Genomic DNA, 133,826 nt, shown 5'->3' with positions numbered 1-133,826 from the left:
TCTATTGGTCAATGGTGCCCCCCCTCGTGCATGCACGCACACGTGCAAGCACGCAAGCATGCGCACGTGCACGCACACACATACACACACACACACACACACACACACTATGGGTGTGTGTGTATGTGCTTAAATTATCACCAAAGTCATAAACCAGAGCTCCAAATATCACAGTAAACGGTTGTGGACAAACAGAGACATGGAAACCCTTCTAGGCTCATTTACACCTTCAATGAAAAGCTGCAAACACACAATCTTCATTGTCCACAATTTGACTTACACTCACAAGTACACACACGTGCTGACATTTGAGTAAATATGTGTAACGTCAGAAAGGGTCTGCTTATCGGGCGTCAAGCAGCCCGGAGGCTGACCCTTCTGAGTGAAGGTGAAACAATGAGACAAAATATATCAAACTTGAGATTCTTACATGTGTAATGAATGTGCTTAGACTATGTAATATATTGAAACTCCTGAAAACGCTCTTTTTGACTGGGGATATGATTCTCTCAGTTTTTTCTTTTAGGATTCAAGACTCTGAATGAGGAAAAAAAAAAGACTAAAGGTCATTTTCAGCTCCGCATGTTTGCATAACTGGATGTAGCTATTAAGCAGAGGGTTAAAGGAACATGTAAACTTTCAGGCAAATTTGCTCATTGTCCCCAGAGCCAGACAAGATAGATACCCTTCTCTCCTGTGTGTGTATTAAAGGGGCTAGCACCAATTGCTAGTCAGTTTAGTGCAATGAATGGTAGTGGATGGGCAGCTTAGGATACCTCCATCTTCCAAGACTCCTCCTTAAACCTCATCTTCTCTTACAAAGTCTGCCCTGATTAGCAGTAGCATTCACCCTTATTTCAACATCTGTCAGTGGGCATTAGAAACGTCCTTGGCTAAACAGTAGGTTGGTCATGGAGCAGAACAGAATTCATCGCGCATTTTTAAGATGGCCAGATTTCACAACAGGCATTTTAATTGTTAAAATGTTGTAGAGAATCCAAATGGGCCAAGGTAGGCTATTTGATGGACTCACACTTGTGATGTTAGTCACAAGGCAATTTTTCAGTTATTTGTGCCAAACGAGTCAAAAGAACACAGCAGGTTTCTTTCTACTTCAAAATCTAATGATTTACGCTTCGAAAGGCACTGAAACACACCTGCACTTTCTTGGCAGATAGAGTCGCTTTGGGTGCTGGTTTGGTGCTCTTGGATGCCGAGACTTTAAGCACATATAATATAATTCCCTTGTCGAACATGCACATACTCAGAGTGAATAGGGGTCTAGTCACCCATCTGGAACTGAAGATAACCCTCTCTATCCTCCAGTGTGTGTTTGGGTGAATGTGTGTATAACTACGCCTTCCATGACCCCATTTGCTCTCTCCGTCTTTTCACTCTGTGTGCTGATGTTGACTGAGGACAAACTGTGCTGCTGAGCACTGGACTTTAACTGTGCAGAAATGTGTGTGTGTGTGTGTGTGTGTGTGTGTGTGTGTTTCCGTATGTGTACTCAGGGATAGCTATGGGAAAGGATTATGACAGCTTTAGACAGGCTTTGTTTAATAAGCAGCGCAACGGCTGCGCCGGATGGGAAACTACCCAACTCCACACACACACGCACACACACACACACACACACACACACACACACACACACACACACACACACACCCTTACCCTTACCCTCACCTAAAAAAACAACATGAGCACAGTAAAGACACCAATGGGGTAAAAAAGCCTGGACCCCTCTCTTTTTGTTATGATGGAAGCTTGGCCATGGCTAATTGAACTATATTCTGTGAGTGTTTTTGCATGTGTGCATGTTCGGGGTCTGTTCCAGGGAGTGGGGTCCCTGGCTCTGGTAATTGGGACTGATGGAGCTGAAAGCGAGGGATGAACCAGGGGATAAAGGGTGGATAAAGGAAAGGATGGAACTGTGCACATTGCCTAAGGAGCTCTGTACTGATTGGCTCAGAGTGACCACTCATACGTGTATACATGTGTGCGTGTGTGCCTGCATGTGTGCGTGTGTGTGTGCGCGTGTGTATGTGTGCGCGCGCGCGCGTGTGTGTGTGTGTATGTGTGTGTGTGTGCTTGTATTTCTGCAGATGTGAACAGCTTAGTGATTTTCTCAGCGGACCAATTAGATGAAGGGAGTTTGGTCCTCAGGTGTGAAAGCCTCCTTCTGCTAATAGGAGCTTGATTAGTGGGTGTGTTAACCAGTGTGTGTGTGTGTATGTATGTGTGTGTTTGTTCTCATGCTCTGTGTAAGATTAAGTTTAGCTTTCAATGGATTTTCAATATTTGTGTGGGTGTATCTGCCAGACTTTAGACACTGAGCTGATGCAAATGTAGCCTCAGCAGCACACACTGAATCACATCCTTCTATTTAATACATGCAAATGGATTCTTACTGTCTTCATCAGAGTAGGGATTTTGCCATCAGAGCCTTGTTTTTCAACGAGGTCAGCAGGATCAGATGGTGGAGCTTTTGGAGCTTAAGGTCGAGGATAACTTAAACTACTATTTCTTACGACAGCATCCATAGGCTGCATGTTAGAACAAACAGCAGAGATGATGATAGTGGACGAGGGTGAGAGGGAGAGAGGGGATGAGAATGATAACAATGGGGAGTAAGAGGAGAGAGTTGAGGCCTGGTTCTCCACACCACTCCCGGGGAGCCTAAATGCCTCCTCATCAGTAAACAGTGAATAATTCATCTAGTTACCATAGAGAGTAGACTCACGTGCATGTGCTCACACACACACACACACACACACACACACACACACACACACACACACACACACACACACACACACACACACACACACACACTGCAAACATCATATTCATGTCACAGACGGGCCATTTTTACAGCTCCCAGCCGGGTCCAGTGCCGACTTGTATTATTCACTAGCTTCTGAACTCTGCAGGACCCTTCACTATTTGACTGTCTGCATGTGTGTGTGTGTGTGTGTGTGTGTGTAGCCATTTGTGTATTTGTGTGAATGTCTCTGTGTGTATTTGTGGCAATTTTCTACATCTGCAAGGATGAAAAGAAGGTTACAGCAGAGGCACGCAACATTCACACATGCGCAAACACACACACACACACACACACACACACACACACACACAAAAGGCACAGCAAGAGTTTACTTCCATATCCCGGGAACATAGAAAGTTCATCATTTCTGAGCACACCCATACACACTCATACACACAGAAACACATCTCTTGTGAAATCGCCGTCAGTCACACACAGAGCACAGAGGCAGGCTGGCAGGTGTGATTCCTCACAGACCAGCTTGTGTCTTTATTTCAAACAATAAATGGATATCTTAGAGGAATACTGCTGTGCACTGCAGAATGAAAGACCAATATCTTACTTCATCTCCATAACTCCAGCCTGTGAATTATTATTATGCTAATGTTGTAGCAGAGCCACAGCTACTGTATGCACAGAGGTGCCAGCTTCACTTTTTATAAACTGAGAGCAAAACACAGCGTAACCCAATAAGTGCCAGAATAATCAATGGTAAACTGTTTACAAAGGCGGCTTATGTTGCTGTGCACTCACACAATCAAAATTAAGCGGACTGTGACATGCTAATGTGGTACATGAGTGGGAAATGAGACTTGTCTCCCGGTCATTTTCTGCAACATGTTTGTGTGTGTGTGTGTGTGTGTGTGTGTGTGTGTGTGTGTGTGTGTGTGTGTGTGTGTGTGTGTGTGTGTGTGTGTGTTGTTTAGGATGTGTCTGACTGTGACCTCTAACCCAGAATGTTATGGACACCTGTCTTGTCACGCAAAATCCAAGACCCTCCCTTTCAGCGCAAGCCTGATTTATTAGACCCCAAGGGCTCCCTCTCTTTCCTTTCTGTCTGTCTTTCTGTCTCTCTTTCCTTCTTCCTCCCTGGCACACACTCTCATTCGTATGTACACACACTGCAGAGTCTGTCACAGAGGCCCTGAGGGGAGGACATCAAACAAAGGAAAAACCTTTCACACTTTATTGTCTTTTGCCACAGAGAGCTCATATCTTTTCTCTGGCTCTGTCTCACCTCATTTTTATACTTCTCTCACCTCTCCCAAATCTTCGTTCCCGTTTTCCTCGGCTACATCTCTACTTACATCTATATTTTATAAATTCTGTCACTTTGACAAGGAACTTTGAATGTGCCAACTTGTCAAAAACAAAGAGAGCATGGAGGGAAACGGAGGAGATTGCAGCTGAGACATGTTCGAGATGGACAGCTGTCTGAAATACAAAAAGCAGTCTCCCACATCAGTGAGAGATTTGGTGGGAAGCCTATTTGTGCAGGACTAACCCCCCCAAAACACATCTGCAACATGAAGGTTCACGTTGACGTTGTACTTGTTGCTGTGTCCTATTTGTTCGTATCCAGATAATTTCCACAAACTCATGGGAACATTTTTCCCACAGGTGAACAGAATATTTAGCGTGAGGGACCAAAACTGCCAATTTAGAAATTCATAATTCACTGTGATGAGAACTGACATGCTGTTAAAAAGTATCTTCTGTCATTTTATTCTGTATATATTTGCTTTTTTAAAAAAATTAAAAATTTCCCTTTTGTCTTACTTTCCCATTTATCTATTTATTCATTTTTCTATTTTCCTTTCGTGCAAATATGTATTTAATTCAAGTTTATTAAAAGTATTTCTCAATTTATTTCAAAATGTATTCATTTCTGTTCCCTTTGTTTTTCCCCATCGTTATTTATTTCTCTATTTTCTAATTAAATTTGCATTTCATTATACATTTAATCTTAATTATGCAAATAAGAGGCCAGTCATTCAAATGTGTTATGGTGTCAACTTGCGTGTGAATAAACATACCTCGGTCCCAAGCCAGCAGGTGGCCAGGACAGGAAAAATATAGAGGAAATGAAACAAAGGTAAATAAATACAGTTTCAAATAAAAGCTGGAAGATAAATATATGTCCAATTTAACCATTAATCATTACATTTATTAATGTTTCCTTTCAAAATTACATTCTTTTATTTCACCATTTTGTGTAAATATGGCAGTGTCAGTCCTCCACATTTAAATGCTCCCTTCTGAAAAGTGTGTGTTCGGATGCAGTTTTTCCCAAGCTGCTTCACTGAAGCTGAACCTCCAGGGAGGTTCTTCCTATCCTGCAGAATATCTTTCAGACATGTCCTGGAGCTAAACTTGCATTAGCATTTTCACGTTTTTTGTTTTTTTTTAAGTTTCTACATGAGGGATTGTTTAAAGTATTTCGGTAAAATTAATAATTTATGGGCAGGGATGTAGGGAGAAGCCAGTTGTTCTGAGAGAAGTCATATTAACCGAGAAAAACAACATGAACACACGTGAAATAATAATGCTTTTTTTTAAAGAAGCTGTTTTTGCAAGAAAAACTGCTCGTCGTAAGTTTGTTTTCAACAGTTAGCTGAATCTTTATTATCTAATCTTTTGAAGGATCCAGTGTGTTAAACAAATCTCTTATTGTTGTCCCATTTTTAGCTGCGATGTCATAAACTTTTGATTAGAAACAGCTGAAAGACATGAAAAAGTTTTCAGATGGATATTTTCAACTTTTTGGCTCAACACACTGAAAAAGGCAGGGAAGTATCAGCTTGAATCAGGCCTCTTATTAAACTTTTATAAATATCATACTGAGCTGTCAGCTCATCTATTATCTTACCGATGATATATCCTGTCCCAGGTGAAAAGTATATGGTAAGACTATTATTTTAATTGAATACGCTTGATGAGTGTGTGATTCAAGGTCTTGTGTACAAGTGTGTACAAGCCAAAAGCAACTTTACCGAAAAATCAATGCAAAAACTTCATAGCTTACTGATGGACTCATATACTCTGACCAGATGAGAGGTGAGCTGAAGGAGTGGTCTCACACACACACGCACACGCACGCACACGCACACACACACACACACACACACACACACACACACACACACACACACACACACACACACACACACTCTGACACACACATTTAATGGGACTTGGGTAGAGGTCAAAACAAATGGCTGGGAGCAGCCGTCATCTAAGGTAACTGCTTCCCTGTGGACTTGCTGCCCTTTTGCAGCCTGCAGAATTTCTCCAGAAGCAGACCCTCTCAGTGTCATTATTTTCATCTTCTACGCAGGAGACGGAGCGCTTCAGGAAGTAAATGGCTTGACACAGCTGGCATGTTCTGGTCAGAGTTGGGGATTGGCTAATCAATACCATAGAGGGAGATCAATCCTGCTGCTTCTCTGAGTGGTTTTCACACTGTGTGTATGTTATGTGTGTGTGTGTGTCATTTCCCCGGTGATCCTAGCCGTTATAAAACCTAATGGGAGACCTCCTGGCGGCTGCTGCTCAGACCCACATTCAGCCTGAACACTAAGATTGCCAAACAATCTGATATGTGTCCTTGTGTGTTGTGCATATACAAGTGTGGGGGAATGTGTGAATGAATGTGCGTGCATGTGCGAGTGCACACGTATGTGTGTGTGTGTGTGTGTGTGTGTGTGTGTGTGTGTGTGTGTGTGTGTGTGTGAGTGTGTGTGTATGTGCTGTAGGAATTGTACCCAGGTGCACTGCCTGGAGGTTGGTGGGGTGAGAGGAGGCGTGTGTGTAATTGCATGTGTGTGTGTGTGTGTGTGTGTGTGTGTGTGTGTTTTCTTGTACTTGCTACATATTGAGGACTAGAATACGTATTTAGCGAGGACATTTTTGGAAAGTGAGGACATTTCAGCCGGTCCTCACATCTTCAAAGGGCCGTTTGAAGGTCAAGACTTGGTTTTAGGGTCGAGGTTAGAATCAGGTTCAGGTTAGGTTTAGGGTCAAGGTTAGGGTCAGGCAGTCAGTTGAGATGGTTAGGTTTAGGGTGAGGGGCTAGGGAATGTATTACATCGATGAAAGTCCTCACAAAGATATAAGAACAAGGGTGTGTGTGTGTGTGTGTGTGTGTGTGTGTGTGTGTGTGTGTGTGTGTGTGTGTGTGTATAAGTGTGTGTGCGTGTATTTGAGAGAGAGTGTAAGTGAAAGGATGACAGGGTGCATCAGGAGGATTCCTTTCCCTAAATCCCAGTACAAGAAATAAGGTCAAATTCAAAATATGGAGAAAAAAAAGGGAAGACAGAAAAAAGAGCTGGAAGATATTTTTATGCAAATTGTGATCATCCACTGTATAAGAAATTCAGAACTTGAACAATGAATTGAATGACAGAAAAAAAAAAATGTGATGAATGACAATGGACCCACAGATATAACATGCTATTGTCCTTAACCTTTAAAAATGTGTGCTTGTTATAACTTTTACAATCTAAATCAGAACTATAGAGGCAGAGATGGTAATGAGGTACTCGGAGAATAAGACAAAGAGTAGAGGACACACCTGCTTCTGCTCAGTTATTCTGTTTAGCCCCCTGATGATTGGGTGTGTGTGGTTGTGAATACGAGCCTGTAAAATAATCAGAGTACACTCACGCATGCACACACACACACACACACACACACACACACACACACACACACACACACACACACACACACACACACACACACTCACACACATACACAACACAGAGCGCAAACATGTGCAGACACAATGGTGTCTGAATATTTCCCCACACTCAGGCCTTGAGGAAAGCAGGATAAATCATGTGTGCAAATATTTGGTTCTCAGCCTGAGGTTCCACCTGAATAAGCCATCAGTTGGAACTATGGATGTTGTGTTTTGTGTACTTGGTTTTATTTCATAAAATGTCATACATGTAGCACTCTGCAGCTTTCCAAAAAAAACCTGATGGGGACACAAAAAAAAAAAGAGTGCGTGCTGTTAGTGTTTCCTCATGTTGTGTCAGCTAGAATAAATAATGAGAAGCAGTGCAGGGAACATGGCAGCTACATGAATCAAAACTGTAGTCATCTTGCTCAGTGTGCTGTTCACCCCAGCAGTTTAGCTCTCATTTGGCCCAGATTTTATTGTGTTGCAAATCTGTCTTAATTAATTATACATCCTTAATGTCATGTTGCGCCAACGCATTATGCTGATAAATGATCAATCACTGATGCTAATTTCTTTGGGCTATTTTTTTTTTTTAAATAAAGGTAATAAATGAGAAAATTAGACATGAAAATTACGCCATTTGAACTTTGGTCACCGGGGAACTCCAGCCATGTGCTACTTTCGTGAAACTCAACTGCTTTCATCTCTGGTGACATAAACACGGAATAATTATTCTAATCCAACAGATAATCAAAGTAGAGTTTTCTCTGTGCCATGAATTTATCATCTAAGCGTTTGATATGTTTGTTTGTTGGCTCGTCTGTAAGCAGGATAACTCACAATGCTGGGGTTGGATTTCGTTTAAATTTGGTAGGAAGATAGAATTTAGATTGGGGGAGAAAATGATTGGAAATCTGAAATGATATGATTCCTGATACAGATCTGACAACATCATTACGGCTGTATAATGATTTGAAGAAAAATAGATAACAGACTGTCCCACAAGATTCTCACTGGCTGAATATCAGACTAAACTGTTTGATTTCATTCCAATCTCCCCATAATCTTCTATCTCCAATTGCATCTCCAAGCCTGCAAATATAAATTTTTCATACATTGATTTATTTATTTTCATCTCAAGTGGGACATTGGCCTGCATTAATTTTTGCTCATTCATATGAAGCTTTAGCAGCCAGACTGTTGCCATTGCACCCCACCCTTCATCCGGCCTTGGTGGGTCCGTTCTGTGGGGTGTCTGTGTCCAGTGATGTGAATTGGCATGATGTTTAAAAATGGATCTGCCTAAATTATTCAGTCTATTATTTTAGTGTCAGCAATTGGTGATGATGTCTGGTTGTCACGGAAACATAGTCTCATGATCTCAGGCCCACAGCTGAGTCCCTTCTAGATAGACTGAGATAGAGAGAAAGAGAGAGAGAGAGAGAGAGAGAGAGAATGGGTGCACTTCACAAGGTGGATCATTTCCACAGGAAATAAAGTGAAATAAACACAGTCACTATTATGTGTCAAAAAAAGCATCTTTTTCCTCAAAAGAGAGACAGAGGGAGACTATTTTTATGTGGCCACTGGATGTAGGACATTATTCAGGTCCTCAAACACAATATAAAATATAATGAATTCTATAGTGTCAGTAGAGCAGAGAGGAAATACAATACATGTCTGGAGCTGATGAATACATACAAGTGTCTCTCAGTGTCTCTTTCAAACACACTCTAACACATAAAGGATGAGTCCCAGGCTTTGTCGGTCCGGCTTTATGGATCTCCAGTGAGACATGAACACATGGAACAGTCATCAAGCTTCCAGCTGCTGGAATGGACTTTCTCTCCATCTCCCAGTGAAATCCTCTCTGCAACATGAGGCTGCATCTGGAGGCTCTCTCATTGGACACTCCCATTCATTGACAGTAAGCTCTCCATGCAAATATATATGCCTACAAGCCTATTTCTGTGTGTGTGTGTGTGTGTGTGTGTGTGTGTGTGTGTGTGTGTGTGCATATGTGTGTGCGTGCGTGTGCTTGTACCTTTGTGTGTGTACAGTAAACATTTTGTTGTGAGCCACCGGCCTGCTTAGCCATGGAAAGGGCTGCAGGAACAGCAGGGGAATCAGAGCGATTCCCTCTTCCACCTAAAAGCCCAGAGCCCAAACAAACACAAACACACACACACACACACACACACACACACACACACACACACACACTCACACACACACGTATGTGCCAAGACAAAACATGCATGTGCATGCAATCACAGACACACACTCCCACAAAGGACTCTTCCACTTGATTGCATCATGCATTTCAGTTCATTTCATCACCTGTAATTTTTCATCCTGGGCTTTTCACCTTAAACAAGCAACTGTAATATATTCCTTGATAAAGTCTCCTGCATACATATTGTTCCTTCTTCTGGTAGCATATGCTACCCACTGTTTTAATTCATTTTACAGTCACATGGAAGCATTTTAGCCTATTTAAACATTCTGTACTGATTCTTTGCTCCACAAGCAGGCACTCATAAATATATATTGCTGTCAGTTTTCCAGTTAAAACAAAACAGGTCCAAACGGAGGTTATGACTCTTCTGCTTGGTTTCTTTTAATGGTGTTATACAGTTTTAAGTGTGGAAGCTGAGCTGCTGTGTTTACAGTCTCAAAAACACACTCAAATTAAACCTAAATCAAACCGAGTTCTTTCCTTCGCAAAATGAATATTTCAGTCATCATTTGAGCTTCTGTGTGCCACCAAACGCAGGACTTAATGCCAGTCAGGATATGTTAATTCAACAGCTATAACAGCTATTTAGAGACACGCAGCCTGCTGTCTGCACAGTGAGACTCCCAATCCCACTGTCTCTTTTATCCCTACCTGTCAGCAGATGAGAGCTTCATGCACCTGCAGCAAGCTGCGTTCATGTGTGTACGTTTGTGTGCTCACTGTGAAGCTTGCTGTGCAAGCATATTCACAGCCAACATTTATGACAAGCCTAATGAATCTCCAGAGAGCCGCTACCTGCCAGCTTTCTCTTGTTCTGTCTTGTCGTCATTGTTCTCTCACTCTGTTTTCTTTCCTCTTGTTGTTTTCTTTCCTCCTGCACCCCCCCCCCCCCGATGTCCTAAACCGACGCTGCTTCTCAGAGCATTGTTGAGTTTTGCCCCCATCATCTGACAAGCCTCCTTTGCTCCAGGTACTTGGCTTACATATCCCCAATGACCCCTGAGAATGAAGGGAGTCAGAGACATTGCTGAAATTGAAGGTAGGACAGTCACGAGTTTTTCTCACACGGCCTGATGTATTGTTGCTCCAACTTCTGCTGTGTTTGAGTGGGAACCTTCTTCCTGAGAGGGGCCATTAATTATACCAACCCATGCCGTATTAGTCATGCCTGAGCTCAGCTTGTCTATCCAAAATCCATTACCTATGCCTGAGGAGGCCTTGTTAGTTCACAATTGAGTACTAATTACACAACATTATGATACATAGGCCTCATCTTGCTGTAATCACAGTAATTAGAGAAGTAACGTCTATCTACATGAGCAGGGAGGCATAAGAACCACCGCTGTGGAGAACAAAAGATTCAAATCCAGCCAGTTGAGCATCCTTAAATGCCCTTCAAAATAAGCATTGTGCATGCGTACGAATGTACGCATGTGTACACGCACATGTCAAAAAGTTATGACGGCATCAGTGATCTGTTGCCTTGCATGAACCAAGGGGGAGTGGGCACACAGAGCATGAGTAATGAAACGCTTCACACTCATTTGGCTTTTGCACTTCAAATGAGATTGGCACGGTGCAGCGTCTAAAACACAACCATTAGATCTATAATGACTCCGCAGCCAACTCCCTGTGGACACACACGCACGCACAAACACACACACACACACACACACACACACACACACACACACACACACACACACACACACACACACACACACACACACACACACACACACACCCTACCAGCCCCCCAAATAGTCTATGTATTATGCATTCCACCCATCTGCCATTCTGTGAGCACTCTATCCCTAGGGGAGGGAAGGGGACTGGGAGGGGGAATGGAAGGGAGGGAGGCTCTCACAGCTGGATATAGAAGAGACAGGCTCTAAACTCTCTCTCTCTCTCTCTCTCTCTCGCTCTCCCTCTCTCTCTCTCTCTCTCCCCCTCTTTCACCATCTGTATATCTGTCAGGTTGTGGGGCTGCTGGAATGCGAGGGGCTCACCTGTGTTCATGGACTTCCTCCTCACAGACAAGTGTGAGCATATGGCTACTGAGTATGATTTATAGATGCCTGTACCTGTTCTGTGTGTACTGAGGTGTTTGTGTGTACCTGTTCTGTGTGTACTGAGGTGTTTGTGTGTACCACTGAAGGATGTGGCAGGTCCAGCAGGACATGAGAGCTGACCATCTGTAGCTGCAGCACTCAAAATATCTATGAAGCTTCATCTTGTGTGTGTGTGTGTGTGTGTGTGTGTGTGTGTGTTTGTGTGTGTGTGTGCGTGCATGAATACAGAGTGCATCAACAAAGAGTTTGAGGGAGGGAAGGGTATGAAGAAAAGACTGAGAGATGTTTGTATGTGTCGTGATCAAAGTAGATGTGAAAAACCTCTTAAAAACTAGATGAACAATTAGTATCAGTGCTGCTTTCATGATCATCAATGTACAAGTTCAAAATGCACCACACTCAAAAACAGTGTGTACCTAAACAGGTGCCAATGCTTGTCGCTGCAGGTACTCATTTCAAAGAAAATTATTTACCTTCACTTCACTTGCTATCCTTTCAATCATCAAAATGTGCATCTTTTGTATCTTGAACCAACCAATTGACCAATACTGTGCTTTTGTGGTAAAAATATGTAACATTCAGTGTTTCAAGATTTGATCAAAAGTGTACCTGTAAGCACACAACTGTTCTTGTCTCATACTTTTGTTTTTTTGGTAGATGTTGGGAAACATAGAAGGGGGAAAAAAATGGTAAAATCACAAGACATCTGCACATTAAACTTAATGCTTGTTGCGCAAGCTGGAGGCCAGAGAGGAACCGTTTAATAGCACATCTTTGTCTCACAACTGCCAAACATTCACCCTGACCCAAACCAAACTGCAACCCCATGATCCTCATCTGGCTATTACTCTTCAGCTGTTTCCGTCTTACTGCTCTGTGTATGTGTGTGTTTGTTGGTGCATTGCCCAGTTGAAACAGAAGCTTCCTTGTCACAGTGCTGTCTGATGCAGCTGTGAGTTTTCAGATGTTTTCACACAAAGGATGGAATGATGGGGGAAATGTGGAGGGTTAAGTCACAGATGATGAAAGAAAAAAAAACTGTGAATATATGAAATGTTTGTGTTTATTTTAGTGGTGTTTCACACATGGATGGTTTCCCTATTTATGTCACTTCAATACCAGTCTGTCTTTTTTTCCTCCATCGTGATAACTTGTCAAGCTGAAACAGGAATGTATCCCCAAGGATCTTAGATGACAGGTGTGTTACATTCCATAAATGTTCCTTATGTTTTAAGTTTTAATGAATTTGTTCAGTTTCATGCAATTAAAAGACTAACAACTGCAACAAAATACTCTCTCGAGGAATTAAACGGAATGAAAACATTACTTTCTGAGAAAGATTTGTTGCAACTCGAAGTAAAACACAAACCATAGAAGCCAGGAGCTTCATCAGTCGTGAATGCAGAGCATAGAAGTGCCCTGGAGGTGTTGGAAGGGGAACAGCAAGAGAAGGTGATTCAGGGTGAAAGTCAGCTGTAAGAGGGGAGAGAATGAGTGAAAACATGTGTCAGTTTTACTGCCAGGAAGACCTGGGTGAACCAGATCACACTGACAGCCTTCCACTGCATGAGGATTGCCAGGGAAGCGTCTTCTGCCCCTTTTACGCTAACACACACACACACAAACATCTTCCCTTTTCTTCTCTGGGTAAGAATACAGGCTGTGTTGATTCAAATGTCTCCTCTGGAGTCACAAGCATTTATTGTCCTTAGCTCCTGTCGAAAGTATGAAAAATAACCCTGTGGACAAATTATTTTTCAACCGTTTACCAGTGCAGTGCAATGACGTGTTGCCTGCACACGAACACCGCAAACACAACTGGCATCTGCCCAGCATAAGGCTGTTTTTATCCAGTCAACAGGCTACACACAAAAAGTTTTATGGTAGTTTGTCTACTGACTGATGAGTCTCGGAGATGCACACACTGACAGGAGCACCAACCTGGGGATCCGGAGACTTTCACCAGTCTGCGCTGTGCCAAGATGCTCACCATTGAGTGGCCTGTTATCAACAGTTTTTGTGCTTCCATCTTGTTGGAAAGTGGTCATCGTGGCCAGAAGGATGGTTTGAGTGGTAGTTTGCACAAGGTAGCTTTTAGCTTAGCTTGTAGCCCTTTTCGCTTCCCCCATGTGTCGGTGGATGCTAACATAATAACGTGATTTCCTAAGTAAATGAAACATTTTTACCCCAAGTTAATCTGATTTACCAGACCACGGTTTCAGTTTGCATCACTCTCCTCGTCTGCTCTTTGTGTGCTGCCATTTTCAAAGTCATAGTGTAACACAGTATGTTTGTACATTTGACCACTATCATACCCTTAAGAGGACACGGAAGCTGACAGAAGTTCTGTTCACACACTGCTGCTGATATTGAGTGAAGAGAGTTCCAATTAATTCACCTCTTGAAATAGGATTGTTGACTCACTGATTAATGTGGAAGCACTAGAAAGTTAATTTCCTCTAAAAAATATTTGAATTCAGTGGAAGTAGCATTACGTGAAAATGCAGTACCTGCGTAAATGTATTTAGCGGCTGTAAAAACACCATCAGCAGCAAGAGAGGGGAAGGAAGAGAGGTGAAAAGAGGCAAAGACAGCAGAGACATTTAGAGATAGAGAAAAGAAGACACAATCACACCGAAATCTCCTCAACTATCATGTCATGATGCTGTTGTATTTTAGTTATACATCATCGTAAATTCACAAACTGGTATTGAGTGGAAAGAGGGAAATAAAAGCAATAATCTCCCTCTCAGGCGAGCGTTGGAGGAATCCTCTCCCGCTGATCTGAAATCTGATGACACTACAATTTGCGTCAGCATTTTAAAAGATAAACTGACCCGTAGATAAGTGCTCTCTCTTTCCCACTCTGACGCTTTTTTGCATAGAGGCACCTGAAACCTGCTGTCCCTCTTTCCTCTTTGCAACAGTGGGAGACTGTGCAGACACAGGAGGTCTGATAAGGCCAACTCAGGTCAAACACAACATGAGTTTGGCTGGAGAGACAAACAGATACCAAACAGTATCATAAGACTGTGTTTCAACTCAGATTACCAGAGGCTGTGATAGCGGGATTTTATCGTCTGTGTTATCGTCTCGCATCAGGAAAATAAAGACACACACCTGCAGTAGCCCCTTACCTTTACCACCCAGCTATGAGTCAGGAAGTGGGGATGACGTGTGTGTGTGTGTGTGTGTGTGTGTGTGTGTTTGTGTGTGTGTGTGTGTGTGAGTGAGTGAGTGAGCTGTAGTGACTGACACTGAATATTGTGTGTATGCAGTGAGCGAATGTAACAATTACATCTACTGGCAGCATATAAATTGGAATTAGCTAATACAGTCAGTTATAATATTTTTTTGACTGAATGTTAAAAGATAACAAAACTCAAAATATACATCATCTTACATTTTCATGGTTTCATTATTATTTTTAGATCATATATTTCTGTCCAGATAGGAAAGGATTCATTACAACTTCGTACTTCAAACCACAAATTCTGACATGTTTGCTGCAATGCAAACTCTCAGCTCTTACACACACACACACACACACACACACAGTTGTATGGAACAGCAAGAGCTGTGTGTTGAATGACGGCCTGTTTGGGTGAAGAGGGGTGGCGAGAGGTAGAAGTGGAGAAGGGAGGCAGAGGTGTGGAGGTGAAGACAGGCTGGACGTTCACAAACAGACAGTCTTTGTGCCTGGAGCACAGTGTGTGAACGCCTGTCTAACTATGCAGAGCAGCTGTGTGTGTGTGTGTGTGTGTGTGTGTGTGTGTGTGTGTGTGTGTGTGTGTGTACCTGGTATTCCTCATGTTGTGAGGACATAAATCTCTTCACAGTCATATTGTGGAGACTGATGATTTATGTCTCTTGAGTGTCCCCCACGAAATAAATCATTTTATGGTGAAGTGTGTGTGTCTGTATGTGTGTTCTCATTTAACTAACTTTGCGCGCTATGAAAACCTGGTATACTTGAGGGGTGTAAAAATTTGAACCCCACAGTTTCAGAGAGATGTTTAAGGTTCAAGATTTAGTTTTAGGGTTTGTGGTTAGAATTAAGTTTTGATTCAAGATTAGAGTTTGTCATTTAGTTGAGGAGGTTAATTCAGGGAAGGGGCGTGCAGGATGGAGATTCATATGTTGATCATTTTCCATGGGTGCTTTTTTATGCATTCATTGATAGGTATCATTAAAAGAATAGGTTGATGGTCATATGCAAACGAAAATTTGAGTGAACTTTGTCAATTTTGTTAAAACATGTGGGTTTTGCCTTTTTCAAGAAGCCGAAATGTGAATTTACTGCAGGCCTGTTGCGTTGTATTATGCTCAATACTTAACCTGTCAGTGGTTTTAAAGCTGTGGCTGATCAGTACATGTTAGTACCTCAAAAGTGACATAAGTGTGTGTGTGTGTGTGTGTGTGTGTGTGTGTGTGTGGGTGTGTGTGGGTGTGTGTGTGTGTGTTCCCTCTGCTCCCAGATCTCAGCTGTGTTGTAATTGATTAAATGAATTAGTATGAAACAAAGAATGAATAGGGTCATATGTTATCTTGGTTTGTGTGAGTGTGTTTCTAGGTGGTTGTGTGATTAGACTGAAATATGAAATTAGTCATGATGAATAGAACCATATGCACAAATGTAATTGAATTACCCACTGTGTGTCGGGAATGTTAGCATGAATGACGTGTTGTGAGTGTGTTTCATCCTGCAGCGGGGTGGCAGGCTGACAGGTCGGGCAGAGAGGCTGTCTACCTGTCAAAACACTGCACTAATATTCTGTGTTCACCTGCACAACTTTAGTGCTCCAGAGTTTCCACGTCTGTACTGCCAAAAGATGTTTCCAAAGTTGATGCTGATGGATTACTGTGATGGCGAAGTTGTTCAAAATGATGTCAAATAAAACTCCATTAAAGGAAGACGCTACGTTTTGGGGGGAATTAGTCCATTAGATAACTTTCTCTCATCTCTGAATGCATTATGGCATTCCAAACACTCACTGGATGACTCACTTGTCAGCTTAGCTACAATGACCGCTCGCGCAGTTGGGCAGTTGAGAATGCCGTCTCAAAAGTCATCAAATACACTTTTCTCAACCTTTATTCTATTGATGCAAGCAAAGAGTGTTTTGGAGAAAAGAATATTATACAACTTTTGAGACGACCGTCTCTTATAAATTGCTACTTTTAACGCTAAGCTAACAAGGATTCAGCCGTCCGTGGGACATCTAGAGCTGGCTTGTCTGACACTAAAAATGATAGCCAATAATTTTTCCCAAAAGTTGGTTGTGTATGGAGTACAGACTAGGGAGTAAAGTTCGCACTGAAGAACTTATCATCTCAATAATGATGAACAGTGGTGGAGATGTATTTGTGGTGGAATTAGGGGTCATATGTATATAGCCTTTGTTTGATACTCAGAAGAAAATTACCAGGAAATGAATAGAGTGATGTTCCCTGGGGCTGCACTGCTTCCCCCCGGGTGCTCCACCCTCCTCCTTCTGATCAAAAACATGCAAGTTGGGTTAATTGGAGACTGCAAGTATAAACCATCTGACATCTTATTCACCAATGCACAATCATGCAGACTTCCTCACTGTAAGATCAGAGGCTCCTTGAAAACACAGGAAGTCAATATAATCTAATATCAGATCCTGTTTTAGTTGCACACATCATCTCTTCTGGCAACACTTACTGTCAAATCCTCACGAGCTTTAAAGTGACTGCATGTTTGCACGAGAGGCCACAAGCTGAAGTGATGAGTGTACAGATTTGAGTCATTTTAAGGCGAAAATGATACACTCCAAGACCTGCCGACCAGCTCAGTTCACTGCATGACAGTCAGAGAGAGACTCACTTCATATAGACAGTATCTGCACATATTCACTAACAAGTTGAGCAGGATGCACAGTAGGAAGGAGGACAAAAGCCAGACAGTTCCTGCACAACTTCAATCGTCTCTTTTCAGAATATGCATACATATCAATATATCTATGTAGAGTAGAGAGTGTATATATATATAGAGAGAGAGAGAGAGAGAGAGAGAGAGACAGAGAGACAGACAGAAAGAGACTTGATATGGATATAGATATGTATATGCACACAAATTCTTAAAAGTATCTTCAATGGTATGCCTCTGTGCAACCTTTGAAACTTGTCCCTGTACCCTTTATTTGAAAAAATGGAGTTTGGAAGAGTTTCAATTTGCGCATAACGTGCCGAAGGCAAATTTGTCTCCCTGAGTTTCCCTGCGGTTTTGCTCCTTTGACTGTAAAGACGTGTGAAAGCGGTTTGCTGCCTGTACATGCTGTTACATCTGGACTTGTCCGCGTCATAGACATCCTTCTTGAACATCGTGCTCCCCTCTGTTTCTGTGTCGTTTAATGTTTTTTGCTGATAAAGTCAAAGTAGACGCATAAACTTAACTTTGAGAGACCATAGAGGTCGTTTGGGACAAAACCCTCTCCTCCTGAATACTTAGCACTTAATGTTTTCTATTCCACTAAATACGCTATCTTTTTGGTGAGTGGATCAAAGAAGTCCAAGGCCGCATGTAGAATATATAAATTTTAGCAATGAGGAAAAATAGGGAATCATACTGCAACAAAAGCTCTGAGGCTGAACTGAAGGACACCCCTCAGACTTCCGCATTATGTTTGGAGCTTGACCAAATTTTAGATTTTTGTTGGCTACTTCTGATCTCGATATTTTGGAGAAAAAAAATTGACATCCATATTTCAGATGATGTGAGTATTGTGTGTGTGTATTGTCAGCATTTTTCTCATGATATGAATAACTGCTGGTGAACAGAGCACCACAGGGGCCATGTAAGCCAACGAGGCCTTCGTATCAACATGGGCTCCCAAAAACCAATAGGATGTTTAAATTGGTTTTGTTGTTGTTGTTTTTTGGGGGGGATAATTGCAGATAAGCTCTTTGTCAAACAGAGGTTTATGATACTTGTATGTTTTTTCCAGAGAGATAATATGACAGATGATATAACTTGTATCATTTTTGGAAGCACAAAAGCAACTTTTAGATTTCTTTACACTACAAACAAACTGCGCCACAGACGTATGACTTCAGCTACGCTGCAACTGTACACTTCCTCTTTCTTCCTCCACACGTGATGATGGCTCACATCCACAACAACCTCTGTAGTCTAGTTTGAAGAAACTTGTTATCATATGGAAATTGAATACAAGCTTAAAAATTGCGATAGTTACTGATGTATCTTATACTGTACAATACAACATTCCTGTGCCACACTACTACTATAAAACTGCATATATAATACATATTTTTCATACAAAATGATATATTTGAAAAAAAATCATATCAGCACACATGTATGTAGATACCAATATATCTGGGTATGGCTGATATCTGTCTGACCAAGTAATGTATTGCTCCAAAATCAATAATTTTTCATTAAATATGCTTCCATCCAGGCTGCACGGTGGTGCAGTGGTCAGCGCTGTCGCCTCACAGCAAGAAGGTTCTGGGTTTGAGTCCCGGCTCCGGCGCGGGATCTTTCTGTATGAGTCTGCATGTTCTCCCTGTTCCTGTGTGGGTTCTCTCTGGTACTCCAGCTTCCTCCCACAGTCCAAAGACATCAAGAGGGGACGAGGCTGATTGATACTCTAAATTGACCGTAGGTATATTATAATAATATATATAAGTATAGAAAGATCTGGGAACCTTCTAACCGCCGCACCACTCTGCCGTAAATATGTTTCTAATTCTTTTATCAAAATGCAAAAAAAGAACCCCCCCCCCAAAAAAAACACATGAAAACCTTTAATTTCCATGTAAACAGAACTGAGAACAGCACTTATTTCTGAAGGAAAAGCAACAAAATACAAGAATGATCCCACCTAAGAATGATCCCACAAAATATGAGGTTAAAAGCTCTGCTTGCTTTAACAACTCTTATCTTTCATAAGTTTCATCTTCCATCATCTAGTCTCACAGTGGGACCACCCAGTAATTCAATAACATCCTATCAACCTTTTACAACTTTGACCTTTGTCCTCTTCATTTTTACCTCCACCGAGGAGACAATGTTTTCACTGCTGCTTGACTGTTTGCAGAATTTAAAAAAAAATAATCCTGAGAACAGTTTTCATGAAACTTGGTGGAGGGATGAACCCAGAGCAAGGAAGAATCCATGCTAGTACAAGGCAGACCTTTTTCATCAATTTCTTGAGAAATAGTTCATGGAACTCCAATCCCAAGTGTAGTTTATGTAGGCTGCCATAGGTGTTGCCAGATCCTGTGAGAGAAACCATCAATCCGCTCTGCCACAGACGCACTACAACCAGAATCTCTTTCTCTACTGTTTTGAGCCAAAATAGTTTAAACCACGATAACTATCTAAAAAAAAAAAAAAAATGAGGGATAAAAAAATTGAAAGGAGTAGCGTGTACTGAAATTATTACAATTCATCAGTACCAATATGATGAACAAGACAATCATGAGGTGCAGATATTTCAAACTAACACATTGACACACACTCGTATTACAGTGAGATCTGAAAATGAGCAATTCATTCAATTTGAATTTCATCTCAGTTTGTGTGAGTGTGTATGTGGGAGGGGGTTAAAGTTTATTATAATGTAATTGGATTTATGAGACAGGTGTATTAAGTCAAAGCTCAAATGAGCAACCGACACTGAATAACACACACAACCTGTCATATTTCTAAGACTTCCCAAAAGCCCCAAGTGGCTCATAATGATCAGACTTGGCAACCCAGCCTCCACTCTCCCCCTGTGTGTAGTCATAGTAGGCGGGTTTTCCGTCCGCAGGGTTTGGTTGAGTCTCTATTGATTTATTGGAGGGGCCGAGAAGGAGGAGGAGAAAGTGAAAGGAGTGGGAGGAGTGGAGGAGAAACCCCGGTCGGCTGAGGCAGAGTAGGCAGAGAGAGATGAGGTTGTACGTGTTAGGGAGAAGAGAGTGGAGTAATCAGAACCAGGAGAAAGTCGGGACGGTGGAAGGAGCGCACTTGAATCACGTGGGGAGTAGATTTCTCCGAGGAAAAAGTGAAAGTGTCGTCGCAAGGACTTGTGCTTATTGGCCCACTTTGTTTCTTCCTCTCTTTGGCTCTCCACCACCTCCGCCCTGCATACCGCCGAGCAGCTGTGTTTTAATGCCCCTGCGCACCCAAGGAGGAGAGGAAGGAGAGAAGAGTGAGGAAGAAGAGGAATGAACTGAAGAAGTGAGGAGGAGGCCTGGACACCACCCCTCCTTGCCCTCTGGAGGTCTGTCCACTCTCCCCTCCTGGCCCTGCATGGACGGGGATGGGGAGAGCCGGATGCTGTTGCTGCGGGGCTGAGCGCCTCGCCTCCCCGTCTCTGGTGCGCCGCTTCCGGCCACTGCTGCTGCTGATCATCGCTCTGTGCTGCGGTGCCCACATAGGTAACAAACTCCACTGCAACGACCTGTGTGGTCTCGGAAATAATCTCCACGAATTAGCGGTTTTACGCACTTTGTTATCAATTTAACGGTAATCTGTGCGCTGCTCTGCAACTGCAAAGTAGCAGCTCTCTCCAGTCGATTGCGCATGGAAGTGTGTAACACACAGTTTACTAGTTATTAAACATATGTAATCAGCGTGTAGCCATTTCTTGTGTTGGGCCCACTCCTGCCTGACAATGGCTCTCTTTTCAGCGGCAGTGCAGCAGTCAGAGCACGGATCGAGTTTCTCCTCCTCTCTCCTGGGCCGTCATTCTCCTGTCTACCCCTTAATGGCTCATGGAGGAGGGGAAGGGAATATGTGAGAGGCTGATACCGCTCCTCATGTGCATATATAACATATTGCAGCTTTTATCAATTTCAGCAAAAAAGATCTATTCATCTCTGTGTGCAAATGTCTCCATAAAAAGTTATCAGGCTGTAAATCTCCTCCTCAGTTTATGTAAAATATCATGCAACTTTGATTTAAACCACACAAGATGAATGCTTCTCTGAGTCTCTAGTGGTATTTCGTAATGTTAGCTGCTGTTTGTTTTTCAAGTATGACTAAAAGCAAAGATCACTGTAAACAAAAAATTAAATATAAGGGGAGCCTGGTCACGGGAAGCCAAAGGTTAATGAGGGATTTTCAAGGAGCACTGACCCTCATGTCACGTCTGCACATACTTTATTTGTGGCTGTCGAGAGATCTAGTTTCCTTTCCCACATTGCTGCTTTGTTTTAATTGCGTGATGCATTTTTATTTGGCACAAAAAAAACCTCAGCATGTTCTCTTTCCGGAAAGTGTTATTTTTTCTGGTGCTGTGTGTGTGTGTGTGTGTGTGTGTGTGTGTGTGTGTGTGTGTGTGTGTGTGTGTGTGTGTACAGGGGGTCTGCTGCTGTGGCGGCTGTCTGTGGAGCGGTCACACCTCCAGTAATTAGTTTAACACAGCTCAGGCAGCAGGACAAAACCACCTCTGCACGCAGCCTGGTGGGAACAGAGAGACCCGCTTCACACTAAAAACCCACTTGGCACCCTCTGCTAAATGTCTCACCTGGAAAGAATGTGTATTATTTAGTGTGTTTAGCCAAACAGAGCATTGATTTGTAACAACTTGTAGCCTACATGTCAGGTTTCTGGATGTGTCTGTTTAGACGGGGTGGCAGGAATGTTGTTCACACTCCTGAGTGTGTAGTCTAGAGTGAGAAAAAGAGGGTGCCCGCTTTTGTGAGCTCCTGTAAAGCTTTGTATCTCCCCGCTCCGAGGGCTGTTTGTGTGATTTGAGCTCCAGAGTGTGAGAGAGTGCACAACAAGGTGATCAATAAGCACTTCACAAGCCTTTCCCTTGGTTGAGAGAGGATCCCAGTAGATCCTTCTCTGATCTCTGGAGATCAAAGTTGAGGCTATCAGACAAGGAGACAAAAGAATCAAAAGCCTGGAGGAATCAGATTGTGGATCTCGACCTCCTAGAGAAGGAGCTCCAAGTGGGAAACGCTGAATGTTACTGGAGGCTGAAATCAAAATAGCGCTGATTGAGGGAAATTATTGGAAAATCTGACAACAAACGAGGGTGGAGACAGAACTGATGAAACAGTGGAGAGGGGATGGGGTGAAAACCAGAGGTTAATATTGTGGTTGGACCTGCAAGACATGGTGTTGGCATTGCTGACGGTTTTATTGTTCCTATATTAGAAAGCCACCCCTGGGGATGAAGCAAGCCAGCCTCTGGATGTGCTGAATGGCCCTCATGCATTAGTCGTCCCCATGAGGAGTTTATCATCGTCTTCATTCCCTTCTTAATAATATTTTCATCTCTCTTCCATATTCATCACTTCTCCTCGCCTTACCACAAATTGCTTATTTATATGCATAGATTGGGTTTTCCTTTGAAAGTACAGCTATGCATTATTAGAGAGGGCACTTGCGGAGACTGCTTCACAAAAGGGAGATCATGGGAAGCCTCGGAAAACATGAAAATCGTGTTTTTAATATTGAGTTGAAGTGTTATTAACCATCACAGGGAATATTTTGCTTTGTTTCTCAGGGAGACAAGAGTGCAAGGGCAGCTGCTGGATCCGGTGTCTTGTTGAGCGAAACCTCAGCAGATACTTGTCATCAGAGAAGAGGTTTTTTAGCCTTTATATAAAATCGGTGGTTTTGAAGTAAGGGTCGACTCCGTCCTCGCTACGTCACCCTGCTTGGGAACGGTGGTGAATGAGTGCTTTTGTGTGTTTCAGAGCAGCTCATGATTCTGATACCCTCCGTAAGAGAATAAACCTACTTTGATTAGATTGGGAGCGGTATTTAGGTGCTGCCTGCAGATAGTGAGCGAAGGAAGGATGTCGGTGCACCAGTCAAAGAGACAATGTATCCTCAGTACTCAGACTGTCTGCACAGTGGTGGCTGGCATGGTAGGCTGCTTATGTGTGTGTGTGTGTGTGTGTGTGTGTGTGTGTGTGTGTGTGTGTGTGTGTCTGTGTCTGTGTCTGTGTGTCTGTGGGTTGGTGTCAGTATTTAACAGGCAGGAGAGAAATTCTAAAGCGCGGTGTGAGCGGGGGTTCGTACCTGCACCCTGATTTCTGAAACTCAGTGCATTACTGCCCCCAAATGGTAGCATCCGACTTCTTCATGCCCCCAGATCAAATTCATGTACAAAGAAGAGCCTGTGAGTGTGTGTTTTTATGTTAGTATATCTAATGTTATTAAGTGATGGTGTGACATTCAAGGAATTTGTTGATTTCCGTTAAAACCATTTCTGATTTTGCTCAGCCATTAGCGGATCATGCCACCATTTGAAGATCAACATGTGTGCGATGAACAGAAGAATAACACAACCAGTGTTCTTTCTCGGATGGCTGTTTAGTGTGTGTGTATGTTTGTGTGCAGCTGCCCATACATGGCGGAGAACCGCTCTCTGGTCTAATCTAATAGGAGCACGCTTTGACTGATGCATTCGGTCTGGTCTGTAATCGCCCTCTTGCTCTAACTCCCTCCCTCTCTCTGATGATCTATCATATAAAAGGCTGATTTGACCTTGTTACACTCAGAAATGTAGCAACAGATAAAACACCAGCGGACATTTCTAAGCAAAGAGTTTCTTTTTGAATGGGAACGGAACAGACTCTTTTTATTTTGGATGTGCTTACTTAATTTGAGCCTGCTGTGATGCTCACCGCTGAAGCTGTAAACAAACATGAACAGTCTTTATGTATCTGAGTTGTAATGTCATGATTTAAAACAAGTCAAATCAAGATTTGCAATAAACAGAAAGAGCCGTTCCGGTACTGGCACGAAACTCTCGCTTGATTTAAATGCTGCTTTCAGGTGCTTGAGGCTTGCTCGGAATTGTCAACGACAGCAAGGCAGAGATGAAAAGACAGAACAAGACATGTATGGATGAAAATAAAGGAGAAAAGCTGCTGATAGCTTAGTCAGAGTAACATTTAAAGATGCGCTGAGACATTTTCAGTTTCAATCCGATTGTAATCCACATTGATTGTAATCCACATCAACTGATCTGGACTCTGATAAGGATGTTGTAGTTGCCATCAGGTTCCATCATGATGCTGTAGTACCACTGAACACGTATTTTTAAAGAGGAGATGCACCAATATGACTTTCTCAGTCCTGATACCGCTTCAGACATCTTGGCTTAGGGTATCGGCTGATACTAAGTAGTACTGGCCTGATACCTAAGCTGTATGCCTCGCTGTCTGCCATATTGTTTCAATCTAACCTGTGAATTAAATCAGCGTTTTGCAAATAGCGTCAGTGTTAGCGACCACTTCTGATATTCCAGATTGGATATCCCATTTCTTGCAATGCTAGCTGGTAACGGCTGCATTTCAAACATCTACGCAACTACTGTTTAGTCAAGAACAAACATTTTTTCATGTGTAGGTCTCATAATGCAGAAGAGTTTGTTTCTGGTATAACTGCAAGATCTCAAACACGAGTCGTCACTCAGCTGAGGCAACATTCACACTTTTGGCGCATAGCCTGTCATGGCTCATAGATACTTTATGGTATATTCTATATACATGCATGTATGAATAATACATTTTCCTCCTTCCTTTGTCTTTTATAGTGTGTTGAGGATTTGTAGTCTAGGTCTCTCTTCTATTCTCCCTGGCAATAAAAGCAGCAATATCTCACTCCTTGTGGAAAAAGAAGTGTTATCTTTTTTCTGCCTCTCTCTGCTCTTCGGTTTACTACACTCCAGGTTTATTACACTCACAAAGCGGCTCTTTTGATTGATCGAAACTTTCAGCCAGCGGCAGACTCTTTTTCCTATTTTATTAAATTGCAACAGGTCCGTAACGTTGTGTGTTAAAGATCAAAGCTACTTCAAAGAGTCCTCTTATTTGTCCTCTGTGTGGACATTAACTCTCCATTCATACCCAGATCCAAATGCATGTTCACATTTATCAGACATGTGATAATCTTACAGGGTGTTATTAGGAGTTCTGCCACCTTTACTACTGTTCTTGTTGTAGCTGAAAGTCTGCTAGCTGAAAGTGTTTCTCCCTCTCTCTCTCTCTCTCTCTCTCTCTCTCTCTCTCTCTCTCTCTTTCACTCTCCTCTAGGTCAGTGCCAGGTAGCTACCCCTCAGTGTCGTATCCAGAAGTGCACCACTGATTTTGTCTCTCTAACCTCCCACCTCACGCCAGCAGTGGATGGCTTCCACGTTGAATTTTGCAAGGCTTTACGAGCGTACTCGGCCTGCACACAGAGGACAGCCAAGTCCTGCAGGGGGAACCTGGTCTTCCACTCTGCCGTTCTGGGTATCTCAGACCTCATGAGCCAGAGGAATTGTTCCAGAGACGGGCCTACTTCCTCAACACACCCCGAGGTTCACCATGAGCCCTGCAACTATCACAGTCGTACCCAACATGCCCACACACACTCTCACACACATGCACACACACACTCACACAGCCACAGCCACTCACAGCCTGGATACCTCTTCTGTGGGCTGTTCGGGGACCCCCACTTGAGGACGTTTAAGGACAGCTTCCAGACTTGTAAGGTGGAGGGGGCGTGGCCTCTCATAGATAATGACTATCTGTCAGTACAGGTCACTAATGTTCCAGTGGTAACAGGCTCCAGTGCCACGGCGACAAACAAGGTGAGGAAAGAACTGTTTGAAGGGGGGAGACAGGCAGAAATTTGTTTTTTGGGGGTGGAATTTTTGATTATGAAGCCTTCGAAGTGAGAACAGCTGCTGTAATTGAGTTTATTTCTGTGTGTGTGTGTGTGTGTGTGTGTGTGTGTGTGTGTGTGTGTGTGTGTGTGTGTGTGTGCTTGAGAGAGAGAGAGAGAGAGAATTTTCTTTAACGACCTCTAAGTTTCTGTACCAAAGGGTAAGAAATCTTATCTCCTCCTCTGGAAAGCATTCCTGCCTTCCCTGCTCCACTTTTCTTTTTTCCCCCTTTCCTCTTTTCCTGTTTCTGGCTCTGTCAGACTCACAGGTGTGAGGCAAACAGCCCGATCTTGTGACTGTCTCTTGTGACTGAAGCAGTGTTGGAAATCTAATGGCTGCACTGACGTCTAATAACATGGAATGAGATGTGTGAAAGAACCTACTGTTTACTTATGTGTGTGTATGCAACTATTTGTGTGTGTGTGTTTGTGTGTGTGTGTGTGTGTTTGTGTGCGCATGTGTCTCATTAGTGGCCCTCAGCAGTAACCAGCTTAAAGCACTGTGTGTGTTATAGGTCCTTAACCCTGCACAACAAAAAAGTGATACACACACACATCGTAAAATGGGCGATGACCCACACAGATGTGGTGTTAAAGAAGCTACGTTGATGTTCCCCCAGATGATCTGCCCTCTCTAGCTCAGTCGATGGCTTTAATTATTAAAACACATACACACCCAAACAAACACTTAGTCAGGCACATGCTAGCAGATGCACACATACACACACACACACACACACACACACACACACACACACACACACACACACACAGATTAAGAAAATTGCATGGTTGCTGCACTGTGGAGCTAAAGGATTGACCTTGTGTCAGAGGTGGGGCAAGTTATTAGTCACAATTATTAAGGACCCCCCCCCCCCCCCCCCACACACACACACACATGCGTGAACACACACTTACAAACACACACACATTAACAACCCGCCGGGTTTAATGGCCTGCCAGGTCTCATTCCTCATGGCTGTCATGTGAACAAAGCAGCTATTCACCGGAACTATGATGCTAGTGCTAACCGTAATGCTCACACCACACCCTGTATCCACCACTGGAGCCCTCTTTGTGTGTGTGTGTGTGTGTGTGTGTGTGTGTGTGTGTGTGTGTGTGTGTGTGTGTGTATGTGTGTATGTATGTGTGTATGTGTGTGTGTGAGATAGACAGTATGTTTGCATAGCTGTGTTAAATTACGACTTGTTAAAAACTCATTTAGTCATTTCTCAAATGTTGTGTGATGAGAGTCAATAGCAAGTGTAATGAATGAGGGTTCATATTTGTGCTTGTGTGTGTGTGTGTGTGTGTGTGTGTGTGTGTGTGTGTGTGTGTGTGTGTGTGTGTGTGCGTGCGTGTGTGAAAGCGTGGTAGCGAGACTCTTTAACTTATCTCTCGAATAAAATGTTAGAAAATAGTGAAAATTGTTCAGAACAATTTCCTGGAGGTAAATGTGTCAAAATTCCAAAAGGTATTCAATTGACTGTGACACCAAAAAGAGGAAAGCAGCACATTTTCATACCAGAGAAGCTAAATCTAAAGAAAGCACTTTCAACCCATGCTACACTGTATGCTCCCCACCAGACAGCAAACACATACACTCAGCTGCTGGCTGGTAAACACAATGCAGCCTTTAACAGCTAAAACCCAGATCGTTTCCTCAGGAGATGAGACTACAGAGACCAAAGTCAGCTAGTAGAGAGGGAATTTTTTTTTATATTGGACACTAACTGAGAGATGCTATTGTTTTATAGGTTTACCATATCAACTTGATGTCAGCATTGTTTTTCCACTGAATGTAAGTGGCCCAAAAATGAGCTAATGCAGCTTTAAAATGTCTCCCTCTCTTACAGATCACCATTATCTTTAAGCCCTATGAGGGCTGCACAGACCAGAGGGTCTACCAGGCTGTGACCGATAACCTCCCTGCTGCCTTCGATGATGGCACAGTCAGCAGTGGAGACCCCATCCACATTTCTGCTGGTGCAGATGGTGCAACAGGGAAGGTCCGGGCTCTGTGGATTTCAGAGCGCAGCCCGGGGCATCATGTTGAGCTGCATGCTGGCTACATTGGCGTTACTGTGATTGTCCGACAGCTGGGTCACTATCTGACCCTGGCGGTGCGGATCCCTGAAGAGCTGGCTCAGGCCTACGATGCCACCCAGGACCTGCAGCTCTGTCTGAACGGCTGCCCCAGAGGAGAGCGCATCGACCAGGGAGGCCACCTGCCCCTGCCTCTGTCTCCACCTGCACTTGGCCTCCAGCTTCAGCACCTGCGTCGGCCCAGCTACTCCTCGCAGATACAATTATCTCCCTATGGTACCACACAGGTTTTCAGTGTGGAGGGGGCAAAGGAGCGCTGCCGGGAGCAGCTTGAGGTCCTGGACATTTACTTCCACTCCTGCGTCTTTGATCTCCTGACCACCGGGGATGCTAACTTTACAGTCGCTGCCTACAGTGCTCAGAAGGACATGGAGAGTCTTCACCCACACCGGGACAGATGGAGGATCTACCCCCGCGGTTCTGCCATCTCCACCTTACACCGTGATTCTCAACCTGTCAAACTCCTGGCTCTGCTCCTGCTGGGTTCACTGAGGGCAGCATTCATGTAAGAGCAGGAGTCCTTTTGCCCGCACAGGTGTTGGCTCGTGTATGTGTGCGTCAGAAAAAGAGGTTTTTGGGTTTGCTGAGCACTGACACTGAGCACAGGTTCCTCTTTCATGTAGAGAGGAACTAGCAAGCTGGACAGTTCCTGCTCTTCTAGTAGAGGAGACAAACCTCCTATACTGGCAACACTGACAGCATCTCACTCCAAGGGTCAACCTGGCAGAATCAGCTTACACAAGCTATCTTCATCTACGCATCGGATGCCAATGACAATGAGATTTATGTTCTTGTGTGGGTGGTATGAGTGTGTCAATATGGATGTACACTCCAGACTGTAGATAGTTTTTTGTGCACAGTGTAATAGCATAGGGTTTGGTTTATTGTGTCATTTGGTGTGGTTTCTCTTTAAATACCTCAAACAGAGGATGTTTGTCTTTAAAGAAGCACTTTATTTTGTATTATTATTTTTTTTTAATTTTTAGTTCAAATCCACATCAGTGTTTCTAACCAAAATATCCAGATAATAAGTTTTGGATCCTGTCAGAGTAACAGTTGCAGGAGCCGCTACATCTGTTAAAATGCATCATTCTTCCTGTAGCTGATTTGACTCAGCTTGTCATTTGAAGTCGGTTAATGTGAGTTGTCGTTTGAATGTATTGTGAATATTAATGACATCAGTACTATTATGTTGCTGTATGACTTTCTTGTTTTTCTTCTGTTTGGATTTTGAGAAATGTGTGTGTGTGTGTGTGTGTTTGTGTTTTGTGTGTGTGTGTGTGTGTGTGTTTGTGTGTGTGTGTGTGTGTGCCTGTCAGTCTTTTTTTTTTTCAACCAGTTGGATGTGTTTTTATTCAATAGGCTGTGAGTTTATGGGCTAAAGTTTGTCACTCACTGTAGACTTTTGTTGGGTTAATTTGAGCCAAAGACTGATTGAGGAAGCTTTGGAAGAGTGTCTTTTTCATTTAGGAAACAAAATCATGACTCACCATCAAGCCAGCACCTTTCCCTTCTCCCTTCTTTTTAAAGTTGCTACTGCAGATTCACACAAGCTGCTCCAAACTTGGATACGTGTAAAATACTGGAGATTAGACAAATCCTTGCTAACTTAAGTGTCCTCAGTGATAATGTTGTAGTGGGAAACAAATGCATTTTGATACCTGGTGGAAATATGTCAACTCTCTCAAGACTATGAGCCTTTATAATATTCTGTGTAATTATTCCTCGTTTGGTTGGCCATAAGCTTAGGTTTTGGTATTGTGTACTCTTACATCATGTGTGAACGTCAGTTTGGTGAAGAGCGCCTGGTCAATGTTGAAACACTTAACTTATTTATGAACGTAGTGACCTGTAGAGGAAGTTAAGCTCCATATTCTTGCCGTTGGAAAATAAAAAAAAAAAAAAAGTCAGCTGTGATTGTACTGCCACCTAGTGGTGTTCTGTTGCTATGTTGTGTGTTATTCAAGGCACTTAAAAACATGGAGGAAAAAAACTGAGTGCAAGTGTTTTATTTTAACAAACAATAAAATCAAAACGGTACAAGTTACTTGTGTTTATGTCATTTCACGTTTAACATGAACAGATGAAGAAATAGAAAATAAAACCGTTTAAATTGACATATTTTTCAAACATTCAAAAATTATGAGTTAAGCAATTGGAGGAATTCAGAGTGAAGTTGAACAAGACTAAATACAAAAACACACACTGGTATAACCATGTGTGTGCTAACCCATCTGCGTGAGGTTAGGTTTTCATCAGATACAAGGTTTTCTTCACACACACACGCACCCACACCCACACACACACACACACACACACACACACACACACACACACACACAGCTTGTGTTCAACTGCCACCGTTGGCAACACCTGGGATAAACAAGAAAAAAAGACGCGCCAAAAGATTCACCACAAAGGAGACCTGCCTGTCTCGTCAACAAAAATCATTAATCCATGAGATTCTGATCTAAAACATGTCATGAGGTTGACAACGAGGGTGGAACAGACTCATCTCCCAGTGTAGAAATCCTCACTTTTCAGACTTCGGATGAGAAAGCCACTCCTTTAAGTTCTCCTCTCTTGATTAGTTTTCTTCTGCATTTCACATGAAATAACAAAGGCTCTTTGTATCCAACAATCTGAAAATTTAAAACAGATTCAACACACAATTCAGCTTCAGAGGATTTGCCACACAGTTAAAGAACAGGGAAATACTCTGAACGATGGCGCTGCAATCCAATGAAGGCACTTACACTTACCACTTTATAACAGCATAAATGGTCATCATAGCGTTAAAGATGACCATCTTCAGGAGGAGCAGCCTCATCACCAGGACAATCATCGTGTCCGTCCACACAGCAACACCTGGACACCAAACCACCAGACCAGCATGAAGAAACCCCCTCCAGGTGGGTTACAGGAAAAGACTGACAAAAACAATTCAGTTTTACCTCCTGTCTCTACAGCTTCATAGCAGCTCTTGTCTTGTTTATCTGAAATTATCATAAAAGTGTTCAAGAATAATCTAAAATGATTCAACTTGGATATGCAATCCTACCTGAGGGGGTGTGGCGTCTCCTGATGACTCTTGGGTGTCGCTGTCGACTCATAGAGCAGCTGTAGGATGGCCAGTTTCTGGTCACTACCGTGACAATGGCCACGGCGCTATGGTCACGGCGCTTCCTGTTTGTAGGAAAGCTGTAGAGAGTGCTGCTGGACATCAGGCCATGATCTGACGGTGACCTCCAGTTGACCTCTAGGTGCCCTCTCCTGAAGTCCCTCACCATACATACGAGCAGAGTCCAACCCAGCCTATCCCCTGACAGGTGGACTGGGGGAGCCAGAGAGGCCAGCATGTCACATTTAACCCCTCCTGGTCCAGGAGGAGGAAGCAGGACCACAACAGGAGGATTTGAAAGGGGAGCAGAGGGAGGCGAAAAGGTCTAGCTGTCTATCTACTGGTGCAAACACAATGACATATAATTGTTGTATTTTAGATATTTATCAACTGATTAACTTGTGAGGGGTTCTAAACATTATCACAGCTCTAATTACTGCATAACTGCATTTTTCTAATTAAAAATTGTAAAAAAAAATTTTACAGCAGAGATCTTTTTATGTTGTAACTTCAGAAGGAACTAGTGTTAATATTAGGTAAGACTGGTGGTGAGTAATAACTCATAGCATATTTGACCAGATTTTAAAGTATTTTGTGAAAAATTAGTAGACTGGAATTTTTTAAAACATATCTTTCTGTTTGCTGCAGAAATATAGATATCCTTGATGCTCATGCTAGAAGTCAGAAAGCAGAAACTTCATGTAACAAATTAATCTCATTCATCATTCTCGCTCATCCCCTTCATCATGTATCCCAAACCCCCCCAAATTGCACTCACCAGTCCATATGTAAATGATGAGAGGACAAAATAGACCCCTGGATGGCTCTGTCATGGCTGCTGAATGCATACAGTGATAGCTGCTTTGTAGGAGGGTATCCAGGTTTGTGTGTGCGTGTGTGTGTTCGTGTGTGTATGTGTGTGTGTGTATGTGTTAAATGGGGGCATGCCTTCTGCTTTGCCAAGTGCATTGCATTATGGGAGTTTGACATGTCTCATTGTTGTGACCTTAAAACTAACAATGGACCCTCCTACACCCACAGACATACACAGACACAGACACACACACACACACACACACACACACACACACACACACACTCACACACATGCCCCCTCACACACACATACACAACGTTCACCACTTTTAGTGTATCTATATAGGCGCACATTCAATTGTTGCCTAACATCAGCATTTTGTCCATTGAGAACATACCCGTAGCTTTTGTTCCTACTTACACACGCCACTCCTATTACACATGCTCACACACACACACACACACACACACACACACACATACACACACAGTGAGAGAGGGAGACAGTGTGAGTTCCATCACATACATGTGTCAGTCTGCTTTTTGCTTTTTGAAGAGGGAGATAATTGAAGTCAGGACAGAGACGGGAAAAGTAGACAGTAAATGAAAACACGTCTGCTTACGGCTGTTAGATCTGAGGTGAGAACTTGATTACATCAACACACACACACACACACACACACACACACAAAACTGTGTTACGGTTTGATAAATACTTGTATCAAAAAGGGCTTCACATCAACCATCTAGGTAGAATATTTATTGCACTCAAAGAACTCTTAACATCTGAATCCTCTAACAGCATCTGTTGGAAAATATATTACATAAGACATTCACCAGTGAAGCTGTGTCTGTCTCACATCAGCAGGTTATGTCTCAGCAGAGGGCAGCAGCTTAGAAGAGAAAGTGAAACCCAGCAGTGGCGATTGAAAGAAAGATGAAGCTAAAATGATCGAGGTAAAGCTTTCTGACTCTTGCTGCTATTTTGACTGTTAGTAACATGTCTGGTAAAATGTCTGAATCTTTTGTAGAAGACAGAGCTTAAGTGCAACCTGATTTGAACTGCAGCTCTGCTCCTGCAGCTGTTGTCACTTACAGTTATAGCTGTGTCCTGATCTGGTTTTGTCCGACATTGAAAAACATGTGATTCCATTGTTGCTACAGTACTTTGAGTCTCATCGAAGGTGAAATGCATTATGTACCTGAATAATCTGACCTCTAATCGAAGAATTTAAGTACAATACTGACCCAAACTGTGCAGATGAAACCTTAGAAACATTTTTTACAGACAAATGAAACTAACAACAGTGTACTGCAACATGTGCTGTGTCAGGAAGAGCTGACAGAGAGAGGGTGCTTTGTTGGGCTGACAGCAGAGTTATTTTAAAGGAGGGAGAGCTTTTTATTTACTATGGCTGCAAATTATGAATCTTAATTTACAACAATGAATGTGTAAGATTTCAAACTAGTATCTACAATGCTGGTAAATAACATTCTAGCACAGGTAAACCTCTGGTATGTTTAACTGGAAATGTGTTGCCTGTTTTCTCCCATGTTATCTTTTAGGTTTAAGAAAAAGAGAGAACTTGCCTGGCTTTTTTGATTCAGCTACGTTTGGACAAGCTGCCCCTGCAGGCATCCACTTGATGATTTCCTCGCTCGTTGTGAGCCTGCCATCCAGGTTGGCTGTTTGTTCTGTTTGTGGCTCAAAGACGTTTCCTCTACAATGGTCCTAGTGGGGTTGTTCGTACTGTTTCTGATCCACGCGTCAGTAGTTGGGTCACAGCCAGCATCAAGCTCTCCTCATCCTCCAGGAGAACAATCTCCTTTGGGTACAGACAATCTGTCCTTCCCCTGGAGCCGCATTCGCCTACCGAGGTATTCTCCATATTTGTATTTATTGGGAGAGTCTGATAATGAATAATCACATACATGAGTTTCTTTATGTCTTCCTTCATCTCAGGTACATCATTCCTCTGCACTACCACCTCTTTCTGCATCCCAACCTCACAAGTCTCAGTTTCACTGGCTCAGTGCATATCCAGATTGACGTCCAGAACAACACAAACTGGGTTGTATTACACAGCAAGGGGCTGCACATCTCCAAGGCCACCATACTGGACCAGAACCTCGCTCATCTGTCTGACCAGGTAGTCATGAATACAAAACAGTTATTATTTTAGTGCAGCTTATTTTTCATTGCTAGCAGTAATGAAGCCAACTTCTCTTTGTGTTCTAGGTTCTTCCAGTTCTTCATAACCCTTCACATGAGCAGATAGGCATTTTCTCTCCCAGAGTGCTCAGCAGTGGACAGAAGTACTTCCTGTATATTGAGTTTGGGGCAGAGCTTACAGCGGGCTTCTATGGTTTCTATAAGAGCACGTACAGAACCAGTGCAGGAGAGACCAGGTAGAGATTGTTTCAAAGCATCTCATACAAAGAGTTCTCAAAAACAGTACAGTATTGTCCGTGCAGTATCATCATTTTTTTTTCTTATGCCTCTTCTCAGAATATTAGCCTCAACTCACTTTGAGCCCACGAGTGCTCGGATGGCCTTCCCTTGTTTTGATGAGCCAAGCTTCAAAGCTAACTTCTCGGTTAAGATCAGGAGGAGTTCACAGTTCATTTCTCTGTCAAACATGCCCGTAGTAAGTGTTGTATATATATATATATATATATATATATATAGTGTTGTGTGTGTGTGTGTATATATATATATATATATATATATATATATATATATATATATATATATATATGTATCACTTGTGGAAAAATGGCAGTGCTTAAGTATTTGCATGTTTTAGGTTAAGACAGTTGAAGTGAACGGTGGCCTGCTGGAGGATCAGTTCGCTGCCAGCGTTAAGATGAGCACGTACCTCGTAGCTTTCGTCATCTGTGATTTCAAATCTGTGACTGCACCAACGTCCTCTGGAGTGCAGGTGGGATGTCCTTTTACTCTTCATCCCTCACTGACAATATCACAGTCATAAATGTTTCTGATCCTTCATGTGCTGTTGCATGGTTATAGGTGTCCATCTACGCTGCTCCTGAGAAGTGGCCTCAGACCCACTATGCCCTGGAGGTCGCAGTCAAAATGCTCGACTTCTATGAGGAATATTTCAACATCCGCTATCCTCTACCCAAACAAGGTCAGTGTTTCCCCATAACCAAAACCTCTGAGCTTTTAAATGTTTTCTCTCCACATGTTGTCTGATTTTCATAAGCGGCCTTAAGTATCTGGGATGCCTTTTTCAAGAGCTAATGTGAAGCCTGAGTCCAGCTTCCTGGCTATAAAGAAAAAATAATAACATAGAAGGAAGGAAGGAAGGAAAAAGTGAGGATTCAAGTATGGTTTGATTTACAGTAGATGCATTATGTTTACTCACAGGATACATTTTTAAAACAGATTTGAATTCAGATTTTGGGGGGGGGGGGCTGGAGCCTATCCCAGCAGCCTTTGGGAGAGAGGTCCACCCTGGACGGGTCACCAGTCCATAGCAGGGCCAACACGTAGAGACAACCATTCACACTCACAGTCACACCTACAGTCAATTTAGAGTATCGATCAGCCTCGTCCTCTCTTGATGTCTTTGGACTGTGGGAGGAAGCTGGAGGACCAGAGAGAACCCAGACAGGAACAGGGAGAACATGCAGACTCCACACAGAAAGATCCCGGCTTGCACCCGGAACCTTCATGCTGTGAGGTGACAGAGCTAACCACTGCACCACTGTGCCACCCATCTACTAAACACAATAGCACTATATGTACATCTGACAAGGTGACCATAACCAAACAAAATATTGCAGGATTTTGCTGTGTTAAATGGATCCATCCCATGATTTAATGGATTCTTCCTGGGCCCATACTACACCTTTCCACCAAGTCTGATGAAAAGCAGCCTCATAGTTTTTATGTAATCCGACTGACAGCAAAATAGACCAATAGCATCAAGAACATCACTTTCTTGACGGAGTTATCTATTTCTCCTGTAAGGTTAATGAAAAAAGCAGTAAAACGGAGTGAAACATGGGTGAGGCCACATGTGCTCGTGTGTTCTTTTCCAGCCCCTGGCTGTTATTTCTGATCTGGTTTCTTCTTCTTTCAGATCTGATAGCAATCCCAGATTTCCAGTCCGGAGCAATGGAAAACTGGGGTCTGACCACCTACAGAGAGACCAGCCTTCTTTTTGATCCGCTCACATCCTCCATTTCTGATAAAATGTGGGTTACCATGGTGATCGGTCATGAGCTTGCCCATCAGGTGAGACTGACAGGGCATCTGCACTGTTGAACATGTTTAAGGGTTTGTCTAGTGTCAGTAGCCCACATGCTCATACGGCTGATTGTATTGACCACACAAGTTACAAATCGGTTTCACTTGCAGTGGTTTGGTAACTTGGTGACCATGGAATGGTGGAATGACATCTGGCTGAATGAAGGATTTGCCAGATACATGGAATACATTTCAGTTGAGGCCACCTACCCAGAACTCAAAGTGGTTTGTGCTTTGTTTAATCTAAGAGTTAATAGGAATGGATGGGTATTGGGCCTTTGAGAAATGCTTGATAATTCCTGTTCTGTGTTCCTGCAGGAAGAATATCTATTACACACATGCTTTGCAGCAGTTGGTTATGATTCACTGAATTCTTCTCGGCCAATTTCCTGTCCAGCAGAGAATCCCACTCACATCAGAGAGATGTTTGACACAGTCTCATATGACAAAGTATGTCTTCGGTTTTACTCAGAAGTTGTTGCTGCAAAGCAATCGAATTTTTATGGGTGCAAACTCATTACTTGCAAAATCATTCACCAAAAAAATCATAAACCAGTTCAATCTTAATTTGTATTGCCTGTAGAAAAAGAGAAAAAAATCTGTTCACATTCAAAACACTCCTTTTTTGCAGTATGTTGTCTTGTTGTATTAAAAAAGTCTTTGCTGTCTCCGCCACCAGGGTGCATGTGTCCTGCACATGCTGCGACACTTCTTGTCAAACGATGTGTTCCAGAGAGGGATAGTACGATACCTTCGCAAACACAGCTACAGAAATGCACACAACCAAGACCTGTGGGACAGTCTGGCAAATGTATGAACACACATTAAAGTAATATTCTGTGTGATACATTGAAAATAGTGCAGGGAAAAGAGTGCACAGTGAGGAGGCCGCAACACCCAACTGTGAATGACCAAGTGAACTGAGATGTGCATTGCGATAAGAAGTATTGGAGCTGTCGGCCTTTTAGCAACAAGCTTATATCTTTGCTAAGTATAATTAGATAAAGAACAAAGAGTAATGGTTCCATTTCTATAAATTCGACATTGCATGTTTCTGTAACTTAGACTTGGGGCTTCAGTGGAGGTTGGGACACCCTGAGGGGTCATGTTGAAACAGATGGGGGGTGGGGGCATCACATGATAATCTTGAGGAATCAAGGGTTTTAGAAAATTTTATATATATATAATTTTATTACTATAGTACGCATCAAAAATGCTGCCACATTTTACTGAATTTAAGGGGGTCATTTTACTTTTCCAGACATGCTCAGAAGAGGATTTCACATCAGGAAAGCACTGTTACAGCAGCAGCCAGGCCCACAAGAATTCAGTGAGTCAACGTATGCTGAACATGCCTTCCTAGTTGACTTTAAGCACTTTCATCACTGACCTTGTGTCTGGTTGCCTCTGATTCTTCGACAGTACCTGTTTGCAGGGGAGCACCTGGACTTGACAGTCATGATGAACACTTGGACCCTGCAGAAAGGTGTTCCTCTGGTGACCGTAACTAGAGATGGTACTCATTTGCGACTAAGACAGGACTGGTTCCTAAGGACAGTTCTGCCCTCTGACCCGCTTTGGGCCACACTACAAAAGGGGTGAACGTTCATACACACTGATATCAGCACAGACCTTGATTTAGGCGACTGATTTAACTGTCAGTTTTAGGTTGTGGGTTTAAAAATGAAATAATGTTCGTCTGTTGTGTAGTTATCTTTGGCATATCCCACTGACATACAAGACTGCTGCTTCCAGTGTCGTCCACAGACACCTGATGACGACACACACAGGTAAGTAGGAGGAGACAACGCACTTAATGCACACACGCTTTCTTACATTCAAGCAATGTCCTGATTTTTTTTACTGCACCGTAACCTAAAACATACAGGGTTTCTTATTTGTGTGTTATGTAGACAGTGTGCACATAGGAGAGGCGGTCAGCTGGGTGAAGGTAAACTCAGACATGACGGGCTATTATGTGGTTCACTATGAGAATGGCGGCTGGGATGAGATGGCGAAGCTCCTCAGGGAGAACCACACTGCTCTGAGCTACAAAGATAGGACTCATTTGATACACAACGCCTTTCAACTGGTCACGTAAGGAGATGTTTGTGTCTGTTGTTGGGTCTTTGTGGAATAACTGGGGGTATATTCTCTTCATGTCTGCAGTTACATATATGAAAACATGTTATTTCATTTAATATGATTTTAGCGATACTTGTGTGTCTCTAAAGGGCAGGTTATCTACCGCTCAATGAAGCCTTAGATTTGATTGGTTATCTGCAACTGGAGACACACACAGTGCCTCTCTTGGAGGGACTGGGCTACCTGGAGGCCTTCTACAGATTGGTCAAGAGAAGGGATGACGTTGATCTAGTACACAGCCTGGGGGTAAGGTGACAACTACAACACTTGATTGATATCTAAGCAACTAATGTCAGTATGAATTTGAGTTTGTTTCTCTGTGTGCTTTGTCCAGATGTACATCCTACGCTTTTTCCGTGGTGTCATTGACCAGCAAACATGGAGCGATGAGGGCTCAATGACGGAGCGACGGCTGAGGTCAGAGCTCCTCTCTCTGGCGTGCCACCTGAATGACCCCCCGTGTCTGGACCAGGCGCGTCAATGCTTCAAAGACTGGCTTCTGTCCAATGGATCTGTCAAGTCTGTGCTTCTAGATCACATTTTAAGACATGCTATCAGTCCAACCGCTGCTGATGAGAGTCACATGTACCTGACATGCATGTTTCTGCTTGTTTTTCCACCAGCCTGCCCACTGATGTGGCAGAGACGGTGTATTCATTCGGAGCACAGGATGATCATGGATGGGATTCACTTTTCCACACATACAATACCTCCCTTTTTGCGGCACAAAAAGATAAAATCCTGTTCGCCCTGACCAGCACCAAAGACACCAACAAATTACAAAGGTAAGCTTCTCCTCACAATATTCTTCAGATAAGCAATGCTGCCACCATGTGGCAACAAGGTTGAATTGATTCTGAGTCTTTACTCCAGGTTTGCAGCAATAGCTTTGTTGTTGTGTTTGATATGCATGTTTGTGTTGTAGGCTGTTAGACCTCGGTCTGGAAGGGAAGGTGATACGATCCCAGGACCTGTCTGGTCTCATCCTGACAATGGCCAGAAACCCACACGGACATCACCTCGCCTGGAACTTTGTTAAAAAACACTGGAACACACTCGTTCAAAAGTTAGTATGACAAAATAGAAACAAAGAGATTGAACATGAACTGAAAACTACCCTTTTAAAGCATTACAGTAATATTTTGGTGGCTTTAGGATGTCAGGAAAAGGCAGCTTCAGTTATCAAGCTCGTCTTGTGAGTTGGATGAAAAGGGGTGTGTAAGCCAGTAAACCCTGTCTTTTTGTCGCTTTGAATTAGTCCAATTCCAAGTCTACTAATGTGTGTTTTGATAATATGACAATATTTGGCTCCAAGTTTGAATTCTAAATTGTATACAGGAAGACTTGTTGGTCTTTTGACTTCCCTTCTTCTGTTCTGCAGACTCCAGCTGGGCTCAGTTTGTATTAGAAACATCATCATTGGCACCACAGGCCAGTTTTCATCCCCAGAGGAATTCACTGAAGTAAATACAACTTTCATTATGTTATAAGCTGTTCTGTTTGCCCCAATACATGCACTGAACTTTCAATGTGTCTAATGTACTGACAGATGTCAGCAGTATCACCACAGTTGTTTTAATAGTCCTTTTTTAAAAAATCTGGAAACACATGTTGAAATAAAATATCAAAGATAGGCACCCACAGAATCATACTACCACCAATTACGCTGCATGATGAATGGGAAACAATGACTTTCTAGATCATCTTTGTACATCCTTTATATGATTGAGATGATATCTGCAAATGGTCTTACAGTCACTTGATACCTTGTGAAATACTGCTAATAGCTGCAGTATATCCTGCCAATGGATTCGAACCATTTTAAGAATCTGTCCATCCATCTTCTACCACTTATCCTCCTGTGAATGGTCACGGGGGGGGGGGGGGGGAGGGGCTGGAGCCTATCCCAGTTGCAGGAAGCTGGAGTACCAGAGAGAACCCACACAGGAACAGGCGGAACATGGAGACTCACACTTCACACTGCACCAACAAAAAGAATCCATGATCTTGAAATTAATTCAGAAATTAACCATTTGTTCCTTTTCTTTTGGTCCATAGTTTAATTTCTCTGTTGCATTTGTGTTTGACTCCCCAGGTACAGATGTTCTTTGAGTCCATCAAAGATCAGGCATCTCAGCTGAGAGCTACTCAGGTTGCCCTGGACAATGTACGGAAAAATGTTCTCTGGGTGCAGAGGAACCTAAAGACTCTTAAAAACTGGCTTATTGAGAAAATGAAAGACAGCTGATCTACAGGTGCTGATTGAGATTTTAAAGTAATTATTTCTAACAGCCTAAACAAGCCAGCACCAGTCCATGTGATCTTTATTACTCAAGGGGGCGATCGTGAGTAGTAGTCATAGTGGACTTTACCGGTGTTGCAGAACGTAGAGGAGAATCTCTCTGTGTTCATTGAGTGACAGGAAGACGATGTTCTCTCTATGGAGAAACCCAACTTTAACTCATTTATATATCTCATTCTTTCAGTCGCTAACCAAACCTTGTGACTATAGAGGAGTGTTGACCTGACCTTGTGGCTAATGTGAAGGAAGTTAGCATTTCCTTGTTTCTTCTTTCTTACAATAGAGTGGCACATGAATTAATCCTATAACCCAGAGATTACTTAGCATTGTTGAATGTCCAGTTCCCTCGTCTCAAATCAGTGGGTTATTTATTTATCTAATTATGGATTTTTACGTTCTCTGGCATAAAGTACACAGTTAATACAACATTTCTAAATTTTGAGGGTTATTTTGTGTCTTAAAACAGTAACTACTAACAAATGCAGAATGAGGCTCCAGAGAATGTACCAGACATTAAATGTCACTGCGCCAAACACAGATGCGTAATGCTAGTGGTGTTGATGTTGACATCATCCTCTGTTCATGGCATAGTTCTACCTTTTTATGTCTAACCACTGGGTTTACATTTCAATATCTGAGAGATTACCAAGCAAAAAAAAAGAAGCAACTTTTGTTACCACAGAGTTTATTTTCTGCATTGATCAAAAATCCAATCTAAAAATCCTGTTTGCATCTGCTCGAGGGAACCCATGGTGAGTCAAATTTCTGGGTTTGCAAACAAAAGTAGTCATTCTGGTAATATTCTGCCCCTTGTTGGATGGGATGAGGATGTGGAATATGAAGTGCTGGCTTGTTCTGATCACCAACACATTGTACCTTTAAATTTTGTCCCCTCTTTTGGAAGCTGTAATGTGTGGAAAATCACTGGAGATATAGTTTTTTATGTAAAAAGTGTTGCATAAATTTTCAGCAAACGTTTTTCAAAACCACTTTGTGTTTGGCAATGAGGCTGTGTGTGTGGGTGGGTGTGTGTGAGGAGAGAGAGGGGGAGAGAGCGAGAGAGAGAGAAAGATGATTGACACACAACTATTGCATTGATAGATAATAAACAGGTTAATTGTACCCTGTCACCAGTGTGTCTTTTGTGTTTATTCTGTTTTATTATATTAGGATCTAAAGCAGAATTAAAAAAACAAAACAAAGATATAATGAAAAGAAAATAATAATAATGGTTATAAACAACACATAGGTAAACAAAAGTACCATATCTGATAAGATCATTGACTGGTTAGCTTATATAAAATACCACAGCCATTACTTATGTACTATTAAAGCATAATGCATCAAAATATACTATTATATGACATGATATTAATACATATCTGCAATACTAAAGTAACATCCTCATTTCATCGATCATGTCACCAAATAATGTGAACGTCCAGCTGGTATTAAAACAAACTGGGCTTTGTGTGCAATAATTAATATAGCTGTCTGGGTTGGGATGAAAAAAAATTAGAATAAAAAAATGTACGTTTTTATCATCGTTAGCGTGTGTATGTGTGTGTATCAGACCGTCAAGCCCCGCCCCTTAGAATGATATCCAATCGGATGCCAGGATTGTAGTTCGATGGCGAGGGTTGTCAACAACTGGTCGAAGAGGACAGAAAGTGACATTTGCTCGTTTGTTATTTCCTGGTGCGGCTTTGTATGAGGATTTTAAACGTAGTTTGAGCTTAAAGGGCATTCATCGAAATGTCAGTCAGTCAGTTGGCTACAATTGTAAGAAGTTGGCTAATTTCAAGCTAGCTAGCTAAGACGCGGCTAAACGTCGGTGTTGTGAGGACAGGCTACACATTATTGTGGGCGTCTGGTAGCCTGTGGTGTGGCCCCGGCTGTAAAACCATCACGGCTGTCGAGCTCCGATAAACGTGTTTGAGGTTCCCTTTCAGTCTCGGACGCTAGAAGCTGATTGAGATATCCCACTATGGATCCCTTTGACAGCCACGGTAACGTCACAGGTAAGAGAGGGAGACGGTCGGTGTCATTACTGTAAATTAACAGCATGCTAACCGCAGCAGGCCAGCTAATAACTAACGGGTCATTAGCGCTCAGAGAGTGACATTCACCCGAGGACACATGCTGAGACGGGTATTTTTGACTTCTCACAAGCCAAATGAGAGCTACCTTTCTGTCCTATGAATCACTGGTTTATTTACACAGCTGAGGGCATCTCGGAAACTAACGGCAACTTCGCCGCCGCAGCAGCAGCAGGCTGCCTGTCTGCATTGATATGGTAATTTACAGCCATTCCCTTTAAGATGTGGTGGTGTGGATCAACCGTCTAGTTTTCAGCATTTTAATGTAAATCTATTTAACAAAAGCTCGTCAGATTGAGCATGTCTGACATACAGGCATGTAGCATGGCAGTGTCAGCACAGGTTACAACCCAGTATTCTCAGTTTGCGTTGTCTTGTTGTGGAGAACAGACAGCACATGCTCAGCTGTGGCTACCAGCTTCTGTAAACCCTTGGGGGTCACAGAAAGGCTTCATTGAAACAAACAAGGCCAAATGCACACACAACACAACAAAAAGTGATGAACTGGTATTTCTTTGTTGCAGAGGAAGAAGGCAGTTTCTAATGTAAAAATTGAAATTCCTAGATAAAATTGTCCCCTGGTAGAAGTCTCTAGTGGAAATTCTACTCAAGTAAAACTTGGAATGTTCTTAAAATTGAGTTTACAAAGGTATCAAAGATAAAACTACACATTCTACACGATACCTTTTTATTTTACAAGTGAAAGTTGCGTCTGTTACAGTTGCTGCTCTCATTATGTCCTCTTTAAGTTCACTTCACTTTACTCTACATTGAATTCATCCTTCATCCATTAGTCCCACTAATTAAAACTTGCTCCACTTCCTGTTTCTGTATGAGTGCTTCAGTGATTTTAAATAAACTCACGTCGCATGTCACTTGTGGTCGAAGGTGGTGAGGAAGCTTTTGTGGATACTTGCTTACCTTAAGTCCTGTTTGAACAGCTCCTTACAGCGTTGTGGCTACGCAGAGTCTGAGTATTAAGTAATCATCACAAAATCTACCGGGGTCAAAGTTACATCCTCTAAATGACCCTCTTAATGTGTTTAGCTACATCAGTAATTACAGTTTACTTGTAATCAAAGGGGTATTTGAGATCCTGATTTACATGTGATTGATAAATTCGAATTGTATGAAAATAATAAATATAAATAATATTTTAAAACTTTTGTTTTGTTTTTACATTATACTTTTTTTGAACAAAAACCTTGGCGAAAGGTGAGTTTGGTAACGCACCAGTTACTAAGGTAGGCTTTGTAAATGTTGTCAGTAAACCAGAAGAGCACAGTCAGCAAATGAAATGCTTTGCTTCTCTATTTATATACAAACTTGCCAAAAGTCTGTCGGTCGGTTTTCCCCACATGTTCGATGTGTTTTTTTTTAGACCGTGTTTAGGTGATATGTCTTCTTGTTGACGCCTCTCGGCCAGGTCATCACTGTAAATGAGAATTAGTCCTCAGTTGATTTTATCTTGTTTAACAGTTGTCAAATAAATAGAGTCACATTAGTTACCGCTGTTGTCTGGCTTATTTGAAATTTGTTTCACTGGACAGACTATTGCCTACCTCTTAGCTCCTAGCCTATTAATAGACAATCATGCCACAGTAGCGTGGACCAGACAAGGAGGCTGACGGCCCACACACTCATTTCAGAAACATTGTACAGGACGGACAAGGAGCTAAATCCCCTTCTCATATATCTGGATCCTCGTTTTTCCTCTTGCTCACACCTGTTTAGTGTCTGCTTGCTTTAACAGTGCATATTCCCTAACTTTTTTCCTTCCTTCCTCAAATCCATCACTACTAACTGAGACTGGAAATGAGTTGCTCTGCCCTGTGAAGCATGAATGGAACTTGAGGCAGTAATGGAGACTTGTGTGACGGACAGTGTTTTACTGTGTTCATTATTATCAAATTAGGAAGGTGAACATGTCTGCGATTGTTGCCGATGTGAGGAAGTAGTTGTGGGAGAATTTCAAGGATTTTGTAAGACAAGGCAAAACTCTTGTCATGATGCTGAATGTGCAGGATAGTTTGTGGAAACACACACATCATTAACCTGCAGCAGCATGTGACATGGCCAGATAACACGTTTTCATTGTATTTGCTCTTCGCTAGTATTGACTTTGGTGGTGGTGAAATGAATGAAATAGGAAAGGAAAACCGATGTGTCTCAGATTTCATCTTTACTCCTGAACCATTTCTATGTAGGTCAAACTACCAGGAAATACTGCAGGAGGTTTACCAACAGGAAACTGACGAAACTCTGTCAGTACTTTGTTAAAAAGAGCCCTCGTGTTCTCTTGAACAGCCCTTTGTGTTGAATTAAGGCTTGTTGCTGCTCTACTCCCAGCTCAAACCTGTAACACGAACAAATACTGCATATATGCTAAAACACTGTGCGTCTGCGCATAACCATGAAGATCAATGTTTGGTTATCAGGAATATTGCACACACAATTGACTGATATTTTGAAATGCTCTCAACTCAGACATACAAACTTAAGCGAGCAATAAAAACACAGACATAGCAATAAAGCACATAAATGGCAATAACAAAAAAAAAACTGCCTTTTACAAAAATAAAGCCATTTCCCCAACATGTGTGCTGTCATGCTCAAAATCATTGTGCTTCTTGTGCTGCACTAATTAAGATCTAATCCTCTCTCTCACACATCAGTTTTTTTATAATTGATTTATTCATCCATCCTCCTCCTCCTCCTCTTCTAGAGCGAGCCAACCTACCGAGGAACATGATTGAGAATAGCTTGTTTGAAGAAGAGCCCGATGTTGTGGATTTGGCCAAAGACTCCACGGCTTTTCCGGTATGCTGGTGTCATCTTACAACATACATGTTAGACACTTCTCCATTTCCAGGACAAGCCTATGGTCCTTAAAACCATGCAGACCTGTACTACTGAACATTTCGTACCAGTACTCCATCTGCAAATCTAATTGTTGGAACCCATTTGGAATCATAATTCAGTTTTCAAATTAACATGTTCTTCGTTAGGACTGACAGTTGTGCCTTCGTTTAACTATTTTTAGGTTTTGTCTGTGGTAAAAAATGATCAAACAAAACAAGCTGAGATTCATTTGATGTTCTTCAGATTTATCAGCTTCAACCATCTATTGTGTTTTATGACCATTTTGTGTTTTGAGTAATTCTCAATTCTGTTTCTTCTAATAGTATAAACAGTGCTTCTATCACTTCAGATCCACTATACCTACATTTCTCTGCACCACATTGTCCGCATTCAAATTCTGTTGGTACTCGCATTGCATCATCATGATGCTTTTTTAAGTAATATTGAAATTAGATTCTCCTTTACTTCCCTTATGCTCATGACTTTTTCTTATCAACAACTATAAAAAGACACGTTACACTCTGTTCTGTATGATTCATCTGTCATCTGTGCCGGATGAAGTGTTGCTAGCCTCTGCCCCAAATGTTTGTCATTCTTGGCTCTATTCCTATTGAGTTTGTAAAGGAGTGCAAACTTTCCATTAATTTTCCTTGTGAAGTTAACCTGGCAGATTTGGGGGAATTTTTTCTTTGCATATTTTGGTTTTGCAGAAGTACCCAAGTAAAGTTAGTATGGGGCAGTTTACATGCATATCTACTTATGTAAATACAACATGTTTAAATTTGTTTAAAAGATACACAGGCACACAGGAAGGCTGCGGAAGTTCCTCTTTTATTGGTCTTGATATTACGGCATGAACAAGCTTATTCAGACCGTTAGTCTGCAAGGACAGTTTTGTTTTGTTTTTTTAAACTCATCTAAAACCTCCTGCCGTCATTTGCCCCAAGAATCAAGCCTGACAGTTATGTGCGAGGGGCATTTACTTTTGAATGTTAACATTTATGGCAGATTATGACAAGGTAATTTACAGCAAGTATAAATTACCACCAAATTTCCATTATCTTCCTGTTAATTTCCATATATTCCCCTTAAGTTCCCCTGTGAAATTTTCCAACTTTGAATATTCCTGTCATTTTTCACCCCTAGACCTTAGTATGTTCCCTTGGAAAGCATTTCAGCATCATATGGGACATACTGAACAGCTTACAGAACAGTTATATTCTGTACATGCAGACATTTCCGGCCCTCGACCCAGATGAGGTGGTGTATGAGCCTCGCAGCTCAAGGTTGCTAGTGAGAGGACTGGGAGAGAACGACATGGATGAGGATGAAGAGGACTGCGAGTCTTCAGCCCGTCTGCTGGGGATGTCCTTCATGAACCGCAGCTCTGCTAGCAGATCCAGCTCTTCCCCTTACACCAGACAACCTCCACCCAGGTAGTGCACTTAGAAGGTTATTGTTTGGTATGCTGAGGAGGATGCAGGCAGATTGTCTGTTTTTCCATTGTTATACGATATAGTTGTCGTCTCAAATATAAGCGGCGTATGTAACCGCCGATACACACTAATTTAATTTAAAACCAAGTATCGATGATATAATTAATGATGCATTATCAAGTGCAATCACATCTATGGTTAGTCGAGGGTGAAATTAGTTTTTCCTGAGGGGTGGTTGGTCTGGACCGCAGTGCTACTATAGTAAGGAACATAACATGCTTGTGTAATTGTCTCAGTTTCCTCACCATTACCAGGTGAAGAGGTTCCCAGTAACAAGTTGAAGCCGTATTTCACCCCCCAAAAATTCAGTGTGTTTATTAAGTGCTTGCCACAACAGGTCTTTAATTTTAATGCTCTTTAATCCAATACTATTACTATCTCTCAATTTCATGGTCCTGTATAAAACAACACAAAGTCTCTAGAAGTCGGTGGGAAGGTTAAAAAACATTATTCCAAAAGATTACAGATACTTTCTGAACATTTTTGAGTAAACTTAGTTGATAAGACGGTGCGAAACAATACCACGTTGACCAACAATGTCACGTTGAAGCTTCTGTCTAAACACTTACTTGTTGAGGTAGTGTTCAACTCTTCTCTGCCTCAGATCATGTTCCCGACCCTCAGCTCGTACCATGGTTGTGTGTGTGTTATTCCTGGTGATCGTAGCCTCCATGACCATGGTGCTGTACTTCTTACCTGGCTGCACGTTTACCAAGGTAAGAAAAAAAATAATTTTTGTTTATTTTAGTTGGCTTTTGTGACTGTGTGTAGATGTTATAATATTCCTACACATTAAACTCGCTCCTCTCTTTTGCAGATGGGTTGTCGTAAACCAAACAAGACCTTGCCTTTTGAGCAGGTCTACCCTCTGTCCAGCAACGGGGAAGTTTTTCCTTGGGCACAGTTCCGGCTGCCTCAGAGTATCCGTCCTCTCAGCTACAACCTCACCTTGACCCCTGACTTCAGCAGCATGACTTTCACCGGTCACACTGTTATCAACATGTTTGTGCTTCACAACACCAAGCGCATTGTTCTGCACAGTGATAATCTCAGCATTACCAAAGCTACCTTTAAGGTTAGAAAGCACAAGATTTCAGTTTTAAGCATATTGACAAAGTGGAGAGATGATTAACAGTTCATTCTTCACCTATCTGGTCCTACACAAGTGTGGAGAAAGATGGTATTTTTTTGTGTTTTATGCCCAAACAAAATGTATGGTTTAACATTTGTCTTTGTTTTTTTCATGTTGTCCTCTGACTGTGAAATAAAACTTTCTCTCTTCCAGCTGGGTGACGCGGAGGCCAGAGATGTAACTCTACTTGAGTACAAGCCCAGACAGCAGATAGCTGTTAAGTTCTCTGAGGACCTGGGGGTGGGCCAGTACTGTGTACTGACCCTGGATTACTCTGCTAACCTGTCACACACCTATGATGGTTTCTATAACAGTTCCTACACTGACAGTAATGGAATCAAAAGGTAATAAGCTATGGCTTGTGGTACTTAAGAACCTATAAAATCCTTTATGAGGAGCGTGTCCGTATTCTAGACTAGGCAAAGCAGTGCGGTAAAATTTTGCTCATCTCTCTCCTGTCCCCAGGGTCCTCGCTGCAACCCAGTTTGAGCCACTGTCAGCGAGGAAGGCCTTCCCTTGCTTCGATGAGCCATCTTTCAAAGCCTCTTTTTTGATTAAAATAATCAGAAAACCAGATTTAATGACCCTATCCAACATGCCAAAGGTACTGTGATGTTCATGAATCAGTTTCTGGAGGTCAAACACCCTACAAAGATACCAAGGCATGACTTTAATGTGGTTGACATTTTTTCCACTCTAGCATTGAAGTACTCTCTATAAAAGGGTGGAAATATTTGAGATGCAAAGTTTTGATTTTAAACTTTTAACAAATACAATTTTGATTTAAATTGAATCTAAATTACCGTACATGTGGCATTAATAGTGTCGTGTTTCAGATACAAGTTTTAACAGTTTAAGTTTCTTCTGGAACTGGAAATTAAATAATGATTGAACGGTGAGTGCACACAAGCTTGTGGTTGATCTGTCCTGGTAAGGTTGCCACTCAAAAATACAAAAAAAAAGTCATTTTACATTTATGGATGATAGTCAGTGGGTAGATTAGCATACCTCTGTCAAAGATAATCAAATATTCGCCCTACTGTCTCTGCTGAGTACAGTGATTTGAGGCAAGACCTCAAAAGTGTCATCTTCCAAAGCCTTTTTTTGAGGGCTAGAAGAGCGACTGCTACTAATCATGGCCAACTTTATAAGAGGATGAGGAGAATTCCTTCTTGACAAACTAAGATCCTAAGCCACAGCACAGAGTAGAGGAGGAACAGGTTTAGGAAGCTGAGCGAGCAAGACAGGTTTGCTAACCTTCCCCTCCTTTACCTTTCACTGACATACAGTAAGTAAAGTTGCAGTCTGCTGGTCCCTGTTGGTCCCAACACTTTACTGCACGCACAGAGGAGAGAGGGGTGTCTTATCATCTTGTCTGCCTCTGGGGAGAATGTCAAAAAGCTGGCATGTTAGTTTAAAATCCTAATAATACCCATCCCTAAATAGAGAGATGCTTCTTGTGCAGTACAATATGTTCATTTCCTGACTTCAGAAACTCTCATTCTTGCTCCCACTGTGACCCAGAAGTAATTAAGCTACCATGGCTTAATTAAGAGGGCTGTCCTCCACTGCAGTCTGACAACATGGCAAACCAGCATTTGTCTTTTCACTGTCTGTCTCAGGCTTACACCACAACACTTCCCAATGGGCTCCAGCAGGATGAATTTGAAAGGACCAGTGTCAACATGAGCACCTACTTGGTGGCCTTCATTGTTGGTAACTTTACCCCTATCAGCAGAAATGTATCTGACATCCTGGTAGGTCTGATGCTGACATCTTTTTGCATGTTTACATGTTCACATTTAATATTCAGTGGCGCTGGGACGTCTCAGTTAAAAAGTTTGGATGTGGATATATGTCTGTGTATTGTAGGTGTCTGTGTACTCTATACCAGAGAAGAAGGAGCACACTGACTATGCTCTGGACACAGTGTCCAAACTTCTGGAGTTTTACAATTACTTCTTTGAAATTGACTATCCCCTCAAAAAACTAGGTGAGTGCACAGATGCACACTCTCAAGGTATCCCCTCTGATTCTTCAGCTCCCCTTGAAACAATCCAATATACTCTGTCTCTTGTCAGACCTGATAGCCATCCCAGACTTCCTAGCTGGAGCCATGGAGAACTGGGGTCTGATAACCTTCAGAGAGACCAGCCTGCTGGTGGGAAAACAGTCGTCTCTTCTGGAGAAACAAGTTGTTGCGTCTGTTGTAGCACATGAGCTCGCTCATCAGGTACTTTTGTTTGGGACAGATGCTGAGACTGTGTCAAAATGATCTCCTGGTTATAATCTAACTCTGCTGTGTTCCAGTGGTTTGGAAACTTGGTAACCATGAGCTGGTGGAATGACCTGTGGCTCAATGAAGGCTTTGCCACTTACATGCAGTACATGTCTCTTCAGACAGTTCTGCCCCAGATGGACATAGTAGGTTCATACTATCATCTCCAAATTTATTCTGCACATACTTTGAAGCAGATTAAATCGTGTACTTCCCTGTGTGCCTTGGCAACTCATCGTCTGTGTCTTTGCAGGGTAATTTGTTCCTGGCGGTGCGTTTCAGAGCCTTAGACAAGGATGCACTTAATTCCTCTCATGCTGTGTCGACTGAGGTTGATACACCAGAGCAGGTGGAAGAGATGTTTGACTCTGTCTCCTATGAGAAGGTGCAGTTACTCAGATTATTATATGACAAATTCCTCCATATCCAGCTTATGAGTAGCAGACTCTATTTTTACCTTACTTAGTTGTCACTGCTGCGGTGCCCTTTTACATTTTTTTTTTATTAGTATTTTTTTTACCCTGGCTGATTTGTGCCTTTGTTTTCTAGGGTGCATCCATTCTTCTGATGCTAAATGCCTCCCTGCCAGGGGAGCAACAATTCAGAAAGGGTATTATTCAATACCTAAAACAGTTCAGTGGATTAAACACAGACACTGATGACCTCTGGAACAGCCTCACACAGGTAAGTGCTTTTCTGCCTGTCTTCGTTTGATATGTACTGTATACAAGGTGGTTTGTAGATGAAACAGGCTTTTGGTTGACTTATTGATCAAACATCCAATGTTTTGGGGTGGAATCATGGCGAACCATCTTGGGATATAGCTGAAAAACAATGAACCATGCCTTTGACTGCATGGCTTTGTCTGCCTGTCCTCAGGTTGAGGTCTCTAATCAGCACCAAAATGTGTCTGAGATGATGAGCTCATGGACGTCACAGAAAGGCTTCCCATTGATCACTGTAAGCCGCAAGGGAGATCAGGTGACCTTCACACAGGAGCACTTCCTGCTTGCAGCTGACAATGCCACACACACTTCCAGGTGGGCTACATCAAATGCTGTCATACACACTTACAGAAACACACTACGATCAAAGACTAACTGTCTTTTTGTCTGCAGCTTGTGGAATATTCCAGTGACATACGTCAATGACAGCTGCAGCTCAGCCCCTGAATGCAAACAAGTTTTCACTCTGAAGACAAAGACAGGTAACACACAACAAATTAACATGCTACTTTATCCATGTAATTCAAACCATAATTTAGTGAGAATTTGTGTGTGTTTTCAGGAACTCTGAAGGTGCCAGAAAGTGTGAAGTGGCTGAAGTTGAACTATAGAAACTTTGGCTTCTATATCGTTCACTACGGAGATGATGGCTGGGCTACTCTCATAGAAGCCTTGACCAGCAATGTCAACGTTCTCACTCATGAGGATCGTGCCTCACTTATACACAACATCTTTGCTCTCTCCAGGCAGGTTGAATACTTCCTTTAACAACAGCACAACCTTAAACACTAGTGATTTCAGTCGCACTCAGTGAAAGAAATATTTGTCTTCATTCTCTGTGTGTCTTGCATTTGTCATCCTCTCCTGTGTTGCTAACAGACGGGGCCATGTGACCTTCCGCCAAGTCCTTAACCTTCTAAAATACATGTCTAATGAAACGGAGACAGCCCCTGTGACGGAGGCTTTGTTACAGCTCAACAGTATCTACCAGCTACTCAGCAAAAGACAAGAGCAGGGACTCGTTACTCGCATGAGGGTACAAACATACACATTCTCACACACACGCCTCCACTCCAGAGATTTAGACTGGAACACATTGTGTAGAAGTGTAAATGCACTGATTCTGATCCTCACTTGTATTCAAATGTTTCCTGAAATGAATGAACTTACGTAAGTCGCTAGATCAGGAAGAAAATGTGCTGTAATACTTTTTATGTCCTTAACTAAACCACCTTAAATGTTTCTATCAGTAAAACCTAATCATTTATAAACACACGTTAACTCACGTCACTCCAAGTATCTAGTTTGGGTTTGGGACATGTGGGGGTGAATCTGTTGTTGATACAAGCTCACATAGTTACATCTTTCTCCACAAATATTTTTTCAACCTGGTGTATTCTTTATTTACTAAAATATTTGTTATGTTTGACAGAATTATATTCTACTCCATTTTGGTCCTCTGATGGACAAGCAAACATGGGGTGAGGAGGAGAGTGTGTCTAAACAGGAGCTGCGCTCAGCCCTCCTGGAGACAGCTTGTGGATTGGAGGGGGAAAAATGTGTTCAGCAAGCCAAAGCCCTGTTTAAGCAGTACGTGGAATCCAATGGGACCTACCGGTACGTTCAACACACAAGAAATGTGTTATTGAAAAAAAAACCAAAACATTTATTTCTCGATTAGATGGGAATGGTCTTTGAGTATGGACCGAATATTTATTGAATGTGTTTGTGAGATAAAAATTGTAGAATGTAAACTGAAATTTGTCGCAGGTGAAACCTACTATAATGTGATGTTGATGTGTCTGCGTAGGATCCCAGGGGATCTGCAGCGACTTGTATTCTCTGTGGCTGCTCAGTCTAATGAGGACTGGGAGTCTTTGCTCACCATGTACGTGTATGTCACCTACGATGCGGAGAAGCGAAAAATGCTACAGGGCCTAGCATCGACTCAAGACACCCGGAGGATAGTATGGTAAGAACGTGTGTGTTGGAGGATCCTACTGGCTAAGGTCAATATGTTTTCTTCCCTGCTCTACATTTGTTTAAATACGTAATTTGATCAAGCAGACTTTAAAAGAAATCAATCACAGGTCAGTCGGTCACTCTCCGTCTACTCATCTAAAATCACTCCATAGCAACATCACAGTTGAGGCAAGTCTACAAAATAATGTTCAGAGTGACAGAATGACCTGCATTTCAAAACTAGACAGCACTCAGCAAGTTGACTCCTTCGCCATGGTGAATGAGGCCAAATCATTTTGTCCACTAGATGGTGTTACAGAAAACTACAATGTCGTTACACATCACATGAAGACAATGCAGTGATTTTGATTTTGACATGTTACATCATGCTGACTTCCTGTAACCACTTGGTAGGGCAGTGACTAGAATTCTGTGTGTCGGTGTCATCAAACTGGTGAAGTTTGGAAAAGATCTGACCATGTGGTCATGGAGTGGAGACACAGCGCTTTCCTGTTCCATAGTGAAATTGGCCACTTAGCCACGGTGAAACTGTTAAATCAAGAAGTCTTCAAAGTAACACATCAAAAAGTTCTTTAGGTTTTTCTGACCAAATCTGACATCCCGGTAGGAGGAGTACATCAATGTACAGGAAAAACATACTTTCCTATGTCCTTTCCCCACTAGGTGGAGCTATGAATAATCTGTCCCAAAACTTAAAGAGTTCCTCCTTACACCCCTCCATCAGGTCATGAAAATCCACCTCATAGTGTCTGCACAATCCTTCTGACAGACAAACTGAAAAGATCGCCTCCTTGGTGGTGTTAAAACTGGCAGCCGACCCAAACAAGAGGAGGAATGCAGTAATGTAGGACTGTGGATCAACGTTGTGTTTATGCATTCAACAGTGGATTCGTCATGTTCTCTCTTCTCTAGGATCCTGAAGACGGGTCTGAGGGGGGATATCATCCAGACGCAGGAGTTGCCTTTGGTCATCAACACTGTGTGTAAAGGCTTCGCTGGGTACTTGTTTGCTTGGGACTTTATACAAGAGAACTGGAACCAGCTCATAGAGAAGTAAGTGGTCCCTGTTCACTAAGGGTATGTAACCTAGCAATATCTCAAATACTGGCCTAAAATGAAAAGAGGAAACAAAAGTTAATCCGTGTTACTGGGTTTTTCCTGCAGGTTCCCTGTAGGTTCCTTTGCCATCCAAAGCATCATCAAGTCTGCCACCTCTCATTTCTCCACACAGACGCACCTCGATCAAGTATGGTTTCCATACCACAGTGTATTTGAAGCGCCAACTGGTATTTCAGGCCTTGATAGTTTTTGTGTCTTTTGTGCAGGTGCAGGGTTTCTTCTCCGGTCTGAAGGAGCGCGGCTCTCAGATGCGAAGTGTGCAGGAAGCTTTGGAGACCATCAGACTCAACCAGCGCTGGATTGAGAGGAACCTTGCCTCACTTCAAAAATGGCTCTAACCCAGTCACTCCATCCAACCCCCCAACCCCCAACCCCACTAAAGTTGTCCCGGCAGCTGGGGTTCGTCGTCACGACAACGGCAAACTTTGCACTATTGTAGGAATGTGTCTCCTCCCTCCCCTCACCAAGGAGAACAAATCCAAGCCACAGATTGTACTCGAGCTGGGTGGTCAGGGTGTTTGATTTTCCGAGATTGTCCCTGTGAGACGTAGCTGCTAGCTCAGGGTGGCTCTGGTTTTGGGTCTGGCAGGGTCGTGTCAGATGCAAACTCCTCACACTTGACGCTGTTGACCACACTGTTGACCTTGTAAAACCCACGCAAGAGTAGACAATCATGCTTTCAGAGAGCAGAGCTTTACTGACACTCCTTTGACTCAGCCTTCTCCCAGGCATCTTGACTCAATGTGCTATTTTATTGCCACTAAAAGAACAAATATGGAGAATGTCAACATTTTACTACCAGTAAGGACTTTTTCTGTACTATGGGATGTTCATGCTGCTGTCAGGAATTCCTCAGCGATGAGATGTTGATGTTAGCGGTACTTGAGAGATGGACTAGAATTAAACTTTTCCTGCATCGCTATCTTTTTTGCAAAATCAGCACAGAAATAATAGCAGCCTGTTATTGTGTGTTCATGCGACCTGGAGCATTTACCATGTCAGTAACTGACTACAAGACAGTCGGTGTGAGACTGGCGATGGCTTTAAATACCAAACTTCAGTTGAATGTACTGAAAACCTGCCTACTGTGTGCAGTTGATGGCGTTCTGCGCGCCAGTGCTGGTTTCAAGCTATCAGTGTGTCTTAGGAGAGAGTGAGCTGAGCACACTGGAGCCAAATGTTACTTATTTTTCATTCTGTCATTATTTCTCTGGTAGTCACAAGCCCAAATAGGTCAGCTCTGATCAGGCAAGTTTTATTTTGAACCATTTCCGCCTGATGTGTGGCCGCTGCGTCACACTTATGGGTTTGCAAATGTGTAATTATAATGTAAATATGTTCAACTTTATGTTTTACAGCTTTGGATGTATTATTATGACCTTTAAAACTTGCTGTATGTTGTGTATATAGCTTGTAAAGAAGAAGAGTATACAATGAACTGATCAAGATTCTTGGTCAAATACTTTTTACTGTATTTCTTGACTTACACAGGGAGGTCATTTGCTGATGAATGTTTGTTTAAGGGCTAATGTATAATGAAGCTACAAATAGTACAGGAGAAGGCTTTAAAGCATTAATGTCTGTCTGGTAAGCATCGGCCAAATACAAATACGGAAGGTTTGAGGTTGCTCCAAACAGGCGTGTTGCTCCTGAGAGTGAAGAGTAGCCAAGTTATTTATTATGTTTTTATGTTCCGCCCCTAACTTTGTTCCAAAATGTATTTAATGACAGATGTGCAGTCAGCCTGAGCTCTTGTTTTTGAGGCTAATAACATGCATAATGACAGCAGCGCAGAGACTCCTTGTATTTCATTTCTGGACGTAGGTACTATTCCAACCAAATCAAAATTCCATTTGTCCGGGCCTCCGCTCGTATTTAAGCACCTGTGAAGAGGCACCCTGACTGTTTCATTTAATGTGCAGGTTATTTGGAAATCATTTTTTTGTAAGTAAGTGCGGGAGTCTAGCTGTCATCAAGCTGTTCAGTCGCTCAGTGTAATTGAGACATTAACAGGGACGTTGTTCACCCACCATGGGGTTAGTTAGGAAAAACCTGGATATAAAACACATGACAAAAATGTAAACATTTTAATTTATGTATTTTAATTGGTCATTATGTGTTTTATCAGAAAATTCATTGATAATGAATTGATGTCCGGCTCTCATAGTCACAACTGAAAATGTCTGAATCAGATTGTCATTGTTTGTGCACTGGGATGATGTGCTGCAGTTCTTTTTTTTTTTTTAAACCCTGTTGCTCTTTGAACAAATTATAAATAAAAGCTGGTTTCCTTTTATGGAAACACACTGGTACTGTGGTTTCGGTTCGGGATTGATGATTGTTAATTTACTTTTAGCGAAAAGTTGTTGTTTTTTTTTTAAAGCACTCAAAAGTAAGAGGGTGAGATGGCTATTGTTCCTAATCATTACTATAGGACAGTCAGAGTAGCTTCAAAACAAAAGAGAATAGCAAAAAGAGCAACCATCTGGACTTGGTGAGAAGTCTTCTGGGCTCTGTGTATAACTTATTGTTAATACCAAACAGCTGCCTGCTTCAGAGGTTGCTGCTCAAAACAGAAATGGACTGAAAGGCTCCGATGTAGCAAATATCTCACAAGGGCAGGAAGCGAGGATTTGGAGTGGAGAGCTGCTTTGAAAGAAATATGGCATCTCAGCTGCTGTAGGTGGTTTACCTCGACGCTACGTGACACTAACCAGTCGTGCCACAAGAGGTCGTCAAAGTTCCTCCAGAAATGTGCATGATAATTGTTGGGAATTGGTGGACGTCATGTCTGCTTCTCTGAATATTTAATTTAAAAATGGATTTAAATGAAAATGATCATATACTGTGGATCTGTTGGAGACTTTTATTTAAAGGGCTTGAAATTGTAATATTGTATATGTATATATACATATACACACATATACATGTGTGTGTATATTTGTATATATATATATATATGTATGTATGTACACACACTACTTACTACATTGTAGATACAGACTGATGCCATCAAATATATGAAGCAAGATATACGGAATTGCAAAGAAAAGATTGTTAAACAACTCTAAATATGTTTTATATTTTAGATTCCTCAAAGTAGCCACCCTTTGCTTTGTTGACAGCGCTGTGAACCCTTGGCCTTCTGTCAGTGAGCGTCCTGATGTCAGTTTCCACTTCACAGGTTTGTCTTGTCGGGGTTCATTTGTGGAATTGCTTGCCTTCTTAATGGGGATGGAACCATCAGTTTTGCTGTGCAGAAGTCAGGTTGGTACACAGCTGACAGCCCAATGTGACACCTGTTTGAGTTCCTATTATGGCAAGAACCAATCAGTTTCGAGAACCATCATTACTTTGAGAAATGAAGGTCAGTCAGTCCGGAACATTGCAAAAACTTTGAATGTGTCCGCAAGTGCTACGTCAAAGTGGCTCTCCTGAGTCTCCTCTGCTGCAGAGGATGAATTCATCAGTCTCCAGCCTCAGAAATCGCAAGTTAACAGCACCTCAGATTAGAGCCCAGATAAATGCCACACAGAGTTCTAGTAGCAGACACGTCGCCACATCACCTGTTCAGAAGAGGCTGCGTCAATCAGGCCTTTATGGTCGAAAGCTGCTAAGAAACCAACACTGAGGAAAAGCAACAACCAGAAGAGATTTGTTTGGGCCAAGAAAGACAAGGAATGGACATCAGACCAGTGGAAATCTGTGCTTTGGTCTGATGAGTCCAAATCTGAGATCTTTGGTTCCACCCACCGTGTCTTTGTGCAATGGAGAAAAGGTAAACAGACGGCCTCTACATGCATGGTTCCCACCGAGAAGCGTGGAGGAGGAAGTGTGATGGTGTGAGGGGGCTTTGCTGTTGGGGATTTATTCAAAATTGAAGGCACAATGAACCAGCATGGCGACCACAGCATCCTGCAGCAACACACAGTCCGATCCGGTTTACGTTTAGTTGGACCATCATTGATTTTTAACAGAACAACGACCCCAAACACACCTCCAGGCTGTGTGAGGGCTGTTTGACCAAGAAGGAGAGTGATGGAGGGCTGCGCCAGATGACCTGGCCTCCACAGTCACCTGACCTAAACCTAATCCAGATGGTCAGGGATGAGATGGACCGCAGCGTGAAGGCAAGAGGGCCGACAAGTGCTCAGCAAATCTGGGAACTCCTTCAAGACTGTTGGAAAACCACTTCAGGTGACGACCTCACGAAGCTCATGGAGAGAACGCCAAGAGTGAGCCAAGCAGTAATCACAGCAAAGGGTGGCTGTTTTGAAGAATCTAAAATATAAAACTTGTTTTGAGTTCGTTCACACTTTTTTGTTTACTACATAATTCCATATATTCATAGTTTTGATGCCTTCAGTGAGAATCTAAAAAGTGAATAGTCGTGAAAATAAAGAAAAAACATAAAATGAGAAGGTGTGTCCAAACTTTTTACAGCTAGTGTATATTTATCTTTTAGCTTATTTTCAGTAGCAACGTTCGGCGTGTGACGTCTAGTCATTTTCCATTGAAATTTTAAAAAATGACACGAGAACTATCCAAAGGGTTTTCAAAGATGCTAGCTGTCCCCCCTGTAGTTGCTGCGATTTGTGATGGAGTCAGACATTCTGTACAAATGGTTTATCATATTGAACTCGTGAGCCAGCAGACACGTGAACTTACCAAAATGGTTTTAGGTGTCACGCCATGAGACGCACTCCTTCCTTAAGAAATCAGGTGCTACATTCTAGAGGCTTCAACCTGCAACAGCTCTGAACCCGTGTGGCGTGACTGACTAACTTGCATTTCTTGCCCTGCATGTGTTGAACTGGAAAACGTTTCCAGTATTTTCTCTGTACTGCAGTGTAGCTGTGTTTTGCTACCAGAGATGGTAAAGGTACTTCAGTCGCTAACTTAAGTAAAATTATCAAAAGCATAATGGGATAGCTCTTCATTAAAAGTATGTTATGCATTCAAAATTTTACTGAAGTAAAAGTATATTGTATCTCAATGTGCGATATTATTGTGACAATGTTTTCATGCTGTTATGGGATTGTACTGCAGTATTTCATGTTGACGTCAGCATTCTTTTCAGAGTGAAATGCAGACTTGCAGTGTATTTGCATGTGACAGATCAGACCAGCGTGCCGCTCCAAGATTGAGCTTGTACTTCCAAAGCACAAGTTCAATCTTGGAGTGGCACGGTGGTGCAGTGGTCAGCACTGTTGCCTCGCAGCAAGAAGGTTCTGGGTTCGAGCCCCGGCTCCAGCACGGGATCTTTCTGTGTGGAGTCTCCATGTTCTCCCTGTTCCTGTGTGGGTTCTCTCTGGTTCTCCAGCTTCCTCCCACAGTCCAAAGACATCAAGAGGGGACGAGGCTGATTGATACTCTAAATTGACCGTAGGTGTGACTGTGAGTGTGAATGGTTGTCTGTCTCTATGTGCTGGCCCTGAGATGGACCGGTGAATGCCACCTCACAACCGAAGCTAGGTAGATATGCTCCAGCCCCCCCCCCCCCCCCCACATGATAAGTGGTAGAAGATGGTTGGCTGGAAGAGCGATCTTCAAGAGGTCAGAAGAGCATCAGAAAGGGTGCAAACTAGTGAGTTGAAGGGTGCACAATTGTCTGTCTGGCCCCCTCCCATGCTCTAAGGTAGACACTGGTACCTCTGTCTGTGAGTGTGATCCAGTATATGAGCTATACAGTATATACATTACAATGACATACATAGTAGGACATGTCGCTGGATAGTATTCACATCACTATTATTAATGTATCTACCTGTCAACAGTATTTCAGCACTATAGCTGGTCAAAATCCTACTTTAAAATCCAAAGAAGCAGCAAAAGAAGGAAAATCAATTTCTTATTTCAGTTGGAGTTAGAATAAGGCCTGATGCTGTCACCTTCAGTGCACGACTGTGTGTGTACTTTTGTAACCCCATGGTTGGGAATGTGTTGTAAAAATGCCTGGAATTATCATTAGAATGGGAAAGTGTTATGTAACTGCAGTCCATTTACCACCAGACATGGAGTAAAACTACTTCAAACGTGTGTGTTGAGTGAAGAACTCCTTATGTACTTTGTAGTACTGAAATATTGCTGAGGAATTTTCTGATTGGGAATGAGGAAAAAATCTGATCGATGTATTTGTGTATTCTTGTAATACTTGAAAGTAGAGAATAAAAAGAAGAAAGTGAGAGAGCAGATTAGATGATGGCATCACACCATATCAAAGGACCTCGGGTCTTTGTCTGCCAAAAGACCTGGAACCACACTGCTGATCTGCAGCGCTTATCAGATCACATGACCATTTGGATTTCTTCCTGGTTCTCAGATCAGAGCTCCCAAGCAACATGCACAATGCATTTATGACATAAGTCATACGTCCTGTGCATCAATCAATCACTGCTGTCCCCATTCAGTCAGTTGCTCTGATAGAATCACAGCAACTATCTGAACTATGCTGAACTCAGGGTGACACATTATCAGCAGCTCTGTTGTGTTGGCAGCTTCAGTCCTGTGGCCATCAGATTGATCTGCGTGTTCTCTGTCAATGAGATGAAACCGCGCTGAGGGTCTGATTACTGATACACAAAGTAGTCATGGGACAGCCTTCCAAGGCGGTGATGTCATTTGCTCATTTTGTAACGTGACTAGATCAAAATGACAAATGAGATAAAAAAAAAAAAAAAACAAAACAACCTGCCAAGACCAACTGGAATTTGCTGAAGGCATTATGCAAAAAGGATGTATTCCAGGTTCAAGGAAGGGAGCATCTCATTGTCTCTTTCACTTTTCCTCCCTTCCTGTTTCATACTGCTGCTGCTTTCTTAGCAGTTTGATTTTGTGTGCCGTCTGGGAGCAAGCGCCTGACTGTTGGTGCTCTGAATGTTGCATATTTTAAGAGGTAACAGTCAGCTGGAGGACAATATCTGAGGCTGTAGACCAGCCAGAGACTGATGAGTGACCAATTTCACTTACATGTGTGATCAGACTTTGAGTCGAGGGATGCTGCGCCTCAGCGAAGGCCACATAACGGCGCCACATTAAATCCTCCCTGTACGAGGATTAAAATGTTCAGCTTTTATTGAATGCGCCACGTCTGTATGAGTTGGCAACATATGAGGAACAACCGCTGCATTTCCACAGGCAGTCTGATGCATTTGTCTTCCATTTTTGTGATAAATCATGAGACAGACCTAGACAGTCTACAGATATACTCCAAAGAAGGATTGAGCTGTAACATTATAATGTTAATGTCATTTTTATGTGTAATGAATTAGAATTAACTGACAGGACGACATGAGTGGTAGTCCCACATGCAGAATTCTATGAGTGCTACATGCAGGACTGCATCTGTAGATTATGCAGGACTACAGGTGTACTACATGCAGCTCTTCATGCAGCACTACAATAGTACAGTATATCTACTTGCAGGACTACTTGAGTCTCTATATGATGGACTGCCAGCAAGACTAAATGAGGACTATGTGCAGGTCTACACGAGCACTAAAAGCAGGACTACTTGCAGGACTACATGAGGAGGACATGAGTATTACATGCATGACTGCAAGCAAGACTACTTGCAGGACTACATGCAGGACTACGTGTTCCTTCATATGAAAAAAATGCTACCCCATGGCATCAAACGAGATGCAGGCTTTCAGGTGGTTCTGCTCTATTCATAACCTCAACTTGACACAAGGCTCACTTCGTCTGCCCGCTTGCTCTGTTCTAATCTGATCTGCTCTGAAATGCATCTCCACACTAAACCTCACACTGCTGGACTGTGGAAGAAAGCATGAGGAGGATCAGGCATATGCTGTTACTTTGATTCATGAACCTTTGGAAAGATTTCACAACCCTTTAATGTAAGAATATCAGATCAGTCAAGTTTTATTTGGGGATTTTTAATGGAAATTGGCTTTGAGACGTTGCAGGAATCAGTACGACAAATTTTAGATTTTGTAAAAATACCAAAGTAGGGATAATTCCCTAATGGCAGACTTGCTCAGTGAACTAAAGCTAAAATAAAACAGCGTGTTCATCAGTAGGTGTGAATGATGGCCTGAGTAAATACTGAGCTGAAAGTGAAATGTTTGGAAACAAGAAACATGACTTCTACACAGACTTGGTTGACGGGGACAGAGAGAACAGTTAATGATAAAGCTACGTCGTGAGGCTGAGACTTTGACTCACCGGGTGTGTAATATTTTCTGACATCCACTCCAACTAGCTTCTGGGACTCGCCCTTAAAAGATTGATTGCCCTCACGCAACCTGAAGAACCTTTTTATTTTTATTTTTTTTCAAACTGACATTTTCAGTTCCATTGTAAGTTACACTCATTTCACCTGACAGGCAAAGGTTACATCTTTTGAAAAGATCCGGGATCTCAGTACATCTGTCAGGTTACTCAAACTAAACAACCACACGCTTCATTAGGCACTGGAATTTTTGCAAGTACACCGTTGGCAAGGTGACAGATGTTAGACTGATTTTGGAGGTCACATTTAATGGAATATTTTCCTCGAATGGCCTGTTGTTTCATGAAACTAAAGTCAAACCAAGGTCTTGACCGGAACAACTTGAAGAACAACTTGAAGCTGTGGTTGTGCATCGCATCAGATTTACCTCCAGATAGCAGTGTTTTTGCGGGATAAAGAAACCCGTGATGAGCGCAATGCTCCAACAGGGTTAAAGAAGGCAAATCAACACACTAGAATTGCATTTCCTGCAGAAAATACCCCTAACCCCAACCTGTTTTTTTGTGTATGTAGGTGGCGCTATTCAGTAGAGCGCTTCTTATTTTTTTTAATTATCAAATTTTTCGCCGCACCCGAGATGTGTGCCAAATTTTGTGAGTTTTCGAGCGTGTTTAGGGGGTCAAATTAACTTTTGAAGTGGCGAGTGTGTCGAGCAAAAATAATAGAGTTTGGGTGTGTATACTCTGCGCTCAGAGGCAGTTTGATAAAACACACAAGTCCTGTCACAATGAAGGCAAAGTGAGCTGACATTAGACAAAATTCTCTACATTTGTGTATATTATTGGTTTATGAAGTGGCAAACTTTGGGACTGAGGAAGGTTTGTCAGAAACATCTTCAAGAGTGGGAGTGATGTCATGCACTTTAACACAAGATTAAAGGACCAAACATTCTAGTCTTTTAGGTTTCTTTTAATACAAAAAGCAGAGTATTTCCAAAATATAAAGGGTAAAAATCTGAAAAGTACTTACAGCACACAACTTGTTATTTGAATGGTTTTCACAACTGCAGTTATGAAGGCGGTGAAAGGTGGCAACAAAAAGCAGTCACCACGAGTGCAAATACACTACACACACAAACTGTGTCTGTGCTTAATAATAAATTAGACGCATTTCTTCATGAAGTGTCAGATAAATGGCAATCATAAAAAAATACATTTAATAGATGCAATTTTACAGGACAAAATAGTGCTACACATTAATCAGTCATCAGAAACCTCTGAGTCTGAAGGAAGTGCAGTCAAAAGTTTTCAGTTCATGGTAGAATATTTCAAACCTAATCTGTAACAGTGACATCAGTTGGATTGTTTGGCCTGGTCTCCTCTTCCTCAGTGTCCTGTGGCACGTCGACATGTTCTTCTGGTTGCTCACTCGTGATTTTCCCTTCTTCCATCCTTTCCAGCTCAAGCCTCAGTTGCTCCTTCTCATTTTGTATCTGTACATCTTCGATTGCTCTCTGCTGATCTTCTTTCTCTTTCCTCTCTGCTTCCATCTTCTCCTGCTTCTTCAGCTTCCAGAAGAATCGCAGGTTTTTCTCGGGGTAGGTGACTTTAACCAGCGGCAGCTTAAAGATCCTGTTGGTCCCTGTGGTGATGAGGAGGAACGTGAGGGCAGAGAGACAGAAGGGCCATGTGCAGGCTGGCAGACCAAACTGTGGATGAAAGTAGAAATAAGAATAGATTATTTTACAGAAAATCTTGTGTTTGTGTGGACTGTTAGACAAGTGTGGCTGGGAGGAAATATGCACATACTGTGGACATGATGTTGGCAATGGCAGAGCCGAGGTATGCACAGAAAAAAGCTGAAGAGGAAAGAGAAAAGGAGATGTGATGAAATTCACGTGTATTCGATTGATATGATCATATGTACATGTTCTCTGTCAGTTTCGCATGTCATGTTACACACCATGCGATTATCCTAATTGGATCAGAACACATACTCACCACATGTGATGGCCAGCAGGTGCACCTGCCAGGTGAGGGCGTAGAACATCCCTCCAATAGCGATGCAGGCTAACACACAGTTGTACCCCCAGAGTCCAAAATAAATGTCTCCAAATGGAGCTGCTAGAGCCAGGCCTGCACATCACACACGCAAACAATTAATCACCTCCACCTCAAAAGTACTCGCTTAAGAATGTCTTGTTAAATCATGAACCACACTGCTGATTTTGTGCCTTTACAGGATATTTCTGGTGTCATCTCAGAGGTGGAATACTTTGATTGCGGCTTTGATTTATTCTGTAAGCATGTAAGAAGCAAAAATAACGTCTAATGTTATGTTTATCATGTTAATCTACACCCTTGTTCCCTGCACGGCTTCGCTCACCAGAGACCATCCCAACTGCTGATCCCAGGACAGCGTGAATACAGGTGATGGGCGAGGAGATGAAGAGAGAGATGATAAAGATTCCTCCTGTCCAAGGGTTGTCACAGCCATAGACCTGACCTATTCCCACAGGCACTGACATGAAAAGCTAAAGAAACCCAGAAATGACAATTTAACATCCTTGAGGAAGCACAACAAAGCCTGATGTTCAGTCCTCAGGTGACCTCCTTCATGCAGCTATGTGAGCGTGTACCGTTCTAGGTTATCTTGTTAGCTTTGATGCATGCAACATCTTACAACAAAATAAGTATAAAACGAAGCTGCGGTCTGCTTTGACGAGAACAGAGGAGGAATAAGAGAAAACATAGTAGCGCTTCTAAGTAAAGTGTGCACACAATTTCAGGATACAGCAAACACACTCTCTCAGCTGTAATACAGATCATTGGTCTGATGAGGAATGGAACATCTGGATTTGATAGCAAAATCTTGCAGTGTCATCAGGGCAAAGTAAAAACCAGCACATGTGGCCAGTCACTGACCTTAGCAACATCGATTTCTGCCCAGGTGATATTGGGCAGCTCCGAGCGAGGTTGAATCAGGACTTGAGGGAAGTGGTGGTTGTAATGGCCAGTTGCTACCATGTGAAGGCACACCAGGATGTTGAAGGGCAGCGTGAACACTGGCAGATCCCAGCGACTGTTAATAGATGCCAGGGCGCTGGACACAATCGGGCTGAAACATAAATGTACAAAATCACCAGTTTTATATTTATCTCATACTCAAATCCACAACTGTGAACCTTCAGAGTCTGTGAACGATCATCATTGCACTTATAACACCTGAGCCATGATGTTCCTCAATGTACTTCTGATAAAAACCTCTCATTGTACCATCTCTCATGCTAGCTGCTTACCACATCATGGACATGAAGATATTGGGTAGCAGGAGCCACCAGTACCAGTCTCCTCCATTGGAGAACACAGCCATTAACAGTCCAACGAGGATGCCGTTGTATCCGTACAGCCCTGCAGCTATTGCTCCCCTGAAAGAAAGCCAACCACTTCAATGACACGGTTCCCTTCTGTTTACACCATGCTCCACATCAGTAATACACTTTTAAATCTTCAAAAAGTGTGAGTCCAGTGTTATCTTCTGTGCTGTAAGTGACTGTAAATTCACATCATACCACAGTAATATGCAGTTGCAAGATGCTGCGGTGAAAAGAGATAAATGAATTCAAACCTGCTCTGCTGCAGAATGAGGGCAGAAATGGTGGCAAAGAGTGTACCAACAAAACCGTTGAGAGCCCACCAGTAGTTCTGCAGGATGAGACCAGCAAAAATGATGAGGCCGCTTAGAGGGTTGTTGACGAACATCACCTGGGCCGCGCCACGCAGAACCCAGTCCAGCAACTGCAGCAAGAAAAACTGCCCTGGTGGTGGGGGGGGGGGGACGGACGGACGGACAAAGAACAGAGGTTGTGTTGATATGTTCCCCAAATCTGCTTAATAGGCCTCCAACAGTACATTCTCTGGCTCTCACAGCCGTGTAGCCACACAAACAACAGGTCCGCTTCCAAATCCAGTGTTTTTGACTGTGAGGAAGCTCTCCAGTGACACAGTGTGATGTGGTGCCTGGAGGATGAAGGCAGCTAACCAGTATGCATGTCTCATGATGACATAAGCAGACAGAGACGATGACCTCACAATAACCTGTTCAATGGAGTCTCTATGCAGAATTCCTAAGTTAAGAGGAAAAAAAAAGAGATTTGGAATGTAACCAACTATTTGGGGGATGAATGCCATGCTTCCCTGCATAAGAAGGAGGATTGTGGAGATTGCACCTCTCTAAATACTTTGTAAATCACCCACCTGTGTTCAAACTCATGAGATTACCGCAGACAAATATTCCAGCCATACTATTTCATGTAATGTATGATAATAATGTTCTGTCTCTCTTTACATGATTTAGTTTGTCTTATTCTGGCAGATTCAATCCATCCCTCCAATCTGGAGAAAGAAATTGCCATCAGAACTTCATGTCATGAGTGTTTCCTTGTCACTCATCCTCCTTCTATTATATCATTTGGTGCATGCGCCATTTAACATGCATTATTTAACTCAAGAAGCGGCGTGAAGATTCAATAAACAGTGAAATCTCCTAAGTCCTTTTTTCGAAGTTCGAACGATGGTATCTGGCGTATCTGGTCATCTCTGACACACATGTAGCCATGCGGATCTCTAGTGATATGCAGCTACTCTTCATTTTTGTACTAACCATGTAAGCAGGAATATTAACCTACTTTCCATCCACTTTCCAAACACCTCCATATCTCCAGAGAAGTAGGAGACCCCCTTCAGAAAGCGGGCCCTTGCCCTCTGCAAGGCTGCTGATCTTGCAGACTGTTGTGGGTCCTTCTCCTTCTTGTCATGCTCAGGCTGCACGTCAGGTTGCGCCATCAGAGGCTGCTGTTCCTGCGATAACAATTACAGTTGGAAGTTAAGAGGTTAAGAACAAGAAAAAAAACTACACATCTTACTTGCTCTGTATGTGTGAACTGTGGGGACTGACGCACAGCGAGGGTGGTGGTAGAGGTGTTGGTCGTCAGTGCAACAGATGGGCAACAGTTGATATTCTTTTGAATATCCTAAGAGAAGAAGAGGAAAGGTGTCATTCAGCAGCACACAAAGTCTTGTTCACAACGCATGAACAATTTGTGCAAATTCAGAGTAAGATTGGGTGAAACGCTCGCACATAAAACCCGGTGAGGGCAGGTGCAGAGCTGAAAACGTCACAGGAGAATTTAACAGTTTGCACGCTGCAGAGCTCCAATGTTCTTCATTAAGAACTATAAACTCTGCAGCTCTGTTCCGGCTCCGGCTTCCTCATCCGCACCGTCACCTCAACTTCACTCTCCCACCCCTGAAGCTGTGGCTGGGAGCGCGGGCGCCCTGCTCACTTGTCTCCAATCAACTCTGATTACCATCGCACTCCATAAAAGTTCTGCAGCTGACTGATCTTTCCCGTAGCGTCCTGTGGCAAGCACAGCCTTCAGCCCTGAGTCCAGTGCATTGCTCTCTGATAGCTCAGTATCACCTTTATCCTATTCGAGTTTCTGATCACCTCTGTTTTTTCCCTGCCTGCCTGCAGAAGTTTACCACCTCCTTGGACACCTTGAGTTCTCCTGTTTTTTCCCCTCCACGTTGGACACCCTGAGTTCTATCAATAAACGTCTGACCCATTACAACCCTTCTCCTGCCTCCTGCGTGGCTGCGCTTGCATCCTGCAAACTAAACCCCGTTAACGAGCTCTTCGGTATGAAAAAAAAAAAAAAGTTAAAACAACAAACAATTTTATATGCAACGAATCTGTAACTTTACCTTTATTTTATCAAAGACAAACGTGAAGGTAAAAAATGTAAAATATGGAATTTCACACACACAAAAAACAACCTTTGACTTTAGTAAATTTCTTAGCGGGTCAAACCAAAACCTGATGCCAGTAATCTTAAAATCTTCAGTAACAAACAGGAAAGCTTTAATGAAGTTCTTTCCGTGGAGGTCTGGCTCCTACCTTGGTGTGGTGTGATCCAGGCATATGTCCCAGAGTAGCCACCAGCTACATTGCCAGTGCCAGCTTTTTCCTAGCCGCACTCTGGAGACTTCCACTAAAGGCTTTTATAGCATCAGACCACAGGGAAAACCCCACCTCCCATGAGCAGATCTGCCTCCCGCCCACCTCCTCATTTCCCCCAGCTCATCTTCTCTGCACTGATAATCTTTGCCACACCCAAGTCTCTTTAAACACATTAATTATTGTCCCGTCTCCAACACTGCTAACCTCTCATGGAGCCAATGTGAATTTGAGATCAGGTGAAATCTGTTCTGGGCATTTTTTTTTTTTAAATTCACTTTGTGTGACACACTGTGGCGTCTAAAGTATTTGGTTCAAACCAAGACAGCTGAACAGATAAGAGACAAGGAGCTGGAATCATCAAGTCAATTCTCTTTTGACTACAGGTTACAACCTCTCTGAAAACTGTGCCTAAGGAAAATGAACACCTGCAGAACATTTTTAAAATAATGAGCTCTCTGAAAACTGTGTCCAGGGGGGGAAAAAAAACACCTGCAGAACATTTTAAAATCTTATGTATGGAAAACATTTGAAAAATGTGTCACTGCATTCTCTAATTTGAACAGAGGCTCCAAAAAGAAATCAAAGAGAGGTGAGGTTTAAACACGTTGGACTAAAAAACCTGCAGCAGAACCTGTTGAAATCAAACCAGTTTTTGACTTTGATAAATCGTCAGTCATTAGTTCTAACATCATGCCCTGGTGAAACAGAGGATTAAAACACAGGCCTTACACAGAATCATGTTCTTAACCATGAATAATTTACTTTCATGAAAACGCAACACTTACATTAAGATCAATATGGTATTTTAGTTATTTTTGTTTCAATTAATATTTGGTCAAACAAAATACCCGCCAGTGCAGAATTGATCTGAAAAGAAAACAGTCAGAAATCCACAAATGGAAAACAGGGGTTTTGATAGGAATAAAGTCAAACTCAATGCGAGAAATTAAAAGACACAAGCGCCAGAAACACTCAGCAAGAAATAATTTTTATTGACCAACATGAGTAGCAAACCGAGGTGTTAGCACATACCAGCAGCGGAGGAAGTAGTATGCAGTTCTTTTATGAAAGTAAAAGTAGATCTACCTAGGTAAAAAGATAAAAAGTGAAGGAATCTCTTCAAAAATACCCATAATCAAAGTATTTATTGTGCAAATCTTTCTTTAATGGAGGAAAAACTACGATGTTTCCAATGAAATGTCGTGGAGAAAAAAACACAAGTCCCCGAAGTCCCTTTTACTTCGCTAACTGTAACTGTAGAATCCAGTCAGGCTTCTTTGAGTGATGTGGGTTTTAAAAATAAGCACTGATACTGTTATACGAAATTATCATCATCAAATAATGGCCAAGTCACATCATCACAAACCAGACATTCATATGTGTTATATAAGCCTGCATATTTTACGTTGTAGATGAATAATTCAAGCTCCAAAGGGCGTGTTTGTTCCTGTTTATTCCTTTTTGTTGCTTTATTTACTCATTAAGCGCAAGCGGTTAAAGAGATGATGAGCAGCATGAATTACAGCTGCAGACATCTAGTCATCACCGAGAGAGGAGGAGGAGGAGGAGGAGGAGTAGCCCAAAAGTGAGGGTGAGGACTCTCTGAAGGAGGAAGGACGGGCTGGGTTGCGGTGGATGACCGGTTATCAAACGATCGAGGAAAAATTTGTAAAGCTTATATTGCGCCAAGGTAGTTTTCACAAAGTCTTCATTCCAAAAATGTAAAGGTTTTTTTTTTTGTGTGTTTTTTCACTTCTTCTAGTTGCTGGTTGTATTTACTGACGTAAATAACAGACCTCAAGATAGAGAAAATGAAAAAGTGTTCTTTGGTTCCATTTGAATCCCTTTTGTATGGAAATACACCACACAAGGAGCCCCTTTTGTAATCACCACTGTTCCAACCATAAATCTTCCCAGCTCTAGACATTACAACTATGTTAAAAATAAAAGAAGAAGACAAGAATAACAAGAAAGCAGAGTTCAGCTTGTCATTGCAAGAATGTGTCTGGATACTTTTAACTTATGGCAGCAGTTCTGGAGCAGAGATTGTTACAGAGACAAAATCTAAAGTTTGTCAGGTGAGTTGGCCCCCAAGGACAAACTGTACTGACGCTGCGTCTTTGAATGGGGCTCCTTTTAAAAGCCAGTTGAACCTCCAGTCCACTGCTTCACCTGAGCTCCTGTGCGCCCCACACGACTGACGACATGTACAGCTTTAAAATGACTCAATTTTCACACAGGTGCTTTGAGATCTTTCTGTAATGTAATTGTGTACATCTTACATGAGTATGTATTTTATGCAAACATCGAACTTTGAGATATTTGACAACGAATCTGTCGTTGATCATCTGAGTTTGATGGAAAAGACAAAATTGTGAGGACCAACCCAGCTGTCTCAAGAAGTGTTGGTTGATGCTGCCATCTAGTGGTGAAACAGGAGATTTCACTCTTCTCACCCTCACCTTTGAATCTTCACTTTACCTGTGGACCTCCCACTGGACCAAACAAATGAATAAAACCAGTCTGGACCAAGAAGAACCAGTACATCCCAAAATCTGACAACATCACAAGAGTTCAGTCAATTCACCCCCATGCAAACATAAAAAGAAGGGGCCATTAAATATGCCCCTATGCATTTGTTTGTGTGTGTATGTCTGTGTGTGTGTGTGTGTGTGTGTGTGTGTGTGTGTGTGTGTGCATGCGTGCATTATGGGATGGTGGGTTGTGAGGGGGCTTCTGCCAGAGTCCATGGAACCTGATACTTGATGACTCCCCAGCACAAGAATGTGACTTTCCTTCTCTCAGAGCATCTGGCCAAACGCCCAGCCACATCTCCATGTGTGTGTGTTTGTGTGTGTGTGTGTGTGTGTGTATGCGTGCATGCGTGTGCGTGCATGAGAGAGAGTTGTTAGTATTTGCCCCTTCTTCAGTATGAGCAGCCTCTTTCAGCACAGCAAGTCATTCTTCGCATGATTCTTTGTTTGCTCAGTCTTTTGCTAAACTGCTGTCACTTTCATGTACAACTTTTTTGAGCGCTGATTTCGTCTGCTACGCGTGAAGATGTGGGTCTGACGAAATGTGTTTACGTCTCAATCCTTCACACTCTTTAAAAAGTCCAATGTATGTAACTAAAGGTCTTTACTTCACAAGTTTCAGAGAGTCATGATGTGGCCTCAGAAGTGACCCCAACCAGCCTGCTGGCAGTGTCATCTGGGTCGCAGGACATTTAAGCGCTGATTGGCTCAGGTGACATCATACAGGTTGAGGATGAGCCTTTACAGCCGGAGCAGAGTAGCGACTAGAGTAACGCTGAGTTTGACACATGTGACCCAAGTCCCGAAAAAAAAAGAACCGGGCCCAAAACCAATGGGCCGACAATGTTGTGTTTGGCATCCCAGCTGACTGACCTCAGAAATGTGGGGGGAATAATTTTATTTGTTTAAGAGTTAAAACAATACTTCACACCTAGTTTTAGATAATAGAGTGTGTAACAAAAATGAATCAGTGTTTTATTTTGCACAGCGAACTTTTGTCTTCAAGAACATTAAACAAATACATTTCTACCTTTTAAATGATCTCTGACATTCATATTCATTTCACATTTTGATCATAACGCCGCTTATATTTTAATCTATGGTAACACATCAAAAACAGTTCTTATTAAATTACTTATCTTAGACTATATGTTTGAATATAACGCCATTTCAAGTACTCTGGTGGTCTATCTCTCTATCTGCCCTCGTCTTAGACACTTGACTCCCTCCCTTCTGAAAGAAGGACTTGACATTGTATGTTCCTCCATTATAAACAGCTCTCTTAATTCATGTCAAGTACCCACATTCTTTAAACAAGCAGTAGTGCAGCCTCTCATCAAAAACCCCAACCCTGACCCTACAGATCCAAACAACTGCAGAATCATGTCTCCTCTTCCTCTCCAAGACACTGGAGAAGGCTGTCATCCCCCAGAGGTCTTTTTTTTTTTATTTCATTTTTTTTAACAGAAAACATTTCTTGAATATTTCCCAGCGTGTGTTCTGTGCAGAGCAGAACACTGAGTCTCACCTCCTGCTGTCTTCTGTTGCAAAAGATTTTGCAGTTCTGATCCTGGTGCATCCTACAACATCAGCATAGAAGACTGTGTGGGCCTGTGAGGGACAGCACCTAAATGTTTTGCCCTTTTTTTTTTTTCCAGAGATGTGTAATGGATCATCAAAGAAGCTCATCATTTTCTCCCCCTTTTGTACACGCTGGTGTACCACAAGGATCAGTGCATCGCTGTATTTTATTTTCCCTGTGCCACTGTATGACCAAACACAGACTGTTATGCAGACGATGTGCAGTTGTACCTCCCTTTTAATGCAAAATGCAGATCCCCCCCCCCATAGCTTTAATGTCATGATGTCACGAGACCAAAGAACTCCACATTAATGCCAGACATTTCTTCAAGAAAGGACAAATACGACACACATCACGATCATGCATTTTTACTATATCGCCCGTATTTTACGTATTGACCAATATTTTAGCACTAAATTCATCTTCTTTTTCCATACCTTCCAGTCCTGATCTACGGACCACAAATCGATACCAGTTACCATTACTAGTCCAGACAAATAAAACACAACCCTTTTTATCACACTTTACAGCCTCCTATATTTTCTATGAGTATTTTCATGCAAAATTCATTTTTTTTTGATAGTGTCTATACTCTATGACCGATGGACTCCAGATCAATATTATTTCTAGCCTGAGCGAATAGGATACACCTGTTTTTATTGCATTTTACAGCCTCATATATCTATAGAGTATTCATGGCAAAAATCACCCTCATTTTTGAGAGAGATCAGATTGCATGTCATGTTTCTTTGGGAATCTGAATTAATAGCAGATATTATTTTTAGACTGGACAAATAGGACACACCTCTTTTTTGTTGTATTTATCAATCCATCCATCCATCCATTTTCTTCCGCTTATTCCCGTTGAGGGTCACGGGGGGGCAGGAGCCTGTCCCAGGGGCTACAGGCGAGAGGCGGGGTTCACCCTGGACAGGTCACCAGTCCATCACAGGACCAACACATAGAGACAGACAACCATTCACACTCACAGTCACACCTACGGTCAATTTAGAGTATCAATCAGCCTCGTCCCCTCTTGATGTCTTTGGACTGTGGGAGGAAGCTGGAGTACCAGAGAGAACCCACACAGGAACAGGGAGAACATGGAGACTCCACACAGAAAGACTCGAACCCAGAACCTTCTTGCTGTGAGGCGACAGCGCTGACCACTGCACCACCGTGCCTTGTATTTATCCCAATAGGTCTATATTTTATGTGATAATTTCCATCGAAATATTTTGTTTTTTGTTGTCAGTGTCGGTACCAACCAATCAATCCCAGAGACATTCAAGACCAGACCCTCTTTTGGCGTTAAACAGATGTCCAGTGCCAGTTGGATTACTCCACATCTCATAGTTTAAGAACTGATTTGCTTTCACCCTTCCAACATTTCTGTAGCAGGAAAAATGCAAGTTTTTTTATTTGTGGACTCACTTAACAGGGGTAAGACGTGTAGCTGCAGTAGTAATGTAATTACAGTAGTAACACTAGCAAGGGGAATAGAATTTTGTCTGCACAGTGAAATAATAAAGCTTCTTCAAGAAATATGCCTGTTTTGGTAAATTCTTTTCTCCCATTACAGGCAGAGAATACGGAGAGAAATCTGCACTTTGGCGTCCTGACTTGAAAAACATCATTAAGTGTCTCACTTTCTGTGAATGAAGTGCTGGATTCTGTTTCCATTCTTTAACATTCAATAAACTGCACTTCTGAGAAACCCAAACATGATATCGTGGCTTATGTATGTGTGTGTCTTTGTGACAGACGGAGAGAGAGAGAGAGGGGGAGAGAGAGAGAGAGAGAGAGCAGGGAGTGAAGAGAGAAGACAAAGACTCACTTGTTCACAGCAGTGATTTATCCTCATTATACTCCTCATTTGTTTACACTGTTAACATACTTCCTCCATCCCTCACTGCCCCTCTCCCCCCCCCCCTCTCTCTCTCTCTCTCTCTCTCTCTTCTAACAAGATGAGGAGAAATTGAGACCAAAAGTTTACATATATTTATGACGATGATGATTAGGGGAGATGCTTGGATCAAAGACAGCGTCGGAGATGATTGAGGTTTGGAGGAAAAAAGTATCTCTGGGACAGAGCTGCAAAGATGCAGAGAAGATGTGAACGACGGCAAAATAAAAGGGGTAAACGATGAAGCCAACTCTTGGCTCTCAAAAAGACGGGCCTGCAGAATTAAAATCAGACAGACAGAGAAAATGAGAGCAGACGGGAGAGATGAAGAGAACAAGAAAGAGAAGGGAAGAAAGAAGGAGAGCAAAAGACAGAAAGTGGTTCTATGATGGCTTCCAGCTGCATGGCATTCAGCCAGACCAACTCTTCACGACGCACACTCTCACACACTAAAGCATACACGCACACACTTCAAGTCATCATGCACCATAAACATGAGAGCTCAGTAGTTTCTGACAATATATGTTAGCAACTGTGACACGCTCACTTGCAAAACGTGAAAAATCAATTTCGTGACTTGAATAATGTCCTGTTAGTTCCAATAACAAGCAGATTTCTGTCTGCCCTGTCGTTGAAAATGTACAACATGACTAAAAATGTATGTTTGTGTGTTTTGTTAAGTTGTTTTTGGATGGATTTCTGCAGCGGAGCACTTTAAAGCATCATTGAGCCTGGCAACTTCACACAGAGTTAATAGTATTACGCAAATATTCTATAACTCCTCTCAGTTTACTTGAATAACAAAAACAGAAACACATTTGTGCAAATGAATAACTTCCCTCCGGCTGACACTTGAGTGATGACTGTTTGGGCAGACATAAATGGGCCTGAGGATAAGTATGTATGTTTATTTGCGTGCATACTGCGACATCTGTGTGAAAGATTGTAAATCAGCAAGTTCACTTGAAAGAGGAGCACACACAAAACATCTGTATGCTTACACAGCAGGGCATCAGCACACAGTCACCACACACAAGCTAGCATTAGCATTATATCACGAAAACACCATAAATAATTCAAAACGGAGTTGCCAAGCAGGAGAACACGAGTGATTAATGCTAAGCTTAATGATTTAAATATGCAAAATTAAATAAACAAAACTCCTCACAAACTATGATGATAATGGTGGTGACGATGGTGGCCAACACAGAAATATTTTGTGTGTGAAATTTTGTTACATAAATTCAGCTTTCTTTTGTCCTGGGCTAATTAAACAGCGACAGTGTTACATGAACAATCCAGCCAACAGATAGAGAAACAGCCAAAACCAACAAATGTTGTCCCCGAGGTAATAAAATGGTTGGAAATGGTCTTGATCCATCTCAGACACTCATCTCTAAGGATCTCTCTCAGGAGCAGAGTTTGGCGGGTTTTTCAGTGCAGTTTGTGTTCTTATATAAATGTCATTGCCACAGACTTTCCTAGAGAACAACTTCTTGAACTTAACACAAGAACCGTAGCCACTGAATATCTTTCTTATGCATGCAGCTTGGCTGAGCTAATTGTTAAGACAAAACTAAGGAAATGTTTCAGTTGGCCTGTTTAACAGCTTTCCTCCAGCTATAATATCTATCCCAGAGGAGAGTCTCTCTAATTGATATGCAGCGAACACTTTGTGCCACACTGTAGGTCAGTCATTGGCTGCTCAGTAACACTGTGACTGCAAAAACAAGGCTTGAGATGGTTAATCCCTATCTTGAGTCTGTAAAGCCGTCTGATGTTTGACATTCTCACAGCTTCCTGCTCTCGCTCCCTCCAACCTCAGTTGCCTGGAGGCTCTGTTCACTAAGTCAAAACATTGGCAGCTCCAATATTTTAATTCCTTTCTGAAAACTGATTTTCCCCTTTATGGCTCATGCTCAGCTAGTTTCATGTGGCCATGACCAGGAGAATAATGTTATTAGAGTCCGAGTACAGACAGGAACACAGTATGGATCAGATAGAGGTTGATGAGGGCTGAAGAGAGCAAGCATACGGATCTTCAGGGCACGCCAGAACTCACTCCCTCTCTCCTACTGATGGACATCCATTGCTTTTCTCTCAAGCAGATGGTGGAGGCATTAAGAGCTAGATCTTCACCGCTGAGCAAATTATTATCTCTGACATTTCAATACAGCCTTTATTCAGAGCTTCCAAGAGGGCTTCCAAATCCATTCAAGCTAATCTAGACCCCTCTTCACACAGCTTATTCTTCTCAAGGCTCTCGCTCTCTAAGCCCCCTGGATCACTGCTCGTCAAAATCAGCTCAAACAATTTACAGTGTGTAGAGCACACCCACAACATAAAGACACCATCGTGTAATGACATTTAAGCCCTCAGACACTGACTGGAAGTGACTGTATCCATTTCCCATGGTGTTTTGCTCTCAGCGGGAGACGGGTTAAATCCCAGGCCGTGGCATGGTAAATTAACACCACGCGAGTTGACTGCGGTCTTCACTTTAGCAGAAATATGAGCAGTTATCAGAATCACACGAGAGAGAGTCTTGTTATGCATGGTAGTAAATGACTAATCTTTAATGAGAGCCACATTTAACCTTCTAATGGCTCTTTATTAGACTAACGAGCTATGCTGCAGTGTGTGCAAGACAGGGAATGTGTGTGAGCGTGTGTGCGTGTGCGTGTGTGTGCAAACTATATGCGATTGCAGCAGTGAAACACTAATGAAGCTGTCAGATGGTGTAGCAGATTAGACAGGACCCCCACAGAGTCTTAGGCCCCGGTAGGCAAACAGGCTTCATCCCTCATCCAGCCAACCCAAATACTTCTCAGCCGAGCCCTTCAGAGCTCAGCAATAACAGCGGCACTCGGCTCACTACGCCCAAATATCTTCAGCCCAGAGAGACCGGATCAGATGGTCTACCAGAGCAGACAGCCAGAGAGGCTGTACTGACAGAACTTTCTGTGTTTAACACACACATAACACGCACAAACACACAGACTTGTGTTAGTGTCTTCACAGGGTCACAATAAAAATATTCTCTCATTTATTTAGCTCCTCACCTTAACCTCGAAGCCTCATGTCCACACACACACACACACACACACACACACACACACACACACACACACACACACACACACACACACACACACACACACACACACACACACACACACACAGGGAGCCAGAATGTCCAGTCATGTCCAGCAGAAACCTCCAGAATTTCAGATGTGTTCACATGGTCCTCCATCAGGATATTGGCGCTCCTTTACTCACCCCAAGAATGTTGAGAAGATTCTGACTTCTGCTGCATTTTACAGATTGACGTTGGATACTGTGTGGGCAAGGACAAGCTAACAAGCTACAAGTGAGCTGGCTGGCTATTGCTCCCCATGTAGCTAAGTCTGTATTGTTCCATGTGGATATTCCAAATGTCATCATAGTGTTGAAAAGAAAAGAGCCAAGTCATGACCCTCAAGATGCCATTTAAAGTTGTGGGGCCCAGTGTTTTGATGCCACAAAGCACATTGGACCCTATAAGTATAGGGGTCCCCCACAAAGTTAGTTAAGTAAAAGCACGCACGCACACACACACACACACACACACACACACACACACACACACACACACACACACACACACACCAAATAATGTTGAAATTCATGTTTTTTAAAAAAACGTCTCTGCAAAACATCCAGTCCTCTCTCATTATTGAACTCTGACACCCATTTTTGTGCTGATGTGTGTGTGTATGTCTGTGTGTGTGTGTGTGTGTGTGTGTGTGTGTGAGTGCTTGCGTGCGTGCATGCACACCAATAATTCCAATGCCTCTGCTCCCAGTTTGCAAAAATGAATGAGGTCAGATTTGTTCCTCCACTTTGAGATCTACTCAGCACTGAAATGCGTCTCTGAAGGTTTTCGTGAGCTCTTCACCCACAGCGGCGACGCATCCTGACCTGGGTTTAAATAAATCAATGAAGGAGGTCGTGCATATTTCTCAGCCTATGAATAACACTCATTTATTGCACTGCAGGATTTGTGGCTTTTTTATTTGTGGGGAAGCCACATATTCTGATCAGGGTTTCTCTTACGGTATGTACACTACCATATCCTGTCCACTGGGAATACTCCTCTGTTACTTACTCCTTGGAATGTGTGAAGCAACAAGCAAACCGCAAGCAAGGGAAAGCTCATTTTCACCTTCACATATTCATATTCTTGTGTGTATTGAGACTATATTTCAGTTGGGACCACATCCTGAGCTGTGTATATGCCTGCATGTCCTGCATGAGACTGCAGCTCATCCTGAAGGATGCAAGACTTCTTTCTCAGCCTCTTAAAATGGCCGCCTGGAGGCACAGAGGAATAGGGCTCCTTTTATTAATACTACACCTTTGATTAATCTCAGCAAATCTGTTCCCCATCCAATGGCTGACAGCTCTGGGGCTGAGGCAGGGACCCAGTACACACTACACTACACACACACACACACACACACACACACACACACACACACACACACACACACACACACACACACACACACACACACACACACACACATACACAGAGCCAGTGAGTGTTGACACAGTCCAGATGTTGGCAGCTCTGTTCCAAATGAAAGCAGGGCGGCCGGCCAACAACCTGAACCACTCTCCCCATCAAATGATATGTTTACAATAATACTGTTCTGAGGCTTGGGAGACACACGCATTCGTGCACATGCATGAATGCAGAAACACATACACAAAGCGCACATGCACACACACAGCATGCAAGCATGTTCTCAAAGCAGGGGAAATGAACTAATGGAAAGCCAGTGCACCACATTGGGTGCAAGAGCAAACCAGCTTATGGCTGGACGGAGAGAGACATAGAGAGAGAGAGAGAGAGAGAGAGAGAGAGAGAGAGACTCCGGCAGCAAGATGAAGAAAAGGCGAAAATAAAGACGACGATGTGTGACAAGTAGACTGATCAAAAGAGAGATGCAAGTCATTATCATTGCCTTGTTTGGATGTGTTTTCCCCCATGCTATGCCTGTCAGACACAGAGAGGCAGGGGATAGAAAAATAATAGTGGAGTTATGTAATGTGCCTTGCAGGGCTGGAACTGAAACAGACAGAGAGAAAAAAAAACACTGTTGTTTCCACACAGAGGAGCAGCGGAGGTCAGACTTTACCTACTGCTCTCAGGCATTTTCAGCCTTTAGACCCCAAAAAGCACCGTGACCCACTTTTGCAGAAGTAACTCAACAAACTGTTGAACTATGACACCAGACGTTGATTCTTTTACCGTTTGATTGGTGTATGCCTATGGGCTGTACACATTCATTATTTCTCAGACATTAGGTATTCATCACAATGATTACAAACAGGACCACAAGTTAATTAATTACAAGTGTTTTCCTCGTAACATAAATCACTCGGTAAACTTTTTTCTCTCAAAGCTGTGTGGAGGTCCCGGGAACCATGTTGAGAGCTGCTCCTCCTACTCTATACCCCCCCCCCCCGCCCCCCAGTGTGTATAATTTTCCCGTATATATATATATACACACGTTTGCTGACACTCCTGTGTGTCTGCACAGGTGTTTTTATCTAATGATTGCCTGAGAACATTTCTATACATTAACCAAACATTTCACTTGCTTCTAATGAGCAGCCTTTCAGTTCCAGTCCACTGACTCTAACCAGACGCGTGTTCTCGGCGTGTTCATCCTGACTGTCGTGCTGTCACATTTTCACGTGACAGTCTGGCAGCTCAAAGCTTCACTCTTCATTAGTGTGGTCTCACACGCACACGCACACACACACACACACACACACACACACACACACACACACACACACACACCACATACACAGGCATTTACAGGAATGTTGTGGAAGACTGAGAAGATTTTCTTGGTAAATCTTGCAGATTTCAGAGGGTTTTGTTTTTCTTTTCTTTTCTTTTTTTTAAAGAGCTTTAAATTCAAGTGAGTTAGAGACTCCAAATCAGTATCACTGGAAATATAAGACATGCCTCATTCTTAACTGAATTTTATTGCCTCCTGTGTTTTGTATGAGTATTAAAAGCCTAAAATCCATTTTGTCATATTTGTAAAACAACAGTTTTCTTCTTTTTTTTTCATTAGCTATTAAGTCACATGACCTAGGGATTCCAAATCTCACTGGAAATGTAGGACACACCTCTTTTTATTGCATTGTTTTGTCTCCCGGGTTTCAAATTAATAACCTCAGGAGACCTTGACAGGAAACATAGCCAACAGAGAGGACATACGGAAGTAGATTTTTGCTGATTTTGTTCAATTAAGATTACGACAGAACAGAAAATAGCTCATGGTGGTATAAATTACTGCCAAATGCAGTATTACATTTGATTTATATTTTACAATTTAGTATTCATCCATATTATCAACAGCTTTTCTCAAATGAACTCTTTAAATACATCACTTCAAGTATGCAGAAACAACAATGCTCGTTATTCTCATGAAGGCAATGTGCTTTATGAGCAAATTAGCTGTGGAGGAGAATCACATTGCCACAGAGCTTACAAATGCCTGATGCTGCTGAAACATATGGGATTCATTATCTGCACAACACTGAGGAAAAAAGACACAAGAGGAACATTTCACCAAAAACATTCTGCTCAGTATTTGTCTTTTATTTTGCTGTTTCGAGCCCTTTGAAGTCGTAATGTTCCACACTATCACTGAGCTGAGAGCAGAGGAATGAAGTATGGAGTTGTAACTTTAGCAGAAGCGCCTGTGGTTCTGCCTTCCAGCTCAATTTTAACAACACAGCAGACAAACGGTGCACACAAAAACTAACTGAGGAGTTGAAACCATTTTTAACACGGAGACACGCTCTCTGTACGTCACATAATCTCACCAAGGGGTGTGTGTGTGTGTGTGTGTGTGTGAGTGTGTGTGTGTGTGAGTGTGTGTGTGTGTGTGTGTGTGTGTGTGTGTGTGTGTGTGTGTGTGTGTGTGTGTGTGTGTTCGCTGCGGGGGGTCCATTAATAAAATATGACTGTATCGTATAATAGACTTGTCTGCCAAATTACAGGAGACACAGAGACAGCTTATTAGGAGAATTGAGGGGGAGGTGTGTGTGTAAGAGAAAAAGGGACAACGTGTGTGTGTGTGTGTGTGTGTGTGTGTGTGTGTGCGTGTGGGTGTGTGTATGTGTGAAATGGAGCCTGAATAGAGAGATTAAGTGGCCTAGTCTCATCAAAAAGGCACATTACCTAAGTGTTGGCATCATTAATAAGACACAGGCAAAGCCGATTGGCAACAAATGCTTGAACTGTGACCGAGGAGACATGAGAGGTGCACAAATGTTCTCACTAAGCCCAGGAAATCCTGTTTCTCTATTTTATCACAGCAGCAGCACAGTTACATATATATACAAATAGATTTTTTTAAAATGCATATATATGTAAATACATATACATATATATATATATATACACAATAAGTATTTTCATGTCTGCACTCAGGGGTTTTGCCACTCACACGTACCCTTGAACACTCACTAAACAGGGCACCGCTCTAAATCCAAATCAAACTGCCATGAGTCACACTGTCACCGTGGCAACAGTAGCCGACTCCATGCAGACCACATTCTGTCATATCTGTATTTTCCTCCCCTCTATACACTGCACGCGCGCGCACACACACGCACACGCACACACACACACACACGCACATACACAACTTCCAACACCAGTAATTCCTCCACTGATCTCTCAAGTGGATCAATGAATAAAGCAACAACACGCACAGACTTGACACTTTGAGGTCACAGTTCACATTTTTTATATCATGTGTAAAAGCTTTTCATCTTCTCTCTCCACTTAAACCGGAAAGCCGTGTTTGTGTACTTGTCATATTTACCGTTTTGGCCACTGTGAGATAAGTGATGCGCTGTCCTATGACAGGAGCCAGAGGGTTTGAAAGGCTGGAGCCGCATTGATAAATCTCACCACCAGATGGTGTCTCCAATCACAGCCCTCACAGTGCAGGGGAGGAAAAAAAAAAAGGGGGGGGTGTTTAGATGTAGACAGCTCTATCCATCTTTGTAAACACAAGCAATGGTCATCCTCTGAAACCACCAACACTGATAAATTGGAGAGTAGGCCTGAACTGCAGGATAATGTGGTGTAAATATATGGCTGCCTCTGTTGTTTGTGGTTGGTGGGGCTTGGGACGTGTCCGAAATTGTCACTCAATGTTGTTTACATTCACCTTGACTCAGACTTCAGCATTCTGAATTTGTCTGGTCAAGTCACTGGTCCTGCACTTATGCAGAGCTGGAAGATGTAGATAAATGCAGAAACACTGACTCTGTTGCTTTCACCAGCACGTTACAAAAATAGCAAATAAGCTTTTCAAAAATTATGTTCTTTTGGATTTCCGAGGCTACAGATGTACTCAAAACTGCTGATCACTAGAATTTAAAGTGATACTTCAACCATAAAGTGTGATTTGATTTTGAATGACACACATTTAGGTGTCTTGACCCAACAGATGCATTTTTAGCCCTGAATGATGTCAAGGTGACTCCACAATTCAGAAAACACCAACCGTATGTTTTTGCTTTGAGCTAATGGAGATCAGTTTCTAACAACAGTAAAACTATGCAAAACATTCTTCTAAAAACTGACAAATGTATTGTTCAACATAATCCACTTCTTCTTTATTCAGCTGGATGCTCAATAATCCACAAACAAGCTAAAAAAAACAATTACAACACTTCTGTCTGTTACCATGACTGACTGAGAATGAGTTTAACTGAGGCCTCGCAGCAAGAAGGTTCTGGGTTCGAGCCCCAGCTGGAGCACGGATCTTTCTGTGTGGAGTCTGCATGTTCTCCCTGTTCCTGTGTGGGTTCTCTCTGGTACTCCAGCTTCCTCTCACAGTCCAAAGACATCAAGAGGGGACGAGGCTGATTGATACTCTAAATTGACCGTAGGCGTGGCTGAGAGTGTGAATGGTTGTCTGTCTCTATGTGTTGGCCCTGTGATGGACTGATGACCTGTCCAGGGTGAACCCCGCCTCTCACCTGAAGGCTGCTGGGATAGGCTCCACCCCCCTGCGACCCTTAACAGGACAAGCTGTAGAAAATGGATGGATGGAGTTGAACTGAACGCTTGTTTACTGTCGCAGTGAACCAGAAGTGTTACAGGTTGACAGTTACAGAATTCTGGGACTTACAATGTTTATGGCAAATATTTTTTTAAAAAAGCTTTTAATGCACAGAAAACCCAAATGACATAAAAGCTAGAATTCATCAATTCACAGTTTCTGTTTGTGTGCGCAGTTGTAGTTTGTCACCCTTATTAAGAAGGACATACTCATTCAAAATGACAGCCGCATCTAACTGCACTTGCTGGCTTAGGATGATTGAAGGTCCATCAATTATTCAGGAGTTTGATGGACCAACCTGGGTGAACTCCTGTTGCCTGCTGCTGCTGGTGAAGAATACATGTACCTCTGTAAAATAAACAAACCAAAAAAAACAACAACAACAACCCACAATGCTTGAAACAGAAAGTTTTACAGAAGCTGCAAGAACTGTGACTGGTTTGTCTGGCCCACGAACAATTATCCAGGTGAACACAGTCAGGAACACGACACCCGTCTGGTTCAGCACTTGAAGGCGGCACAAAAGACAGTGTAGTGATGAAAAACATGTTTGTGAGTTCAAGACACCTGTTTCTGGGTATCTGAAAAGCAAAATACATATTTTGGGTGAGATATGGTTTTAAATAATGCTTGGTTTAAGACCTACAAGACCCAGTTGAGCACTATGAGTGCTTCACCACCGCATTTCCATCATAGTCTCTTATCCCTTTAACACCGCTCGACTTCTTCAACTTTCACCCTTTTACCTGGCACAACTGTACACCGGTGTCAAAGGATGTGCTATTCTTAAAACATTCATGACATTTTCTTTGAGAGAAAACTGTGAATGGCGAAGCATTGTTCAGTCTGCCCATAAGTCTTTTTCCCAGCATGGGGGCTCCATCTACTGACCAGGTGAAATATATTGAACCTTTACATTATTTGAACAAGTGCTATCATAATAGTTTTAGTGACATAACTCAAATGTGTATTGGGCTGCTTTATTTTTGTCTACAAGACAGTAATTCTGACAGTATTTACTGTCTGACCACCAGATGTACAGAAAGCTAAGAAATTGCACCACAGGCCTTTTTCTACTTAAATAATTAGGCCCTTCATCTAAATTGTACTAATAGTGCATAAGATTTCACACTCTTTCTGCACTGGAGTAGGGAACAACATTCTCTTCGAGAAAAGAAGAGATCCATGCATTGCAAATCAAATTGCTGAGCTTGTTCTCCTCTTTAACGTTGTCCCGGCTCACAATCACATCTTTCATGAGGATGTTTGATCACGTTGTCACAGCCCTGCTGCTCTACCTCGTCCTCTCTCTCCTGCAGAAGTGAGTGGGGGCACGAGGTCTCATTTACAGCCATCATAGAATGATTTGGGTGCAGCCCTGACTTCCATCAGATGGGGTTTTTTTTTTCTTTTCTTTTCAGCACACCAGTGGTGCCAACGGTTCCATCAGCACCACAGATACTCTGAGACTCATTTGGGCAGCTCACCCTGCAACCATGGTAACAGAAGAATTTTACTAGTTGGCAGCAGCCAATAGTGCTGCACTTCCCACTCAGGTCCGTCCAATTACAGAGCAGCCTGCAGCCCAGCCCACCTAGAACTGACACTGACGGACTAGTGCAGTAAAGATTTAGAGTGTAGGCTTGGCTAGTGAGCAAGTACGAGAGTACGACTGTGGCGCAATGTGTGTGTGTGTGTGTGTAAGCATGTGTGAGTGTGTGTGTGTGTGTGTGTACGTGTGTGCGTAACTGAGGGAGGCTGTAGCATAATCTGATGAGAGGATTCCCTGTCTTTTAATCTCAACAAGCAGACACATTGTGTGGTAATGCTCATTCGCCACCAACAGAGCAGCAACAGTCGTGCGTGCTCTCTTTCTCACTCTCTCTCACACACACACAAACACACACACACACACACACACACACACACAAACTATGACATCCTGATCAAGTCTTGTTGTGGAGAATAAATCTGACAATCGGAACAAAAAAGGAGAGCTCGCACCATCACTAGCTGTCAATAAAGTCATTTATTATTTCACACAATGGATAACATGAACAACTTCAACTGTAGTTCTTCTTAATAAGTGCTCAATGCTGCCAGCCAACAGAAGGATAGCAAAAGAATGAGCTTTTCTTTCTGAGGAAAGAGAAGTTAAAAAAATTACCTACAAGATCATGAAAGAGAAACATGACCAAAAGCATGCCAGCAGACATGGATATACATATATATTGCATGTATATATGTGCTTAAGACATATATCTGTATGCCAGCAAATGCAAATACAAAATATATGTGTACATTTACACATACATACTGTGAAGAATATATGCATATGCATGCGCATCTAGTATTTACTCTATATGTCAAATATTTGCAGTTTTTAATATTCATACAATGTACAAAAATGCTTCATGAATTAAAAAATTCATTACAAAAAGAAATATCAAACAATGTACAAGTGTTGCTCCAAATTCAATTGAAATTCAACTTTCGCCTTGTCTAAAATATTTATGCATACAATCAAGTTGAGCATGCAAATAAAGGAAACCCACTCTAGAAAAGGTTCAAATACACTATGTATACAAACTAAAATATGCCCACACTGTTAAAAGAGCTCACTTTGTGCTCTAAAGAAGTACATTTATTGGTTTTCTCAATGCTTCATCTGCACTTTCAGCTTTGAATACTATTATAGTTTAGAACGTATGCTGTGAGGATGACTGCATGTACATTTATGAGGCTCTGTCTCATGTGACCCCTCACTACGTGTGCAGGACAATTACCACAGCGCACTAAACGTAGTGATCAAAATTTAGATGACATTATGTCCCGTCTTCGCGGCCGTAGTGAACTGGCATGTGTGTGTACAGCACATGTACCGCTACCACTGATCTAAGGTCAAATACTGCCACACTGTCCTTGAGGGCTTGGTAAAAGATCCTTACATTAGTGCTTTGTGGCATCCTGCAGCCACTGGTCCAGATTGGCTGCCAAATTAAATACAACAACAGTGACCTTGAACCCTATTCACAACCACTTCCCATCGGCAGTCTCTGCGGAGAGTGAAAGCTCTGGATTCGGACAATACTTGTCAGTGTTAGAAGGCACCGGAGCATTGGCTGGTAGGAGAGACAAACAGGACAGACAACAGCTGGGGTCTTCAACTCTAACATCAGAGACCGCTGACTGACCACAGTGTGGAGGAAGCTGCACAGTGTATGTACTCGCTACACCACATCGACCACATATCTAGACCTCATCTCCACCACAACACACTGCAGACCTGCTTAAGTCATCTAGCAAGGCAGGGATAAGCACACCAACGTTAGGACAAGTGTATTTTTGGCTATTTCCTCTGAGAACTACCCACACACACAGCCCTCTTGCTTATCCTGTATGCATCTGCGCTGCCCCAACTGGCTGCAGGCAAAATAGCTGCTAGTCAGCAGGGATTCCTATTTTTGGTCGAGTACACCACAGTCGGGCTTGTATCCTCCATTTACATCAAAGGTGTGATAAGGCAATTATTTTAGCATTCTGGATAAGTTAACGGACTGTCGATATACAGCTAAATTTGTCAAATAGAAATTATCTATTAAGGTAAACTGTGGTCATTTCCTCAACGGTACATTGGGTGTAGCAGTCCTGATAGAGAGACAAGGTCTACTGCGGTTTTAGGAGACAGCCCCAGCATAGCTGAGCAGGTACAACAGGTATCCATGGAGGATGAACATACTAACACTATTTACAACAAACACTTCAATACTGTAGTTTTACATCTGGTTAAGGCTGTACTGCATAGAGCTGCAGTAACTATAGTTCTCATGAAATGATAGTCACTTTCTGCACAACTTATTACAAATTATTACTGGTATTATTCACTATTTTTGTTACATGAATTAATTTTATTCAGTAAATAAGACCACTTATTTCTCTTTGTCTAAGGGTGGACCCAGAAATTCCTTTTAAGGTCATTGCCAGGCAGGGCCTGATGCATAGCTAACAATAATGTATGAACATGACAACCTCCTCTGTTCCTCCTCGGCCAAGTATTTAACCAGTTATAGGTTGTAAATACCAGGATATTTACTGGCCAGAGTAAGTGATCTTCAATTATGTATCTAGGACACTGAGTACAGTCAATTTTTCCAGATAGATCTACATCCAATAGAGAGGGCCTTCCTACCCCCCCCCCCCGCTAAAAAGCCAAACAGCACAGTGTAATATCATCAGTCATCGCCAGCCCTTCTGTTATGATGACAAGGGTCAGAAAACAAGGAGGATGCTGGGAGATGCAGTCTTCTATGACAGAGGATGCAGACTATGGAGGCTGTGAAAGGACACAGGCAGTGTCGGGGTTCTAACACATGCTTCATATGCACAATCATGAACATTTTGGGTCAATTTCTGGGATATTTCTCAAGTCAAATGTAATTGGTTAGGAAAAAAACATAAGGCACAAGTTGAACTGCTGTAACTGAGGATCCCACTCTGCCCAACAAAACGGAATCTCCTGAACTTGAACACAGTTGCTAAAGAAACACTGATCCATTGCTTATATGCTGAAATACTTATTGTTAGAAACCACCACTGACGATTGAGTTTAACAAACACTTGACACACTGACACTAAAAGAAAAAAGAAAAATCCAAGATGGCTACATACTAGAGTGCACATAGGAATGCTTTACATTGGTGCCAAGATGGTGGAGAGTTTGTTAAACTCTGATTTAGATCATTTTAAATAATACATCCTCACACTGAATACTGAGACTTTGGTTTCTAAATACTGGATTTTTGATTTTCTTCCCCCAACCCTAAAATTTCCAATGAATATGAAGTGAATGTGTAGCGACTGGGATTAGCTTTTCAAAATACTGACTGGGAGCCCTCATCTGCAGAACTGTCCAATCATTTCAGACTTGGGCTTGAGTTTGACGCGTTTGGCTGCGCAGCCTGCATATACAAATTGATTAAAAATAATGCATGCTTTCTGGAATGGATATCCACACCATCGAAGGCCAAAACATAAGGCTGGAACAAGCATGTAAGTGCTGCATTTGATTGATGCAAGTGTATGGTTTGTTTGTTTTTTCATAGTGCATTAAACCAACTTTAAGGTTTACCAAAAACACACCTGATATTCCCACTGTATGCAATGCCCCCTGGATATAAACACAATAATGAGTGTATGAATGAATATATGTCTGAAAACAAACTTGTCTTGAGTCGCACCCATGTCTGTTTTTGGTTATAAAACAACAAACAACGTCCATTGTCTATGGTACAACTATTTGATATACTGTATGCCAGTACATGTTTATGAGCTGGTTCCCCATTGTTCAAGGCAAGCAACAGTGGACTTTGTTTCTATGTACAGTCTGGGACAGTCTCATCCACCATATTGCCTTTATGTCACTGCCCAGGACAGGCGTGAGCAGGGAGGGAGAACTAAATGGAGACGGAGGGAGAAGGTTGAGGGAGCACAAGCAACGGTAGATTTTAAACTTGATTGGGAATAGATGAAAGGACAAAGGGTAAAGGAATTGGCTGGAGTGGGGGGGGGGGGTGAGTGAGGGGGCTGGGGGGGGGGGGTTCCCTCTGTCATTCCTCAGAGAAAATAAGCAAACAAGGAAGGTACATGTGGGTGAGAACGGAACAGAGATGAGTAATAGGAAACGGGGCTTATTTACTGCTGTATTATCCCACATCTTCAACAAGCTTCCTCAGAAAGGCAAAAATAAGCAGAGCTGCACAGTTTTATATTAACCATTCCCCCTTTCCCTTGCTGGTAAATAAATGGCTAAAGCCACATTCAGATACAGTATCATAAAATACCATACACATCACTGTATCAGATACATGAAGAATCACATGATATCCTACGCTATCATAAGTACCACACAACTTTAGGGCATCAGATTCAGTATCAAATCAGATCATATAGTGCCATAGTAAATGAAGGTCCAATGAATCCTTGAAAGGCTCATGTCTTGTTGGGTTTAGCAAACAGAGGAGTGACACTAGAAGTGCCCCCTCCTCCTGCTCCTCCGCTGTAGTCCTCACAACAAATCAGGGAGGAGGAACAAGTCAAAGTGCACCAGAGGAGTCCCAGAATTAAGGGCACTGCATCTGATAGGCTTGAAACAGCACTGGTTCCTTAAAATGCTCTCCTTTCATTTATAGTTGCTCTCTCCTGCTGGTCTATTGACTGGAAGGAGACCATAACTCGTCCCTGTTGTGGCTCCTGCCTCTGCGTTTGCCTCCTTTGGCCAGCGGAGGCACCGAACGCGCTTGATGTACCACAGTCTCGATTGTTGCTGAGATGGAATCGTGATTTGAGAACTCCAGAGGCTCTGGGATCAAACTTGGTCTGAGGCTCTGCCTACCTGGCAGGTCATCACACCTCTCCAAAACAGGCATCCCCAGAGTCCTCCCTTCAGCTCTCCTACTGGCCAACATGTCCAAACCCCGACCATCAGCGCGCTCTTCCTCTCTCCTATTGGCCAATTCGGATTCATCCTGGGGTTGTTTTCGGGGCCGTCCAGGCCGTCTTTTGATAACATTGTTTCCTGTTTTGGCTTGTCGCTGCAGGCGCTTGGCACGGAGGATCTTCTGCACATGCTCAAAGTTCAAAGAATGCATCCTCCTCACATCCTTCTGGATCTGTTCCACTTCTCGCCGCTTATACCTCCGCTTACTGGGAACACCTGGGAGAGGAGAGAGTAAAAAAAAAACAAACAAGGTGAGACACCACAGTAGAGTAGAGTACATCAAGAGAAAGGCGTTCTTATGTTAGCGTGTCATTCAAAAACGAACATCATTGGAAAGACCAGGAAAAACATCATGCCAATTTAGCTCACGGAGAGAATCTTTTTTTTTTTTTTTTTTTTTAACTTCAAGAGCTTCCTGCTAATTTTGACATATTCAAGTAAGCCTTTCAAAGCCCAGCTGAGCCAGGAGAGCAGATCTTATCCTGTAATTGTCTCCTAGAGAGCAGAGAGGAGAGGGGAGAGGAGGAGATCCCATTCTGCTAGCAGGAAACCCACAGAAATGTCTCCTCCAACCATTTAATATGTCGCTACACAATAACAACCCTGTGCATCTGGAGCACAGCCTGCCAAAAAGCCATACAAACACAAACACAAAAATAGATACTGACACATTTATCCCCATGCACATTCACACACACATACACACACACACACACACACACACACACACACACACACACACACACATACATACACATACACATACACATACACAGATACACACTCATGCCCAGCATGCGCAAATAATGAATTCAACAGTTCAGAAGGGCTAAGCAGAAGAAACTGGGGCCGCATTGTTTCCCTCACTCTGGTGAACCGGGCAATATGCCCTCTGCACTCTTCTATCACTGTTCTTCTCCTCTTTACCCATCACTCTTACTCTTTTCCACTCCACCATTCACAGGCGGCAATATGCTATTCTCTCGTTTTTAATTAAACTGGTGGAGCTGCACTATTTCTTTCCCTCTCTATTACAAAAACTGCGTTTTGAGTTTGTTCAGTCTATGTCGTTCTTTTTGTTTCCCATCTCAGTCCCATTTCTTAGCTCCCCCCTCCTCCCTGTCTGGGCACTGTTCCCGGGGTTCAGCCTGAGCCACAGCCAAAATGGAGGAAAAGCACAATCAGCCACCAGTCCCCAAGCAGTGTGCATACAACAGGCTTCTTCTCTTTTACTCTTACTCCTCGATTCCCCAACCATCTCCATTCTTATTTTTCTCCGGAATCCCGCATATACTGTTGCAGGTTTCTACACTGAACATGCACGATGACTGCAAAATAGTCCTGAAAGACCACTAAATATGTTGAGCAGGATCACAGCGAAGTGTCTAAAATGTCATGCACAATACAGTTAAGAGTATTTTTGTGTTTGCTTTGATGGAACAGCCATTATAAACCTGGCATCATAGGTTTGAATGTTTTAAACCTGAGTTGCTAATCTTAAATCAATAGAGGTATTTCATATTTCATATTTCACTGTCCAACCAACAAGGCTGCAAAATCTCATGAATAATTTGGGGTGTCCACCTTTAATATCATTACAACAAAGAAATGCCAGCCTCCTCAGATTTATATTTCCAGATGGTAAGATGGTACAAGAGGTTGAAATTAGTTAAGTTGGCTGGCAGGGGATGCTGCCCCCTCGCACTGCAGGAGTAGCCCCTTCCACACAGAGACTCTACAATAGTGGCATAACAACGGTCCCATCAATATTACACTTTGCCTGTTAATATAGAACCTAGTAGCCCCAGCTGGTGGTTTTACAGTGCACTCTATTGATTCGGCTGTGTAAACACCTCATCTGCAGGTATGAAGCACAACAGTCTGTTTCCCTCACTCTATATGCTTTCTATAAAGATGGCGACGTGTAAAAGGTGAGAGACTCTTTATCCCCAAGTGAGGAGCTCTGTTACATATCTAATTGTGGGTCTTAAGAGAACGGGGATAGCCCCGTTTTACAGCTACACTACAATGACTTACTATCGCCTCTTAAGGAACACAGTGGAATTACAGCAAAATGGGAACCTATTTATTAGCATTCATTCCCAGGTCAATAGACCCTGAAGTGGACTGGGGTATTTATTGAAGCACCAATGTGAAAACCAAACGTGGGCAAATGCAATCATTTACCACCACACACATGAGATGATCAGTTGCGACTTTACGTTAAAAACAACTTATGTACCATGGCGGCAATGATGCTTGTTGCCTCCGCTGGAGACTTGTGCAACTTTTAATGACCTCAGCTACAAATTCAACATTTCTATATTCGAGCAGCACACTTGCATTGTTCAATCTCTGTTGAGTTTGAATGCGCACGGGACCAAAAGATGTGAAATAGATACCACCACAAAAACAGTAACACTGTCCACCTACCACTTCTTTCCAGTGCACTGCATTCAAGACTTTGAATGCAAGGCACAGGGAAAGGATTAAGAAAAAAAAGGCAAATTCTCATCTTTGGAACAGGATCAATTAGCATGTTTACTTGAGCTAACAGCAGGAGAGGGGCAGAACTGGCATGAGCTTGTTCATGTGCTTACACATGATCCTGTTAAGGGTTTATGTAGCCTCAATGAGGCATTTTAACCTATACAGGACAGATATTATACAATACCGTTTTACGTGCCGTGTGAGGAGTCTGTGAGGGATTCAGGATTAGCTAATGACCTAAGGGCGATAGAGTGAGGCCTGACCACCCTCGGTTTAAAACTCAGAGGGACATCTCACTCTTTTGTTGCTCAAGAATTCAGGGTAGACAGTGAAATTAGTCTAATGCAGAAAGCACTAAGTATTAGTAGTTTATGAGCTGTGTGCACATTCTCAGCTCAACAAAGCTCTCTCTCAAACACACACACACACACACACACAAACACACACACTACAAAGTAGCAGAAATTTATGAGCTGCATACACGGAACATAAAACTGGTGACCTTCAGCAGTGCGAGAGTCCGTATAGCACTGAGGACCTGTTTCTCTGTGGAATAAGAAGTCACTACTACACAGAGATACATGCGCACATATCCACTACCCCCGCATTATCTAAAACAGGTTTCAGATGAGATAAAGTGACCTTTGATGTCTGTTATTTTGTGAGAGCGAGTGTTTCACAGCATTTAAGTGCATGAATGCTTTTGAACAAGTCATGTGACTCAAAGGAAATTATTCTCATTAATTCAGTGGAAGATTACCTGCTTTTATGCAAATTTGTATGGGAGAGATTACTGTCAGCTGCAGAGAGACCTGCTGATTAGTGGGAAACACACACACACAAACACACAAAAACGCAGACACACATGCATACAGCAAATGCAACGGTTAAAATCTAATCATATTAATTATATTAAGGAATGATTTACAAACTCGCAATTTCTCACGCTAACAATTGCATATCCATATCTGCCTGTTGTTGTGTATATGTGCATGAATCAAAGTGGGTCTAGTGCAGCCTGCATGTGCATGCGCACATGTATGGCTGTGTGACACGCATGTATATGCACATGCGCCCATATTTTAATTGGGCTAAAGCTGTGAAGTGAAGCAGTAAGTCATCCTAGAGGAGGGGCAGAGGGAATAGGGAAAAGAGAGGGTAATGGGGGAATGAGGGGGAGGGTAGACCAAGGAAAAAGCAGAAAGAGAAAGGGAAGAAGGAAAGGGAGATAGCAGGGGAGGAGGGGGAGGAAGAGGCAGAGGAATAAGGGGGAAGTATGGATGTGTGGTTTGTGAGAGAAAGCCAAAAGAGGACAATACAGGCAAGAACTGTGAAAAAAAATTACAAGGGGAAGCAGTGAGGACATGGAGGGTAGAAGACATACAACAAGACTGGAAGGACAATATGGACGGGGGGGGGGGGGGTGTAGGGTTGAGGTTGTGTGTATATGAGTCATCCGTCCTGGATCCCCTGGGGTGGGGGGTGTATTCTAACTGAGCCCCTGGCTTCTCCTCCCCGCCACTGGACTAGGCCCCAGTCATTAAACCCCTGGCTGCCAGCCAGCTCTTTTAACACAGGCAAGGGCCTTTTACGGCGTGTCTGTAGAAAATAAATCACACTGTGTGAATAATATATCTCTGGCAAAGGCATTGGCAGGAGAGGAGGAAGGGAGGCAGGGAGGGGAGGATGGAGAGATTGGTGAATTATAGTTGTCTCCATCCATGCATTACGTTCTCTCTATCCCCCGCCAGATGTGCTCAAAGACAGCCGAATACAGAATGTGCAAAAGAAATACACATTAGTTTTGTAGTGAGAATTTTGGGCAACCATTCTTTGTCTACTTGAAGTCATGATAATGCTGCACATAATATATTTAAACAGGCATCACCTTGAAGAGCATGCTATCACATGAATTTAAAGTAGAGGAATCCCTTTTAACAACATATGTGATTAAATCTCCACAGCGGCCAGTAACAAGCTTGTTACCACTAGGGAACGGACCAGTACATTTGACACCAATTATATTTGCTAACATGCTCCAATTTTCCTGCAACCTTGGCAGGTTAAGATTAAGTTACGATTATACATAACAGACTTGCAACTTTATTTAACTACATATGTATCCACTGGTTTGATGTTGCATTCGTTAGCCATCAAGAATCCTAAACTACACCATTAAAAAAAAGTTACTGGCTAAATTTATGGTAGTGTACAATTCTTTTCAATGTATAATCTTTAATATATCATAAAATCAATGGTTTTTCAATTGTTACCTTGCATATGGGAGAAAACATGCATTTGATGAAATTCTTTGCATTTGCAGTTATTACGAACTGAACAAACTATGTGTCCATGTTGACATCCACACAAAAAAAAAATGCTATATGTATGTAATTTACTGTTAATCAAAGAAACATTTCCTACTGCTGCAGCTTCATATTGACCCCATGTACCTGTCAAAACACGGGTATCAAAAATGCAAAGACACAAAACAAGACAACAATTATGCTAATTTGCTTTAGAAATCCTGCAAGGAGTAATGGAACAAGAGGGAGCAACTACAGTGAGCAGTACGAAGAAGAACTGGAGAAGTTTGCATACTAACACCATGTAGAGCATAAAATCAGATCCTGGTTGCTCACAAACGGATGGAAAAGGGCCAGTTTTTAAGCACCTGAGTGCTTTTGTAAGTAAGTAAGTTAATAAGGAACAATAGTTACTTTCCACCCCTAAGAACCCTGGAAATGGTACACTGCACTTGCAGAAACAAGCTTCATCAAATCAAACGGTGCTAGAATCTTAAGGATTGTAACTTTAAGTGTAGTGCAGGAGTCACTCTCTCTTTTAGCTTTTGTCCCTCCATTACTCTTCCTGCTTTCATCTACTGGGCCTCTCACTGTTTTAAGACCGGCTTCCTATGTTGTGCAGTTGAATCTGTAATGATGTTTGTTTCTGTGTTAAACTACTATTTATACAATGATTTTGTTCCAAAGCGCTTCATGAGAAGCTTTCCACGGGTGAACCATGGAGGGCTTTAACTGTGAGTAGTAGCCACAGTAAATCTGGCCTTAAGTGTCCTGGTTAGATAAAAACAAGCAAGCAACAGGTAGTTATTGCCGTTTGGGTTTACCTCAAACCTCTAGCACACCGTCAAAGTAACCAAGGCATTTTACAATGGCACCTCTGACAAGAGGAAAACCATTCCTGCTGAGCCCCATCATGGTTTCTGATCATGGTCTCCTTTGTGGACACACATTGGAGTTTAAGAAGGAAGTAATTGCAATGTAAGTGATTCTTACCAGAGAGGGAGGGACTGGAGCACTTGTTCATCTGTCCTGGCCCCTGCCTGGAGGTCTGGAATGACATTAAGCCCTGATCCCCAAACACAGTGGGCCTCATCTTCCTGCTCCTCCCACCATGCTCGTCCTCCTGTGACCCCAAAAACAGGACAGAGGCTGACTCGGACTGCTGTGATTGGCTACTGTAGCTGCTCATGAAGCTGTTTATTGGCTGTCCAGTTGGACGGGAGTGAAACTGGCGGTCAGTGAGAGAATGTGTGGATAGCTGGTCCGACTCAAACATCCCTAAACTGGATCCGAGGCTTGAACCTCTTTGACCCCTTTGCTTCTCCTGATGCTTTGAGGAGCTCTGACTGGATAAGTCCCGTCTGTCGCTCAGCATGCTGAGATGTGCACTGGTCTTAGCTCCACTGAAGAGTCCACCCAACTCCTGTCGGTCTCGCGGTGAAAGTAGGGGTTCGTCTTTGTGCTTATGTTTATGTTTGTGCTTTCTTTTATGGAGACGAACCCCTCCAAGACCACCTGCACCACTGCCACCCAGGGATCCCAAGCCCTCTCCCCTTACAGATGGCCCCTGAAGTGGACCACTGCTGTTGCGAAGCTTGACCCCTGGCTGGAGCTTGGAGTGTCCACTGGAGTGGAAAGCCTTGGGAGGGGGAACAGCGGGCCTCATGAAGGGAGATGGAGGTGCAGGTCCCAGTGAGTGGTGGGGCAGGTAGAATGGTGGAGCAGGGGGAAAGTAGCCCAGACTCAGATGGGGTGTGTAAGGCATGGCATACGGTGCTGCATAGTAATTTCCCCCTGCCAGTGGATAACCATATCCTTGAACAAAAGGCAGTTTCGATGTGATTGGTTCGCTGGCTTTGGCTGGACGACCGCGTCTCCTCTTTGCCTTCAGATCAGCACTTCTGCGGATAAACGAACTGGAGTCGCAGGGGTAAGAGTCGTAGGTAACAGGGTAGTAATGATGGAAATTCAGGCGGAAAATGGAGGGATACGGGGGCTGTGGGTAACAGGGGAATCTTCTGTGAGACACTCTTAGTTGCTGGAGCTTCAACACAACCTAGAGGGGGTCAGAAAGTGGGCGTATTTAGAAAAGAACAAGATATATTCTTCAAATATTACTAACAGATTCTTACATAATATTTCTAACCTCTTCCAGTTCAGAAAGAAAATGAAGGTGATCCCGGCTCTGTATGCACTTCCTCTTCCGCCGGTGATGTTTTTGCTTCTTGTCCTGTTGTGACAGGAAGTTGTCCACTGCAGTTACTTGCCTTTCACATCTCGCCCTGCTGCCCCTGCTGGATGCTTCCAGAGCAGCTGCCTCCACAGCTTCAAACCCACACAGATCAAATGAGTACCTGCATAAAAAGTATAAGAAACACTGCCTGTGTGAATTTATGTCATCTGAATTATATAAAAATAAATAACATGATTAAAAAGGTTCAAGTAAGGTAAAGAAACAGTGAACAGTACCTGCGTCTGGAGGCAGGGCCCTTTTCTGTTTGATCGGAGGTGCTGTTGTTGTCTGTTCCAATCCCACTGTCACTGGGAATAGTCTCCTCACTATGGGACTCGCTGATGGGGGACAGGGTCACCTCCTTCACTGATGCCCCCTCCGATAAGTGGGATGGTGAATTAGCCAGAAGACGTGGAGGGGACAGCTTCCATCCCCCAGAGAGGAAGCCCCTGCCTAGTGGCTTGGAGGGCAGGGCTGAGATGGGTTGCAGACTTGGCATAGTGGCATCAGAGTGGCTTGCTTTTAAGGATGGAGCACTGGAGCAAGGAGAAGAGGTGGTGGAAGGCACTGCAGAGCTTTCATAGAGACTTGACATGGAGACAGACAGGTGGGGTTTGTCCCTAACGGCTTTCAGAAGGTTGGAGCATTGGGTTTCTGCACGGGGTTTCCTTCCTCTCTTCTTACCAATGTAGATGGTTCCCCTCTTGCTCACATTAATCTGTTTTCCGAGCCGAGCCTCAATGGTGGATGCCATGGCACTCATTGCGGAGGTAACAGGGGCAGACGATGATTTCAGAGCCAGACTGCCGTTCTGACTGGAACCTGAAAGGATCTCATTCAGGATGGTCTGCATTTTCCCAAGCTTCAGCTTACTCACTGGACTTGAAAGACTCCTGCCATGCTTTAGTTTCAAACTGTGAGAATTGGCGCTGGTGTTCGTTGAGGCCATGTGCACAAATGTGTTTAGTGTATGTGTCTTCCTCCTGCGGTTTAGGCCTACAGAGGTGTCCTGTGAAAGCGGGCTTGGGGGTGAGGTGGATGTGCCCTCGTGGATGGTCTCCACTGTTAGAAGGGGTTGTTTCTTAGGGCGACCTCTTTTCCTCTTGATGGGTGTGTGGACAGTCAGGCTGTCAGTATTGGTGTAGAGTGGGCTTGAAGGGGTGATCGGGAAAGCTGAAGGTGGGTCAGCTAATGTCGATGGGCTACCACGGTTATCCCTCTGCGGGGATGTGAGGCTGGTGTGCGTTTTTGCTTTTAGGTAGGACCATCTATCCTTGGCCTTGGCTGGTCTGGAGCTGGCTGTGGAGCTAGTGCTGTGGCTCGGGCTGGGACTCATGGTAACCCTAGATCTAGGACTGGGACTGGGGCTAATATTTGACCTGGGTTTAGGACTGGGGCTGGGACTGATGCTACCCTTTGGACTGGGGCTAGGGTTTGGACTTGGGAGTCTGGAATTTGCTGTAAAATTAGGCTTGTTGATGTGGTTGTAAGTAGGCTCCCTGTGTTTCAGGGTGTCTGAGCTGATCTTAGGACGGCCCACAGGGTTCTTCTTCATTCTGTTTATACTCAAAACTGATTCTGGGTCAGGCCCACATGTGTCTTCTCTCTCTGCCCTGTCTACCCTCTCTCCCTTTTCTCTTTTATCTCCTTTATCCATCCTATCTAATCTCTCTGTCCTTTCTCCACTGATATCAACCTGATTCGTGATTCTAGAATCATTTTTGTGAGTCTCCATCTTATGTGCTACTTTGGGTTCTGGGGGCTTAGGCTGGTGATTCTCTGTAGTGTCAGAGCCCTGCCGTTGTAGTGATTGCTGCTCTACAGAAAATGACTCGTCAAAAGAAGGCCTCCTCCGCCTCTTTCTTCCTTTTCCTTCCTCAGTCAGCATAGGCATCCCTCTGTCCTCTTCATCTCCTCTCCTCCCAGGAATCACTCTTTCATCTGTCCTCCTTTCCTCTCTTTCCTCACGGAATTGCTCAGCTGTGTCTTCTTGCCGGTATTTCTGCCGGTCTTCTGAATTACTTGGGCTTTCCGATCCTTTCTCTGGCTGTCTACACCACAGAGTGTCAGCACCAAGAGGATTAGAGAGCATCTTCTGGGAGTCCTTCCTGCCGTACTTCCTCTTGATGTTCCCAAAGAGCTGTTCACTAACCTCTTGCAAACCTCTCCCCCTGCAGAGATATATACAGGATATAGGATGAGAATGGAAGTGGCAAATACATTCTATATTTCACAAACAGCTTTTAAAAAAATAACACCACCATACCAAGATGCAACACTGCATCAAAAAAAGTCTTGTAGGATGTTTGATAAGACCTAACAAATACAAAAAAGAACCACACCTGCTCAGGGAGGTCAAGTTGAGAATGCTGGCATCTGTAACAACTGGTAACTGCAGGTCTGGAGTAAGGGATCTTTGAGGGGAGGGGCTTTGAGTCAATGTTCGTGTGAAAGGTTGAGCTGGATCAAGCAAAGAGCTCCTAATGGCTCCTGTCAGTTCTCTGGCTGGCTCAGAATCTGCAGGATTGGCTGGAGATACAGAAGGTGCTCTGAACGTGATCCAGTCTGCATTGATTTGGTGTTGGTTTGCATGAATGTGTTGGAATTGTTGCGTGAGTGTGTGCTGTGTAGGCTGTGCATGAGAGAGTGTGGGTGCAGGAAGGAGAGTGCTGCGAAGCTGGTGTTTGGGTGGAGTATGATCTCCCAGTAGTTGCAGCAGGCCTCCTTCTCTCTGCTCAGGCATTCTGAACTGGCGCTCGTATGTCTGGGGATAACAGAGAAGAGAGACAAAGACTGGTTACTACATTCATTCTGCAATCATATGAAAGTTTTGTATTACGAAAGGTGCGAGACATCGTGTGATAATAAGATCATAAAACTGTATCTACTCAATTTCCTATCTAAACAACATCAGCCTACAGCAAGATAATGAAATTGCAGCACAGCATCCAGTTCGGCATTCAGTAGCTTTTTGTCAGCATACATCAAATCCGTGATTTGTTGTACTCTGATATGACACTATTCTCCTTTCACGGCAGGACTGAAGCTTTTAATACAGCTTGTATGCATGGGCAAACAGTGTGCAACTAAACAAAGGGCTTGTTTACAGAGCAATTAAATTCCTGTGGCAAGGATGTTGCATGCTGTGAAAGCTGGGGGGAGGGAGGTGGGGGTGTCTGACTGCACACGGTGTTTAACGCAGTCGTCTAGCTCAGCCGTGTCCCCGACTGCCCTGTCACTTGCAATACGCACAGCATATTATTTGACAACTTTCCTTCCCTATTCCCTTTAGTAACTTACACTGCTGTACTGTCAAGCCCATTAAACTGGGTTCTAAAAGTTCAACTTATATACATTTTTCCAGATAATGGCCGCAAGTGTAAATCAAATTTTCACTTAAGGCCCAGGTTACATTTGTCTGTTGAAATTTAAAAATGGGAAAGCTTGAAATTATACAACAGTACCCTGCCTAATGTGTCACTGATGCATAATCAGTGTCGGATGGAGGATGAGAAATAAAGCAGCGGATGGCCTTTGTGGTTTAGCCTGTTATTCACAGACTCAGTATGACGCAACAAGACACTGTTCTGCTGCGCTGCAGGAAGATGTAACCTAACCACAGGCCTGCCTCCCAGCATGTACACACAAGCCAGTGCACACGCACTCACTCATAAATGCATACAGTAGACGCACACATTTCAAACGCGTGTCCATTCACACACAAAGCCATATCAAACAGTTGAACTTGAATACGCACAGCCAGGATGTCAATTTTAATCAAGATGGTTCAGCATCTTCCCAGATAATAAGCTGGTGGTCCCCACAGATACACAACATACCCTCATAATTTTTGGTCATATTGGAAGTGTGTTTCATCCATCATTTACCCTGCCTTTTCCTCTATCCTTTCTCCATCAACCTTTCACTCTCTCTCTTGCTGCTCTTCCATCAATAGTCAGGCAGTGACACTCATTTTGTCCTTCCACACTTGCTGCAGAGGCTGTTTATTGGCTTTATTGGCAAGCTGCACACACTCCTCTGTGTGTGCGTGTATGTGTGTGTGAGTGTGTGTGTGTGTGTGTGTGTGCGTGCGTGTGTGTGTGTGTGTGTGTGTGTGTGTGTGTGTGTGTGTGGTGTCATCGGAGAGAAGATCCAGAGAGTCCAAAGAGGGATAAGATGACAGACACCTAATACACTTTCTCATTTAACCTGTCCTCAAATTACTGCTGCTGCAGGTTAAAAGGGAGGTACAGAAATGGAGGTGGGTAGAGTGAAACTGACACACACTTAAACATACACTCCTACAGCATGTGCCCTCCCCACTAACCACACAAGCAGCCACAGGCCGATAATGAAGACGGGGGTATGGACCTCTTTCATAATAGAGAGGAGGGAAAAAGACACGAAACAGAATCAGGGAGCCCCTTACTTCCAGTTGAGGTTGAGTTATTGGCTCAAGTTCAGCTTTTTGTTCTTAGCTTCCTCCCCTTAAACACCCTCTCCTCCTCCACCTCCTCCTCCTCCTCCTCCTGTCCTCTGTGCTTCAAACAATCCATGAGGCATTGGAAAAAACACTGTCTGATATTGACAAAAACAAATATAAATAGTCATATGGATCTAGATTCTCCAGTGTTGCAGTCAACACAGAAAACTTTGTTTTTCTCCAACTCTTTTGCTTATAGCTCACCTTCTACCCATATGACACGACAGGTTTCCATGCTAATTGTAACAGTTTTTACAGAATCCTTTTCATTTCGTCATTGTATTGGCGATCCAGTTGTCATATTTTTTTGGTTTACAATATTTCACTTTTTGCTACCAGGTATTGTGATCTACCTGTGGTCCTGCTGGCCTGCAGCAGGGGGCAGCAGTAAAGTCATTAACACTAGCATGGACTTTGACCCTAAAGCAAACCACAAGAACCTTTTCCACTCAGTTCTTCTTTAAAATTTCTAAAATGTATGGAGTTATCAGTAAGCAGACCTACAGAATGTTTAGTCTTGAAGCAATTTGATATGATCTAGCAGGGAACCCTACCTGGAGGGACCCAGTCCCTCAACAACCCTCTCTAGGATGTCTTCATCTGGGTCAGCACTGTAACAACATGTCACACAAAGGCTCTCCTGCACCTGAATGCGGGAAGATATGGAGCTGGGAACATTCCTTTCCACTGGTGATGTAACCATCAGATAAGGTCAGAGTGCAGAGGAGGAGGTCATGGATGATAAGTGACTAAGTGCTGCAATCACCAGATGAGTCAAATGAGTCAGCATATATTTTCTGACGAATGTGTGTGTAAATGTAACTCAGCAGGCTGCGGTAAACAGAGATCTGGATGTGAAAGGTTGCGCTCCTCTCTCCTCCATTTTGACATGAGGGGAGGTATGTGACCGCCCCTCCCATCCTTTGCTCTCCTGCAGACTCTTGTTTTCCACTGTTGAATAAACTGAAACTCCGAGTGGAACTTTTCCCTCACAGTCAGAGCACTCTGGCTACACCAGCACACTAGGAAAGAACACCCTATACAGGCACACCCAAATCTAACAACTTAGAACACATATACACACATATACACTGGCAAACATATACACAAACACATACACACACTTGCACACACAAACACGCTGCCCTTCAAATAGTTTTTCGCAGCCCTTTATTTGGCAGCACGCCCGGTGGTTAGAGTGTTTCATTTTTCCCTGTGTATGGAACTGGGCAGCTGTCCAGACAGACACACAAAGAGAAAGAGAGAGAGAGGCACAGAGTGAGAGAGAGGGAGAAATGGAGGGGAGGGGGGTGTTACTGAAAGAATGAGAGCGGCAAAAAGGGAGGGAGGAAGCGGAGCAGCAGAAAAACAAGGAGTGAGGTGCCTAGAACCGTTTACAGCTAGACACCTTATCATTGATATGATCCTCTCTCTCTCTCTGTCTCTCTCTCTCTCCATGTCACACACACAGACACACACTCTCACACACACTCTCACACATATTCTCCTTTACTTTGACATGATGCTGTCTCCCTCTGCCCCTGTGGCCTTGAGCGATGCCCTTCCTCCCTCCCCATCTCATCCCTCCTTTCTTCTTCCTTTTTCTTCTCTGGAGCTGACCATTCTCCCCCAGTGGGAACCACCAGCCCCCCCCACCCCCACCCCACCACCACCACCACCAACACCACCCAACCCCCCCCCCCCCCCCACATGCCCGCTTCTCTCCAGCTCCATTCAGAGCGCTGCGTCTCTGTGATCCGTGTTTCTGACAGCTATACACACACACACACACACACACACACACACACACACACACTGCTCCTCTGCAAACAAACACCATGAATACTAACACTGCTTTGTGTCCACAGCACTTTAAAATGGGTAGAAAAAGAGGGAAGGGGAGGAGGGAGGATAGTGTGTATGTAAAGAAAAGGAGGGAAAAGTGATAGAGGGGAAAAAAGAGGAGCTGTAACACTGTGTTGATCTTGCGGCCACTCTCACAGACCTCCCCCTCCATCCCTCCCTGCCACCACCACCACCACCACCACCACCAACAACAACAACCCGCCCCCCACTCCCACCCCCCATCCCTGTTTCCCGTTCGCTCGTTCTTCCCACCAGTTCTCCCGGGAATAAAGACTTCCATTCATGCGCCTGAGGAGACCCACAGCAGGGGAGAGAAAAGAGGGAGGAGAAGGAGGAGGAAAGAGGAGGGGGTGTCAAGGTGGGACAGTCACTGGGATCAGGCCCGCTGCCTAAAAGTGTGTATGTGTGTCTGTTTTCACTCCTGTGCCTCAGCCAACGCTTTACTATCTTAGATCTGGTGGCATCCGTGCCAGCTAAAGCATCTTCTGGGAAAGTTGGGTGGGAAAGTTTGGAAATTGGGCTCCATTCAAAACTTCCACTGTTCAGCTGCAAATCTAAAACTCCCCACAGCCACAGTTCAGAAAAAAAAGGACTTTAATGTTAGGGCCAAAAATGATGTGTTCTCTATTGAGTTCTTCTACTGTACCTTTCCTGCTGCCTGATCAAGCATTCCATCAACGGTACATTTATACTTCAGCTGACTATAAAGCAGAGACCAGATTTAATGCACAGCAGTAGGTCCACAGTAAAATGTTCCCTCCTACGTCTACAGCAGTAATACTGCAGATTGGAGTGCTCCTAAAGATAGAAACGAAGCACCCAAGAGTCTCCTTGTCACACTCTCTTCAGACACACTCACATGTAGATGACTCAATCTGAACAAAAGCCCGTGATTGGCTGAACCGAAGCATGTTATTAGGCCCCTATTGGAGGTTTTCTCATGCTCAGTAATGACACAAATCTACATGCTACACAAAGTATACATCTAATCCCGGCTATTAGCATTAATGGGTGTGTGTGTGTTCATGTGTGCAGGCATACATGTGTCCCGCTAGTGAGCAGCACTGACAACCATAATAGATTTTTTTCATAGTAATTATTACACAGTGATTATGGACCAATTGTTTCCTTTCATCACTGCCAAACATTATGCAGTTCAGCTACCACACATGCTCAAGACAAAGGATAAGTACACATGCACACAGGGACAGCCGCGCGCGCACACACACACACACACACACACACACACACACACACACACAAATATACACACAGGTGTTCAAGTGCCTCATAAATACATAGAAATTTAGTCAAATCAATACAGGTGCTTGTGGAGATAAATTACAAAATCATGCCCACACAAACACAAAGTGGTGTGTACAACCAAAGGACAGCGTTGTTCTCTGTGCACCATATGACCCAATCATGCCACTTCTGTACAACAGGAAACAATTAACAGCCAATGAGCTGCTCTAAATCCTAAGGGATGACTTCCTGTGTGGAATGATGGGTAATTCAAGACAGAAGCTGCGCTGAAATTAAACACTTCCTCTCTGGCAAACAGTGGTCTGTAAAAGCGAAGCCCCCACTGTCTAGTTAGTTATGTTTTATATTCAACACTAAAGTACAACATGACCTGTATGTTTCACTGCTGCAGAAACACATAAGCTGTTGCTAATTGCTGATAAAAGGCCAAAGTCACTCTGAATTGTCTCCATTTCCAAATTTGCTGTTTTGCGAAAGGTGCAGCAAAAAGTCTGCGAGTGGATTTGTAGAGAGACTCTATGGAGGCAGCAAGGTTTTCACTGGGGTACAGTGAAACTTGCTAGTGTTAGCAAGTCAAGAGAGCACAGCAGAGCTTCTTGCTGTGGTCTGAAATCCAGGCGACTACTCGGTGTTCTGAAATCCCCAAATTTCAGTAGGTAGGTATTGTGAGACGACTTCCAGCTCAATTTAATTTGTTCTGAGTTGTGCTCATAAACGACTGAGAGAGGAATTATAATTAATTATATGTCAACTGTTACTTCTAGTGTGTGAACTCAAAAGTTTCTTTCGTTGCTTCTACATATCTCGGAACATCCCCCAATCTCTCAAGTCCTCGGCTGATCTCAGGCCTGCGAGCGGGAATGACAGCGAGTTAGAGCCACTGTAATGACATCCTCAGTGACAGGGAGAATTGGCAAAGTGAGACACAATAGTCTTAACCAATCAGACTGCCCGCCTCCCCTCAGGCCCCCTCACACCAACAATAACGGCTTTGTGTGAGGCTGCACTCCACTTACTCATTCACACACACGCACACACACACACACACACACACACACACACACTGGGACCAAAGCAGCATCCTACACTTTCTCAGACAGTCACAAAGAGAAGTGGGGGAAGCAGTACACAACATCTAGAACTGCATCCCCGCATTTCTGCAAGAATATAAGTGAGTGTATTTTTTACGAACAACCTAGGAAGTTTGTGTGGATGTGTGTGTGTCGTTCCAGGCCCGGGCACATGACTGCAGCTGCCCCCTCCGTTCCCTTGTTTTAAACGGCACCCCTCCTCGTTGTAGGTGAGAGGTCACACGGAGTGGCATTCCTCCCAGTCTGAAAGCAAGCAAGCGGGCGGTGTTGCACTGAGCACTGACGGAGATAGCAAGAGGGGCTGAAAAACACAAGGGGGCAAAAATGCAACAGAGCAGGGCAGGTAAAAGATGAGGAGCACAGGGCATTTGGGAGGGTGTGTGTGAGGGTGTGTGTGTGTGTGTGTGTGTGGGTGTGTGTGCGCACGCGCGTGTGAGTGTATGCGTTGAAAGGGACCACTAAACACAAGACCCTTGTGACTCTTCCCTGCCTCATAGACACAGCTGTTTGTTTAGTCTGAGCTGCCCCAAGGGACAGACATACAGACGGAGGGACGGACAGACACAATTATATCATTTATTCATGTCTGAAGTTGTCCTTACGAAATAAGGAGTATAAACAAACAGAGCCGCAGACGGATTACTTGACAAAGCCAAAGAAATGAACAGAATGACCCACAGGAACACACAGTTAAACGTCGAAAAAAAAAAATCCTGGATGTTTAATAGCTTGCATGATTTTATATTGCTAAAGTTTAGAGCCGAGAGTCGTCAGTCATGTTCCAAGTGTCATCGAACTTCAAATGTATTTCATGCTGAACCTCATTCTAAATGTGATGACAAGCGTGACATAAGGGTAAATTTACGAGGGCAAACTGACAATAAAAGATTCCAAAGATAAAACAACTATTGTTTTCAATATAAAAACATCTCTCCGTTATGTTTTTGACTGATGAAACTAGAGCACTGCCCGTTGTTTGAAGGTTGGGATCATTGTGTGAAATCACACAATATCCAATTATAATGTGATGTCATGACTGTCATGCCCCGCCCCTTTATCTGAAGCAGCGCCTGTTGTTGAAGGGCCCTGGGGTAGTGTGACAGCAAAAAAATCCCTCTAAATGATTTGACATCCAGACAGAGTACTGACCCGAGACCAGCAGACCCAGATAATCAACCCGCAGACAAAGATAGAGACAAAGATTTCTTGCATTTAGAATAGGATGTTTATACTAGAGTTTACCAAATGTCAGACATGATGCAAAATATCTATCACAACGACATTCTGAGGTTTCCCTTGTAATATGACTGGCAGCCAAAATGCCTTTAATTTCATAATGGTAGGAAACAAAAAAAGACACATAACCACATAAGCACTTTGGAGGCTGTCTCACTTGATAATTGCGCAAAATAAAAATTCTTGAAACTGCAGTTGATTTTGTGTCATACAATCAATTGACCACATAATCATTTTAGCAAGAAATTATGTTAGTTGTGAATGATTATGGTATTGGATTTTAGAGGCAGTGTTAGATACCATCGTCCACGGTTCTCTCTCTCTCTCTCGCTCTCACACACACACACACACTCAAACATGCGCACACACACACACACGTACACATCTCTCCTGACAGATGCTTTGCAGACAGCTGATGGGGACATCAGATTTCACTGACAAACACACTTACGCTTCAAGTGAGACACAGTGAAAGTCAATACTGCCCCCGATTCTGCATCATCCCCTTCTTCAACCCCCCCCCCCCCCTTCAATCCCTGCTGGACCTCCTCTCAAAACCACCAAATAGACTCTGACAAATACACACTTATGCATGCGCAAACACACACACACACACACACACACACACACACACACACACACACACACACACACACACACACAAACTGACAAACCACAGAGGCAGCAGCATGATGGAAGCACACTAACGAAAAAGCCACCAGAAACGTATGATGCTGTGACTCAACATCATCCTTCGCCGCAAAGGACATCAAACATGGCCGCCCTCCAGACAATCCCACAGTTATGCGAATCAGAGTCAACCGCTGTCAAAAGAAAACAAACCCAGGCCTGTTTACATCTTTTATAGAGTCCCCACTGAAACTGACGATATCAAAACCAGGACCACTTAAATTTTGGCTTTTCAGTTGTCTTACAGTTGAAGGGTGACTTCTCACAGCAAAAACATCCCAATTTTTCGTGTTTTGTAAAAGAATGAGTTCTTTTGGTGTGAAATTCGGTATCAGCTGTGATGCATCTTGCCATTTTCAACTGCCTTTTTTTTTGGTTTTGGGTTTTTTTTGGGGGAGGGGGGTGGTAGTTGTGAAATATCAGTCCACAACGTGAAGGTCTTCATGTTTAATGGACGCTGCTCTCTTTCTTTAAGTGCGAGTCGCTTCCTCAGGTCGTCATTAAAACGTACCTTGAGCTCATCTGGCTGTTATAATCTGCCTACATCTGCCTGGAAGAGGAGCAGCGACCCACTGGGACTGGACACAATAGTGAATGAATAGGGCTTGACCTTTAGGATGGATAGTGAAGATGGTATGTGTGTGTCTGATTGAGAAATTAGCTACAGTTCCTAGCAAATGGTCAGGACAAACATACACGCACGCACGCACAAACACTCACTCTCTCTCCCTCGCTCTCACATACACACACACACACACCAAATCCAGCCCTGAGGGTAAGAAAGCAAAGGCCAGACTCCAGTTGTCTCAACCCTGACCCACACACACAAACAGACAATACAACACACACACACCCACACACACACACACACACACTGCCAGACGCTGAGGCTTATACAACTGTGGAGTCCAGCGATCACCTAAGCTTCTGAATGTCCAGCAGGGTCAAAGTTCATCTCTTCTTCAGCCAGTCTCTAGCGTTCCTTTGTGTGACTCTGTGTGTGTGTGTGTGTGTGTGTGTGTGTGTGTGTGTGTGTGTGTGTGTGTGTGTGTGTGTGTGGGCGCTTGTGAGTGTGCTTGCTTGGAGTGACCTTTCGGAGTCATATTTTGTGGATACACTGCTACACTGCAGCAGCAGTACGAAGGAATACTTGTGCTTAGTAGTCAGTGTTTGTGTGTATGTGTGCGTGTATCAGTTGGCGTATTGGTACATGTGTGTGTTTCAAGTGTGTTTAGGGTGTGTATGCGGGTCAGACACAGATGGACAGCTGGTGTTTCAGCAGTGCTAAATCACTCACCCCTCCCCAGCATGCGTACACACATGCACACACACACACACACACACACACACACACACACACACACACACACACACACAGTCAATACATACACATGTCCCATCCCCCTTCAACCACGGGGAAACGCCCCTTAAAAGCATTCCCAGCTCTCGCTCTCAAGACTAAAAACTGAGGCTGCACACACACACACACACACACACACACACACACACACACACACACGCACACACACATGCACACACACACACAAACACACACATGCACACACACACACACAAACACACACACACAAATAAAAGTCTGGTTCTTTCCTCCAACATAACAGACGCCAAAAAGTGTCCAAAATGACAGTTTAGTCAGGCCATATTAAAGGTGATCATTTCTCAAGCACACACATTCATAAATCAGTCCAGGATTGTCTTCTGTGGTTACACCTCCCTCTCTCTCTCTCTCTCTCTCTCTCTCTCTCTCTCTCTCTCTCTCACACACACACACACACAAACACACACAAACACATACACACACATATACATACAAAGTGACACACAAACTGACACACAGCCCTATTTTATGAGCTCATCAAGTCCCTCAGGTCACCAACCGCCATCTCAGCCAGGGATGAAAAAGCTTGCATCAAAAGGCTAACCATTTCACACACAACCCATGTGCGCATGCTGCATGTACACACACTTGGCGTGGCAACTGTGGCAGCATTAATTTCCTTGTGAATGCACTCGACTAACACATAATAATCCCAAACACTGCTGGGAGACCACCAAGCAGCAACACACACACACACACACACACACACACACACACACACACACACATACACACACACACACACATACATAGCCAGGGGGACCACCGAGCAGAGGGGCTGTCAAGACAAGATAAGTGTGTGTCTAGCATCAGGGTTGCACATACACCCACTAACAAACACATGCACACACACACAACAACAACAACACACAGACTGGCCTGGACTCCTGGAAAAGCTCTGGCTTATCTCTCCCCACAGATAGTGAAATGGATTAAGAGCCACATTTGGTGCGTCCAGAGAACTGGACAGATAACCAGGAAAACACTCTCTCTAACTGCAATCACCGCTCAACATGATTTGTGAGTGTGTTTTTTGTCTGAGTGTGTGTATGTGTGAGAGGGAGAAAGGCGGGCAGCAAGAGGGAAAGCGAGTGGATGCATTTAGCTTGCGTACGCTCCCCCGCGTGTAGGCACTGGACCGATAACTGTGCATCTATGTGTGTGTGGGCATGTGTGTGTCTGGAAGAGTGATGCAGTGGTTGACCCAGGATCCAATCCGTTAGAACACACGCATTCATCTTGCAAACACACACAGCGTGCCCAGACAAAGAGCTGTGTGTGAGAGGACGTTCAGCATGTGTGTGATGTCAGCTGGAGACAGAGAAGGGAAGACCATCATATCCCATTTATGCGTGTGTGTGGGTTTGTCCCCTGACACACAGCGCCTGCTCATTCAACCTCCCGTTTATATACGCCTGCTATGATGATGACAGGAGGAGATCTCACACTTCCTTATGCAGCGTGTTCCACATTTACGACAACGGGCTGGGCAGTTAATTGCATTTTAATTGAATATGAAGTTTAACGCAGTTAAGTAATCTTTTTATTAAAATCACAGTTTGCTAAAGGCAGAATGTGTCAAACTAAAGTATTGTGCTGCAGAGAAGTCCTCCAAGACAACTTCTTAGTTTGGTACAGATCCCTACAAAAATCATCATTTCAACGTGGCTTTCAATTCAAATGTGAATAATCATATAAGAATGATGATTCCATCCATGAATCTACTCGCATTTGTAATATGGGTCCAAATGATCATAATTACATATATTTTCCAAATTGTGCAGCCCTTGAAATGAAAATTACAATTTCATCAGCCAGTGCTGGGCATTAAAGCAAAAGGCATACAAAAAACTGACGTTTAAAACATTTACCGAGTCGTTCTCGTAAGAGTTCATTTGGTTTGCATCGTCACTTTAATACTTCAGAATATTTACAGTACCAAGCTTGGCAAAAATCTAGTAGAATGGAGTAAAATGTGTATAGTATAATATGAATCTGATATTTGATGTCATATCACCCAGCCCTGTTAGTGTTCTTCCAGAACGACCCAAACACTCTTTGGTTTTGTTTTGTTTTTTAGGGGGGGGGGGGGGGGGTCGTCTGTTTGGCTAAAGACAGAAAACGCCATTTCCATGTCTTTATTTCTGCCATTTTACATGTTTGCTTACTTATCTGCCTGCCTCTCCCCTTCCCTGTCTATTAGAGTCAAATCTCTATATTAATGGACATCTATTGTATCCTGCCTCTCCCCCTCTTGTATTCACCACAGTACCACACACACACACACACACACACACACACACACACACACACACACACACACACACACTCCCTCTGAGAGGGCCCCTTAACCAGGCTCTCCATATGCCTGACCCCCACCTCCCCCTCTCCCTCCCTCCTCCTCCTTTTTCCACAACCCCCTTCTCTTCTCCCCATCTTCTGCTCACACTCTGGCTTCTGCTCTGTTGCTGCTGCCCCACGCTGCCATCTGCTACAAGACAACAGTGGGTGAAAGAGGGAGGAAGAGAGTGGTGAAAAAAGAGTGAGTGAAAAGAGGAAGACACGAGGGGAGAAAAGAGTGGGGGATAAAGTGGAGAAAGAGGTTCAGATAAAAGATAAAGAGGGAGAGACAGAGAGAGAGAGACAGAGAGAGAGAGTAGATGTGGACACAATACAATAGAGAGCAGAGAGGCTGTCCATCTGCTCCCCTCCCCTCCACCCCCCCCCCCGTCCTGACACACAGCCTCACACACACCACAAAGAGAGTATTTAACCTCAACACACACACACACAGACACACACACACAAACACTGGAAGAGAAGAGAAGAGAGAGAGAGAGAGAGAGAGAGAGAGAGAGAGAGAGAGCCCAGCCTCTCTCCTTAACCCGTTCCTCTCCAGTGAGCCTGCCTGTATTACACCCTTGGGGTGGCAGGTGATGAGTGGATGGAGGGAAAGCATGTGTGAGTGGGGAGCAGAGGGTGGGGGGGTGGTTGGTGAGGGACAGAGTATAGGGGATGAAGGCTTGAAACTGATCTGAATCAACACCAACACATCCTCTGATCCCCTCCCCTCCCTAAACCTCAATGGGGACCAGCTTGACGCCCCTGTCACTATGACAACCTCTGTCAATCATACCATGGCGGTGGCAGTCCGAACGGGGGACCGATTAGGCCCAGCTGCCCAGACATCTCAGTTCAGAACCTTCAGCTTATTCACTGATACATAAAGAAAGAAAGCTGGATTCCTTTTCCTTGTAAACATGGATTTATCTTCCTTCTTTAATTAGAGAAAGGTGGCAGCTTGTCAGGCGTTCTTTAGACTCACATCTCTCTCTCTCTCTCTCTCTCTCTCTCGCTCTCTCTCTCAGCTGGAGAGAAGTAGCTGAAGTCGTGGCTACCGATGACCTTGAAATCCACTGTTAACATATGCTCTCTTTCCAATTCTGCTCCATTCAGACTTTGATGACAATTATTTCATTATGTTGGATTTAAAACATGGTAGTTCTACTCCCATTCAAAAGCCTGGTAGATGTTGTTGTAGCATACATGTAATTAGAGCTAGCCACACCTAGTTGTTTGGCATTAGTTGGTGACTATTTACTTGAATGGATTATTCAATTGAATTTGAAATAAAAATGCCAAATGTTTTACAACTCCAGGTCCTCCAGGTGTGAGTGTTACAACTTCCTCAGCTCGGATGACAGCTGAATTAGGGTAATTATTAGTGATAATGTTGTTTTTTTTCCACATATCTCGTGCTTTACAACTGACCTGGCTGATAACCGATATTTACGGATTTAAAAAAAAAAAAGATGCATTTTGAACTGCAAAACACATTGAGAATTTGAAAGTTTTTTTCTTTTCCACGCATCACAAGCAATTGTAAAAGCCCATAAATCGTATATTTTTCTCAACAGACGATGCACAATGATGAAAATGCCTGTGCCTACATTCCAAGTTTACTATACAGGCTCATAAGCGTGGACACAGCTTCCAAATGACTGCATTACTTTCCGTTATCCATTGATGGAGTTAATATTTCCAATAAAATAGGACTGTTTCTTGCCTTAATTAGGTATTTTTACTTGACCAGTGAGCAAAAGTTTGGTTAGCCATGTGAACAACATCAACAGTAACCCACACATGATGATGGGTTTATGCAACAACCCACAGTGCAGTAAATCATCCACACACCTCCTCCACGTTGGCCCAACATGAACATAGAGTGGAGATGCATGTGACAGTAGGTCACTTGTAAAAATGACAATCTTGCCACTTTTACGAGTTCACTAAATCTGACTTGAAGCCACGAGACTGAAGCACAGCAGAATCAAACCAGCATCAGCCGACTGCGTGACACGTTTCTTCCTGCAGGGCCTGTCGAGCTCAGTGACATTGAGATGGCAGTCAGGTTTGGGCGCGCATACACACACACACACACACACACACACACACACACACACACACACACACACACACACCACTGTGTAGGTCAACACACTCTGCAAACACTTGATTCCCCCAAGGGCCTGTAGATACACAGTGTCACACACACTGAACACCAGCGCGAGTGTAAAGGGTGCAATGGAGGGGGGTGGAAAGGGTGTGGAAGGGGTGTGACCCATAGGAGCTGATTTCATTAGAGAGGAGAGGAGAGGAGAGAAGAGGAGAGGTGAGTAGAGGAAACCTCAAAGGTCTCTGAGTATGACCACAAATGGAGAGAGCAGACACCAGCTGTCACTTGCTTATGTCAGCCCTATTCTCAGCTTCGAGTGTGTGTGTGTGTGTGTGTGTGTGTGTGTGTGTGTGTGTGTGTGTGTGTGTGTGTGTGTGTGTGTGTGTGTCACCATGATCTCCATGACTGGTTTCAATTACACAGCAAACTTTGACCCTGTGTAACCAAGCAGGGAAAGGAGCTACTGAACAAGACAGAGAGAAAGCGAGAGGTACGACAGAGGGCGTGGTCATTAGAGGGGGCCCTGTCCAGACCTTAGTGGAGGAAAGTGACTAAGTACTTTTACTCAAATATTGCGTTAAAGTACAATGTTGAGGTATCTGTACTCTACTTGAATATTAAAATTTTGGGGGACAGTAGAATTTGTGGTTTGAATGCACTACATTTCAGAGGATATAACATTTATCTGAACACATCAGTTACGTGTTACTTTGAAATGAAAGTTTTTAAACACTAAACGTGGTAAGACCTGATGAAGAGTGTATAGTTTCAAACTTAAAGCCTCCCAACTTCAAGAAGAAACAATCAGAGCTGCACAACTTCAACGCGCAGTTGAATTTTAGCATGTACATCAATGGTTAGGGGATTAAACAGTTTTAAGTACTAAAATACACAAATATCGTGTCGAATGTGTACTTTTACTTTTGATAATTAAGTAAACTAAAAATCAAATACTTCTCTGCTTTTACTTCAGTACAATTTTGAATGGAGACTTTTCTAGGTATTTCTACTTTTAGTTGAGTGAAGGAACTTTGCACTTCCTTCACCACTGCTGGGCACTGAGGGATGCACTGAGGTCCAATCACATGTGGCCATATTTTTTTTAAATGGAAACAAATAGGCTCCTCATTTGCATGTAGTCCATGACATATTATTATACTTACATAATACCTGATAGTTTCCAAATGTCCATAGAAATGTACAACAAATGCCTCAAACATTTTAGGCACTTTGGTTTGCCAGGAACAAGCCAAGGAACAGACCCAGTCTGTGTCCTTTTATTTCTCCCTCTTCTGCTTTTAATTTCCGACTGATAGACAGAAAAAAACCCACACCACTGCGCTGCTTGCACTCTTGTTAAAAGACAATCCAAACCAGCAGTCGATGTCTCAGTCTCTCTGCAACCAACTTAAATCATAATAAACCTGACAGTTCATCCAAAATAAAATGCAAATATCTTTTTAAATTGAATTAAAATGTTAGTTGAGACAATCCATAGCCACATATCAACATAATGGGCCTTTTTCAAGTATTTTCTTGTGCACAAATTTGTTCTTGCACGCCACAGGACTTTTTCAGCCCTCAATTTAGTCTTACAGAAGGGAGGATATGCCTGAGGGTTAATTGTTACTCCTTGCACCCGGCATTTATTTTTTTTTAGACTGGTGTTTTAGAACAAATATGTGCATATGAACATTTCATGATACATTTCACTTTTGCCCGATCTGTTGTGGAAAAATGTAGGGAAAAGAATGTAGGCGTTTGATTGCACGCAGAGCAGAGAAGCTGTCACTGGTGTGCTGTTGGAGCTTTGTCAAACAATCACACCCCAAACGTAGCTCATTCCTACAGAATCCTAAGGTTGAAAAAATAATAAACATCAGTCAATGGCCACTTACCCTTTTTCTGGGGGGTCCTCGTTCGTCATCCTTCTGGCCACGCCCTGTTCCTGCCCCACCTCCTGTTCTTCCCTGCCGTCCCCCTTTGCCATCTCCAACTGGAGGTCTGATGGTCATCCTGATCTCCGGTGGGCAAATGTAGTTCTCAAGGCTCTTGGGGGGCTTCTTGGTGCGCTTGGTGGTCTGTATCTTCAGCTTTAGACTTCCTTCCTGGAAACTCGCTTCCTTGATGGAGAACTCTTGCTCCTCCAGAAGCCCCTCCCCCTGTTCCTCTAGCCCCTCCCCTTCACTGATGCCACCGTTAATCACATCATCACTTCGCGCCAAGCCGATACCTCCTGCTCCCTCTCGGTCCTCTTCATTTTGCTCCACCCTGCCTCCCTGTAACTCCGCCTCTTTGGGTCGGGCCGAGCCAACCAGATCCCTTGGCTCCATCCACGCTTCCGCCAGAGCCAGTCAGGATGGGGGAAGCTGTGGCAGCCAGCCAATTGGAATATAGAGAACAGAAGTCTGTTGAAGGCTGGTGGGTTGTTGTCAGTCAGCTACTGAGGTTGGGTTGGTTGTCCCACAGAAACACAGTGAAGCCAGGGACAATCTGAGAAGAGAGCAGGTGAGAGATGAGTCAAAGAAGAGAAAAATGGCTTCCACTCCAGTGCTACTTCCCTTTCATTAGCATCATCATTAGCTGCCTGTTATGCACGAAGATAAACACACAAGCTCACCACAGAGCTGTGCAAGCGCCCTGCCACACTCACATTTGCATTTTCAACCATACAAAAACAAACCCCTCTCTGCCTATTCTCTTCTTTACTCACTCTTTGCTAATCTGCCCTCCCACTGTTGTCCCTACACATCTGAAGCAAAGCTATGCAAGTGATCAGCAAAATAAGACATTCCTTCTCTCTGCTTTAAAACTGAACTGAAGTTACCCCGAGGACACAAGACAGAAAAGAAAAAAAAACCCAAAGAAGCTGACTTCTGTTTTTTTTTTTTTTTCAGGAGATCAGGGAAAGAGGGAGGGAATCACACCGGGGAAAAGGAAAGGCAGCAGAGAAAGACGGAGGGAAGGAATCTAAATTCTTTCCCCAGATGTGGTTTACGAGCTGGTCTGGAAAAACCAGCGTCTGAACTTTTTTACACATGCATGCATGCACGGGCATTTCTACACACATGCATGAAAAAAAAAAACCTATACACATAAATACACATACAAATGACAGTGTTGCTGTCACAGAGTACACTTCTGCTGCACCCCTGCTGCTATTTCTGCCTTCTAGAGAAAAGGTTGTGGTAGCCATTTCTCAGGGGATTCAGGTTTTCCTTTTAGGATTATTGTGCATGCAGGCACAGATTTTATTACATATTCACACGGACACATATAACTTACACAGGCTTACCAAAACAAACACTGGACTACACTTCTCACTACAGCTCCAGGGAATCCCATCAGTCAATATGACATGAGGCATGACTGAGCTAGAAGTGGGGAATGCTGTCTCACACACCAGGCTTCGACTGACACCATTTACACTGATGTGAACCCACACCAGACCACTACCTGTCGACATGACTCAAGTAAAAGCTTTTGCTCCACAATGAGCTGAGAGCACAAATGTTTACCGGGTATTAACCACCTCTAACCCATTAGACGCGTGTGCAGTCCTGTACCAGCCCACGCTACTGTACAAACAGCTGATCTCCATCGTAACACCCAACAGGCCTCACAGCACATGCTTACAGTGTGATTGAATAATCATAATCCACAACAAGATTTCAACGAACTCGTCAGATAAAGAGGCTGTCCAAGCTTGGGGCGGAACAAGGATGAACGGTCATTTTTGTACTGCTTTTGTGGACTAGATCAAGGTTAGGTGTTACAAATCGTCTCTTCAGCCACAATGTTTCACATCTACAGTTTTTCAAAGCTGACTCGTGCGGTTTATTTATGTAGGTTGGGAGGTCCCAGAGGGGTTAGGCATAGCCCCTTTTCAACTGGCCAAAAAAAGCAAAAAAAACATGCTAACACCTGCTAACATCTGGCTTTTGTCTGCAAGGTTTAATCAGCATTCCCTCCTGGGTCAAATGACCCTGCAGTACACTCGGGTATTCATCAGCTTCAGCTCCAATCACTAAAGAAGTCCACACAAAACCCTGGTGAAAGTGATAATTTACAGCCCACCTTCAGCATATCCAAACTCAGACCCCCGTACGACAAGCAGTTGGCTCTCCATTAGCAACAATATACCATGGAAGGACTAAAACCTTGTTGCCTCCGCTGGTAAGTCAACCCGTCTATGTTCAAACAGACTGGAGCAAAAGTATCTTTCCTCTATGCTGCTTCCTATAAAACTGAAGAGTATACAAGAAAAAGAGGCTCTGATGCTTCACCAACAACACAACACCTTACACTTCTTAGTGCGTTGACCGTGAAAGTGCGCCATTACTCAACAGGAAAAATCTGAAAAACAGCACTCTGTGTCTATTAGCAACGGGTTCAGGATCAATCCCCTTTGTTAGTAGGTTTATCTGCAGGAAAGGGGTACATGACAGGCACCATAACAGTGGTTTGCCATGTTATTTTCCAAGAAACCAGTAGAGTGTAGAATGACCTGCAACCCAAAGCCTGCTTGAGATCTCCCTGGACAGGTGTCAAGGACGTCATTGTTACTGTACATTGTATGAATGAGTTAAGCTGGACACCCTACAGAATCCAATACAGGTTTTAATATCTGGTTGAATTATACACTAGAGGAGAATCTGCAAAGATGTTGGTCTTCCCGTTTATCTAAAACACGCACACGCCTCAATATCTAACAGCAATGGCCCAACATATGCCACGAACTTATTAGGATTGTCGTACCAGAGGGAGCAGTGCAACGCCTCACGTCACCTCTCTCATGGGATCTCATTCGGGCGCAGATGTAAACAAAACTAGTTGCTGTAGTAACGCTCAGCAGTAAGAAAATAAAAGACGAAAAAGGCAGAAGTTCCAAATGCGTCTGCATGAAAAAAAATTCAGGTAGATGTGGTAACTGCGGTTCTTTCGCTTGAACTGGGGTGAGTTTTTAGTGTTCCTTTAAATACTTATCAACATTAATACTGTATACTCCCTAGTACTCGCTAAAAATAGCATTAATGGCCACAGTGTGTACAGTTGCCAGGCGATACTGTCCACCTGCTCCGTGACTGCGTTTCATTGGCTATTGTGGTCTTGCTCAAAGAGCATCGATCTCAATTTCAAATCCTAGATATGAAACATATTTGAAATGATTGTGGTCGCCAAAATGGATTTGTGAGCAGATTGGGAGGTTTAAGATTGGATCTGCAACCACCTAACACTACGAGATTACAAGGGCAGATAATCATTTCCCAGCAGCCTTGAGTTGCCCCCACAATTGTCAGGAGGGCCAAAGCAGACCCCAAATCAGCCTTCTTAATGCGTAGTTTGTGCCCATCATTACTGAGAAGTTCTGAGAACTGTTCTTGTGCATTCAAGACATCAGAATATTTAAAAACAAGAAACCGAAACTCTTGACATTGGACTTGTATTGCTTTTTCTGGCCGTCTATATTCTCATATGCCAGAACCTCCTTATTTCACTCTTCCACAAGGAAGGGTTTTCAAAACAGACCCCCCTCACCACAGAACCGCACAATGACAAGGGTTACATCGATCAGAAACACAAATATAAGTTAAATGTTAAGTTTGACAGATTACCTTTGTGTGGAAAGTTTCAAGCCTCTGCAAAATGATTTTCATACCCTGTTAACATGAGGAGAAACCACTGGCTGCCTGGAAGCTAGGAAATCAGTCAAAAAACACATGGAACTCTTTGGAGAATCCTCCAGTAACATATAGTTTAGACATTTTGACTTTAATGGGCCAAAACATGCAAAACCACCGCAATTGGTCCATAATAACTTTAAAGTATTCAAAATTTTACAAGAACAACCAGAAGGTAGGGAGTTCATTCCCAGCCGGGGCCCACATGACCCTGTTTGGTCCTCCAGGAGCCTCCCTGTCCCTAATGTCAGCATGGTGACTCGCCCTCATGGCATGTGTGAAAGCCACCCTGGCTGTCATGTGACTGAGGACAATGACAGGAAAAAGAGACAGCTGCCAACCAACCACCCCCCACCACCAACCCCCCCCCCCCCACACACACACACACACACACACACACACACACACAGCAAAAAAAAAGACATTGACTTTTTTAACCAGGATGACAACAGAAGGGTGTCATAAATTAGTACAATCTTCATCGTGGACTATTACTGTGTAAACTACTTAGCTGGGTCATGACTGTTCCTCCTCCCCCACAGCTTGGTGCCCTGAGCTGTGTTAGTTCTCTGTTACTGGCAGACAGGCTGAGAGTTTATGTAAGACTGACCCCTCCACGGGCCTCCCTAGCCTAGCCCGAGCCTCACTGTCTCCCCTCTCTCTCCCTCTCTCTCCCTGAAACACACTGACACAAACACATACACACCTCTACTAGCCTCAGACAGCAGGGTGATTGTGAGAGTCCAGACTTACTGCATAAATAGCTTTATTATGTTCTCAAAACTGCCAGCACTAACCAGCTTCCCTCTCAAATAGCATAAGGTCACACTGCCTGAGCAGGATGTGGAAGCCAGTCAATGAGACACCAACATTTTGCCTTGTCCTACGAAAACTGTTATGATAAAACGTTGATAATGAAATACAGATGGGGAATGATACGGACACACAGACAAAACAGGGTGAGAGAGAGAGTGTTTGTGTGCGTGCGTGTGTGTGTGTGTGTGTGTGTGTGTGTGTGTGTGTGTGTGTGTGTGTGTGTGAGAGAGAGAGAGAGGGAAACACCGAGGGAGAGAGCGAGAGATGGCAGCAGAAACACAACCTTTTAAGGCTGCATACCCAGCAGCTCAGTGCCTGAGGTGGACTCACAAATAGCTCACATGCAGACAGATACACACACACACACACACACACACACACACACACACACACACACACACACACACGCACACACACCAAAAGCCTGTGTGATTGCACAAGGTGAAGAGTCTTTTTTCCCCTCCCTTCCCTCGTTTTCTTTGATGAGAGTGTAGTAGAGGCACGACCATCTCTGGCTGTAGATGAGTATCTCAGAGGGATGATGAACATTGCCTCTCTGCCATTTTCAGTTTCATTTATCTCTTTTTGCCTCTTTTATTTCAGCCCTTCAGTGAAGGAGCAATCACATAAACCAAGCATCCTGGAAGGATCCAATTTCTGACAGGAGAAAAATCAAGAGGAATGGCCCCAGGCTTTTAGGGATTCTATATCCACTGGGTGCAAGTGCCAAGTTTTCAAACTAGATGTCTGATGGTTCTTTGCTTCAGCAAGGTGAAGAACTTAGGCCCAATCCCCATTCACCCCTTGAGGCCACATTTCAGCCAGGCCCCTTTATTTAGTGCCATCATGTATAGAGTTGTGTCTCTCCAAATTCTTCTTGAATTGAGGGATAGGATGAACTACAGGCACTATCTGGCCCCCATAACATATTTGTCAGAGAAATCGTCCAAAGTGAGCATAATCTCCCAGGATGCACTGGGAATCACAGGCAAGATGGCATCTACCAATGCACCAGAGAAAAAAGGAAACCCCAAATGTGTGTGTGTTTTAATCTGACTGTATCACAGTTGTTTCTGGTGGTTTCACTCTATTGTAGACCTTTATGTTTGAAGAACAACCCTCAAAAAATAACAGAAATGAAAATTCTCCACATTTCGAGTGGATTTTGGTCATTTAATCGTAAGATGTCATTACATATTATCATGTTGCTTCCATGTATTACAGACCACCTGTTTAAAAACAGCGGCCATTTATGTTGTCTACCTACACAGGTTCAATTCCCTGTGTTGCCTCTGGCTTGGACGTGTTTGCGGGTGGGACGGTGGATGAGAGTATGTGCCCTGGTCAGTGGACGAAAGCCTCCTCTGGTTGGTTGGTTTGGGGCAGCTGTTCGAGCCAACCAGTTAAACTCCTCGCTATCAAGTGCAAAGACGCCACCAATGACTCCACATGCGATGAAGGAGGAGAGCGGTGGTTACGGTACATCCCAGAGCAGCAGAACAGGTCGAGAACCAACCAGAACAACTTTGTGGGGTGAACAGGCGATATACAATTGGGGTGAAAACAAAAATGACAACAAAAATTATTTTAAAAAAAAAATCCAAGCATAAACAAATACAAGCATCATAGTGTATCAAGGTTTTGAAATGCTGTCCCTCTCAACCGGGGAAGATCAGCAGGGTAAGAAAACAGAGAAGAGATCAGGCCTTAATCAGTTTTATTCTGGTGAACATTATGAGGCTCTCAGTGGACACTCCAGTGATCACGTCTGTCAGTGCACGGATGCCAGAGGCGTGTGCTCAGCTAGCAGGACAAACACAAAGTACCATGTGTGGGCTGGCCATAATAGAAGATGATGGCCTTAAAACTGCAGCATGCACACACACACATACACACACACACACACACACACACACACACACACACACACACACACAGCTCGTCTGGAGGAGCCATATGCCAGGTAGCACTAAACCCATCCTCACCTAACTACCCCGGCACAAGCAGATGAATGTTAAACCATTTTAACTGCAGGAGAAGCCACAAAATGGCTGTCAGCAAAAACACCTCTGCTACTCCCCAACTGTCTTCCTCCCTCTCCTCTCCACCCCCCCACCCCCTCCACCCCCCCCCCAACCTCTGTTCTCTCCTCTCTTCTCTGTGCTACCTCTTTCCTTTTTTCCCTCCCTCCCTCTGTGCTCTGCCAAAAGGTGATCCACTGCTGATATTCTGCTGCGAGTGCCTGCCAACACTTAGATTTGTCCTTGGATCCCGTTCACATCCCCCACCCCCACCCCCACCCCCACCCCCTTCTCTGTGATCCTATTTCGACCCGAGGTATCCAACTCAGGAGGGGATGCACCTAATCGATTTCTCATGCTTTAATTTAAAGGTGGCATGGGCATCTCATTACCTAATGTATGTGTGTGTGTGTGTGTGGGGGGGGGGGGGGGGGTAACAGCCTGCTCCGTACACCACAACATGCTGCCAAAGTTTAAACCTAAAACCTGTTAACAAGACAAGATCAATGGTGTCTGAATCACCTCTTTTATCAGTCTCTCAACTCCATCCACCTTGTCACGCACTTCTCTTACAATTGACTCTCTTCCAGACAAATTGTTCCAGAGTCTAATAGCAGGCCTTCATTCCCATTGATCCTGGAGACATTTTTCCACACTTCACCCACCTGAATCCTGCTCGTCTATTTATCTTCAAGAGCAGTTGTTGTGACTGAGTGTCTGATAACCTCTGCATACCGCCATTCACGTTCAGCCATCGCCATCCTCCACACAGCCAAAGCATGCATGGGCACTTTTGGCCCTAAACGCTTCTGACACAACACAAGCCACATGGAACCCTGACTTCCCCCATGCCAACTGCCCGCAATGAGGTACAGATCTCCAAGATGAGGTAATGATGTGCAGATTTTGTGCTTCAAATGTACAAATAAAGCAGAGTGAATGCAAAGTGAAAACACACTCTTCACATATGAGCTTCACCAGCACTTTGGCTCACTCTTCGCCAGCATCTCATACGCCGAAAGCGTCATGTTCGAAGAGTTGCATGAAGATAGACACCTAAACATGACAGGCTGAAGCAGCAACAACCTGCTTTCTGCATGTCATCATGACTACGATGTTATGTGATGGAGAGGGAATGTCAGCAAGGATGCAGGAGGTCCACTCCAGGAGCAAAACATCCGAGCTGATGAGCATCACTCACATAATTGTGTGTTTTGCTTGATTAACTACCAAGTTATTACATAGTAATAACGGATAGTGACAGTGACGGGTGGTCTGTGCGTGCATGTTTGTTGGCATGTTAGCTATTTCAAATATTTATAAGCACAGACAAAATAGCTAAAAGCTGAGCAATATTCAACATTGATGCACACATTTGCAGGAGGGGTATATTCAGGTGTAGAATGTGGCAAAGGGTACTTACCCATGTCTAATGTTGTCACACACTCGGCTCTAACGTGTAAATATTTTATCACGATCATTTACAATCCATTTAGACACATTTTTACACCAGCGACGGATGAGATGACAGCCTCCCGGGGAGCTGTCAAACGGTCCCGGAATATATGGATATGATTTTTGACAGAAAACCCCGAGGAAAATGGCGTCAACGGTGCTTAGGAAAAGAAGAAGAGGGGAGAGAGAGAGAAAAAAAAAAAAGCGAAATGGGATTTGCAGTCGATCTGGTGACAGGAAGCAAGGTAGCCGCACAGAAGGGGAGACGGGGGAAAATCCAAGCTTATGTCCAATTTCTGATAGAAAGGAGGTCTTTGGAGGCCCTGGTGGAGTGACTCGCGCCGGTGCAGAGTGCGTCTCCGGTGCCCTGCAGGATCGCTGGTCACTCGGGGAGCTGCGCAGCGTTCAGATCCCTCGCAAATCCGCTACTCGGTTGGTGTTGGAGGAGGGGGCAGTTACCGCAGCCAAAACAAGCGACTTCAACCCTAAATCCAGCGGGCATATGTCAGACACAAGACCGCGCTTTCAGCCGACAGGAGACAGCGGAGCCGAGGCAGGAGGAGGTGGTAAAGGTCGCTCTCCCTCGCCGGTTGCATCAGATCAGCTCTCTCTCTCTCTCTCTCTCTCGCTCTCTCTCTCTCTCTCTGCGTGTGTGTGTGTTCCTCTGCTTTTCCGAACGGTGAATGTCAGGTCCCGGAGCCTAGTCTCTGGTAATGATCTCACTCAACAGACTGAGAGGTCTGGTTGGAGCAGAGAGGAGAGGAGAAGAGAGGGGAGGAGGAGCGAGATCGCCTCCACCTGGCAGCAAACACGCCCTGCGCGTCTCCCTTAGCAGCCTCCTCCTGATTCCCAGGGCCTGATCCTCTGGGACTGCCCTAGTACTTAACTTTAATTAATTTGATATGCAAAGAATGTCTGGAAGCACCGTGATTAAAAACAGTCTGTGCTTCAAAACAATTAAATATGTGCTAAACTCACAGAAACTACCTGGACTGGTTAGTCGAGTTGATGTTCATATGATATGATATATATATATATATATATATATATATATATATATATATATATATATATATATATATATATATATATATAAAGCTGTTTGTTATGAGTTACATAATATCATGAGCTATCCAGCTTCTTCATCTTAAGATAAAAAGCTATTAAACTTGTCAGAGTTGACAATAAAATCTGTTTTCATTGGATTATTAACTTGTTATCTTGAGAAAACTACCCGGTTGTCCCATTATCTCAAGGTAACAAAAAATTATCTCGTTACTCTAAGGTTTTATCTTTTCACGAGGAGCTAAATCACCCTAGTATCACGAAATAATGAGCTTTATTATTTTGAGATTATTAACCCATCATCATGAAAACATTCAGAGGTACAAGTACAGCCTCCCAATGTATCCCCAAGTCTTCGTAAGATTAGATTTCCATCTTTTATGAACAACTTTTTATTTTGTATGCACAAGATCATCATCTAGGGCAATGGGAGCTTCATACAGACATAACTTTTATTTTAATGCAGGCCTGCCGTCTCGAAAAATTGGTAAAGTTTCACTTTTACTGTGCAGTAATTTATGCAAAGTGATTCACATTAAAAATGATGTTCAGTGGTTCCAGTCATGTAAACTTCTGCTGAGTCATAACTTAATGCATAAATCTTATCAGCACACTCAGGGGAGTTTTGACATGAAACATTTGACAAACCCTCGGGGCTAATCTATAAATAAGGTTTATCACAGTTGTCGTAATAGGAAATGTTTTGCCCATTAACCACTACTGGAATGACTTGAGATTATGTTATTTGACAGGCACAGTATAATTAAGTCCATAATTTACCATGGGTGTTCACATTTCAGAAGAAGACGTGGTGAATGTGTGTGTGTGTGTGTGTGTGTGTGTGTGTGTGTGTGTGCGTGTGTGTGTGTGTATGTGTGTCAGTGTGTGGGGTTTAGTGGGTGAATGAAGGCAGATTAAAGCCTGTTTCTCATTGTGTGTGTGTGTGCGTGTGCGCGCTCGCGCGTGTGTGTGTGTGTGTGTGTGTGTGTGTGTGTGTGCGTGCAGGTGGTTTCCTCTTGATATATGTCAAGCTGCACCAGTGTGGAAAACTCACGTCAACTCATCATGAAGAAGCCACAGTTGTTCCGTTAATGAGCGAATCAGTATCACAAGCTATGTTTATATGTGTGGCTTCATGCAAAACTTGACCTTACTTGAATGGAAAACAACCTTTAACATTAAAAATCAATGCAAATGGTGTCAGATGACCTTTCGCTCTCAGGGCCCCACATAGCTGTACCTTACACTCAGGGTGTGAGTGTGTGAGTCTGAGTGTGTTTATGTTTATGCCTGTGGGTTATCCGGGGTGGTATTTGTGATTGTGTGCTCAGTGGCATGAAAACACTCTGCACAGTTTCAAACTGTAGAAGTCCTCCCTGACTTGGCGGTGAGGGTGTTGCTGCTTTTCACTTCCCATGTGTGCATACCTCTGTGTGTGTGTGTGTGTGTGTGTGTGTGTGTGTGTGTGTGTGTGTGTGTGCAAGGGGGCATATGTGTGTTTTCATAGAAATCCTACAGCATATCCTTACTGACTATTTATTAATTCTGCTTCTTGTGACTCAGTATTGTATTAATTGTGTCTGCATTCCTATGAGGACTAAATGTGTCGACAAGGAAAAGAACTCAGAAACTGTTTGTCCTCACTTTCATATTTGTTCTGGCTTATTTCAGGCGCTGGCGTTCCATGAAAAGCTGGAGCTATGACTGGGTTTTTTGGTTTAATTGTGGTCTGGTACAGGTGTTTGCACAGTTTTGGCTGCTCTTTTGAGGTTTTGGTGTGTTAGAATAGAATGTGAAGCAGAAATTACTCAATGTAAAACATTCAAATATAGACCTGTTAAAATTATACAAGGTGTGGTCCTTTCCAGACAGAGTGCAGCTTGAGTGTTGAGAACTGGTTTCAAGGTTATCATTGGGTTTATATTCAGTTTATGGTAAGGGTTGGGGTTAGTTAAAGGAACACACCAAGTATTTGTGAGATCTGTGTAATTGTCATCCTCCCCAGACACAGACAAGAAGACAGATACCTGCAGAGACCAGGTGACTGCTAGTTAGTTTTGGACAATGAATGGTAGAGGACGGGCAGGTTAGCATGCCTCCATCTTGTCTGCTCAGCTTCCACAACATGTTGTTCCTCCTCTGTGTATACAAATACTAGTTCTATTACAGACACCAACAAGGTTTTTTGGAGGACAAGTGTATTTTGTGACTTTTAGAGCTATGCTCTGCATTGTGCTAAGCTTACAAGCAATCAGCTGCTCTCAGTTTCCTGATGCATGTACAGAAAAGCGAAGCCTCTTCATGTCTTGCTGCGGGGAGGGTAGCAAATGCGCATATTTCCTAAAAAGCTGGCATGTTCCTTTTAGGGGTTAGGGAATGCATTAAATCAGTAATGTGCAGTCATACAGACCAACGACGAATTAAAGGAACAACAAACAAAAAGAACAACAGTAAGAGAGTTAGGCCACCATGAGCTGCCAGAAAAGCTCTGAAGTGCCATGGCAGAGATTCTCCAAGTCTCTGGAAGTTCGCTGCAGCAATGAACACTAATTTTCCAAAAGATATTCCCTTATTTGTTGTTTCAATGGCAGTGGAGAGTAATGCTGTCTACCTGCTGCTCCAAAATCACAGGTGTTCAAGACTTGTTCAGGATCAGCTGACTGCGCAGCCCATATCATATGATTCCCTCGTTTCCACACTCATCAGATCATTTTGTGACCCCTCTGTTCTGTATGGGAGCATCTGAATATCCACATTCATTATGTTTCTACTCTCATTTATTGTAAATTTGTCACCTGTCTGCTTCAGTGTGGCCTTGTCATCTATGTTTGTTTGGTCAAAAATGCTGTATTTGTTGGGACTGATGTCCTTTGTCTTGCAAAATTGCTGGAGGCCACAAGTTTAAATGACTGGTTTTAGGGTCAGGGTCATCCGTTGTGATGGTTAAGGTTCAAATTAGCAGCAATAAAATGCATAACGAATGAATGAATGTCAATAACAGGTCCCCACAAAGATAGTACTATTTACTCGGGGTAGGTGTGTGTGTGTGTGTGTGTGTGTGTGTGTGTGTGTGTGTGTGTGTGTGTGTGTGTTTCTATTGATTTGGGATGTGTGCAAGAACACAAAGAGACCCCTGAGAGCGAGGGGTCAACAGCTGCTCCCCAACAACCAATCAATTGCAGTGTATCAGTAAACATTACACACACACGGACACATACAGACGGCACTCTGTTCGCAAATCCGTTGCCATGGATACCAGATACAGGCAGCCAAGAGGGAGCGGTTTTCCAGCTTAAACTGTAAATATTGAATTATGATGGGGAGAAAAGAGACAGCAGAGCAGGGCAGCGTTCCTGCCTGGATGATCTAAATAACTAGATAATCCTTTCATCTCTATTCACCGCTACAAGAAATCTGGTGCATCATTCATGTTCATCAAGTTCTACATTAAAAATGAAACTGTCTCCCGATCCAGTTATTCATCTAACTCTCTATTACAGACTGAGTGCTGCCCCAATTCCTTCATCTCTTTTTTTTTCAGTAGAAGATCTTTTTTCCCTCAAGTGGGACACAAAGTAAATGCTTCCTCGTGCCTGATTTGCAATGCACAAAAGTGAATATCATTCAAACCACTTTACTAAATGCTAAAGCTTTTATGTGGCAATAGTTCCTCTGTGGTTTCATCGTTTGGGAGATTGAAAGGTTGAGATGTTGTAAAGAAGAAGGGAAAAAATGACAATTAATAAATGTGTTAGCAAATGTTTTAGGAAGAGCCACTTGGGAGAGAATTGAGAGAGAAGGATTGAGAGAGAAAGCAAATAGAAGGTGGATGTCAATAATTGGTTATGAATAATACAACCAGTGGAGTCAGCAGAGCTGAAATAATAATAACACTCGGATATTCATAACAAAGCTCCATCACTTGAGTGTGCCGGCAAAGAGAGCAGTGATCACGCTAACCTTGAGCTGACATTGTAAGCAGGAGAGACTCACGTTCAATCAATAAAGGGCTTTTCTCAGGGAGTCCACTAATCTGAGAGGGCAGCAGAGGGTTCATCAGAGCCGAGAGACCCCCGGGACCGACGGAGGCGGCAGGGTTATTGCTCAGGGACACCTGCAGGGGAAGGCAGTGTATTCGCCTGTGTGAGCAAGACCACATGAAATAATGTAGTTGTGTGTGATAATGTGCACTTGCGTGAGAGGGCGGACAAGAATACGTCCAGGAAGTGTGTGTGTGTGTGTGTGTGTGTGTGTGTGTGTGTGTGTGTGTGTGTGTGTGTGTGTGTGTGTGTGTGTGTGTGTGTGTGTGCATGCTGATAGACTGAGAAGTTAATGGGACGTGTGACAAGGTTGATTACTGAGGCCTCAGCGATCTAGCTGGGTTAATGAAGTAAATGACTTCTTGGATAACACACCACTGAGGCCGTCTCCTGCTCCTGATACACTCAGATAAACCACAACGATCCTCTCCCTCATTTACCTTCCGAAGACGAACAGAGGGAGCATCCTGCTGTCTTTATTAAGATCAGCCACTCTCCATGCGCCACGAGCTTGCATCCGTTTGTCCCATTCCAATCTCTGATTGTCTCTTAAAATGTCTATTTTAAGCTGTCACATCAGGCAGAAGACTTAAGCAGTGGCTCTAAAAGCCATGATCTGACATACTTGCATGTACTACACACTCACACAAACAAAAGGGAGAGTTCCTTTAAGACTTTTTGTCCTCCATTTGAGTCGGAAGTAGAAATTTTCACGAGAGCGATAACAATGTCTGAGAGGGGATGCAGACCAGAACAAAACAGCATTGCAGATGGTAGCTAAGACAACAACAAAGGCAGCCCTAAATGCAGTTGACAGCGGGCTCCCTGCTGGCTCTGTCGATCTGAGGAGATGACACCGCTCCCATCCCCCTGCTACTTATAAGGACATTATCATAATGTTGTCTCTGGATGAGCCGAGCAATCAAACGGGCTCATCTTGAAGTCCTGCACAGGCTCATGATCAGATGCTGGAGGAAGACAGGGGTGAACAAAAATGTCTGCCCTAATATTTATTCAAGCTGACAGCTCCAGCATCTAACAATGTTATGAGTCTGTGTTGGTTGTATACAAATGGCAATGAGGACGATAATGGCCGTGCTTCTGTTTATCCTTATTCTTTCTTATTGTCCTGTCGCTGCAAACCTCTGCAGAGAATACAGCTATCATTTTGAAGACTGAGTGAGTTGATGTCTTGCTGAAGTTGTTAAATCAATTAAATAAATCCTGGCTCATATGTCATACCAAGAAACAGTTTGGTCTAAAAGTGTGAGAGACGTGACCATTGATTAATTCTCAGAATTAGATATTGTTTGTCATGACTCATGCGAACCTTCACACCTCTAACATCCACCCTACAACATCCTGTTGTGTTATTACTGCACGCGTGGTCAGATACAGCTGCACTGACGATCATGTGACTGTGTTTGTGCATGTGTATGACTGTGTGTGTGTGTGTGTGTGTGTTCACACAAGAGAGAAAGAGAAGGAGAAGGAGAGACAAAAAAAATTGAGGTTGAACTCCCTGAATTGCAAAAGTCTGCCATTTCCCCTGAGTGTTTTTTTAAATTTTTTTATTGTATTTTTTTTCCTTTTTTTTTTGGCTGTGAGTAAAACAAAGATGTACACAGCGCAGGTGTGTGAAACTATACTGACTGAGATTGGGATGAATCATTGACACACTCAAGCAAGCATCAAAGTTCCAGTGGAAAAAAAAAAAAACAGTTTCCAAGGTATCAACCAAACAGAGGACTTACATTTCCAATTGAGTAAGTGATGACTAAAATGTCATGTTGGCTTCATGATAAAAACTCTGAGAAGTAATCGGGAATCATTCAGGGAATCAGCAAAGAGTGCAATTGATAAGCAGAGTTGGTATCAGCATAGATGTTAATAAAATCAATTCTCATTCTACTTTTTCTCCATCTCTCCCTGAGAAAAGAACAAAATCAACAATTTTACATCAGATCATGCATCCTGCATTTTCCAGACATGCATGTGTTGTGACAGCAAATCTGATCGCTCCATTGCTGTGAGAGCAACCGAACGTGAGTTTATCCAAGTAATCCAAAGTTGTAAAAATCACTTTCGTGTACATGTTCGTAAAACACCAGCTGCTTCCTCTTTTGACAGCTAACCAGATTATTGCAACCATGTTGCAGCGGAGGAACACCGAAGTCCCATCCCACATGCGCACAGAAAAGATCCCCGATCTGTGTTTGTTGTTTACTGTGCATCATGTGAAGATGGTCTGGTTTAAAGCTGCTTCCCAGCAGCAGGATGTGGTGGTGCGACACGTCCTTGCTTAACAACACCCATTTCCTATGAGTTTGATAAACAGACTTGTGGTTTCACTCTCCTGCCTGTCAAACAGAGTTTTACACACACACACACACACACACACACACACACACACACACACACACACACACACACACACACACACACACACACACACACACACACCAGCTCAACTGCATCCCCATCTGCTAATGTGACATATAGCCAGAGTGAGTTATTGAGCGTAATGTTACCCATGGTATCTTGAGATTTACTGTGACAAACTGTATAAACGCCAACAGAATCACTTACGCCTCTATAACTCAGCTGCCGCTCTCCTCATCCGCTGCCTCAGAGAGAGACGAAGGGGAACGAGCACAAGAATGCACTCAAATCATATCAGAATTAGACCAGGACATCAATATGTCACATTTGTTTTAGAGCGAGTGATGTAAGTGGGTCTGAGTTATGTCCACCACTGGACAGTTATGGTCTACATTAAAGCCTCCCTATGTTTCCCAAAAGATTGATGACACACTGCCACTCTTCTCTTCTCTTCTCTTCTCTTCTCTTCTCTTCTCTTCTCTTCTCTTCTCTTCTCTTCTCTTCTCTTCTCTTCTCTTCTCTTCTCTTCTCTGCATGGCTGCATGGGCACATACGGTTCTGTCAGTCATATCTGTGAGCTGTCAGGATATCTATGTGCATGTGCATCTGAGGGAAGAATGAGGGGTGTATTAAGCCTGCTGATCCTTCACACTCCTCTTGTCAAACTTAACATAAAAATAAAAGTCAGTTGTGTGTGTGTGTTTGTGCAATTGTGTTTCTGTGTGTGTGGGAGTGTGAAGAGAGACAAGGAGGGTCAAAGGAGAGGAGCCGTGCCTAATCCTGTGGGATGTGAGGGCATCTACTGTGTATGGAGATGGGATGTAGAGATGTGTTCAGCGGTGCATGGATCACAAAACCTCCCTAACTGACAGAAGAGACTCCCGGGAGACCGATGTCAAACTGCAAACTGGAAAAAAAAAGGTTTAAAAAAAATAGCAAACTGTCAGGAATATAACAGCTTTTCATAATGCATCATAGTTGTGAAATGTTCCAGGAATTTGAAAACTGTTTTTTTTTAATAAAAAATAAAACATATTTTGCATTATATATTTGTTTTCTATATTTATGTGTATAAGTGTGAGAAAATGGGAACAGAAAATTGAAGAGGATGTTTTTTGTTTTGTTTCGGAAACCAGCCACTAGAAGCGTACGACAAAGTTTAGACTGTTAAAGACATTTAAGTGACGTATTTTGCGTCATGCTGTGCTAAAACATGTCTTTGTAATATTAGTTTCAGTATCAAACCAATAACCTGCTTGACTGAGACATAAGGAAAGTAACAATTGTTTTTGTGGTATTCTGTCGCTTACCATGAGAGCCAACGATTGCTGTATCACACCTGCCTGAACCATGGGCCTGTTCTATGAATAATTAAGACACAGAGACTATCTCAACAATGCATGGAGCGTATTTTACATGAATGAGTGGATAAGGAGACAAGGACATTAGATACAAGTAGTATCCTACTGTCAATGTTGAAAGAAGTAGTGAAGTAAACACGAGAACATCAATGTCTGTACAAAAATTCCACGTGTTATATAAATACTAAACCAGTAGGTGGCAGTGTTGGCCAACTTAAAACCTCCTTTAACCCGGAAAAAGTACCTATAGACCTTTAACAAGCAGGAAGTGCGCTCTAATGATACTGACAGTTAGCCAGAATGGCGCTTGATGTAAAGTCTAGAGCCAAACGATATGAGAAACTGGATTTCCTCGGAGAAGGTCAGGTAGGTACCGATGGACAAATGTGTTTTTCCGCCTTCGCCTGTCTTCCCCTCAGTCCAGGGCGGTGCTCAGCCGGCTTGCAAGCCATGTGGAGACCGTGTTAGCAAGCCAACAAGCCGGTTGTTAGTGTCAACAAAGCCTCACCTGGGCAATTTGTGGTGATTTTTTTTAAAGCCTTCTTTCTCTTCTCCAGTTTGCCACCGTGTACAAAGCCAGAGACAAAACGACGGACACTATAGTTGCTATTAAAAAGGTTCGCGACATTAGCAATAGTGCTCACATGGCCAGAAGCTTTGCTG

The 133,826-nt window shown here is 43.2% G+C and overlaps 6 protein-coding genes across 7 annotated transcripts in view; 4 read left to right on the top strand and 2 right to left on the bottom strand.

The window, feature by feature from the left end:
• Positions 1-20,732: 20,732 nt before the first annotated feature.
• rgmb (repulsive guidance molecule BMP co-receptor b) lies at positions 20,733-30,622 on the top strand. The gene is made up of 3 exons (XM_086206021.1): positions 20,733-21,242; positions 25,866-26,407; positions 28,338-30,622. The coding sequence occupies exons 1-3, from the start codon at positions 21,125-21,127 to the stop codon at positions 29,094-29,096; spliced, it is 1,419 nt and encodes a 472-aa protein (XP_086062147.1). The 5' UTR covers positions 20,733-21,124; the 3' UTR covers positions 29,097-30,622.
• Positions 30,623-33,042: 2,420 nt separating this feature from the next.
• Positions 33,043-42,344, top strand: erap2 (endoplasmic reticulum aminopeptidase 2). The gene is made up of 22 exons (XM_086206020.1): positions 33,043-33,163; positions 33,390-33,481; positions 34,091-34,402; positions 34,488-34,674; positions 34,764-34,933; positions 35,034-35,172; positions 35,332-35,466; positions 35,556-35,676; positions 36,634-36,788; positions 36,912-37,025; positions 37,119-37,250; positions 37,480-37,611; positions 38,062-38,130; positions 38,223-38,398; positions 38,511-38,590; positions 38,714-38,897; positions 39,035-39,191; positions 39,280-39,464; positions 39,569-39,730; positions 39,871-40,011; positions 40,327-40,408; positions 41,041-42,344. Exons 3-22 carry the CDS (start codon positions 34,251-34,253, stop codon positions 41,191-41,193), a joined length of 2,826 nt encoding a protein of 941 aa, XP_086062146.1. The 5' UTR covers positions 33,043-33,163; positions 33,390-33,481; positions 34,091-34,250; the 3' UTR covers positions 41,194-42,344.
• A 523-nt stretch (positions 42,345-42,867) lies between these two features.
• Positions 42,868-57,258, top strand: lnpep (leucyl/cystinyl aminopeptidase). The gene is made up of 22 exons (XM_086206019.1): positions 42,868-43,268; positions 46,072-46,166; positions 47,442-47,644; positions 48,309-48,420; positions 48,522-48,779; positions 48,990-49,180; positions 49,302-49,440; positions 50,459-50,593; positions 50,709-50,829; positions 50,918-51,069; positions 51,147-51,260; positions 51,368-51,499; positions 51,664-51,798; positions 51,994-52,154; positions 52,233-52,321; positions 52,402-52,585; positions 52,719-52,875; positions 53,272-53,456; positions 53,650-53,811; positions 54,735-54,875; positions 54,987-55,068; positions 55,148-57,258. Exons 1-22 carry the CDS (start codon positions 43,235-43,237, stop codon positions 55,277-55,279), a joined length of 3,114 nt encoding a protein of 1,037 aa, XP_086062145.1. The 5' UTR covers positions 42,868-43,234; the 3' UTR covers positions 55,280-57,258.
• A 7,061-nt stretch (positions 57,259-64,319) lies between these two features.
• On the bottom strand, positions 64,320-69,204 carry slc14a2 (solute carrier family 14 member 2). Of its 2 annotated transcripts, none has more exons than XM_086206017.1 (10): positions 69,094-69,204; positions 68,096-68,167; positions 67,823-67,994; positions 66,763-66,952; positions 66,434-66,562; positions 66,060-66,252; positions 65,521-65,668; positions 65,136-65,270; positions 64,944-64,993; positions 64,320-64,843 (listed from the first exon to the last, which is right to left on the bottom strand). In XM_086206017.1, exons 1-10 carry the CDS (start codon positions 69,115-69,117, stop codon positions 64,469-64,471), a joined length of 1,488 nt encoding a protein of 495 aa, XP_086062143.1. In that variant the 5' UTR covers positions 69,118-69,204; the 3' UTR covers positions 64,320-64,468. The 2 variants fall into 2 exon arrangements, with proteins under 2 accessions (XP_086062143.1, XP_086062144.1); XM_086206018.1 differs by lacking the exon at positions 69,094-69,204 and adding an exon at positions 68,275-68,450.
• A 17,144-nt stretch (positions 69,205-86,348) lies between these two features.
• Positions 86,349-125,064, bottom strand: setbp1 (SET binding protein 1). Its single transcript, XM_086206016.1, has 7 exons — positions 124,284-125,064; positions 116,241-116,835; positions 100,198-100,619; positions 98,092-100,026; positions 97,769-97,976; positions 96,616-97,678; positions 86,349-91,042 (listed from the first exon to the last, which is right to left on the bottom strand). The coding sequence occupies exons 2-7, from the start codon at positions 116,673-116,675 to the stop codon at positions 90,537-90,539; spliced, it is 4,569 nt and encodes a 1,522-aa protein (XP_086062142.1). The 5' UTR covers positions 116,676-116,835; positions 124,284-125,064; the 3' UTR covers positions 86,349-90,536.
• An 8,320-nt stretch (positions 125,065-133,384) lies between these two features.
• cdk7 (cyclin-dependent kinase 7) overlaps positions 133,385-133,826 on the top strand; it is a 5,925-nt gene continuing 5,483 nt past the window's right edge. The window contains exons 1-2 of the mRNA XM_086205279.1: positions 133,385-133,529; positions 133,721-133,780. Of these exons, the coding sequence (XP_086061405.1) occupies positions 133,464-133,529; positions 133,721-133,780 (126 nt within the window). The 5' untranslated portion in view covers positions 133,385-133,463. The remainder of the gene's footprint in view (positions 133,530-133,720; positions 133,781-133,826) is intronic.

Source organism: Aulostomus chinensis, chromosome 6, assembly GCF_037954235.1.
Source record: "Aulostomus chinensis isolate RoL2024-O1b breed Wild chromosome 6, RoL_Achi_v1.0, whole genome shotgun sequence".
NCBI lineage: Eukaryota > Metazoa > Chordata > Actinopteri > Syngnathiformes > Aulostomidae > Aulostomus > Aulostomus chinensis.
The sequence above is the reverse complement of the archived record's forward strand: the minus strand, read 5'-3'. Positions and strand labels throughout refer to the sequence as shown.

Excerpts from the sequence above, each read along its gene's own strand:
- rgmb (XM_086206021.1), top strand. The coding sequence starts at position 21,125 with ATGGGGAGAGCCGGATGCTGTTGCTGCGGGGCTGAGCGCCTCGCCTCC. Across the intron at positions 21,243-25,865 it reads GTGCTGCGGTGCCCACATAG|GTCAGTGCCAGGTAGCTACC; the intron begins GTAACAAACTCC and ends ACTCTCCTCTAG. Across the intron at positions 26,408-28,337 it reads GTGCCACGGCGACAAACAAG|ATCACCATTATCTTTAAGCC; the intron begins GTGAGGAAAGAA and ends CCTCTCTTACAG.
- erap2 (XM_086206020.1), top strand. The coding sequence starts at position 34,251 with ATGGTCCTAGTGGGGTTGTTCGTACTGTTTCTGATCCACGCGTCAGTA. Across the intron at positions 34,934-35,033 it reads ACCAGTGCAGGAGAGACCAG|AATATTAGCCTCAACTCACT; the intron begins GTAGAGATTGTT and ends GCCTCTTCTCAG. Across the intron at positions 38,591-38,713 it reads CCTGATGACGACACACACAG|ACAGTGTGCACATAGGAGAG; the intron begins GTAAGTAGGAGG and ends TGTGTTATGTAG.
- lnpep (XM_086206019.1), top strand. The coding sequence starts at position 43,235 with ATGGATCCCTTTGACAGCCACGGTAACGTCACAG. Across the intron at positions 52,155-52,232 it reads AATGCCACACACACTTCCAG|CTTGTGGAATATTCCAGTGA; the intron begins GTGGGCTACATC and ends TTTTGTCTGCAG. Across the intron at positions 54,876-54,986 it reads TGGAACCAGCTCATAGAGAA|GTTCCCTGTAGGTTCCTTTG; the intron begins GTAAGTGGTCCC and ends TTTTTCCTGCAG.
- slc14a2 (XM_086206017.1), bottom strand. The coding sequence starts at position 69,117 with ATGCCTGGATCACACCACACCAAG. Across the intron at positions 67,995-68,095 it reads CCTCTACCACCACCCTCGCT|GAACAGCAGCCTCTGATGGC; the intron begins GTGCGTCAGTCC and ends TTGTTATCGCAG. Across the intron at positions 66,953-67,822 it reads GTTTGGAAAGTGGATGGAAA|GGCAGTTTTTCTTGCTGCAG; the intron begins GTAGGTTAATAT and ends CCCCACCACCAG.
- setbp1 (XM_086206016.1), bottom strand. The coding sequence starts at position 116,675 with ATGGAGCCAAGGGATCTGGTTGGCTCGGCCCGACCCAAAGAGGCGGAG. Across the intron at positions 100,027-100,197 it reads AACTTGACCTCCCTGAGCAG|GGGGAGAGGTTTGCAAGAGG; the intron begins GTGTGGTTCTTT and ends ATATCTCTGCAG. Across the intron at positions 91,043-96,615 it reads CTCCAGTCCCTCCCTCTCTG|GTGTTCCCAGTAAGCGGAGG; the intron begins GTAAGAATCACT and ends CTCCTCTCCCAG.